Raw genomic sequence first — 144179 nt, 5'->3', positions numbered from 1 at the left:
GTTGTGAACAAGTCCATTTTTCTGATCATGTATCTGCAACCTTCTGTTTTCTGGGTCTCATCCATCTTGTCTTTACATAATATACCCCAATACAAAACTTGGGTGCATAGGATCAAGAGATAATCCTCTCAATAGTTCTGTTTGGTAGAACTATCTTTGTGATAGGAATGTCCCTTATCTATGCTATCTAATGTGGTAGCCATTAGCTATAATTGACTAGTGAGCATTCAAAATGTGGTTAGCACAACTGAGGAAATAAAATGTTAATATCATCTAATTTAGTTAACTTAAATTTATATATCCTTATGTGTCTAGTGGCTACCATATTGTAAAGCAGAGCCTAGAGCAACTGAAAAAGGACAGTCTAGGGTAGTCTAAGTTCATTGTATAAGTATGGCTTTTAGACTAAAATTTAGCCTTAATTGCCTCCAATTATTTGGTTTTAATCCAATTTACATATCCTCTTTTTTCATTTAAATGCCTAAAGCAATAGATAATTTCACCTGCTTGCTCAAAATCTTATAAAGGCATCTCATGCCCTAAAATTAAACCTTAACTTCAAAAGTTGGCATTTAAGAGTCTTCAAAACAGATTCTCTTTGTCTCCTAAAGATTCTCTATTCACACAATTTTTCTTGCTAAAGTGGTCTGCTCTTTGTGAACATATGAATGATTTTTTTCTCTGCTCATTGTGATATTTTTCACTTGAGATGACTTACATAAAACTAGATCAATTTGGCCAGAAATTCCATCTTAATAATAAGAATTCCCTGATTATAAACATGGATCTTTTTCCATTTATTTTGGTCTCTTTAAATTTCTTTAAACAATAATCATTATTTCTAGAGCAGAATTTTTTTAGTTTCTTTGTTAAATGTATTCTGAAGTATTTTAATCTTTTTGATGCTAAAAAATAGAATCATTTTGTGAATTCATTTTCATTATGCTTCTTGGTAGTTTATAGGAACACAATTCATTTTATATATTCAGAATTTCTGCAATCTTGATTAAATTGTTTATTACTTTAGTAGTTTTTAGTAAGTTCCTTAAGAGTTTTATATGTACAAGATTATATCATCTTCAAATAGAGTTCATTTTATCTCCTTTCCAACCTAAATGCCTTTTTTCCCTGTCTTAGTGACTTAGCTAGAAATTTCAGCATGTAACTGAATAGAAGTGGTGATTGGACAAACTTTTCTGATCATAAGGAGAAAGCATTCAGTCTTTCACCAGTAAGTATGATATTAGCTCTGGGTTTTTCATAGATGTCCTTTATCAGTTAAGAAGTTTTTATTCTAGTTTTAATTTGTTGAGGATTTTTTTTAAATCATCAAATGATATTAGATTTTGTTACATGCAATTTCTGTGTATACTTAGATAATTCTATGGTTTCATCCTTTGTTGAAATAATATATTACAAGAATTGATTTTCAGATGTTAAGTTAACCTTGCACCCTTGGGAAAAATCAAACTTGGCTGTGATACCATACATGTTATTGGATTCTGTTTGCTAGTATCTGGTTGAAGACTTCTGTATTTATAGTCATAACATATACTGGTCTTTGATTATGATGTCTTTGTCTAGATTTGATATCACAATAATATTGGTTTCATAGAGTGTGTTTGAAAGTGTTCTTAATTTGCATATTTTTTGGAAGAGTTTGTGAAAAACTGCTATTAATCCTTCTCTAAATATTGGTTAGAATTTACCAATGAACCCATCTGAACCCAAGTTCTCCTTTGTAGACATTTTTTTAAAATTACTAGTTGAATCTCTTTATTTGTTTTTAATCTAGTCCATTTTCTATATCCTGAGTTAACTTTGCAGTAAGTCTAGGAATTTTTCAATTTCATCTAGTTATATTTTTTTATGGCATATAGTTATCCCCTTATAATCCTTTTTATTTCATAAGATTGAGAATAGTATTTCCTCTTTCTAATATTGGTGATTTAAGTGCCCCCACCTCTCATTAGTCTAGCCAAAGTTTGCTAAATAAGTTCATCTTTCTAAATAATCTTTCTAAATTTGATTTTGTTTATTTTGTTTTTCTATTGTTTACTTCATTGATTTCCCCTTCTCTTTTTCCCATTTTTAAAGTAAGTGGTTATGTATTGATTTGAATTATTATTTTTATTAATAATAAAGGTATCTACAACTTCTAATTTTCCTAAAATTGCACATTTACCTGCACCTCAGTCTTGACATATTTTGTTTTTATTTACTCATTTTATAGTGTTTTATAATTTTTCTTGTGATTTCTTCCATACTTTTTGATTATTTAGTAATAGATTGTTTTTAAAATACCACATATTTTAATATAACAAGTTTTTCTGTAATTAATTTGTAATTTTAATTCATTTGTGATAATAACGCATATTTTATATGATTTTAATCATTATAATTTACTGAGTCTTGTTTCATAGCTGAACACATTGTCAATCCTGGGTATGTTCCATTTGTGCTTGAGAAAAATATGTATTATGCTGATGGAGTATTCTATTGGTCTCCATTAGTTCTAGTTAGTTTATACCACTTTAAAAGTGTTTCAAGTTCATAGTTTGTCTAATTGTTCTATTTTTATTGAAAACAAGGTATTGAAATCTCTGACCATTATTGTTAAATTGTCTGTGTCTTCCTCAATTTTTCTGTTGCCCCATGTGTTTTGGGGCTCTGTTTTAGATGCATATGTCTTTATAACTGTAATATATTCCTGATGGATTGATCCTTTTATCATAAAATATTTATGTTATGTCTAGTACATTTTGGTGTAGCCACAAGAACTCTCTTAGTTCCTTTTTTCATAGTATATCTTTCTTAACTTATTACTTTCAACCTATTTGCCTTTTCTTATCTAAAGTGAGTGTTTTGTCAACAGGCTACAGTTAACTCTTGGTTTTTGTTTGTTAATTTTTTTTAAAATCTAAACTGACAATCTTTTTCTTTAATTAAATTTTTAGAGTAACTAAAGTTTATGTTATTGAATCAGTTCCCTAAGCAGCCAGAAGCAGATTATATTAAAATGTACCACTGCCAAATGTATATTGTATACTTATGCTGCTTAATTTTATAAGCAAACAATGGTTATACTCCATTATTGCTTTGTTTTATTTTACTATTACACTTTAGGTAATCTGCTTTTAAAGATTTTATTTATTTTTAGAGAAAGAAGAAGGGAGGGAAGAGAAGAAAAGTAACATCATTGCGTAAGAGAAACATGGATCGGCTGCTTTTCCCAAGTGCCCCAACCAGGCACCCAGCGTGCAACCCAGGCATTTGCCCTGACCGGGAATCAAACCAGTGACTTTTTGCTTTATGGAACAATGCCCCACAAGCTGAGTCACAATGGTCAGGTCCATTTTAAGTAACCTTAAGCCTATTTCCTAATTTGGTGTCATGCAATAAAGTGATATAAACTTTGAACTATATCATAAAGTAGATGACTTGTACTGTCTCTCCAAGATATTGTCACATCTATCTCAACTTTCTTTACATAAAATAAGCTTAAGAATGTTCTGTGAATAAAAATAGGTGCAACCATAAACTTGTAAATTCATGCTGAAATTCATCAAAATAATACCTGTAAATGCATATATTATAAATACATACCCTTGCCTTTCTCCATAACTTTTTACTTTGATTTCTGGATTCTAATTTATTGTATATTGATTCTTATTCCTTGCTTCTATTTTTAATGTTTATTGCTGACTGACTTCCAATATAGACTTCCTTTTCTATGTCAACCTCAATATGCTAAAAGATGCAAAATCCAATTTTCATCCTATGTGTCTACATTGGAAAAGGGGTAGCTTCCTGTGCTCTATGACATAACCTGTACTCCTAGAACTACTTATATTTGTCTTGGCCTTTATACTCCCCTGGTTATTTTGGATTTATCCCCATTATATTTTTTGAAGTTCTGTTTTTATGTTAACACAGCTAATGACTTGTGTTTTTTAATTTTATTTTTATTGTTTATGCTGTTACAGTTTTTCCCACTATATCAAAGAGAGACACATTGGTTTAAGTGCATAACTCTCATCTTTGAATATTTAAATCATTGATTCATAGACATTTTATAGTTCTACATTAACTAGATAACAGTTTTCTGCTTTTATAATTGAGACACTTCATGCTCATGCTATTTAAATGACCTTAACAAGGTTTTTGTTTTGTTTTTGAGATAGATGTGACATATCACTTCCTTTGTTTGAAGATGGTGTAAAGTTCTAGGTTAGTTTCCAAAAATGAAAATCACTCTCTCTGTTGCTGCTACTGGTAGAGTATCACACTGCTTAGAACACTGCCTGGGGCTCAGAGTCACTGACTTCACTTTAGAGGTCAGCTCTGGTGTTTGAAGCTGAGCCACTCCATCTCTGACTGCCATGGGCAATCTCGATGCCAATGTGGTGTCGTAGCTCCTGTAATTCTCTAGCTGTTAACATAATGACACTTGGCTTCAAACTGCACTTCAGAAAATTGCTTCCTCTTAAGATTCTTTACCATTACAGGATCTCATAGTGCACATTTATTTCAGTTTTAAAGCACAAAAATATATTCTTATTGCCTGCAGCTGATAATGTCAAAGAATCTCTCCTTCACTATAATACAGAAGGACACTAGCTCCTATTTCATAATGATTTCACCCCGTCCTTCTCTCAGGTAGGAATCTCCAGAAATCATTAGAACACAGAATCTTTCATTGATCATCAAGAAAGTTAATACATGAAATACTTTCCTGAGACATATTTTATATGTATAATTAATGAAGTTTACATCCATGTAGTACAATAAAATTATTGTTTAGTACACCACAGTACTACCTCATAGCCATTACCATTTAGAATTAGGAAGTTATTAAATAAATAAATACATGATCTATAAATATTTCTCCTCAAGACTTCAGAAAACTAAAAATAGAGATGACTGAAGAAAATCTATTGACATCATGGGAATTTTTAATAAAAAACAATTAATACCTTTTCCATAATCTACCATATTGGACACTAGGAGAAATGATTTTAATTAACCTACATAAGTGGGGATTGCCTTTGAGAAGAATGGTTACAACCATAAGAGAGAGAAAATTTAAATAATTCATTAATGTAAGAGCTTTATGGAATCCACATGATGGACTTCAACATGAAGTAAATGTGAAGTCAGTGGATTGCATGAAGAAGAGATGTGTTCTTAACATGATTGATGAGAAATACAATACTAGCAATCCAAACTGCACTGACTCTCAAATTTTCCAAAATATCATCAGCCACAATTCATAAACTAATGAATCTATAACTAAGAACTTGTTTTCTTACTGACCTTGTTTTCTATAAAATAAATTAATAAACATGAAACAATATGGGAATGTTTATAGCAACTAATACAAAAAACATTGTTCTACATAAAAACAATGACAAAATAAATGCCTGGGGATCCAGATGCCCAGACTTTCTCATATGGATTATTTTAATTGAATAATGAAATAACCACTGCAGTTTGTTACAGGAGGGGAATAAAAGATGATTTTATCCAAAACTTGTTAGAGTTTATCTTTAAAGTTCCTTCTTGTATCCCTTATACATTAAGAAAAATGTAGTTTGGGTAGATGTATGAGAAAGATTAGACTACACTCTGAAGAGTTACAGACACATACATAGTCATGATATATCATATGATTGGTACATATAAAAGAAACCACTCCTAACGCTTACTGTAAGTACCAAATAAATTGGTGTTCAGGCCTTTTTTTTTTCTATTTTGGTTTGGACCTTAAACACTTGGAGAGATAGGAAGCATATCCTTTATTTCCTGTGTTGTTTAACACTTGAGACAAGTTGAGCCCCTGAGAAGCAGTATTGGGTATTTTTTTCTAAGACTTTTAACATACCGGCTCCATGCCACCAGGCTCAGTTTGGTCATCATTATCTTTTCTGCTTTGTAGAGACATCAGTTTAAGTTAACTCTCACTCACAATAGCAGCAATAACACAACAGACAGGTGATTTCAAGGCAATTAACAATTAGGTGCTATGCAAGTGTCCTCTTCACTGTGTATTTCTATAAACCTGCACTGGCAATAAAAAGGGGTAACACACCAAAGGATATTTTCTGTTCTGAAATTCAGAGATTTACACCTTTTCTTCATATTTCTCATTGTTACCTTTGCCCCATTGGTCTACAGTGACCCAGTCTGTGAATTAGAGTGCTATGTATTAGGAATTACATGGTCACCATAATCACAGAAAATCTTAGGAACTAAAAATATAAACCACTTAGATAAGGTCAAAATAAACTGTGACACATGATATTTCACAATTTTAGCTGCTCTCTGCAAGTTTCATTATATAGTTTTTATTTATTGATTATCTATTTTTTAGTTTTAGGTCCAGTCTAGTATTTCATAATATCCATTTTAATTTTTTGTTGATGGAAATATTTTGCATATGAAATTTGTTCATGTATGCCAGAAAACCTAGAGTCTATTTTGGAAAATGTTTCATATAGAGATGTAAAGAATATGTATTCTCTTACCGTTAGGGACAGGATTGCTTGTATGAGCATTAGATCAAGTTTGTTGACTGTGTTGTTCAAATCTTGACTAAAGTATTATCTGCTTGATATGTCCACTTCTTAGTGAAGTTGTCAACTGATTGTTGGGTCCAATTCCACACCACCAGTAATCCCAAATTTATCGTTCAGCAAAGGAGGAAGCTCTATTCAGTGCAAACAGCATGGTGCAAAACAGCATGGCTGTAAGAAAGTTCAAATGTTTCAACTAACTCATGATACCACACTGCTCTGAAGTGGCCCTCCAGCAACATGGCCCTGGGTGGAGATCCCTGTCCTGGTAGACAGCTGGGTTCCACTCTGATTTGCATTCCATTCACCTTTGCTCTGGTCCACTCTGCCTGCCCTGCTGTGTTCCTTTCTGTTCCACTCTGTTCTGTTCTTCTGCAGCAAGATGTTTTCAGTGTTACAGCTCTAGCTCTAGCCAGGGAAATGCAGTCTTCAGTCTTTGATGGAAATAGGATGAGCTTGACAGGAACCCAATATGATAAGTGTAGCCAATTGCAAAGAAGAAATCAACAGGTAATTAACCAAGCAGTATATAGAAGCACTAACAAGCTAAGCCTCCCTTTGTGGAGACTGAGCTTTGGATGTGAATCCCCTGTCTCTGGTTACTTGCTGTGTGTAAATAAAACTACCTTGAGACAACCATGTCTAATTCTTGAATGGAACACCCCTAGAGGTAAACCCCTTGAGTATGGTATACAACAAAATGACAAGGAAACTCTTTAAGAAAGGAAATAGTTTCATAATACTTTATTTACCATAAATATAGGAATTATAGTACATGATGCAGTTTTGTTCTGGTTTTAATTACAAAGTTTTGAGAATGAGAGGATATTTGGTGGGGAGTCAGAGAACAGAGTGAACCATAGCTTTCCTTCTCTTACCCATCCATGTGTTCATTGCTAAAATACAGAAATACAATTCACTTTTGTATGTTTATCTTATGTATTTTATATCCTGCAACCTTGATTAACTTGCTTATTAATTCTAGCAGTTGTTTGGTACACTCCTTGTGATTTTCTACAGAGGTAACTGCAGGCGTACCTTGTTTCATTGCATTGCACATTATTGTGCTTCACGTGCATTTTATTTTCTAGGAATTGAAAATAAGACCTTCTGCCAGCAAAAAGATTATGACTTGCTGAAGGCTCAGATGATTAGCATTTTTAAGCAAAAAAAAAAGTGTTTTTATTTTCTGTAGGTAGAGTATATACTTGCAAGATAAATTCCTAGTTTAATACTTTAAATAAATACTAGCTCTGGTCAATAAAATATCATAATCACACAGGTGTAATCACAAATCTAAAATCATAAAATAATAAGTCTGTATGATCCTCTTAGATAAGGGGAAAATGCAGGTATTATACCAAAGGCTTGTGGAAAAGCATGTATCATAATAAGTATACAGTTCATTTTTACTATGATTTTGACATTTATACATAAATGCTTATTTTATTAATTTTAACTATGAAATTCAATCTTGTCTGTCTTATTTAACTTGAATAGAATTTGAAATAAATTGTTTAAGAGCTGATTGGAATGGTCTAGATTTTTTTAAAAAGCATCTGACAGTTTAAATTCTGAATGTTTGTCCTATTTTTCTCTATATTTATTCAAAATAAAACTGGGTATCTGAGAATGTGTCCCAAGGTTTCAACATTTTTTTATTCTCACCCCCGGGAAACTTTTTACTCCTTGTAAAGAGAGGGTAAGAGAGAGAGACAAACACTGATGTGAGAGAGAAACATTGATTGTCTGCTTCTCATACACACCTGGACTTGGCATCATATACATCAGACAGGATATTGAAATTGCAACTCAGGCATGTGCCCTGATTTAGAATCAAATCTGCAACCTTTTGGTTACAGGGTGACATTCCAACAAACTGAACCACACTGGCCAGGGCTCAACTATTTTTTTTATTTATTTATGTATTTATTTATTTAATTTTCAAATATAGTTGTCACCCCCCCGCCCCACCCATTCCTGCCTCCCACCCTCAAACCTACCCCCTTTGGCTTTGTCCATGCGTCCTTTATACATGTTCCTTGATGGCCCTTCCCCCAATATCTTCTATGATCCTTTTCCTCCACCCTCTTTGGTTACTGTAAGTTTGTTGGTTATTTCAGTGTCTCTGGTTGCATTTTGCTTGCTTATTTGTTTTGTTGATTAGGTTCCACTTACAGGTGAGATCATATGGTGTTTGTCTTTCACTGCCTGACTTATTTCATTTAGTATAATGCTCTCCAGTTCCATCCATGCTATGGTGAGGAGCTCCTTCCTTCTTTCTGCTGTGTAGTATTCAACTATTTTTATAAAGCAATTACTCCAGGACAGCAATAATCTCCTAAACAATTAGTACCACTATAGAATACAGTTTTCATGTACTGTTTAATCTACCTCTTCATTATCTTTAATTTCATCACCATAAATACAGACTCAATCAGTATACTTGTTTTTCATAAAAAAAAAGCCTTTATAAATTCTTTACACAATCTGTGGCATCCATGCTGATGGGTGATAGAAAAATTACAAAGTTATACATTCTGTACAGCCATAATGTCCTTCTTTAGGAGAAAGGCTCACTTTCACAATCTTTATTTCAACACAGACTATAAGCATTAGGATTTTGTATAACAAATGACACGTTAAGAGCAAATGTTAATTTCATAAATCATAAGGTGTTGGGAACCACCCTGCCTGGTTTCAGGAGCTGTAACACCCCCATGGCTAAGGCTGAATAAGTGACCTTCAGACCAGAAGCCACCATGGAGACAAAGCTTATCTCCCTGGCAGGAGTGCCACTTCTGCTTCTTTTTTCCATAACTGGCCTCCACTGCTTGATCAGTTAGCCAATGACAGGTAAGATTCCCCAAGGGGGGAATGACCTAAGACAGGCATGACCACATGGAGTCCCCAGGGAAGGACTTGGGGGGCTATGGAGATAGGGGAGGGTGTACCCTTGCCCCTTGGCTTTGACAAAGGCTGAGTCCTCATTCTGCCTGAGGGAAGTCTCCTATCTCTTGGCTGCCTTACTTCCCCTTCCTGACTTAATCCTAAAACATTGACAGAGGTCAGTGCAGCCCTGTGCTGGAAAGGGCGGGTTTCCCAGGTGATCAAACCTGAGAAAGAATACAGAAACTCCTGTGAAACCTGCTTTGCTAAGGATGCTCTTAATTAAATGATAAAGGTCCAGGAAGGAAACAAGTTTGCTTCCCAGAGTTTTGTAGCCCGTTACCTAACAGACCCTGACACAGAATAGGCCCTCAGAGTTCTTTGTATGTTATCTAATGTTTGATCCTTACTGCCTGACAATGATTCTTGAACTTTACCTGTATTCCTGGGCAAATTAAAAGCCAATAAAAACCCTGTGAAGGAAGGATCGGGGTGCTCTCTTTTGAGAGAGTGGCCAGGCCACTCCGAGGTGCCCTCCCCTTGAGAGGGTAGCCAGGCCATCCCTTTTCCTCCACACAGGACTCAGTAGTCTGTGTGAATGTCTCATGTCTCATCCGTGATGCCGTGGACATTGGGGATGGTGTCGTATCAGTAAGGGCTTGTCATAGCTGAGAATATGCTTTGGCAGCAGAAGATGGCTTCATCATACTTTGCATGTCTGGGTGCTTATGCTCTGGTCTAGTTATAGATGCTCTGGGGAGCCACCCCAAAAATATGCTCAGTTTATCTGTTTTCTACTCTGAATTCTTTTTGTTTTTTAATCTCCTTCACATGATCTGGGTTGATATTTGCTTTTAGTCTATGTTCTCCAATGCTGGTCCTCTGTCATATTTACTTATTTATTTAATTTTTACCTCTCAAGCCTTTGTTATGTGTTATTCCGTGTGGCCATGGTACTGTGTACTACTTCAGCCTATTCCCACGTCAGGTAAACCTTGGACCTCTGTAATAGTTCTCAGGACCCTCTAACTCTCTCTTCCACCTTTGTTTAGCCCCATCACACCATTTATATTCCTTTTAGATCTGGAACTAACTTGATGTGTTCTAACAAAAAGAAACATTAGTTATTTTTGAACAAGCACTATACATCAGGCACTAAAAATCCAGCAGTGTAAAGTCCCAGCTGCTAACAAATTTACAATGTAATAAAAGAGATAGAGTGAAATAACAGGGAAAAACACTATGTCTAAAAACATTTAGAGATGTATTCAACTTCCAAATGCTATTGGACACCTAGAAGGGCCACCTACTGCAGTCTTGGGGTATCTGGGATGCTTTTAATCACTATAGTACATGTTACTGATAAAAAAAATCACCAGTAATATGTAGATAAAATAAGATTGAAACGTTGCTTATGAATTCTACCTGTGTCTGCAAATCCATAAAATAAATTTATGAAAAAGAATGTGCTGCCTGGACTTGTTTGGGTGACTCAGTTGGTTGGAGTACAGTCCCATGAACCAGAGGGTTGAGCATTCAATTCCTGGTCAGGGCACATACCTTGGTTGTGGATTCAATCCCTGGTCAGGGCGCTAATAGGAGGCAGCCAATGGATGTTTCTCTCTCTCTTCCCCCCTTCCTTCTTCTCTCTCTAAAATCAATAAACATATCTACGAGTAAAGATTTAAAAAAAAGAATGTGCTGCAGGAATGAATGGATTAATATTTAAATTAACAGGGTCCCACTTTCTCTAGCTTAGTGCTGAGCACTCTCCCTTGCCATTACAACTTATCTCTTTTGTGAAACATAAACTCACTCAAAATAAAATATAGGTTCCCAGACTCAGTGGTATCCCAAAGTCTAAGGTTACCCCACCCATTCCATGATGGAATGACCTTAACATTTAGGAATAACCTTCTAGAAACAATGCCTCATGCCTTTCAGATTTATGTTAAGACTTGGATCGGAAGGGCACTGGTGGGTGGCAACACTGATGCAGACCATGGCTCCAGCCAGCCTCTGTATTATGTAGCACATGAAGCAGGTAATTGTTCATCTCTAAATAGGATGATGTGTTCACATACAAAAGCAACAATAATACTTTAAGGGGGTTGCAGGTCACATAGAGTTTCTGCCATATGACCTCTTTAGATTCTCATAAATTTCCTGAATGTCCAGATGAGGACACTTATTTGGAGTGATTAAATGAATTGTCAGGTCAGACAACTAGTAAAGGCAGAACCTCTTCATAGCAAAGCCTGGCTCTTCTGAGAGTGCTTTCTGCCTCAAGGCCTTTGAAGGAAAGTAAGGAAAGTGTATGTGTCAAAGTGATATTGAAGTCTAAGAAGGAGCTAGTTTGGCACTATGCCTTAAAAAATTTCAGTCTTCTACTTCTGAATAAAAATATCTACATTGCCATTTCTAATACAAGCCAAATCTTTCCTTTATTTGTTCTAAGGTTTAAGGAAAAATTAAATCATGAGCCAAAACAACTGAGAAGATAAGCAAAAGTGCAGAGGAGTGTAGACACTTTAACAATAGCATTTTTAGAAATGAAAAGCCAAAGTAATAATCCCTAAGAGGCTTCTTTGACTCCATTCCAAGAAAATAAATGATGAGAAAAGTATGTGTTGTGCCTATTACAAATTATCTACATCTGCAGAGATGAAGACAGCACCCAGATACAACTATTCAGAAACTGACTGGCAGAGAGCCACGGACACTTGAGCCCCCTGTATTTAAGAAGTTGGCACTAGGAAGGAAGGGTAAAATTATCTGCATCTGTGTGATGTGAGTTTCAGCCAAGCCTTCCTTCCCCTAATTCAGCTTCTCATTTCAAGAAAGCTCCCCATGTATGTGGTAATTATTCTGGTATGGTGCTATAGCTTTTGAGAGTTATTTGACAGATTTTAAAAATGTAGTTTTTCCAATCTGTACAAGGGCATGTTACTTAGGGGGAAAAACAAACTTGTTGTTTGAGGACTTTGATGGCTTTTTGAATTTCTGCTGCAATATTGCTGAAATCCTGAGTGAATTTTCTTTTTGCCAGAAGTGTCAAATTTATACTATCTTTATTCCCAACAAGTTATCTTGTTGCCTATTTATACAAGAAGAAAATAAAATGCCAATAAATGCAAGTCGTATGAGGATAAGAAATTAGAAAATATCCCTTTGGCATTTGACATGCACAAGGCATTGTGCTCACTGCTCTGCATGATCATAAAAAGAAAGCGATATGACAGGAATCAGAAATTAAAAGCAAATGGCACATAAGAAGATAATCCAGCTTGTCACATCTGCTTCACATAGTTCATTTAAATGATAAGAAAGTATTTCTTATGAAACAAAGGGAATGTCATGTCATATTCCATGTATATTTGGCATTATTTAGATTTTAAAGTTTGTCTTTTGCTAATGAAATGTTCATTTTCTTTCAAGCAGTGAACATCTGTGACAGATTCAATATTCCATATTACATAGCACCCAGGTGGAAAAGTTCCATGCTCTATTATAAATTTATGGTAAGAACTAAATTAAGATAAGGATATCATGTCTGAGAATAATCAAATCTTAAGCCAGATACAAAATAGCTCAGTATTGTCAATAATAAAAGGAAGTAAAAAGTCTTGGGTTGAATTTAAGATCTATTACTTAGAAGTACTCAAAAGACAGTAGTAAATAATGGGTTTGGGAAATTAAAAGGAAAGTTTTATCCATCCACTGTGGTCATATATTGTTAAAAATATTTCTGTATAAGTTTGATTTAGTTGGCACATTGTTTATGTCTCAAATTTTCAATTTTTGTTTCTGGTGAAGAAAGCATTGTAACTTTATCATTCTTCTGCTCTTTTCTGTTCAATAAGTGTCTTGTATTGTTCAATAAGAGAATGGTTTGGCAGAAATGGTATGTCCTATAAGTTTTTAAAACAATTTCAAAATCAGACACATGATTTAGAACTTACATCAGAGAGGGAGTATAAGAAATGGAAGCATGGAAAAAGAACAGACATTTCCAAACCAGTACCTTAATCACTTAAGAAACTCGGTGTTCCTTAAGACACTGTAAATTAGAGGGGCCATGAGTAGTGGTAGCTACATGCCAGCTTTTCATATGGTGCTCTGTTAAAATCAATTCAGGCATACAATGATGATATGAATAATAATATTAAAAATGGATAATTTTTATTAAAATGGTTTGACACTTTTTTCTTCTTAGTACTCTCTCTTGGAAATCCTCATTGTCTAACCAAAGGGGATTTAACTACAAAGACATCTGGACAGTCACATAAAAATATAACCAAGACTTTAAGTACTGAAGGTAGGAATGTGGAACATGCCTGATGATGGCAAGACTAGATATTGTAGGGGTACAAGATGGCTGCAGAGTAGCTGGAAGCTCCATCCATTTGCTCCTGGACCTGGACCAGTCTCGCAGCTAAACCACAGAGCAATCAACTCAAAAATCCAGCTGACAGTGAGTGAGAGTGTGTGTGAGTGTATACATGGATGAGTGTGTGATATGCATGATTGGGCAAAAGCCTGCCCACCTTCAGGACACTCGGGAGCAGGCAGCCTGGGCTGTCCTTGTAGAGCAGCTGCCACCACTGCTTCCCAACCCAACACTTCTGGTTGTGCAGGTTTGGGGTGGGAACCATTCTGAAGAATTTAAAATATCCTTTTCAAGAAGAAGCATCTGGAGTACCTGAACCTCAGAGCCCACATGTGTCACTCTGCACTCCTCCATGGCAAGGCTGTGCACCCCACTATGCCAGGAGACAGATTCCAGGGACTGTGGTACTTATTGGGTAAGGGGCTGTCATCTCCTTGACCCTGAGTGCCACGGGAACCATGAATGGGAAAGAATATGACTGAGGAGGCTGCAGTTTGGCTCAGGAGCCCCAAGCTCTGGGGACAGAGAGAGGTTGGGTGGGAGGCAGATACATGGCTGGAGAGAAAGGGTGGTAGGAGCAGGCCTGCTTGAGACTGAGATTCACTACAGGGAGCAGCAATAGCACCCTGCCAGTGCCTCCTTTGACAATATCACTGGGGTATTCTTTCCAGTGCCTCCTGGGGGAGATCCAGAGGGAAACTTTATCTAAAACTGTTGGAGGCTCTGGCAGGTTGTGGCCAGTCCTGACCAAGAGAGACTTGAGGCTTTTGGGAGAAGGTAGGTTGCAGAGAACAGGTTTCCCAGGGCTTGGTGCTGCCAGGGGGCTGTTTTAAAATAGGAGCTGTGGCAAGACTCAACACTCAGCTCTGCAAAAAAAAAAAAAAAAGTCAGAGGGATAGAGTCATGTTGAAGGGACTATGGGACCAAACCCAGCATGGCTGGCAACCAGGAGACTGTGTAGAGTGGAGAGTTTGGCCCTGAGTCTCAAATGCCTAAGATTTACCGCAGCCAGGCAGGTCTCCTCGCAGGCAGGCATGCCCAACCTCTACTTGCAGGATTACAGACTCTGCAGATCAGCGAGACCAGGCTCAGGAGTCCCCTGCTGGGTGCATACCCACCAGGGAAAGCACAGAACTCTGAACCATTCCTGTCTACCCAGCACTATGAGCTACACTGCTCCTTGGGCCTTAATCCAATGAAACAGTAGAGGAGAGAGATTAGAGACAAGCACAACAAGGGGTGTTCCAGGGCCCTGCCCAGCCTTGGCACCTAAACAGACCTGCCATCTGCACCAAGCAGGAAAGGGCTAACTCTTTTACACAGACTGCCCTGTCACAGAAAACAGATAGCTAATTCATCAGAAACCACACATTATTGGAAAGAATCCAGGACAGATCAAGACCTGTGGTGAGGGGATAGGAAAACACTCTCACCATCTTCCATGAAAAATGAACAGTGCCCCCCAGGGGTGACCCAGTGTTCCCAGCCTTAATATCACATCAGAGGTCCCATATGGAGGCAGGTGAGGAAGGTACTGGCAGTCCTCTCAGATCATTAAATGAACCACTCCTGTGTCCTGGGCTGACAGGAAAGCAGCAGCAAGACAGGAACAGTGAGGACCAGCCAAATCTGAAGGAGACAACCACAGACTAGATTGCTTGTAGTTTCAAACAGGCTGCCAGATTTAGGGCCAGACTTAGGGCCAGACTAAGACACTATCTAATGTTACCAGGGGCAGATCCAGAAAGAGAAAACAGTGGTGAACTCTGGATTCTACTAAGACAAATTCCACTGCAGTCTTCACGATTTGTGTTATTTTCTCTTCAGCATAGCTTTTTAACATTCATTTTTTCCTTCAAATTTGTGCCTATTATTTCACTAGTATTTTTTAATTTAGTTTATTTCAAATCTCATATTTTGTTCCTCTTTGTTCTTACACCATTTTACCATCTTCCTTCCACTTCATAGTTTTAAGTTAAATTTTATTTTCTCTGGCTATGACATGTTTCTAGTCTTCAGTCTTACTATTTCTCCCCTCTTCAGACTCTCAAAACCATTTTTTCTTGTCATTAGTCATCTGACATTCTCTCTCCCATTCTTAAAATATCCACCTTTATCTCTAATATCTCTCCCATTCTCTCTCCACCTTTACCAATATTCATTTGTTGGTTGTTGATATGGTCACTGTTGCATTTCTTCAGTTTTATTCCTAGATCTTCACTATTTTTGTATTTCAAATCTCAAACTTTATAATTCCTGCTTCCTAATTTATTTTGCCTTCCTCCTGTCTTTTCTTTCTTTTTCTATTTTTTTTTTCACTTTAGATTTTACTTTTTCCTAATCTTAGCCTGGTTTTGATTCCTCACTCTTAGTATTTTTTTCCCTCTATCCTCTCAAAATCACTTTTCTTTCTTCTAGATATCTCATAAGCTTTTGTTCTTTATTTTTCCTTCTTATTCCCATTCCACCAGTATTAATCTTTGCTCATTGGTCATAGATATTTTGGTGCATCTTTTTCTCCAATTTGGTTCCTAATTTTATTGCTGTTGTTTTTTTAAATGTCATGCATACTATATTCTCCTTTTTCTTACTCCATTTTGCCTTCTTTCCCCCACTTAATTTTAATTACAATATAAATTATATATTTTTTCTTTTTTCACCTTGTTACTATTCCCTACTGTTATTATTTTTCCTTCCTTTACTCTCTCATAATTATTTTTATTTCAGTTAGTCATCTCATATTCACTTTCCTTTTCTTATAATAGTCTTAATCTCTTTAAACCTTTATTAATATTTGATCATTTGCTGTTGGTAGTGTGGTTATGGGTGAGGGTTATTACTGTGAGTGTAGGTTTTGTTTCCTGGTTGTTTTGTTGTGTTTTGGCAGCACCTGTATGTTGGGAACCGCCCTGACTGGTATCAGAAAACTGAGACCCCCGCCTAGGCTAAAGCTAAGGGAACGCCCTTGGAACCGTGAGCCGGCAAGGAGACAAAAAGCTTATCTCCCTGGCAGTAATGCTGTTTCTGCTGCCGAACCCCAAAAAAGCTTGGTCGGTTAGCCAAAGACGGGTAAGATTCCCCACGGGGAACAACCCAAGCCAGGCACGATCACTTTGGGAGGCCCCCCAAAAGAAGGACTTGGGGGGGGGGCTGCAGCAAAAGGGGGGTGATGGACCCTCACTCCTCGGCTTTGACAAAGTCTGAGTTCTCAGCGTCCGGAAGAAAATCTCCTTATCTCTCGGTGGCTTTAGTTCCCGCGCTCCACCTAAGCCTGAAACAATGACGGGGAAGTACAGCTCGGTACTGGGAAGTGCGGATTTCCCGGGGGTGATCAGGCCTAAGAAAGAACATGTAAATTACTGTGAAACCTTCTTTGTCCAAGAATGCTCTCAGTTGAATGAGGAGGGTCTTAGGAGGAAGCTAGTTTGTTCCTCAGCCTTACAGCTCTTTGACCCCCAACTCAATAGACCGGCAGAGTTCTTTGTTTTATATATTCCTTACTTCCCCTAATGAGTATTGTATGTTACCTGAGTTATTATGCAAAATGAGCCTAATAAAAGCAGGTATGGACGGTGGATCGGCGCGCTCCTCACTAGAAGGGGTGGCCATTTCGTCCCTACTTCTCCACAGAAACTAGTTTGTCTCTGTGCATGTTTTTTCTCGCGTGTTTATCGTCGAGCCATCCACAGTGTGCCGTGGTCACTGCTAGCCGGTGACCCACGCGCAACACCTGTACAACAGCATATAAGATGTGGTAGGCCATATGACTTTCAGACAGTCAGCCTGAGAGAAGAACCCACCAAAGAATGACCCAACAACAACTAAAACCTAATTACAACCAGGAAGCCCACATAAAAGCCTAAAGAGCATGAGAAGAACATCAAGTTTGGGAGATCAAGGAGACTGCACCACTGGGACCCACAGCTTTCCTACCACAAAAGTTCACCCTACAAAGACAGGGAGTCAAAGCAGAGCAATCTAATATGCATAAACAAACAGGAAAAGTCACCTAAAATGAGGAGCCAAACAACCCCCAAATGAAAGGACAGGAAGAATCCCCAGAAAGAGTGCTAAATAAAACTGATGCAAGCAATCTATCAGACATTAAGTTCAAAATAATGGTTATAAGGATGTTTAAAGAGCTCAGTGAGAACTACAAGGAACTCTATAGAAGTGACAAGGAACTTACTGGGAACTACAAAAGCATGAAAAAGGACATAGAACCTATGAATAATAGCCAGGAGTAGATGAATAATACAATATCTGAAATGAAGAATACACTAGTAGGAATTAAAAGAGGTTCAATGACACAGAGGACCAAATCAGTGAGCTAGAAGACAAGGTAGAAAAAAATTCCCAAAAAGATTTTTTTTTCAAAACAATAAAAATACTAAAAAAACCCAAAAAACAACAACAACAAAAAAAAAAACCAAAAAAAAAACAAAGAAGATTTAAGGGAGCTGTAGGACAGCATGAAATGTAATCATATTCATATCAAAGGGATACCAGAAGGAAAAGCATAAGAGCAAGGTATAGAAAACATTTTTGTAAAAGTAATAACAGAACAATTCCCTAACTTGATGAGGGAAAAACTCACACAAGTCCAGGAAACACAGAAGGTCCCAATCAAGATGAAAACAAAGAAGCCCACTCCAAGACACATCATAATTAAAATGACAAAATTTAAAGACTAAGAGAGAAAATTGAAGGCAGCAAAAGAGAAATAGCTAGTAATATATAAGGGAACACCAATAAGGCTATCAGCTGATTTCTCAACAGAAACACCAGAAGTCATAAGGGAATGGCAAGAAGTACTCAAGAAATGAAAAGAAAAAGCCTGCAATCAAGAATACTCTGCCAAGCTAGGCTCCCAATTAAAATAGGAGACAAAATGAGGAGTTCCCCAGAAAAAATAAAAAGCTGAAAGAGTACATCTCTACCAAACCAGCATTGCAAGAGATGCTAAAGGGAAAGCTTTATGAAGATGAAGAAAAAGAGTGAGGGAAAGAGAGAGAGGACCACAGGTAAAAAGGAAAACTGTCAATAAATGAGTATTTATCAATAACAACCTTAAATATAAATTGATTAAATGCTCTAATCAAAAGACACTGGGTAGTTGAATGGATAAGAAAACAAGACCCTAATTTATGCTGTTTATAAGAGACCCATCTCAGAACAAAAGATCTACATAGACTGAAGATGATGGGATGGAAAAGTATTCCAAACAAGCTGACATGAAATGAAAAAGCTGGGGTAGCAATACTTATATCAGACAAATAGACTTCAAAACAAAGGTTATAAGAAGAAACAAAGGTCACTGCATGATACTTAAAGGATAGTTCATTAAGAAGACATAACCCTTGTACACATATATTGCCCCAATATAGGAACATCTAAATATAAAGGAAAATCTTGGAGGACTTCAAGAAAGATATTGGCAGCAACACATTCATTGTAAGGGATTTTAACATCCAATTGTCAACAATAGACTGGTCTTCCAAGGAAATAATCAACAAGGGATTGTATCATTGAACAACACTTAGATAAAGTGGACTTATGGATATTTGCAAAACATTTCACCACAAAGAAGTAAAATATACATTCTTCTCAAACACACATGGAACATTTTCAAAGACAGATCACATGGTAGGACACAAAATAAGCCTCAAAAAATTCAAGAACATTGAAATCATATCAAGCATCTTCTTGGATCATAATAGCTTGAAACTAGAAACTAACTTGAAGAAAAAAACTTAAAAACATTCAAATATATGGAGACTGAATAACATGCTATTAAACAATGAATGAGTTAGCAATGTGATCAAGGAAGAAATCAAAAAGTTTCTGGAAACAAATGAAAATGAATATACAACAGCCCAAACCCTGTAGGACACAGTAAAGGCAGTCCCGAATGGGAAGTTCATAGAAGTACAGGCCTACCTATGAAAGACAGAAAAGTATCAAGTAAACAACCTAACCTTACACCCACAGTGCAGGAACAACAATAAAAAAGCCCAGAGCAAGTAGAAGGAAGGAAATAATGAAGAACAGAGCAGAATTAAATGATATAGACCCTAAAAAAATTTAAGAGATCAATAAATTTTTCTCTTTGAAAATATAAAAAAGAATTGACAAACCTATTGACAGATTCATCAAGAAAAAGAGAGCAGACTCAAAGAAATAAAATCAGAATTGAAAAAAGAGAAATTACAACTGATACCAAAGAAATACTATAGATGTTAAGAAATTAATACAAACAACCATACACTAAGAAATTGGACAACCTGGGTGAAATGGACACATTCCTAGAAATATACAACCTTTTAAAACTGAATGAAAAAGCAGAAAGCCCGAATAGATCAATAAAAACTGGTGAAGTTGAAACAATGATAAAAAAAAAAATCCCAGCACACAAAAGGCCTAGACTGAATGGCTTTACAGGGGAAATTAAAAAAAAAATAAAGAAGAACTAATTCTTTTCCTCCTCAAAAATATTCAAGAAAAAGAAGACTCCCAATGTCTTTTTATGAGGACAATATTACCCTAATTTCAAAGCCAGGTAAAAATATAACAAAGACAGAAAACTATGAGCTTGTATCTTTGATGAACATAGATGTTAAAATCCTCAACAAAATATTGGCAATCTGGATCCAGCAATATATTAAAATAATCAAACACCATGAACAAGTGAAATTCATCCCAGGAATGCAAGGATGGTACTATATTGGAAAATCAATAAACATAATGCATCACATAAACAAAACAAAAGACAAAAATCACATGATCATATCAATTGATGCTAAAAAAGTATTTGATAAAGCCCAGCACTGATTTATGTTAAAAACACTCAGCAAAGTGGGTATAGAGGAAGCATATCTCAATATAATAGAGGCTTATACAAGAAATGTACAGGCAACATCATACTCAATGGGCAAAAACTAAAAACTTTCCCCTTAAGATCAGGAACAAGACACTGGTGTCCACTTTCACCATTTTTCTTCAACATAATATTGGATGTTCTAGCTATAGCAATTAGACAAGAAAAAAGTAAAAAGCATCAAATGGAAAAGAGGAAGTAAAACTGTCATTGTTTGCAGATGACATGATGGTGTACCTAGGAAACCCTATAGTCTCCACCATAAAACTAGTTGACTTAATAAGTGAACTTGGCAGAATAACAGTATACAAAGTCAATATTCAGAAATCAAAGGCATTTTTATACACCAACAGTGAAATATCAGAAACAAATTAGGAAACAATTCCATTTACTATAGCAACAAGAAAAATAAAATACCTAGGAATAAATTTAATGAAGGAGGTAAAAAGATCTGTACTCAGAAAACTACACAACACTGAAGAAAGAAATTAAGGAAGACATAAATGAATGGAAGCATATACCATGTTCATGAATTGGAAGAGTTAACATCATTAGAATGCCCATATTCCCTAAAGCAATCTACAGATTCAACACAATCTCTATTAAAATACCAATGACATATTTCACAGAGATAGAACAAACATCTAAAAATTTATAAGGAACCATAAATGACTGTGAGTACATGTAGCAATTTGGAGAGTGAAGAACAAAGTTGGAGGGATGACAATACCTGATATCAAACTATATTACAAGGTCACTGTAATCCAAACAGTCTGGTACTGGCATAAGAACAGACATATAAATCAATGGAACAGAAACAAGGACCCAGAAATAAACCCAAGTGTCTATGGTCAATTATATTTGATAAAAGGTATAGGAGCACACAATGGAGTAAATATAGTCTCTTCAATAAATTATGTTGGGAGAACTGGACTGAAAATGCAAAAAAATAAAACTATTCCACAAACTTACACCATATACTAGAATAAACTAAAAATGGATAATAGATTTAAATATAAGTTGTGACACCAAAAAAAGTCTTAGAGGAAAACATAGGCAGTAAAATTTCAGATACCCCACACAGCAATATTTTTGTGAATATATATCCTAGGATGAGTGGAATAAAAGATGATATAAACAAATGGGACCACATCAAATTAAAAACTTTTGCACAGTTAGAGAAACCATCATCAAAATTAAAATGGAAATAACCATGTGGTAATTTGACAATGATATCTCAGACAAGGGTTTGATCTCCAAAATATATAAAAATCTTATATGAATCAACACTAAGAAGACAAATGATCCAATTAAAACTGGGCAAAGAACCTGAATAGACATTTCTTCAAAGAGGGCATACAGATGGCCATTGACATATGAAAAGACATTCAACATCACTACCCATCAGAGAGATGCAAATTAAAAACAAAATGAGATACCATTGCATACCAGTCAGAATAGCCATCATTAAGAAATTAACAAACAACAAGTGCTGGCAAGGATGTAGACAAGGAAACTCTAGGCATTGCTGTTGGGATTGCAGACTGGTAAAGCCACTATGGAAGAAAGTATGGAATTTCCTCAAAAAACTAAGAAGCAAACTGCCTTTTGATTTAGTGATTCTACTGCTGGTAATATACCCTAAGAATTCTGAAACACCAGCTCAAAAGAACCTATGCACCCCTATGTTCATAGCAGCACTATTTACAATAGCCAAGTGCTGGAAGCAACCTAAATGCCCATCAGTGCATGAGTGGATTAAAAAACTGGAGTACATTTACACAATGGGATACTATGCAGCAAAAAGAAGAAAGGAACTCCTAGTCTTCACAACAGTATGGATAGAAATGGAGAATATGATGCTAAGTGAAATAAACCAGGTTATGAAAGACAAATACCATATGAGCTCACCTATAAAGGAAATCTAATGAACAAAACAACAAACAAGACAAAATAGGACCAGGGGCCTGGAAATAAGGAACAGACTACACAGTGACCAGAAGGAGTCGGCAGGGGGATAAGGGTGGGAAGAACAGGAGAGGAATAAATATGAATGACTCATGGATATGAATGACAGGTTGGGGATTGACTGTGGGAATGGAGGTGGGGTGTGCTTGGTGGAGGAGAGCAAAGGGGGAATATTGGGACAACCATAATAGAACAATAAAATATCTTATAAAAAGACTAGATATTGTCAATATGATAGCATGTACAATTTAACAAGTATGTGTTGGGTGTGTGTCACACTTCAGGCACTCTGCTAAGGTAAATATGAAGATGTTTTCAGCATGTTGTTCACTTTGAAAAAAAACCGTTTGATAAACAAACAGGAAATAAATGGGTGGGGTGGGCTGGCTAGGTGGGGTGAAAATGGAGAAAACTATACTTGAACAACAACTATACTTGAATACACACACACACACACACACACACACACACACACACACACATTAGGAAGACAAGCAAGAATGCAATTATTTCTGCCTGGGGCCAGATTGGGGATGGTTTGGGTGATGAGCTAGGGAAATCTCTAGAAAGACTATTGTAGTTCTTTATCCATTCAGGGATCATATAGGAATGTCTGCTCTGCACCGGGCAGTAGTCTAAGTGCTGGAGTTACCTTCATGTCACTCTATCCACCAAGCAGTGATAAGAAACAATTTAAGTAGCCTTGTTTTTTCAGATGAGACTAGAAAATACATATCCAAGTTATATAGTTATTAAATTGCACAGCTGGGGTGCAAATCAGAATTTTAATAAATTGAAATGTCCTTTCTTAAACACTAAACAGACTGTTTTCCATTCATGAAGAGCTGAACATCATTTTAAACGTGATCATATTTATGTTTTAGACACTACAGAAGGAAAAGAGACTGACAAGGATACCGGCTAAAGGCATTATCTAAAAAATGAAAGAAAAAGGTGGATATTATTGATGTTGCTATATTCAAATTTTTATTGCAAATATGAAACTCAGTATAGGGTTTGCAAGAAAAGATAGTGATATTTATCAAGTTCAGCTGACTGTAATTCATAGATAGTGTATTAAAATTAAAGCTCAATTTGTAAACAAGAGAGGGTATGTGTAAAAAAGATGATTGTGCAGAGAAAAGTAAAAGTTAAGTCACAACCTAAATGACATGTACACATTGGTTGAAGGCACTTGACCCTCATTTTCTAAACAAATATGCTACATTTAAGCATAAGAGAATAATCTACCAAGAGTTACTGAAGTGTGCAGTTACAAAACAAAACAAACATCTTTTTAAATCAGATTAATGATAAACAGAAGTTCCAGTTACCCGGTTTATGTTTGAGTATAACTTTGATAAGGTTGGCAGGAGGCTAAATGAAATCAACCAATTTTAAGCTGATTTACTTAGGGTATACACAAGCAGAGCTTCAATGAAGCCACCATAGTCTTAAGAGCTTAGAACATAATGTACATTTGTACCTCAAAATAAGTGAAATGAATCTTTGTGGAAAAACTTGGATATGGCTGTGGCACAGGACAGAAAGCAAATAATAGGTGGTATTATTCCACACACTTGTGGAAGTGACAGGAAAAGTCACTTCCTTATCAATGGCTTCTATAAAAAAATAGAGAAATTGCACATAAATTTGTGGACCCAATATCCATTTCTTAGTATGCACTGGTGAAACACCTCACCTAATAGAATTAATTACAAACTAAATAAAATGTCAGATTAAATTTAGGAGCAAGCAACTGTTTTCTGCCCTTTGAGTTATTTAAAGAAGGCTCTGACTAGGGCTACCCTCCTGGTCAACATTGTAATTATCTTGCAGGAAAGAGCTCCAGGAGCACATGGAATAGATTTAGTTTTCTTCACATGGAATTTAAGGACCTTTTCTATGTCTTTTATGGGACATTTTCCAGAATGTTCTTTATCTCCAAATATTGAAAACACCAGGTCATTTAGACACACCACATACCGCTCTCCAAACACACCTTACTTTCCTTTGTCCTCATCACTGCTTATTGTTCTTTCAGACTTGTAAGCCCTTGACCTCTATCAAAATCTTATCCTGTTCTTTCAGCTACCTCCTCTCTATAGCCTAACTGAATAGTTAGAATTAACCACCCCTTGTCCTGAACTATATTACATCCTAATTGGATATGATATAGAATATGAGTTCTTATATGAGCAAGTTTGTAAATGAATTAATGTTTGTATAGTATTTAAAAGAATATTTGGCATACAGTGAATACTGTAACAGCCTCAATTATCCTGTCTTTTATGAAATGCTTATAAAATTATCGGTGCTATGTTAGTATTAGGTGCTTTACATCCATATTCCTAGCATAACAATCTCATAAAGTAGGTATTGTTATATTCATTTTACAGCAGAGGAAAGTGAAATAAAAATTCTCTATATCTTGCAATTATGAAACAATGGAAACAGTATGTGAATCTGTCTGCCTGAATCTAAAGGCTTCACCCATCTTCCCTATCACATGATACTATCTCGTCTCGTGAATTGTAAATCCTGCAAGACAGGGACTTTGTCTTGTTTATTTCTACATACTTCACAAATTCCCACTTGTAAATGTAGAAATAGACCCCAGACATATATATTGAATATGATTCAATTATATTATGCAGTAGTCTGCTGTGAAAGGCAACATTACTGCAGATAGTGCCTTCAATGGTGCCTCACTGATGGGGCTGTGCAATCTTTATATAGGTAATTTAATTATGCAAGTAGCTATTGAATGTTTACTCCATGAAAAAAACTATTAGATATGACCATGTACAAGTCACTGTTTCTGTTTTCAGAAACCTCAAAATAGATGGAAAGGAAAAACTTGTAAAGAAGTAACTGTATGTGAAGCTACTATATCAGTGTCACAAGAGGAGTCCTAAAATATTTCAAAGAAATATGATTGACATTTATCAATTATCTAGAGTGCAAAAATGTTCCATCTTGATCACAGATTGAGTCTTCCTTGCAATACAGTATACATGAATTAAATTAAACTTAACTTGATAAATATTATTACTTTCTTACAAACAGTATACTGGGTTTTATGTTTTCAAAAAGAATTTGAGAAACAGTAACATCCATCATGTAGTTTAAAGAGTCAAAAATAACATCTATGATGTGTAATTTTCTGGACTTTATTGAGAAAAGAAAAACTTATTGCCAAACATAAACCCTGAATATGTTCCAGAGTATAAAGAAACCATACATATTACAGAATTTATCTATGTGCTTGTTTCTTTTTATGTAATTTATATTATATGTAAATGAGTCAACTACAGTACTTATAAACCCCCTTATATTATATATTTGAAATCTATACTAAATAACCCATAAAATAGATATTCTTATACATACCTACTAATTAGATCATTTAGTTCATATCTTTCTCATCAGGATAGTTGTATTGAGCAGAGTGTTTCTTTCAAGATTCTTGTGTGAATGCTCTGAACTATCCTTTACTCTTACAATCTATGGGAGGGGAGAAGTATCCATGTAAGCATTGTGAGAGATGGGAAACTACCTTTTTGTCCAGATTATTTCCTTAATGGGGTGTCAGGAAAGAGAGAGAAGGGTCTGCTTAGTCAGTTTGATATCATTCTGTCACAGTTTTGTGATATTGAATAGTGAATCTCTGTTTTTACCTAAAGCAGATGAAATACAAGGCAGTTTTCAAGCCTTTTAGAGGCTCCACAGGGAGAATTATGCTCAATCTGAGTGAAGACATAAATCACAGGGTATATTTATTTTATTTGTTAGAGATCTTGACAATGTGTTAAGGAGCAGAAAAGTTGTGGGTGAAATGTTTGAACTTTAGTTCTCAAATTATCTTATCCATACAAGCTACCAAGTAGAGATTTTTTAATGACCTGTACTGCAAAAAAAAAAAAAATGCATATAGTTACCATTACTGTACTATACATTTTAAAATAGCTAAGATAGTAAATTTTAGGTATTTTGCCACAATAAAAATGAGAAAGATATGAAAAACTTTTTGCATATAAATCTAAAACTTTTTAAAAAGTTCTGTAAATTTTATCTGAAAAACAGATGGACTGAAAACTGAAATATTTTGAAAAAAAAAGGGAGGGACCAAGTCTAGGTACTGTCACTGTACCATCTCTGATATAGACATATTTGGCATAATATTTTTGCCATATAACTAATTAGATCTTAGGCAGTTTTGCAAGAAAAAAAGGATAAAATCAATAAAATTTAAGGAGAGATGTTAACATTTAAAAGACTTCATTGCAAAATACTTGATTATGTTTTAAATATGTGTAGATTTATAGTAATACTCTGCAAATAAGTGATTTTATTTTGAGGACTGTACCTCAGCACTTGTCTTTCTTCTGTGGAAAATGTGGGTCAACTCTGCCCTCAAGAAAGTCCTTGACTTCTCTTTCTGCACCCAATCTAGTATTGTTTCAAAATAAGAAACAAACTCTTGGGGCAATCATTGTCATCTGGGGAAAAAACAAACTATTTTAAGACCCTCACCACCACCATGTCAGTTCACCACTGTATAGCCCAGTATATGGGCTAGCTAAAATTTATATGCAGTATAAAAATGGGAGTAGCTGGGAAACCTTTGTCAACGCAAAAATGAAACTGAACTGACAACTAGCTTAAATACACTAAATTGGCCAAAGGCAGTTCACTGATTCGTCAATGGAGAAATGAAACAAAAACAACAATAACAAAACAAAACTTGTCAATCAGTTATCTTATCTTTTTTAAAGCAAAATTGCTTCATGGCCAATTAGTTATATGGCAAAATAATTTGCAGCAAAAGTATTTGAGGCAAATATGTCTAAGGCAAGGATGCCTACAACAAAAATACCAGACATGGTAGGAACATACCTATGAGATGATAAAATTAATATATACAAAAGTAAAAAAAAATAAATTGTTAAATACTGATAGAAAATAATAGCTCAAAATGTTTTAACAATCTTGGAACATCTCACTATACAATTAAATCTATAGATTAGAGTGAGCATTCTAAATTGGAGGGAAGAGAATGATTATTTTATAGTTTTTTTTGTATTTGCATGTGTTTGCACATGTGTGTGTTATGCAATTTACACATTACTTGTTAGGAAAGGGAAGTAAAGACAACTTAAATATGAACTAAAGCATGTGTAAATTACATTCTAGGAAAATATGTCTTATAGATTGTTAAGCACGTATGCAGATGAAATTTAAGCTGATTTTAAATAACAAAATTAAATGCACATGCTATAAAGTTAGACACAAAATTAAATTTCTGTGTTATATAATATGAACTCATCAATATTAAAAGATATAGAAAATAGACTGAAATAAAAAACCTCCAAATGATAACAGTGATGTGTCTAGAATACTGGATATGGTTGTTACTTTTTTAAATGTCTACCTCTACCTTTTGTTTTGTTCCAGTTTTTAATAAAAAAAATAGTAATTATGTAATTCAAATGTGTTTACTGAGGAAAAATGCAAGAGTTTTATAAAGATAACAAGTTAATTATCACTGTATCTATTGCTATAATTGAATAAGAGATTTCTGGAAATATAAATGTGACATAGAGAATGAGTCACTTCATTAAGCAACCTTTAGTTATTTTGGACAATCAAGGAGCAATGTAAAACTACTGAATTCTGAGCACAGAGAATTATTCTGGAAGGGAAATGGAGGGGTAGCAGTGAAAAATTACCTCACCTGGGCAGCTTTGCCAGTGAACTGATGGAAAAGGTATGCTACTGAAAATGCTTCTTGTGTTACTTTTGTAACTATGGAATCAAGACATCATAGGTAAAGCTGTACATTATATTAATGGATCTATAGGTGTCTACTTTTACAATGTTACTTCAACCTACTACCTTATCAATCAATAACATATATATTTGAAAATCTGGGTAAGAAAAAGAAATAGAAATAAAAAGAATACAGTTATTTCAATCATGTAATGAAACATTATGTCTATTTCTAAATAGTATATGTTTTTTCTCAATAAATTATTTATGTAGAATATATCTAAATATATCTATATCTATCTATCTATATCTATATCTATATCTATATCTATATCTATATATATATATGGAAAAGATTCTGTAGATCAACTTTCATTATCCATTGTCTCTTACTTAATTTTTAAAAGATAAAACTTTATAGTTTATATTAAAGCACCAATGCAAGGTAATATGCAAAAACCTAACAGCAAACAGCAGTGCATGTGATGTATTAGGTATATAGAGACAAATATATGTGAAGACAAACACAGATAAGCACCCCACACCACCCCTGCTCCACCAGAGAATGCATGCTGAGACTTTCCATTGGTGGTGGGATTTGGAAGGACAACCCACTAGTATTGCAATGACCATTCAGCTTTTTAAATGTGAGAGCTGAGGTGTTTTATTCTTGAGTTTACTTTTTTTAATTTGCCTTGTTATTTATCACTAGTTACTGCTGAGGAGGCAAAGCATCCTTGATTGTGAGTGTTTGGCTTTCTTATGCAAACAGCATCTGAATTGAAATAGTTAATTTGGTAGATGCGTTGCTTTTATATCCATGCATGCGTATCATATATAAATATGTATGTACAACATATATATAGGTCTGCATATATGTACATATATGTACATATTTACACATATGTGTGTTCAAACTTTGTTCTTAGACTTAATATGAATTATCTTTTTGAAACTTTACAATAACCTGTGGTGGATATTATTATCTATACAGTTAACTTGAGAAAACTAAGTTACAAAGAAGTTACATTACCTTCTCCAAAGTACTACAGCTTTTTAATGGAAGACTCAGGATTGAAATTCAGATAGTATGACTCAAAAGTTCAACCTTTTATTTCAGGCTCTACAGCACAGAATGAGGAAAACAAAAGTAACAAGATTAACTCCTAGATTTTTGGTGTGTGCTACTTCAGAATTATGGTACTGTTATTTGTCAAATGATAGAATGAATGAGTTTAGACTGGGAGATATAAAGGAGATTATTTCTATTCAGATTGGTGCAAAAGTATTGTAAAATTTCTGGTATACTTATGACATGAGGGCCTGAAATATAGGAAACAGTGTTTCAAGACACCAGTAGGAAGTGTAGAAACTAGAGCAATATTGCATTGTAGAGGGCAGGGAGAATACATCAAATTAAAAGGTTGCTACACAGTGAAGGACACCATCAATAAAACAAAAACAGCCTATCGAATGGGAGAAGATATTTGCAAATGATATACCCGATGAGGGGTTAATGTCCAAAATATGTAAGGGACATAGTCAAGAAGCATAATGCAATGTGTGTGTGCATAAATGTGTGTATCTTCCCACTCAGTGCAAACTTAGTTGACCCCACTCTATTCTCCAGCCTTTTCTTTGTGAAGAATCCTAGACCTTTACTGTGTCAAAAAAAGTCCTTTCCCATACAAACCTTCTTTCTTCTATAGCCTCATTTCTCTAATTTGTGGCTAACAATCGAGCTCCAATTTTATTTGATCTCACATGAGTGACAAACACCATTAGTGCCATAATATTTCTCTAGGAAGCCTTTCCTGACTTCAAAGACCAAGTCAGATTCAAATTCATTATACTCTCATCACTCTGCACACATCTGATGCCCCATTGGCTGAGAAACAAGAGAGGAGGGTATGTCCTACCTACCAGTTTATCCCCACCACATAGCACAGCACCTGTGCATGATACACATTCAATAAACATTTTACTGAATAATAAAATCAGAGAATAAATTATTATTGTTAAATATTCTGTTACTTTTCTGTATTCAAGAGATATGAGTTCAGAACAACATAAAATACCTAGGGATAAATTTAATGAAAGAGTTGAAAGAGCTCTATTCTGAAAACTGTAAGACATTGAAGAAATAAATTGAAGAGGATACAAGTAAATAAAAGAATATACCAAAGGGGGTGGGATCAAGGGTGGGAGGTGGGGATGGGTGAGGTGGGGTGGAGTGGTGAGGAAAAGTACTTGAACAATAAAAAATAGAAGTGAAGAAAGAATATACCATTCTTAAGAACTGTGAAGATTAATATTGTTAAAATGTCTTTACCAGTTAAAGCAATATACAGATTCAATGAATCCCTATTAGTTACCTGTCAATAGGATTCTTCTCAGACCAGAACTACTAATCCTAACATTTGTACAGAACTACAAAAAAACAAAAACAAAAACAAAAACAAAACCAAAGAAACCTTGAGAGAGAACAAAGTGGGAGAAGTCACACACTCTGATTTCAAATTCTGCTACAAAGTTACAGTATATTAAACAGTTTGATACTGGCATAAAAACATATATATATATATATAGATAGATAGATAGATAGATAGATAGATATAGATATAGATATAGATATAGATAGATATAGATAGATTAATGGAATAGAATAGACAGCCCAGAAATAAATCCTTGATAATGTGGTCAATAATCTATGATGAAGGAAGTGACGATATACAGTGGGGTAGAGACAGTCTCTGCAAACAGTGCTGTTGGAAAAATAGGAAAGATACATGTAAAAAATGAATTTGGGACCTTTTTTATACTACATACAAAATAAATGCAAATTAGATTAAAGACTTAAATGCAAGACCTGAAACCATAAAACTTCTAGAAGAAAACAGGCAGTAAACTTTTTGACATCAGTTTTAGCAATACATTTTTGGTTACGTATCTCCTTGGGTAAGGGCAACAAAAGCCCCCAAAAGGGTGGGGGAAAAATACATCAAATTAAAAGGTTTCTACATAGGGAAGGAAACCATCAACAAAACCAAAAAGCCTATTGAATAGGAGAGGATATTTGCAAATGATACATCCGAAAAGGGGTTAATATCCAAAATATGTAATGGATTCATAAAGCTTAACACACACACACACACACACACACACACACACACACACACACACACACACACAAAAAGCAATCAATGTTAAGAATGAGCAGAGGACCATTTTAGACATTTCTCCAAAGAAGACATACAAATACCGAACACATTATGAAAAGATGCTCAACATCACTAATTATCAGGGAAATGTAAATCAAAACCACAAAGAGATACTGCCTCACACCTGTTGGAGAGGCTAACATCAAAAATCTAAAAGAAATGCTGTAGAGAATGTAGAGAAAGGGGAACCTTTGTACACTGTTGCTGGGATTGTCAATTGGTGCAGCCACTATGGAAAAGAGTAGGAAGATTCTTTAAAAAACAAACAAAAACAAAACAGAACAACAACAACAACAAAAACAAAGCTGCTACATGACCCAGCAATATCGCTTTTGAGCACTTATCTGAAGAAAATGAAAACACACTTCAAAAATATATATACACCCTTATGTTCATTGCAGCATTCTTTTGGTTTTTTTAGTCTGCCAAGAAGTTTATTGCTATTTCTTTTTTGTTGCTGTTCAAGTACAGCTGTCTCCATTTTCACCCCACCACTGCAGCATTATTTTCAATGGCCAAGATATGAAAGTAACCTAGGCGTCTGTCAATAGATGCATGGATAAAGAAAATATGATGTAACTATGTGTATATCTCTATATATGTATAAATAACAATAAAAATATTTAACAATAAAAATAAAAACAATAAAAAATAAAAAAATGCTTGTCATTTGTGACAGCATGGATGCACCTAGAGAGTATTATGCTAAGTGAAATAAATTAGAGAAGACAAGTACTTTATGATTTCACTTATATTTCACTTTTATGTGGAATCAAAAAATACAAAACAGAAGCAAACAACAAAAATATAAACAGACACACAGATATACAGAATAAACCAGTAGTTGCCAAATGGGAGGGAAAAGGGTGGATGAGTAAAAAGGGGGGAAATATATATAGAGAGATTATAGCTAAAGAAGCAGCACATTAAAACCCGCTTAAAAAAAAAGAGTATGATTCCAGGAATCTGGGTTTGTATTCTGTCTTCCACACTTGAAATATATTACTTTGGATAAGCTACTTAGAGTTTTTTTGACTACATTCTCTGATCTGCAGATGAAGATGATAATATAACCCATCTCATGCACTTATTGAGAGGATTATATGAGTTAATGTAAGTGAAGCGATTTGCAAGAATTCCTAACACAGAGTAAGTCAAATGTGGCTACAATCTTTGCACTAAATGTTAGACAAAAAGATAACTGTCTAATTCAGCTCATAAATAAGTTTTTCATAATGCCAGTTATATTTACATATGTTTGTTCATGTGCATAAAACTGGCATTCAAAAGTGTTGTTGAATAAATTAAAACTTAAGGTAATGTATTTGTACATTGTTTTCAAGGTTATTCCAAATGAGTCTGAAAAACATTTCCCCCGAAACAATTGGATGTATACATTTTAGCATTTTCTAAAAACTGCATTTCTTCATTGTGAAAAATAGTACAGAACAATTTGCAAAACTTATAAAAGTGCAATAATTTTCTATGTAAAGTTGTCACCAAATTAGATCAGTAGAAATGTGCCAGTCTGCCTTGGTAGTGAGTGCTGGAAAAAGAAAGTTTATTTCATTTTATTTTAATTTTTTAAAACATATTTGATTGATTATGTTATTACAGTTGTCCCATTTCCCCCTCTTTATTCCCCTCCACTTTATACACCCCCTCCCACCTGCATTCCCCTCCTTCCCTTAGTTCATGTCCATGAGTCATGCATATAAATTCTTTGGCTTCTCCATTTCCTATACTATATTTAACCTCCCCCTGTCTCTTTTATACCTACCATTTACACTATTTATTCCCTGTACCTTTTCCCACATTCCCCACCCCTCCTCACAGATAATCCTCTATGTGATCTCCATTTCTGTAATTCTGTTCCTGGTTCCTAGTTGTTATCTTAGTTTGTTTTTGTTTTCTTTTTAGGTTAGGTTGTTGATAGTTGTGAGATTGTTGTCATTTTACTGTTCATATTTTTGATCATCTTCTTTTTCTTAGATAAGTTCCTTTAACATTTCATATAATAAAGGTTTGGTGATGATGAACTCTTTTAACTTGACCTTACCTGGGAAGCACTTTATCTACACTACCATTCTAAATGAAAGCTTTGCTGGATAGAATAATCTTGGATGTAGGCCTTTGCCTTTCATGACTTGTAATACTTCTTTCCAGCCCCTTCTTGCCTGTAAGGTTACTTTTGAGAAATCAGGTGATAGCCTTATGGGAACTCTTTTGTAGGTAACTGTCTCCTTTTCTCTTGCTGCTTTTAAGATTCTCTCCTTATCTTTAATCTTGGGTAATGTGATTATGATGTGCCTTGGTGTGTGCTTCCTTGGGTTCAACTTCTTTGGGACTCTCTGGGTTTCCTGGACTTCCTGAAGTCTTTTTTTTTTTCACCAAATTAGGGAAATTTTCTTTCATTATTTTTTCAAATAAGTTTTCAATTTCTTGCTCTTCCTCTTCTCCTTCTGACATGCCTATGATTTTGATGTTGGAAATTTAAAGTTGTCCTGAAGGTTCCTAATCCTTTCCTCATTTTTTTTTTTTGAATTCTTGTTTCTTCATTCTGTTCTGGCTGAATGTTTATTTCTTCATTCTGGTCCAAGCCATTGATTTGAATCCTGGTTTCCTTCCTGTCACTGTTGATTCCCTGAGCATTTTTGTTTATTTCAGTTTTCATAACCTTCACTTTTTCCTTTATTTTGTGACCATACTCAATCATTTCTGTGAACATCCCAATTACCAGTGCTTTGAACTCTGAATCTGAAAGGTTGTCTATTTCTTCTTTGCTTAGTTTTTTTTTCCTAGAGCTTTAATCTGTTCTCTCATTTGGGTCATTTTTTTTTTTTGTCTAAGTGTGCCTGTTACATAGTAGGGTTATAGCCTTAGGTGTTTGCGTGGGTGAGGCAACACACTTCTCTAAGTTGTAGTGCTATTTGTGGGGAGGGATCCAAGAAGTAAGAATGTGGCTTGCTCAGCTCTGGGCTGGTTTTTAGTCCCTTCCTCCACTACCTACAAGCAAATTGGGCCCTTTTGGTTCTGATTTCTGGGTAAGTGGTTTTGCATACATTCTAGGACCCCACTGGTCTCTCCAACAAACTCTCCTGTGAAGCTGAAAGTTTCTCCCACTGTTGCAACCCACACAAGTTTTTTCAGTCAGAGATTTTAGGACTTTATTTCACTGCAACTGGAATGCTGAGTTTCATGGTCTGTTTCTCTCCCCAGTTGTTCCTCCCAGTTTATTGGCACACAAATGTGGGACTGCTCAGTCTGCCTGATGCCACCTGGCCTGCCCTGGTCCTCCAGCCACCACCTTGCTGTGAGTGCTCTCAGCCTGGCTGCCCATCTCTGACCCTCCCACTGTTACAGAAAAGACAACAAAGACAGCCTGGGAGTTTACAAAGTGGAGTTTATTCACACAGAGGAGATAAATTCCAAATTCTGGGCACCCAGCTTAGGCTGGGGCTTCCTTATATGCTTGTTACACAGGCAGAAGGAGTAGGGGAAGGAGTGCAGCTGCTAAAAGTGGGGATTAGCGTAAGACTTTGAGATAATTGCTTATCTGGGAATGGCTGCTGTCTGAGAATGGCTGCTGTCCAGCTCCTATCTAAGAATGGCTACTGCTCAGTTATGTCTTGTCACAGTCCCCCCTTTTCGGCCCCTTTAGCATCACCATATTCCTGGCTATATGGCTGAGGTGCTGGGGAGGGTTGCAACTGCTGATACTGGTGTTGGTACCACTGGAGGGCTAACACTTTGGCGGCTGCCCTATGACTCACCATGTCCCCAGGTGTTGGACCAAGGTCTGGAGGATACAGGGTCCTATATGCCTGACACCTCTGGGTCTGGTATCCTATGGTCCTGGATATTACTCCAGTCTGGCATACCTTCCCTCCCCAAGTGCAGAGGGATTGCTGTGGCTGAACGCAACCCGATGGCATGTCAGTGGAGGAGCTGAAAGCTGACCCTGGGAAATAGTAAGAGACCACTCTATTGCTGAGCAAAATCTTATGCCCAAGGGTATTATATTTGCAGGTTGGGGCTGAGACAGGGGCTGCATTTGTCAAGCGAAGCATACAATAAACCCAAATGCAGAGACCAAACAAAGATAAACTATTCCTAAGGTAATCTGCTCCTTGGGATTCCATTCCGCAGGGGCCACAGTCACTAGTCCAATCCCCAACACTCCTGTGAAGGTGCCAATTAAAGTCAGGTACCCTGCAGAACAATGGTTAATTTCTTGGTGTCTTCTTTACTGTCTGGCATCCTCCGGAGCCTCAGCGTGGGTATTCTAGGTGCAGGCCTAGTCCTTGGGTTGTCAGGATCTGCTGCTGTTTTGGCCCAGCTGTAGTGGATCCAAGGGGTGATTCCTGCAACCTAGGCAATGCTAGTGGCAGCAAGTCCATCCAGGGCAGTCCAGTTTCCTGGTAGAATTTAGCTAAGGTTTCTTTAAGAGTCCGGTTCATCTGCTCTGCCTTCCCAGAACTCTGGGGTTGATAGGCAGTGTATAGTTTCCACTCGATGTTCAGAAGCTTGGCTGTTTCTTGGACAATTTGTGAGACATAGGCCGGCCCGTTGTCACTTCTAATGGTCAGAGGCAATCCATACCTTGGGATGACCTCTCTCAGGAGGGCTCAGGTGATTTCCTGCCTTTTCTCCATCTTGGTGAGGAAAGCCTTAACCCATCCAGAGAAGGTATACACGATCACCAGGGGGTATTTAAACCCTCCACTAGGCCTGACTTCAGTAAAGTCTATTTGCAGGTCTTCAAAGAGTTGTCTACCTGTGTGCTGTATCCCGGCCTTATCTCCAGGTGCCCGGCAGCGTTGTTCCAAGTGCACGTTATGCATTGTGCTGAGGCAGAAGCACAAAGTGCTGCCAGGTTGGGGAAATAGAAATACCTGTTTAGCAGATTTTCTAGGGAGGTCTTGCCCATGTGGGTGAGGGCATGGCACGGTCTTACTAGATTGCTAGCTTGTCCTTGCGGTATATATATATTATCCCGTCTGGCAGTCTTCACTATTCCGCAGTCATCCACTACTGCGTACCTGCTGACTCTTCTGCCCTCAAACATATAGATGCTCCCACCCATGTAGTAGGTGACATCAGGTTGGGCCAGGGGCTGGCCCTGGAGGTCTGGCCGGCTGGCGTGGACCTCTTCAGTTACTTCAAGACAGTCATGGTCCAGCTTTCCAAGGTCTGCCAGTAAATAGGTGGCTGGATTAACTTGTTTCATGGTCTTAACATGAGACCCTGGGTTTCCTTGGAGGATGCCCTGGTACTGAGTCAGTCTAGGGTTCAACAGCCACTTATGCCCCTACCCAACAAGGAGGCTCTTCACTGCGTGTGGTATGTTAAGACTGACTTCTTGGCCTAGAGTTAACTTGTCTGCCTCTTGCAAGAGGGTTACGGAAGCAGCAACTGCCCTCAGACAAGGTGGCCAGCCGGTGGCGACATGGTCCAGTTGCTTAGACAGGTAAGCCACTGGGTATTGCCATGGTCCGACAGACTGAGTCAGGACCCAAGGGCTACCTTGTCTCTCTTGTGGGTATACAGATCAAAAGGCCACCCCGGCTCTGACAGTCCAAGGGCAGGAACATCACTGAGGCACCCCTTGATATCTTGGAAGGCTTTCTCTTCATTTTCTCCCCATTCTAGGGGCTTAATGTCTGGACCCTTCAAAGCCTGGTAGAAGGGGCCGAGTTCCACAGCAGCAGGGTGCAGGCTGGCTTTTTCTCAGGGGAACAAGCATTTTTCTCAGAAATCAGACAAGGTTCTGGAGGGTGTTGGCAACTCTGCCATTTTCCATCTGTGCCTCTGATCACACCGTGAGTACTTCTGACAAGCCAGCTTGCTGAGCGCTGAGTCGGGTGACGCAGCCAGAACCCCGAGGGAGCTCGCAGGCTGCTAGGGCAGGTGAACCCCACAGAGCACAGTGAAGGGCCATGACAGAGGACTGCAGGGATGGCTGTGGGGGCCCTTCAGATACACAGCGTGCGCCCTCTGCAACTCGACATGAAGAGTAGGAGTGTGTTCAGGATGTGCTTCTTGTGTTCCTTCCTTAATTCAGCCAGGCACTTCAGCAGCATGTGCGTTCCCTCCCAGCACCGTTCCTGGGATGGGGTCGCCAGGAAGAGGTCGTCCATGTACTGCGGAATCGTCAGGTCTGGCTCCCCCTTGGTGAGGGGCTTTAGGTCTCTTGCTAGGGCTTCCCCAAATAAGGTTGGTGAGTTCTTAAACCGCTGGGGCAGTCTAGTCCAGGTCAACTGAGTCTTGACTGCAGTGTGAAGATTTTTCTATTCGAAGGCAAAAATGGGTTGGCTGGAAGGTGCCATAGGAATGCAGAAAAAGGCATCCTTCAGATCAAGGCAGGTAAACCACGTTGCTGTTGGGGGAAGCTGGCTCAGGAGGGTGTATGGGTTTGGGACGACCAGGTGGAGGATGACGGCTGATTCGTTGACGGCCCGCAGATCGTGGACGGGCCGGTACCTGCTCCCGTCCAGCTGCCATCATGGGTCTGGGCAGGTGTGACCCCATGTCATGGAGCCAATCTTCTCCGAGCTCCCACACAGGCGCTGTAACTCGGGGGACCTGCCTCTCAGTCACATCTTGGGCAGGGGAAGTCTCTTTCCATCTCCCTGGCCCAGAGCATGGCCGCAGCTATTCAGCATATCTAAATGACCATCTGAAAGCTATAGGTATGTCAAATGACTATGCCATGGATTAGCTGTAAAGCTGTTGCTATACAAAACAGCCCAGCATGTTCTTGCTCCATGTGTCCCTTCCTCCAACTCACACCTGTGGGGGAAGGGGTGAAGACATCTTAAAATCTCCTGGATGCCTTGAGTTCTGGACCCCATTTAAATGTCCATTTGGGGTCCCCCCTCTTGGCTGCACCGTGTAACAATCTCTCATTTCAGATATACAGCCATTTTAAATTCTTTCAAAGGACAATGGGTGAAGGTCTCATCTTCTTTTTTTTTAAAGATTTTATTTATTTATTTTTAGAGAGGGAAGGGAGGGAGAAGGAGAGAGAGAAACATCAATGTGCGGTTGCTGGGGGCCATGACCTGCAACCCAGGAATGTGCCCTGACTGGGAATCGAACCTGCGATGCTTTGGTTTGCAGCCCAAGCTCAATCCACTGAGCTACACAAGCCAGGGCCAGCCTCATCTTCTTGTAACTACTTCTGGCTGGACATGGACGTCATCCTACCTACCCATGGGTCAGGGGTGCCCTGAAGGAGCGAGGGGTCAGCATGGAGGGAGTTCTTCCTGTAAGAGGAAGAACCTTACAGGATCCTGGTCAGTTGGCTGTCACCAGAGAGTCTCAGGCTTGGTGTCCAAAGACTGGCATTGCTGGACCATTGGTATCCTGGTCATATTCTGGAAATGACAGATTTTGAAAGAGTTGGAAGGCACAATTAAATCATAGCTGCTAAATGACAAAGGCAGGAACTTAAGTAAAGAATGGCTTCTCTGGAGGAAGGTGTACAAGGCATGCTACAGCTATCCAAATCTCGTGGCCCATTATACTCCACTTGGGCTGAGGGGAATATATTAGGATTTCCCTCCTTTCAGATATTTGAACCCTTCCTGTCCAAGCCATCAAGACAGAAAAGGGAAAATCAGTTTTAAAGTGAAGCCCACAGATCGCCCGAACTGCTCACCAACCCAACCACTTAGCTCAGCCAAACCGTTGAGTTTCAGGGGGTGATGATAAAAAATGGGCTCCTTAAGTAAGGCCTATATTGCAAAAAATCACTCAGGTAATGAAGTCATAGGTATACGTCCTATGAAAACAGAAGAGCACACAGGTTAATTCACACAATAGCCCCCAAACCAGTCTCTGTGCCTGTGGGACTGTCTTTTCGGAAGACGTTCAGTTTCAAGGTCCTTCCTGCAATGACATTTAGCAATGGCAATTTGACAGGTCCTCCATACCTGTAAACTGTACATCTTTGATGATATTACAAAACCAGTTTCAACTTTCAAATGAAAAGACACTTTCGAGACAGTTAGCTGCATCATTCTGATGTCCATTACTGAGCATTGTGATTTTCCTTGAACCACAATTTTTCTCCTTCAGATCACCCTCACTGTTATTAAAGGGACTACTTTGAGTTCTGCTTTTCATTTTGACTGTTCGTTTGCATAAATACACCAAGAGCAGCCTGGATCACTTATGATCTTTAAGTCTGCTTTGCTGGAACTCACACAGGGAACCTTTAGATTGACTTCGCAGTCCGCCCCTTGGGGCACAGAAGCAGAGTCACACATCCGCCATCTGGCTTTGCCTGTACCAGTTGTTTCACTCAGATCCTTGAGACTTCCATTGTGCCCACAGGTTCCTTTTTGGCCATCTTTCATGAAAGCAACCTTCGTTCCTTCCCTGGAAAGACTGCCATGAACTGCACAAACAACCCAAGTACCAGGCTTTTCTCATGGGTTTACACTAGCTTCACAAGTCAATCCCAGTTCCTCAGGGCTTTCTGGTGACGACCAGAACCCATACATGCCTCCTTCAGACGTGACATTCCAGTCAAAGTTTTGGTTAACAAAACCACTATTAGCAACTGGTCTTATTGCTTTTATGCAAAGAAACCTTATGTCTTCACTCACTCCTTCAGAATGCCAGATTCTGGAGGGATCAGGTAGAGAGAAAAATACAAAGCATGAAGGAAAATCCTTTCCCTCCTGATATCCACTGGGCTTCTCAAAACTTTCACTTCCAGACATTCTGCAACACTCACAAACCCTCTATTCTTTCTTTCATACAGCTTCTGACATCTACCACGATTGCATCTCCATGCCTTATACCTTCTATTATTAACTAATATCACATAATTCCTTCCTGAAACTTTTACTTTTCCATTTATCTTTGCAGTTTCCCACAGACCTTCTTCATTTATATATATTATATTTTTAAAATTTACTTTCCTACTGAGTGTAAAGTTTCAACCTTCCCTGGAACCCTCATTCCTTTTTAGAGCAGACACAGAGCAAAATCCAAAACACAGAGTTCCAGAACAATACACAGGCAGGGGCATCCTCTTGCACCAATTCATTCATCGGTGCCTCACAAAAACATGCTCCTTCAGGCCCAGCCTCTTGGCAGAGACATGCTGCTTTGCCTCTGGCTGAAGCACTCAGCCCCAAATGACCCTTCCTGGATCCCGAGTGGCAAAGGCATTCTCCCCGACCAGTTACAGGTGACCTTTCTTAGGTCTTACAGGTGACCTTAAACAGGTCTTCCAGTACAGAGGGTTTCTGATCAGAAACAACACCAATGTTAGAAATTTACTCTTTTCCCACAAAACCAGAAAACGAATAGTTGAGGTTTCCTTTACTCCAGGTTTAAAAGTTTTACATTCTTTATACATAATTTTACTCATTCAGATTTAACTATCATTCTCTTTTAATCCTGGTTTCTTTCGTACTCTGAGAAGGACTATACTTAAACTCAGTATGTGACAGACGAAAGTCTCTGGCACTGCAGGTACCTTCCACTAAAATTCCCTAGATTTGCAGGGACATCCTGCAGCTTTCTGAAGCTCAGCCCCTGCAAACACCCTATATATCAGATGCTCACCCTTGGACCCCAGTTCATGTCCTTCAGAACCAGAGCAATTCCTATCAGAACCAGTTACACAGAGAACCTGACTGCCGCAGTGCCCACACAGCAGCAGCATACAGCCTATAATCTGGAAAGAACCCTTAGCCTGGCATCTTGCCCATTTCTAAGATGGAGGGGCTCTCACGTGACCCATCATCCAAGATGGCGACAACCATGCATGCTCCACCCTCCACGACGGGGGGGGGGTGGGGGGCACTCACGTGGCTCGTCCTCCATTTTACCCAAAATGGCTGTGTACCAACATGGCTTGCGGTCGGATCTCCAACATACATGCAATCTAGTACTGTGGCAGAACCCCCTGCCCCCTGCCATAGTGAATTCTCCTGATAGGCGCTGACAAACAAGGGAAGGATTCTCAGTTCTCCTGCCTGGCCTCTCCCCTCTCAGGGTACTTAGGTCCATCTTAGCTAAGGCTGCTCATGTAGAATTAGGGTTAAACTCCCAGCCGTTATGCTGTATGACAGACTGAGAAACCACAGGTTAGGGCTCAGTCATGCTCCATAGACTTCCACCCGTGGAGCAACAAACACAGTCATTCACACAAACACACTGAGTTTATTATGTTCCCACCTGCCCAAATTGTGGGAACCCTGCCTGGGCCTTCCGGCCTGAAGGGTGATCAGTCCCTCCTTCCACCACAAAGGGTGGGCCTGGTTTCAGGCTCCTGATCCCCAGGGCACTTACCAGATTGGCGCCTTCCCAGATTCCACCAGTTCGCACTCCACTGGCCCGGGTCAAAGAGCGGTCTGGGGGCCGAGCCTGCGGAGCCCGGGATGTTAAGGACCCGAAATCACCATGGCACGCACCTCCTTATCACCACTGGGCCCCACCAGGCGACCTGTGGCCACCTTCTCCAGGGGCAACAGCCCACTGGTGTGAGTTGTTTCCCTGTCAGGGAACCAAAATGTTACGGAAAAGACCACTCAGACAGCCTGGGAGTTTACAAAGTGGAGTTTATTCACTCATGAGGACTCAGAGGAGATAAATTCCAAATTCTGGGCACCCAGCTTAGGCTGGGGCTTCCTTACATGCTTGTTACACAGGCAGAAGGAGGAGGGGAAGGAGTTCAGCTACTAAAAGTGGAGACTAGCGTATAACCTTGAGGTAACTGCTTACCTGGGAATGGCTGCTGTCTGAGAATGACTGCTGTCAAGCTCCTACCTAAGAATGGCTACTGCTCAGCTATGTCCTATCACACTACCAGTCTGGATGAATGTTTCTTCTTTAGCTCCTTGGTTGCCTGACTTCCATACAGTTCGATTTTCTGTTAGTTCTGGTTATTTTTTGTTTTTAAATTTGTTGCTGTCCTTCTTTTAGTTGTGTGAGAAGGCACAGTATACCTACCTAAGCCTCTATCTTGGCCAGAACTAAGGAAAATTTATTTTAATATTTATGTAGAATTCAATCATGCCCCTCGGAGTCACATTCAAACTCAGATCACATGTGATTTGTCCAAGAGGTGGACATGTAATAAGGATGTAATTAAAAACAAAAGTTACAGGTATTAACGATAAATTTAACCCAGTCAGAAGATTAAAAAGAATAAGTTGCTTTAGGAATATGCCTAGATATTCCAACTTGTTGGGGTAAACTGATGTTACTTGAAGGGTAAATAAGTTCATGTAAGGAAGATAGGTTACAGCAGTTCAGGCAATCATACATTTTCCATCTATCAATCAAAACTGCAACTTTGGGACATTGGTGACTCAATGCTGCCTTCCACATAGTGAAAAAATATAAATAATTGAAGAGAACAAATTGATGATTGCAACAGGGGATTGAGATGCAGAGATGGGTGGAAAAGGGCAAGGGTATTAAGGAGTGTAAATTTCCAGTTATAAAATAAGTATCAGGGATGCAATGTAAACAGAGCGAATATAGTCAATAACATTGTAATAACTATGTACAGTGACAGATGGTTACTGAAGTTACTGTGATTACTTTGAAAGTATATAAATGTTGATTCACTATTTTGTTCATCTGAAACAATTATAATAGTGAATATTAACTATAATTAAAAATAAAATTTAAAATAGATATCAATTATACAAGCTTTAAAATGGAATATAATTGATATTTTCTGATTTTATCTTCAACACTTGTTTCTAACACATTCTGCACCTCTCACATTTTTTTGCAAGAAACAAAAAATTGAAAAGTACAAGTAATATAATGCAAACATAAAAATGACAACTTCAGGTGGAGTTTGAGAACAAGTTTGTTAATTGTGTGGTTTTATATCATATATATATAATATAAGATCAAGATATAATTCCTGGTTCTGACTTTCACATCCAGACCCTAGGGACCACTTACATACAGGTCCCCATCTTGTGGTATCCTTTGTATGCTATCCACATTGTGGCTGCTTGCTTCTTCAAGATTAGTGGGAGAATGTCTCTCATACAGTCTGTCCAAACATAGTTTTATAAAATTTAAAACAATCATGTGGGCAACATGCTATCGCCCTTGCCATGTCCTACTTATTAAAAGAAAGTAACAGATTCTGTCTACCCTAAAGAGAGGGGGATATAGAAGTTTGTGATTCACTGAGAATTATCTAAGGGTAAATTCACCTGAACAGTCACTCATCTTGTGGATTGCACTTGACTTTCTTTTATCAATCAAATGGGTAGTTCTCTCAACAAAAAGTAATGGACTACTAATATATAACATCATAAATTTTATTCTTTTTGTAATTATAGCTTTTTAAAAATTACAAAGTAAAATTATTAGTACTAATTTAATATGGAGTATTAAAATGATAAAGGCTCTTTGTATTAAACTTAGAAAATAAAATACAAAGAAAAACAACTAAAGAGCATTTGTAACCCTCATAAGCTCAGAAACATAATTGCTATGAATGAGTTAATTGAGAAATTTTAAAAGATACATTTTGGTAAATAATGCTGTCATTATTTTTAAATATACCACTTAAATTTCCTATTTAACAAAATATTTACTTGCTTAAATGATTTAAAAATTTCTAAATCACCATTTTAAGTTTAATCATTTAACTTTAAATGATTGAATTGAAGAATATTGTCCATGTGAAGTTTGTTCTTGATAATTTTAGTTTTTATGCTATAACATATACCGTATTTTTCAGACTATAAGATGCACCTTTTCCTCCAAATTTGGGAGAAAAATGGGGGTGCATCTAGCTGGAATGCAGCTTACTTGGCTTGTTGTGTGGGGGGAAGCTTTGGAGTGAGGTCACAGGAGTCAGGAGCAGGGTCACTGCTGCATTTTCCTCCCAAATTTGAAGAGAAGGGAAATGCATCTTTTAGTCCAAAAATACGGTAATCTACTTTTTAAAATTCTCCAACACTACTTGAAGATAAAGTTAATTTTAGTTTATAGGGTACAAAGATGGATACATCTGTCACAAATTGATCTCAATAATATTTGAAAACCCTTCCACTAAAGTTTGATGAAGGGATGCTAAGCTATTTCAAATATGAGAGTTTCTGTGACTTGTACACACTATTAAATGAAGGTAGACTTTTCTGTCTCACATATTGCTTTTTCTTCCTTAACTTGGCACTCAAGTTTCTATCTGTGTGCCTGACTTCTACTTATGTTTTATTGTTTTGTCACTCTCAATATTGCTTACTTATATCTCTTTTGATGGTATATAGTTTAAATTTGCTTTTGGATACTTTTAAGAATTTTCTACTTTTAATAATTCTCTTAGTGCATTGAAACTTCAGCGATATCTAGACCTTATTAGCTTTTAATTTTAATTTTGTTTTACTAATGTTTCCTTTAGTTTCTACATTATTGATTTTATTTTTCTAGTGATGTGCAGGGCATACATTTTGTTTTCATTGGTCAACAACTTTGTATTTCATGGGAGCATGTTTTAAGAAAAATTTCAGTAATGATCAATGTCAGTACTTAAATAATATAAATAATTATAAATATAACAAGAATTTAATAATTTATAGTAATACTAAAAGGGACATATCTAAGGGAAAAAAATGAAATTTTGGTATTAAAATACCTCTTAGTAACTTAATGAAACTTTATTTATTAATAAACTAGTTTTGATATGGGAAGATATTGACCCCCTGGGGTGTCATAGATTGTAAATAAATGTATAATGCTATATTTGAAAGATAAGTAAGTTAAAATCCTCAGAACTTTCAAAAGGTTGTTTATAAGTGAATGCTTTATGCTATATGTAAAGTCCATACTTTCAGTAGAATTTGATTCATTAACTGTATCACCTTTGAACACATCATACTTTGTATCATTTCAGGGCTATGTATTATTTCAGGGCTATTTTGTGTCCTTTCTCCTGCTGTGAGGCTTGTTCTCACCTTGATTTTAATAAGGTTTTCTTGTAAGATAACATATACTAGCCAAACCAATGAGGGTGGAAGATGTTCTTATAGTGTTCTATTAGAATAGCAACAACTTTCAAAGACAAACGTGAAAACACTATTGCTATTTAATTAGTTCATTAAAACTTCTTAGGAGTTGCTGAAAGCTTCTTTAATAATACTTTGAAGGCATTTTATAAGTTAAGCATGAAACATCATGAAATGTTATGGTAGTAAAATTAGTCTCTTATGGAAGAAATTGAACATTCATTAGGTTTAAAACATAAGCACAATGTGTTGAAAATAAAGGCATAAGTAAACAAATATATTTATGTTATTATATAAAATATATCATATTTAAAATTACTTGACACTTCAATATTTTTATTTATTCATGCGAAAGAAGCATCAATTTGTTGTTCCACTTATTTATATATTCATTGGTTGATTCTAGTATGTGCCCTGACCAGGGATTGAACCCAGAAACCTGGCATATCTGTATGATGCTCTAACCAATTGGCTACCTGATCAGGGCCTAAAATTACCTGATACTTTAATGACAGATCTTAATGTGAACTATGTACCTAGAAACTGCAAAACTGGATGGTTCCACAAATTTCAGAGAAAATATGAATCTGTTAGCTCTTTGTGAACTGTGTTATTTAATCAAGTGGTATGGCATCTTAACATACTACTTATCTTGTCTTAGGAAATGTACCACTTATATTAGGTGTTATTTTTCATTTCTAAAATGAATGGAGAGGAAATCATTTTCTGATTGATTTTCAAGATAGTATTTTTGCTCTATATAAAATAATTTTATCATTAGAATTTGATTTATTTGATTTATGGCACAAACAAATGTGCCAATTATAAAGTTTTCTAAAATAAGGTGATTAATAATAAGGACTGTGCATATTGTTTAATTGAATCTGTAATGCCTACAATATTATGCAAAGAATCTTGATTTATTGATTAGACTGTAATGAAAATTAGATTAAATTAATGGCAAAATGTCAGTGTTGCATTTATAATTTGTGAGCATAAAATTCTAAAAAGGAAGGGTGGCTAGCTATAAAAGGTTTCCATATTTACTATGCATAAAAGCGATTGGAGGAAATTATAGACAGAAAGAAAAAAACTAGATATGAAATTATTTGGTAGGATAAAGAAAAAAGTTGGACTTGGAATTGTGTGGGACATCTGAGTTACATCCTTAGCTCTGCCAATAATTAACTGAGGGCAAGTTACTTAGACCTTTTCTACTTTTGCATCCTAATCTTAAAATGATTTCTTAAAATCAAATGCTCTCTCAGGTCATCTCTAGCTCTGAGAACCTACAACTAAGATAACTAAGGAATGAAAATAACCTAGAAATGTAATGTGAAATGTTTTACATTTTATAATTATGCTAAGTGATATAAAATATCACTTAATGATATTAAATCTCAATGAAAATTTGAGAAATTTCCATTCATTTATTCTGGTAAAATAAGATTCCTAACTTTCTTATTGTATTTATTACATTCTTTGCTAATCTTGATTACTGTAATCTTTTGATAGTTACAAGTTCAGCACTTTCCTTGAGAGTTTTCCATGTTCCCCTTTCCTTAAAATCAAATCAGGTCAATAAATACTTTGAATAGTTGCTACTCATAAAATAAGTTCAACAGCTAAGGCTCTGTTCTGGGCCTCTCTTTGTTCCACAGGCTTTTCTCCATGTCTTAAATGAGAACTTACTCTTTCTTAGCACTTACCTATGATATTGAGTCATTATTTTTCTGCTGGTTGAAAGAAGAATGACACCAAATCAAGCAATTGATTCACCTGAGAATTATCTCCACAAACTAACCTAATGTTTATATATAGAGAGTCAACCTGTAAGTTGTTTTGACATAATAAAGACACGTTGATTGGATAACATTTTCTCAGGTACTCAGATAAATAAATAAAAACCTCATGAACCACATGTAAAATAATCTTTGGTCAGAATCTCCATAATTTTAACTATAACATTGATTTTTTTGTGTGTCCTTAATAGTATTAGTCTTTCCAGAGAGCCATACTAAAAGACCAACTCATAAGTATCCAAAGTTTCTTCAATGTAACTGGTACCTAAGGCATGTATGCACCTTATTCAAATTAATATCCAGAGTCAGCACACAGCTTCCAGCTTGCCTCTGCCATTTTCCCACGTTCTCTGGCAGCAGTGGTAGTCGAAGCTGTGAAAATTACAGGCTTCTCAGAGTGACTTCTGGAGCACTTCTGGGTGGCGCAACAGAAGAATTAAACAGGAACTATCTAGAATGGGTTCCTGAAGGAAGTCATTCTAGTAGATGGCATGCAGCTTGTCTTTAGATACATTTAAATGTATTAGCTCACACATATTTAGATGCAGTTTGCTCATAGACAAAATAAGAGTTGAGACAGTAGACAGTTTAAATTCATGTGTCAAAATAAGAAGACTAGTTGGAAGAATGGGCAATGTCAAAATAGAATAAATGAAATGTCTAGGGGAGAGGGATTCCCTAAATTTTTGGAGGTTAGCTGTATAATTTTTTGTTTTTAAACAGAGGGACTGTCAACTTCTGTTTCATTAAGAAGGAAATATATCAGGTTAGACAATCAGTCCAAAATCTACAACATACCTTAAAAACTGTACTCACTTCTGGACATCCTACTTTAATAAACTATAGTATTCTCAGAGAAAAAAATGCAAAATTAGAATAGTGAAGCAACTTTAAATGATACAATGTGAAGAAAATGGGGAGTTAGGAGGTTGTCTATTTAGTGAACATGAAGAGAGATTGGAGAAAAGATTTTCATCTTTAAAGGTAGATATCATCTTCCATATTTCTCCACAAAGGATCAAAATAACTAAAGAGAAACCTGTCATCATAAATTTAGTCTTAGAGCAATATTAAAAATAAGTCCTAATAATCTTTCTTTAAATAAAATGAACTCTTAGAAAACATGGATTCAGAACCCATGGGACAGGAGGGAGGTTGGACAAAATAATAAACTGTTAATACATGTTTTGCTTTTTTCTTGTGGTAACTTCTAAGGTTCTATATGAAGGTGCTTTTAATCTTCAAAGAAACAAGTGTTCTATAATTGAATTCCTGGTCCTACTTTAGCTTCAGATAAAAACTGGTTTTCTCACAGCTTGCCTTGGTATATTTTTATCCCACACAATAGTGTGCATAAAATGATTAAACAGGAACCTCCGTGACCTTCAACAACCACAGCTTCTCGCTAATGCTGTCACACAGGAAATCTCATGTACCCATTTTTTCCCAAACATTTAAGATCTTGATCAGAATAAAGGTCAAAAAAGGCAAAAAGAAGATGGCTCATCATCACAGAACCTGTAGCACATGGGCATAAAGCTCACACAGATTTTTTAGGGTCCAGGACAGGCTGACCAAAAATATCCTACAATGGCATATTGATTACTTTGAATTAAAGTTGCTTGACAAGCAGCCAGTTCCAGAAGGGTACCTTGACCCTCTCTTGTCTCCTTCACTGCTGGAAATAAATATCCCCTGTGAAAGGTGTCATCCCTGCACCTGGAAGACTTCCTATCACTAATGTAAAAACCTCAAAGCCAAAAACTTTTCATAAATAAATCTTACAGCTTCTTTTCTAATTTATTACCTTGCTTAAATTCTTCATTAATGAATATCCAATTGCACTTACATTATTTTCTAATGAATATTAACATTTTTCTTTGCCCTGTCAATTCATCACAAATTTATTGTTTCTTTGTCTAAAAGGTATTTTAAAGGTGCCTGGTGTGATTATTTTTGTCCTAATTTTAGGATCTGAGCATTATAGTGCAATTCCACTATGCACATGCATTGATTTATTTTCCCCATGGTAGTCTAGTCTTGTGTAAATATTTCTGTTTTGTTATTAGTTCAGCCATAAGAACTAAAGCAGGGTTGGTAGAAGTAGAGAAACTCTTCCCTTCCCTAACATTTCTGGTAAGCAAGCCAGGAGAACTTTACAGCTAGGAAAAAGTTTTTCCTGAGATGACTAGAACTAGAGATGCTGGGGTCTCTGACAACTAAGCCAGAAAACAAGTAATTTTTTAAATAAGTTTTTCAACCTCCCAGAATCTCTGTATGCAGAATGCAATGGGAAAAAAGGGTCAAATTTTATTCTCTTTTTCTAAATTTAGACTAGCAAGAGACAATATTTACAAAATTAGTCCCTTGAGCATGGCAACTTTAATAAAATCTTGGTTTAAGAATTCTTTTTTCTAGTGATTCATTTCCTTTGAGAGATGGCCATTATTTTCTTTTGTCTACATTCTTTGAAGTCTGAAAGATGCATTTACATCTGGCTAGCAACTGATAGTCTGAGGATTCAAGCTTAGGGAGTCTAAAACTCAATTTTGTTCAGTGGTAGGGAAACACGTGACTCCATGTGTTATGGAACAGCTGTTTTAAAGAAACAATTTTTCTTAGGCAAACTCTGAGTACATTTTCTGGATCTTGTGTGGGCTGGTACTTCTTGCATGGTAGGTTAAGCCATAAAAGGTTTTTTGGGTTGAATTCCTATTGATATTAATTGAATGAACTTCTTTTTTAAAATATATTTTGATTATGCTATTATAGTTGTCCCATTTTCCCCTTCACTCCCCTCCACCCTGCACACCCCCTCCCAACCACATTCCCCACCTTTAGTTCATGTCCACGTGTCATACTTACAAGTTCTTTAGCTTCTACATTTCCCATACTATTCTCCCCCTATTTCCTACCTACTGTCTATGCTAATTATTCTCTGTACCTTTCCCCTCCTCTCCTCCTCCCACTTCCCTGTTGCTAATCCTCCATGTGATCTCCATTTCTGTGGGTCTGCTCCTGTTTTAGGTATTTCCTTTGTTTTTGTTTTTGTTTTAGGTATGGTTGTTAATTATTGTGAGTTTGCTGTCATTCTACTATACATGTTTTTTATCTTCTTTTTCTTAAATAAGTCCCTTTAACATTTCATACAACAAGGGCTTGGTGATGATGAACTTCTATGACTTGACCTTATCTGAGAAGCACTTTATCTGACCTTCCATTCTAAATGAAAGCTTTGCTGGATAGAGTAATCTTGGATATAGGTCCTTGCCTTTCATGACTTGGAATATACTTCTTTCCAGCCCCTTCTTGCCTGTAAGGTCTCTTTTGAGAAATCAGCTGACAGTCCAATGGGAACTCCTTTGTAGATAACTGCCTCCTTGTCTCTTGCTGCTTCTAGGATTCTCTCCTTAATTTTAATCTTGGGTAATGTAATTCTGATGTGCCTTGGTGTGTTCCTCCATGGGTCCAACTTCTTTGGGACACTCTGAGCTTCCCGGACTTCCTGGAAGTCTATTTCCTTTGCCAGATTGGGGAAGTTTTCCTTTATTATTTGTTCAAATAAGTTGTCCACTTGTTGCTCTTCCTCTTTTCCTTCTGGTACCCCTATAATTCAGATGTTGGAATGTTTAAAGATGTCCTGGAGGTTCCTCAGCCTCTCCTCATTTTTTTTGAATTCTTGTTTCTTCATTCTTTTTTGATTGGATGATTCTTTTTTCCTTCTGGTCTACTCCATTGATTTAGTCCCAGTTTCCTTCCCTTCACTGTGTAGTTCCCTGTATATTTTTTCTTTATTTCACTTAGCATAGTCTTCACTTTTTCATCTAATTTGTGACCAAATTCAACCAATTCTGTGAGCATCCTGATTACCAGTGTTTTGAACTGTGCATCTGATAGGTTGGCTATCGATTTGTTGCTTAGTCGTATTTTTGGTGCTTTGATCTGTTCTTTCATTTAGGCCTTTGTTGTTGTGTTTTTCGGTGGCTTTTTTTGGTGTTGACATGCCTGTTCTGTAGTGAGGGGTGGAGCCTTAGGTTTTACCAGGGCGGGTCAACCCAGTTGCTGGGTTGTGATGTTGTATGTGGGGCAGGGGTCCAAGAGGGAACAATGGTGCTTGCTCTGCTCTCTGCCAGATTTCAGTCACTTACCCCACTCCCCCAAGCAATTGGACCCTTCTGGTGCTTATTCCTGTGTGGATGGGCTTGTATATGTTCTAAGACCCTGTGGGTCTCTCCAATGGACTCTCCTGTGAGGTTGGAAGTCTCTCCTAGCACCTCAACCCCCACAGGTGTTTTCAATCAGTGATTTGAGGCTTTATTTCCATGCACTGAGACTCTGGGTTGTGCAGTCTGTCTCTCTCCCTAGTTTTGCCTGGTTTATCTGTGCACGAATGTGGGAACACCCAGTCTGCCAGCTGCCTTGTGTGCTGTGCCCCTCCACAATCCGCAGCCTTGCTGGGTCTTCCAGCCACCGATTTGCCACCACCCCTCTCTGCCTAACTCCGCCCCACTACCAGTCTGGATGAATGTGTCTGCTTTAACTCCTTGGTTGTCGGACTTCCATACAGTTCAATTTTCTGTCAGTACTGGTTGTTTTTTGTTTCTAAATTGTTGCTGTCCTTATTTTGGTTGTGCAAGGAAGCACAGTGTGTCTACTTATGACTCCATATGGCTGGAAGTCCCTAATTGAATGAACTTCTAAATTGAAAAAAAAATTAGATATTTCTCATATTGCTATAATGATTAGCCAATAAGACTCCCTTGGTAAAATGGCAGGACAAAAGTTAAAACAAAACTCAAAATTTACTCAGACCCCTTCCTATGTGCCTTCAGATATTTGCAGATAGTTTTGAAAATGAAAACATTGAAGTTCAGTTGTCCAGCACCTAAGAAGAAAAATGGAAACAATATATAACATTTAACATTTAAAGACTTCCTAACAAGATAAAAGAAATTAGACTTAAAACATAATCCAACATAAACTTCTTAAAAAATAAACACCCTGTCCCTTCATCAACCCCCAAGTCTTCTTATAAAAAAAATCAGAAAAAGAGTCAGATTGAGGACAACAATTAAGGGTTAATAAAAGTAAATATCTTTGCCTTAACAAATCTTTACAAAATGAGACAACTCTAGAAACAAATCAAAGTCCACTGTTTTTTACCAAGCCAAAACCTCTATTATTTCTCTCAAAATGATTGCAGAGATTACAAATGAACAAGATATTAAATATAATTTAAAAATAAACAGAAATTACCCCAAAACTTGTATAAGAAAACTCACATGCCTCTTTATCTCTTGAATTTATAATTTTTACCATGTGTTTAAAATGTGTAACATCCCATAATCACCTGAGATGGAACCCAAATAATTCAACTGATAGAACCTCAAAACATGGGTGGGGCAAGCATGGTCTTTTTGAAACTACAAACTGCAATGGACATAAAGATGGTGGCAGAGTAGGATAATTTATCTCTTACAACTTTCCAGCATGAAACTGAAAATAAAAACAAGGAGGTGAATATTCACCAGAAATAAATAACTGAACACTACCTGAAGATGAGATACTTAACCAAGGATGGACAGAAACCACCTTGTGACCAAGAGAAAGGGCTGGGACATGAAAGGAGCCAGCACCACTTTCACTGGTGATAGCTAAGGCAGCAGTATGGCTGTAGCAGCTTCCCTCCAGAAAGGAGTGAAGCCTGGACCTCAGATTGGGCTGCCAAGCACAGAGCATTAGTGTTGGGATCACCCAACCATATAGCATCAGGTTCTTTTGCCTGCCAGAGAAAGTCTGAGCCCACTGGAAATAAAGCAACATTTCCTTTTCTTTTATCCTTTCTTTTCTTCCCAGGGGCCAACATGCAGGGCTTGTGTTCCCAGCCACTTTTACCTTTGGCTCAGGCAAAGAGATGGCAGCATTACCATCACTGTGCAGTATTTTAACACCCCACTATCAACAATAGATAAGTCTTCTAAACAAAAAATGAACAAAGATACTGTAACACTGAACATCATTAGATCAAATGGACTTAATGGATTTTTACAAAATATTTCATCACAAAGGAGCAAAATATACATTCTTCTCAAACACACATGGAATATTTTCAAAGATAGACTACATGGTAGGACATAAAAGAAGCCTCAACAAATCCAAGAACATTGAAATCATACCAAGCATCTTCTCAGATCACAATGGCTTGAAACTAGAAACCAACTTCAAAGGGGGAAAAAACCCCACAAAAACATTCAAATACATGGAGACTGAATAACATGCTATTAAATAGTGAATGAGTTAATCATGTGATCAAGGAATAAATTTAAAAAATCTGAAAACAAATGAAAATGAACACACAACAGCCTAGAGACCATGGGACACAGCAAAGGCAATCCTGAGAGGGAAGTTCTTAGCAATACAGGCCTATCTAAAGAAGATAAAAAAATCTCAGATAAATGACCTAACCCTACATCTAAAAGAACTAGAGGAACAACAACAAACAAAGTCCAGAGAGAGCAGAAGGTAGGAAATTATTGATGTCAGAGCAGAATTAAATGACATAGAGGCTAAAAAAACAATTCAAATAGTCAATAAATCCAGGATCCAATTTTTTGAAAAGAAAAACAAAACTGACCAACTTTTAACCAGACTCATCCAAAAGAAAAAGAGAGAGGACCCAAATAAATAAAATCATTAATAAAAGAGAAGTCCACAATTGATACCACAGAAATATAAATGAGCATAAGAAATTACTATGTATAACTATATGCTAAGAAACTAGACAACCTGGGTAAAATGGATAAATTTCTAGAAACATACAATCTCCCAAAACTGAACCAGGAAGAAGCAGAAAATCTGAATAGATCAATAACAATTAGTGAAATCAAAGCAGTAATTAAAAAAATTCCCAGCACACCAAAGCACTGGGCTGTCTTCACAAGTAAATTTTATCAAACATTCAAAGAAGAACTAACACCTATTCTTATCAAACTATTCCAAAGAATTCAAGGAGAGGGAAGATTCCTAGACTCTTTTTATGAGGCTACTGTTATCCTAATTTGAAAACCACATACAGAGACAACAAAGAAAGAAAATTATAGACCACTATCTCTGATGAGAATAGATGCTAAAATCCTAAAGAAAATACTTACAAACAAGATCCAGCAATACATTAAGAAGGTCATACAGCATGATCAAGTGGGATTCATCCCAGGGATATAACGATGGAACAATATCACCAATCAATAAACAATACATCACATAAAAAAATGAAAGACAAAAATTACATGGTCATATCAATGGATGCAGAAAAAGCATTCGATAAGATCCAGCACTCTTTTATGATAAAAGCACTCAGCAAAGTACCAACAGAGAGAACATACCTCAACATAATAAAGTCATATACAAAAAACCTATAGACAACATCATAGTCACAGGGCAAAAACTAAAATATTTTCCTTAAGGTCAAGTCAAGACAGGGATGTCCACTTTCACCACTCTTATTCAACTTTGTACTGAAAGTCATAGCCACAGTGATCATACAAGAAGAAATAAAAGGTATCCACATTGGAAAGGAGGAAATAAAACTCTTGTTATTTGTAGGTAACATGATAGCGTAGGAAACCCTATGGGCTCCACCAAGAAACTACTCAACCTAATAAGTGCATTTGGAAAAGTAGCAGGATACAAAACCAATATTCAGAAACTGATGGCATTTTTGCACACCAACAATGAACTATCAGAAACAGAAACTAAGAAAAATACCCCATTTACTATAGCAGAAAAAAAAACCAGTACCAAGGATACATTTAACCAAGGAGGTAGAACACCTGTACTTAGAAAACTATAGAACACTTAAGAAAGACATTGAAGGAAATACAAATAAATTGCAGTGTATACTTAATTCATGGATTGGAAGAATTAACATCATTAAAATGTCCATACTACCCAAGGCAGTTTATAGATTCAAAGCAATTTCTATTAATATACCAATAGCATATTTTAAACAGCTAGAAAAATACTCCAAAAATTTATATGGGATAAAAAATAACCCTGAATAGCCACAATAATCATGAAAAGAAGAACAACAAAGTAGGAGGGATCACAATACCAGATATCAAACTATACTACAAGGCCACTGTAATAAAAACAGTCTGGTACTGGCATGAGAACAGCCACATAGATCAATGGAATGGAATAGAGAGCCCAGAAACAAAGCCATGCCTCTATGGTCAATTAGTATCTCACATAAAAGGAAGGAATGCAAAATGGAGTAAAGATAGCCTCTTCAACAAATGGTGTTGGGAGAACTGTACTGATAAATGTGAAAAAAATAAACTATTCCACAAAATTACAACATACACAAGAATAAACTCCAAATGGATAAAAAGACTTCAGTATGTTGTAATACTATAAAAACCTTAGTAGGAAACACAGGCAGTAAAATTTCAGATGTCTCATACAGCAATATTTTGGCCAATATATCTTTTCAGGCAAAAGAAATAAAGGAAACACAAACAAATTTACTACATCAACTTAAAAAGCTTCAGACTTCTGGCCAATATGGAGGTGTATGTATATACACTGTGCCTCTTTGCACAACCAAAAGAAGGACAACAACAAATTAAAAAACAAACAAACAAAAAAACAACCAGAACTGACAGATAATTGAACTGATGGAAGTCCGACAACCAAGGAGTTAAAGAAGAAATATTCATCTAGACTAGTAGAAGGGGTCGAGACAGGCAGCTGGAGTGAAGAGGACTCATGGCAAAGTGGTGGCTGGAAGACCAGGACAGGCAAGGTGGCAGCTGGTGGACCAGGTACTCCCACATTTGCATGAAGATAAACCATGAGAAACAACTGGGGAGCGAGACAGACTGCACAACCCAGGGCTTTAGAATAGGGAAATAAAGTCTCAAAACCTCTGACTGAAAAAACCTGTGGGTGTTGAGCCAGTGGGAGAAACTCCCAGACTCCCAGGAAAGTTCACTAGAGAGACCCACAGAGTCCTAGAATGTACACAAACCCACCCACCCAGGAATCAGCACCACAAGGGCCAAATTTGCTAGTGGGTAGTGAAGGAAGTAACTGAAAGTCACCTGAGAGCTCAGCAAGTGGCACTGTTCCCTTTCAGATCCTTCCCCGACATACAGTGCCACAATAAAGCAACAAGGGTTGCCACACCCTGGTAAATACCTATGGCTCCCCCATTTACTACATAACAGGCCCACAAAGACAAAAATTGACCCAAATGAAAGAACAGATATAAGCTCCAGGAAAAAATACAACTAAGTAATGAAGAAATAGCCAACCTATCAGATGCAGAGTTCAAAACACTGGTAATCAGGATGCTCACAGAAATAGTTGAGTAAGGTCATAAAATGGAGGAAAAAGTGAAGGTTATGAAAACTGAAATAAAGGAAAATGGTCAGGGAATCAAAGGTGATATGAAAGAAACCCAGATCCAAATCAATGATTTGGACCAGAAGGAAGAAATAAACATTCAACCAGAACAGAATGAAGAAACAAGAATTCCAAAAAAAAAAAAAAAAATGAGGAGAAGCTTAGAAATCTTCAGGACAACTTTAAACTTTTCAACATCGAAATCATAGGCATGCCAGAAGGAGAAGAGGAAGAACAACAAATTGAAAACTTATTTGAAAAAATAATGGAGAACTTCCCTATTCTGGAAAAGGAAATAGACTTCCAGGAAGTTCAGGAAACTGAGAGAGCCCAAAAGAAGTTGGACGCAAGGAAGCACACACCAAGGCACATCATAATTACTTTATCCGAAATTAAAGATAATGAGAGAATCTTAGAAGCAGCAAGAGAAAAGGAGACAGTTACCTACAAAGAAGTTTTCCTGAAGGACTATCAGCTGATTTCTTAAAAGAGACCTTTCAGGCAAGAAGGGGCTGGAAACAAGTATTACAAGTCATGAAAGGCAAAGGCCTACATCCAAGATTAGTGTATCCAGCAAAGCTATCATTTGGAATGGAAGGGCAGATAAAGTGCTTCCCAGATAAGGTCAAGCTAAAGAACTTCAGCATCACCAAACCTTTATTATATGAAATGTTAAAGGGACTTATATAAGAAAAAGAAGGTGGTCAAAAATATGAACAGTGAAATGACAACAATCTCACAATTATGAACAACCTAACCTAAAAAGAAAACAAAAGCAAACTAAGCAAACAACTAGACCAGGAACAGAATTACAGAAACGGAGATCACATGGAGGGTTATCATGGAGATGGGGAGGGGGGAGAATGGAGGAAAAGGTACAGGGAATAAGAAACATGAATGATAGGTTCAAAATAGACAGAGGGAGGTTAAGTATAGTATAGGAAATGGAGAAGCCAAAAAACTTATATGTATGACCCAACAACATGAACAAAGTGGGGGAGGAGTGTGAGTGAGTGGGGGATGCATGATGGAGGGGAATACATGGGGGGAAATGGGACAACTGTAATAGTGTAATCGATAAAATATATTTAAAAGAAAACAAACAAAAACAAATTAAAAAAATTCCATGTGGCTAAAGAAATCATCATCAAAATGCAAAGGGAACTGACTATATGGGAGAACATATTTGCCAATGATATATCAAACTATACACTTATGTATTCCAAAATATATACAGAACTCATACAACTCAACTCTAGGGAGACAAACAATCCAATATTTTAAAAAGGAGCAAAGACCTGAATACACACTCTTTGAAGGAGGGCATACTGATGGCTCATAGGCATTTGAAAAGATGCTCAACATCACTAGCCATCACAAAGATGCAAATTAAAACCACAATATATATCACCTCACACCTGCTAAAATGACTATGGTTAATAAATCAACCAACAAGTGGTTTGAGAGGATGTGGAGAAAAGGGAACCCTAGTGCAATGTTGGTGGGAATGCATACTGGTACAGCCACTGCACCATACTGTGGGAAAACAGTGTGGAATTTCCTCAAAAAATTAAAAATGGAAATACTTTTTGACCTGTCAATTGCACTGTCAGTAATATACCCTAAGAATCCCAAAACACCAATTCAAAAGAACTTAATGTACCCCTGTGTTCATAGCAGCACTATATACTATAGTCAAGTGCTGAAAATAGCATAAGTGTTCATCAGTATATGAATGTATTAAAAAAACTGTGGTACATTTACACAATGGAACACTATGCAATAGAAAAAAAGAAGGAACTCCTACCTTTAGCAACAGCATGGATGGAACTGGGGATTATCATGCTAAGTGAAATAAGCCAGGCAGTGAGTAACAAATACCATGGTCTCATTTATAAGGGGGATCTAGTGAACAAAATAAACTAATGAGCAAAACAGAACCAGAGGCATAGAATCACAGAATAGACTGACAGTAGTAAGAGGGGAGGAGGGACACTGTGACTGTTTGAAAGATGAAGGAATTAGTCAGAGAACGTATATGAAGGACCCATGAACATGGACAACAGTGTGGGGATTAACTATGGAATAAATGGCAGTCTGGGCAGAGAGAGGTGATGGGGGGAAAATTAGGACAATATAATAGCATACACAATTAATTAATTAATTAATAATTAAACTGCAACTACAAACTGCTAGAATATTTCCATCACTCACAGTCTAGCCCAATGTCCTTATAAAATTATTTGTCAATGTCATATATGAATATTAACAGTCCTACAAATAATAAAAGCCTTAATCACCTGAGTGGATAAACTTATTCCAATTTTTATTTATAAATTAATAAGTTTTGCATTATTATGTTTGTCTCATGGCTGGAATTTTAAAACAAAACTATCAGATTTCATTGCATCTGTCTATATTAGTATGTGTGTCTATAAAACTATGGTGTTTTCCTACCACCATAGGATAGTACTCAAGTTGGTTTGTAAAGAACTCCATTTAATCAACTTAAATGAATTAATCTTACATATAAATTAACAAATAATAAAAATTTAACTTAATATTTTTCTATATCAGGTGATCTAATAACATATTTGATATTAAAGCTAATTTGTTAATTTTAATAAGGCATATCTTTAGAGTTATCCACATTTAACATAATACTTTTATTCTACCTGGTGTACTAAAAGTCAAATTTGTTTTTCATTAGGAAAAATAGCTTGGAATAATAATAGACTTTTTTTAGTGATCCCATAAAAATTTTATAAGTAATTTAAATATGGTTGTTAAAAATACAAATAAAATGGATGAAAAAAAATGAAAGGTTTTAGGTGAAACTTGTTAGTGATAATTATGTTTTAAAATGTAGAAACTTAAAAATAACTTCCAAAAAACTTTCTGGTAACATGAAACTTTAGAGTTTTTCAAAAATAAATAAATGATGAAAGTTTATTGAATATCTAGATCACTTCAAGGCAAGATAAAATAATAAAATATTAATTAGTAAAGAGTAATTTTGGCTTCCTATTTCCAAGGAACAAAAGATATTGGAATCTGTTTGTAAACATCTTGCACCTTACTGAAAAATTATACTACAAAGAAATAATAGTTTCTAAAATTGTGAAATACCCTGGCTGGTGTGACTCAGTTGGTTGTAGTGTCATCCTGTAGACCAAAAGATCATGGATTTGATTCCTGGTCAGGGCACATACCAGCAGAAAAGGCAGCCAACAGATGTTTCTCTCTCACATTAATGTTTCTCTCTCTCTCTCTCTTTCTCCCTGTCCTCCATCCTTTTTTATTCTCTCTGTAAAAGCAATGAAAAGATGTCCTTGAGTGAGGATTAAAAAAATAAAAATTATGAAACATATTCATAAATTTGTCAGTGAGACACTGTTTATAATTACTTACCTCTTAGTTTTCACTAGAAACTGAAGGTTTCTAAGGCTTAAAAACTCTAATTTAGGCAACTAAAACAACTGAAATAAGAAAGAAAGCAAATTTGTAGTATAAGATGTCTTTTAGGCTAAGAAAATATATGAAATATGGAAATGAATTTTATCAAGGAAAATGAAAGTGATTTTGTCCAAAATAAAACTGATTACTTCTGAATGGGTAAAAGAATAAGGGACAAATTAAAATGGACACAAAGAGTTATCAAAATTTTATGAGAAAGGAAATTTAAATGTAATCAAACTGGATAAGTCTGAAGGAAATAGTTATAAGAATCTTAAACTTTAATATCAATAGTGTACTTATATGAATCTAAAACTTAATTTTCTTTAATCTGAAAAAGCATTGTCCCTTACCAAGATAAAGACAATAAATGAAGAACTTTCCCTTTACATTAAAAGCAAATATGATGCTAGACTTCTCTGGAGAGACATACCAGGACAGTATTGAAATTAAACTCTGTTGCTTGATTCCACTGGGAATTTCAGACCTTCCAAAGAGATTGTAAATGACTTAAATTTAATTTTTTTGGCACAAATATCTGCCACATCACTAAATGTTTGGATGGCTCACAAGCCACCTTTTCACAGCTTGGGATAGTGCAGATGCTTCCCTGATTAAGCTGCCCAATACCAAAAACTACATATGGATGAACCAAAAGTCTGGACTCACTTGGCCAGGCAACAGAACCAAACTTTTTATCAGTGAAAGCCAGACTGTAAGATACTTCACAATCTCTTCCATTCTCACTGATTGACAGTATATAAATCATGAAATATTTCAGATCATTGGAATTATAGATTCTGCTTTAACCTTGTCTCTAAACCACACTAGTCTTTTTAGTTTATGTGGCAATAAATAATTTAAAGGGTTCCAACCTAAACGGTCAAGATGATATGGACTCAGATACTTGCTTCTTTCTGTTTAAATATTGCACCTTAATGATAGCCAAATCACAAATTTGGGTTCCTCTGTTAACAAAGTTGTGCTACATAAACATGCCAGTAGAAAAATCATAGAAAATCCACTTGTGTATCACAACTCCAACTTATTTTTCAGCATCAAGGGTCTTATTCCCCAACTTTGGAGATTATAAATTGGAAAAAACAATTTTAAATATCTCCATGGTAATTAAAGAAAAGTTCAACACACTATGCAAACTTTGTGAATACTCCAGTCAGAAGTTAACAGTTTAGCCTCTGATGCACTCCAAGCCTGGATGGGGCTTATGTCACAACACAGCCCAATGAGCCTTCATCTTCTGCAAGGTCTCTGCTATGAAAGTAACTGTAGTGACATGATTTGAACACAAAATATTCAAGAGAGGAAAAATAACTGTCTATCCCAGGAGTCCAATAGCCAGAGACAGAAAAGGAGGTGGCACAGTCAAAACCTGAAGATGAGATAAGACAAATTCACATGGACTACTGAGTCCTGTGGAGGAAAAGGGATGGCATGGCCACTCTCTCAAGGGGAGAGCACCCAGACCCTTGCCTTGACAAGTTTTTATTGCTTTTCTGGGCACATTACATGATGGTCCTCATTTACTATGCAGAGGTTCGCTTTAGGTGGTTACCTTTTACAGAAAATAAAGGAGAGGATGCCACTAATCACATGACAGAAGAAGGATATTTGCAAATGCAAAGAGAAAAGTTGTTGAACTGGTTACACTCATCCTTGGAAGGTTTAGCACAGATTTCAGGAAGTTACTTTAAAGATATACAGTAAATGTTTGCTGCCTCAATTCAGGGTGAGGGAGTTTTAGCAAAAGCAAGTCTCAAAGCATCCTCAGTACAATGCAGGCCTGCTTCCCCACAGGAAAACTTATCCATGGGTGTGGGGCCAGTGCATCTCTGAGTGAGAGCTGGGCCCATGCCATGCAGAACAGTGTTCTATAGGAACTATGAAATTAAGTAAATTAAAATGGAGAATGGTCCCTGTTGAGATGGACACTAGTAAATTTGACATTAGTGGTTATGTGTAAAAAATAAATGAGAACATTTAACAAAAATATAGAAATAGTAGAAATATGAAACAAAAGAAGGGAAATATGAAAGGTAGATCCATCAGGCCTAATATCAAATATATATAAAAATAGAAAAATAGTAGTGTACAATATTTAAGGAATACATTATGTGTAAAATATGAGATTCACATATCCTTGTATTGAAGAAAAATATAAATTTGTGAATTGAAATTGCCATTAGGTTTGAGAATGGGTTGATAATAAAAGTTACATGTAAGTAAATTATTATATAATTCTGAAACTCTTAGAAGAAAAGCACAAAAATCTAATAAAATCACAGTAATAAAGAATTACAAATACCTACATGAACAGGAAAATATGGTATCTAACCTTCCAACTGCAGTATCAGAAGGTTAAAAAAAGCTCTAATGCATCTATAAACAATCAGAAAAAAAGACCACAATCAGGAATAATATAGAAAATAAGATGGCCTTTGCTTTTCAGGGAGAAAAAGAAGTTTGAAAATAAAACAACACAGAATATTTTACACACGTGCCCCAAATGCGAGCATTGCCTGAGAAAAGAACTCTGACTCTGCTGCTGGGAATACATGCTAAGAGTCCCACATTACCAGTTCTAAAGAACTTATGCAGCCCTATATTCATAGCAGCCAGTTGCTGGAAATAGCCTAAGTACCCATCAGTAAATGAGTGGATCAAAAACCTGTGGTACAGCTACACAATGGAATACTATACAGCAGAAAGAAGGGATTTCCCACTTTTGCAATAGCATGGATGGAACTGGAAAATATTATGCTAAGTGAAGTAATCTGGTTGGTGAAAGACAAATACCATATGATCTCACCTATAAGGGGATTGAACAAAATAAGCAAACAAAATAGAGCCACAGGCATGGAAACATGGAACAGACTGATGGTGACCAGAGGGAAGGGAGGAGGGGGGTAATGGTGTAAAGAAGGGGAAGGGACCAAAGAACATGTATGAATGACCCACAGACATGGACAACAGGGTGGGAAATGACTGCAGGAGTGGGGGATGAGATGGGTGAAGGGGGCAAAAGGGGGAAATATTGGGACAACTGTAATAAAATAACAATAAAAATGACAAAAAAGAACTAAATAATGAAACAAAACAGACCACCCCAAGACAAAGGGGAAAAGAGAAAATTATGAAGAACTGTGCATCTTCTACCTGCCATAGTACAGACATTTATGGTATAGTTTGTTTGTTTATGTGCATAACATGTATGCACATAGTGGCATAAGTGAATAAGGTTAAACTGTTAAGGAAAGCCTAAATGACAGTAAGTGCAGAAAATAACTGCAAAAATTCTCATGTTAATTCTCATGTTAATTCTTCCTGTACACTAGGATTGAGTGTGGGGCAGTCAGTGCACAAGGATAAGGAACAGTACTGATAAAATGTAGAATCTGTCCCTGTTAAATATAAGTACAGCAATATAGGAAACTTGGGTAACTATAAAGAAATATGTAGACAAGAAAACCAAATATGTAGTTACAGGGTAAAATTATTTTAATTCAGTAATAAGCTGGAATGATCATTCCCACCATTGTTATAATATAGAATCTGCAGGGCTCATACAGATTGATAAGAGAACAAATATACAATGCACAGAGGAGGCAATTCCCCCACCCCAATCAACAGCCATGTAAAAATGTTACTTTAACATACTTATAGAGAAATTCAAATGAAAACTAAACAGGAGATCCCTGTATGGTGTGGCTCAATGGACTGAGTATCGGCCTACAAACCAAAGGGTCACCAGTTTGATACCCTGTCAGGGCATATGCCTGGGTTGCAGGCCAAGTCCCCAGGGGTGGGGCACACAAGAGGCAACCATACACTGATGTTTCTCTCCCTCTCTTTCTCCTTCCCCTCCACACTCTCTAAAAATAAATAAATAAAATCTTTGAAAAATAGAAATAAGCAGGAGATAATTAAATTTTTATTTACTGGACTATCAAAAAGCATTGGTGAAGAAATGAGTATCCTTGTAATTGTTCATAATTCATAAAGTTTGCCTTTTTAGAAATGAATCATATACATTTTGTATTAGAAATATCTACCTTTAAGAAAGCAACTCTACTTTTAGAATTCTATAATAATCCAGTCCCTGGAATACAAACAATGGTATATAAAATATGGCTACATAAATTTTGGTGTATGCAAATATGTCCAAAAAACCCTATTAAGTAATTAAAAGGAATTAAATATATATACATAGATTGAATGAATGACTTGGGGAAATTTATACAATGTATGTAGAAAACATAAGTGGATGACATAAAAAAGAAGACAATAACTTGGAGGAAATAGAATTTTCTCCAAATTCGGTGAAAAGAAATTTTAAATTTCTGGATAGAAAGGTAGAAAAAAATTCATCATGAAATGTGATTAAGGGCATGTGAAATGAAACAAAGTCCTATTTCTTAACATCCTAAAATAATCCACAGCTACATTACCCACACAAACCCACAGCACCACAGCTGTGTAAGTGAAACACATCTTACGTCCATATTTTAGGTCTTAGGCCTTCTACCTACAAAGAATAACATAGTTGTCTAGTTATCTAAAGTCTATTACATTATATTATTACTGTTTTGGACAGGTTATTATTCACACCTTTGTGGATGTCCCCATTTTGCCCCCTTTGCCCACCTCCCAATGCATTCACCCCCACTTCCTTTTGGCCATCACCACATTGTTGTCTGAGTCTATAGGTTATGCATATATGAGGTCTGTCCAGAAGGTATCCAGAAATGCAATATTAAAAATAGAGACATTTATTGAAGAAGACACAAGATACAAGAAACATTGTATGTAGGAAAATGAGGCCTCAGTCCCCTTAATGTAGGCACCTTGAGACATCACAGTTTTTCCAATTGCCATCAGCTGCTCCATCATATTTTCCTGAATCTCATCATTGATCTAAAATATCTTTCCTTTCAAAGGTGATTTTAGTTTTGGGAAAAGCCAGGATGCAGAGCACTGAATCTGGACTATAGAGGGGCTGAGTCACCTAGGTGATTTGATGTTTTGACAAAAAATCTCTGCATGAGATGTGATGTATGAGCAGGCACATTGTTGTGGTGAAGCTACCAATTCTCAGTTGCCCATAGTTTTGGTCTTCTGAATTACCCAAATAGTTTTTACGGAGGAATGCTCAAGCTTAACACAAAATTTGATGTAGATTTGTTGCTCTACTTGCTCTATTTTGAATGTAATGGCCACAGAGTTCACATGCTGGCTCAATGGCATCTACTGCCCTCATTGACTAGTACAATGAAGTTATCATTGTTCATATATTCACATTCCAGTCTACTCTCCTTGGCTGCCAGGTTACATCAATGTTGCACAAACTGCTCTCTTTATATTAACAATGGCTGGGCTTTTTCTGGACAGACCCCATGTGTTTATTTTTTAATATATTTTATTGATTATGCTATTACAGTTGTCCCACTTTCCCCCCTTTATTCCCCTCTGGCCTGCATACCGCTTCCCACCCACATTCCCTCCCTTTAGTTCATGTCCATGTGTGGTACATATAAGTACTTTGGTTTCTACATTTCTTATACTATTCTTAAGCTCCCCTACCTACCATTTATGCTACTTATTCTCTGTACCTTTTCCTCCTCTCTCCCCTTCCCACTCCCCTGCTGATAACCCTCCATGTGATCTCCATTTCTGTGATTCTCTTCCTGCTCTAGTTGTTTGCTTAGTTTGTTTTTGTTTTTGTTTTAGGTGTGGTTGTTAATGACTGAGTTTGCTGTCATTTTACTGTTCATATTTTTATCTTCTTTTTCTTAGATAAATTCATTTAACATTTTGTATAATAAGGGCTTGGTGATGATGAACTCCTTCAACTTGACCTTATCTGGGAAGCACTTTATCTGACCTTCCATTCTAAATGAAAGCATTGCTGGATAGAGTAATCTTGGATGTAAGTCCTTGCCTTTCATGACTTGGAATACTTCTTTCCAGCCCCTTCTTGCCTGCAAGGTCTCTTTTGAGAAATCAGCTGACAGTCTGATGGGAACTCCTTTGTAGATAACTGCCTCCTTTCCTTTTGCTGCTTCTAAGATTCTCTCTTTATCATTAATCTTGTGTAATGTAATTATGATGTGCATTGCTGTGTTCCTCCATGGGTCCAACTTCTTTGGGACTCTCTGAGCTTCCTGGCCTTCCTGGAAGTCTATTTCCTTTGCCAGATTGGGGAAGTTCTCCTTCATTATTTTTTGAAATAAATTTTCAATTTCTTGCTATTCCTCTTCTCCTTCTGGCACCCTTGTGATTTGGATGTTGGAAGTTTTAAAGTTGTCTTGAAGGTTTCTAACTCTTTCCTCATTTTTCTGAATTTTTATTTCTTCATTCTCTTCTGGTTCAATGTTTCTTTCTTCCTTCTGGTCCACACTGTTGATTTGAGTCCTGGTTTCCTTCCCACCACTGTTGGTTCCCTGTACATTTTCCTTTACTTCACTTAGCTTAGCGTTCATTTTATCATCTAATTTGTGACCATATTCAACCAATTCTCTGAGCATCCTGATTACCAGTGTTTTGAACTGTGCATCTGATAGGTTGGCTATTGATTCATCACTTAGTTGTAGTTTTTCTGGTGCTTTGATCTGTTCTTTCATCTGGGCCATTTTTTTTTACCTTAGTCCACCTATTATGTAGTACAGGGTAGAGCCTTAGGTGTTCACAAGGGTGGGACAACCCTCATTGTGATGCTGTAGATGGGGGAGGGGTCTGAGAGGGAACAATGACACTTGCTCAGCTCTTGATGGCCTTTTAGTCACTTCCTCTGCTACCCACAAGCAAATTTGGCCCTTCTGGTGCTGATTCCTAGGTGGGTGGTTTGTGTACATTCTAGGATCCTGAGGGTCTCTCCAACGATGGGAGTTTCTCCCACTGCTGCCTCAACCTCCACTGGTGTTTTCAATCAGAGGTCTGAGGCTTTATTTCTCTGAGCTGGAGACCTGTGTTGCTCTGTCTGTCTAGCTCCCCAGTTGTTCCTCTCAGTTTATCTGCCTGCAAATGTGGGATCACCTGCTTTACAATCCACTGCCTCACTGGGTCCACCAGCTGCTGCCTAGCCGAGAGTCCTCTCTGCCCAGCTGCCTATCTCCACCCCTCCTACCAGTCTGGATGAATATTTCTTTAACTCTTTGGTTGTCAGACTTCCATACAGTTTGATTTTCTGTCAGTTCTGATTGTTTTTTATTTATAAATTGTTGTTATCTTTCTTTTGGTTGTGTGAGGAGGCACAGAGTGTCTACCTACTCCTACATCTTGGCCAGAAGTCTCCATATGTTGTTTGGTTAATCCTTTCAACTTCTTTTATTGAATTACTCTCCCAATTACTCTGATAAGCTATCAGTCTGTTTCATGCATCTATTCCTCTGTTTTAATTTTGTTTGTCAGTTTATTTTGTGATTCCACATGTAAGTGAAATCATATGGTATTTTTCTTTCAATGACTGGCTTATTTCACTTAGCACAGAATCTACAGGTCCATCCATGCTCTCAGAAAAAGTAAGAGTTCCTTCTTTTTTATGGCCTCATATTATTCCATTTTATAATGTACCACAACATTTTTACCCCCTCTCTAGTGATGGGCACCTGGGTTGTTTCCAGATCTTGGCTATTATAAATAACACTGCTATGAACATAAAGGTTCACATGTATGCATGTATTTTGGAAATTAACCCCTTATGAGATGTATCATTGGTAAAGTATATTGTCCCATATAGTAGGTTCCCTTTTCATTTTATTGATTTTTTGTATGTTTGTTTTTGCAGTGCAGAAGCTTAATTTTTATGCAGTCCCATTTGTTTAGTTGTTCCTTTATTTCCCTTGCCCTAGGAGATATATTGGCAAAAATATTGCTATAAGAGATGTCTGTGATTTTACTGCCTGTTTTCTTCTAAAACTTATTATTTTGCAACTTACATTTATGTATTTTATCCATTTTGAGCTTATTTGAGTGTATGGTATAAGTTGGTGGTCTTGTTTCAATTTTTTGCATGTAACAGACCAATTTTCCCAACACCATTTATTGAAGAGACTGCCTTTACTCCATTGTGTCATTGTCTCCTTTGTAAAATGTTAATTGACCAAAAAAAAACATGAGTTTATTTCTTGGCTCTCTGCTTTGTTCCATTGATCTATAGGTCTGTTTTATTTCACTACCAGGAAGTTTTAATTACAATAGCCATGTAGTACAGATTGATATTAGGTATTGTAATAACTCCAACATTATCCTTCTTTCTCAAGGTTCCTGAGGCTGCTGAGCATCTTTTTTGTTTCCATATACATTTTTGGAATATTTGTTTTAGATCTATAAGATAGACCTGTGAAATATGCCATTGGCATGTTGATAGCAATCGCATTGAACTATAAGATTGCTTTGGGTGGTATGGACATTTGTTTATTTTATTTCTCTCAATCCATGAACATGGTGTATACTTTCACTTATTCATTATCTTCCTTAATTTCTTTCTTCAATGTCCCATAGTTTTCATGTAGAGTTTTTTTCCCCTTTTATTCCTAAGTGCCTTAGTTTTCAATTTTTGTTGCAAAAGTAAATGGGATTGTTTTACTTTTTCTTTCTGAGTTCACTGTTGATATATAACAATGCAACTGATTTCTGAATATTAATTTTATACCCTGACACTTTGCATTTATTAGCTCTCATAGACTTTGGAGGAAACTTTACAATTTTCTATGTATAATATTCTGTCATCTGCAAATAATGACAGTTTTAATTCTTCCATTTCCAATTTGGATGCCTTTTTTTTTCCCACTTTTTGTCTGGTTGCTGTGTATAGGACTTCTACTACTATGTTGAATAAGAGTGGTGAACATAGACATTCTTGTTTTGTTCCTGATCTTATGTGTGATACTTTTAGTTTCTGGCCATTGAGTAGGATGATGGCTGTAGATTTTACACATGTGGCTTTTATTATGCTGAGGTATGATCTCTCTTTTCCCACTTTGCTGAGAGTTTTTATCATAAAAGGTGGTGGATTTTATTGAATTATTTTTCTGCATCTATTGATATGATTATATTATTTTTTCTTTTAATTTATGTGATGTATCACATTTATTGATTTGTAAATTATTTTTATGCATCTATTGATATGATTATATTGTTTTTTTCTTTTAGTTTATGTGATGTATCACATTTATTGATCTGTAAACATTCCAACCTTGAATCCCTGGAATAAAACCCAATTGATCATGTTGTATCATCTACTAAATGTATTGATGAATCCAGTTTCCTATATTTTGTTGAGAAATTTAGCATCCATGTTCATCAGGGATATTGATGACCTTGGAAGTCTTCCTTTGTCTTGAATTTTTTTAGTAGTTTGAGAGAAATAGGTGTTTTTCTTTGAATGTTTGGTAAAATTTGCCTATAAAGCCATTTGCTCCAAGGCTTTTGTTTTTTGGGAGTTTTTTAAAAAAATATTTATTGATTATAGAGAGGGAGAACTGGGAGAGGAGATGGAGAGAGAGAGAGAGAGAGAGGTCATTTTTTTTCTCTTATGTATACATTCATTGGTTACTTCTTGTATGTGCCCTGAACAGGGTACAAACCCACAACCTTGGCATATCAGGTCTATACTCTAACTAACTGAGGTATCCAGCCAAGGCTGGGAGTTTTTTATAACTGGTCCAATTTTACTAGTTGTAATCAGTCTATTCAGGTTTTCTGATTATTACTGATTCGGTTTTGGAAGACTGCATGTTTCTAAGCTTTATCTATTTCTCCCCAGTTGTGCAATTTTTTTGGCATATAGTATTTTCTTACAATTTTGTATTTCTGTGGAGGCAGTTGTTACTTCTCTTTTTTAAAATTTATTTTATTTTTAAAGATTTTTATTTATCTTTTTAAAATTGTTTTAAAGGTTTTATTTATTTTTAGAGAGGGAAGGGAGGGAGATAGAAAGAGAGAGAGAGAGAGAGAGAGAGAGAGAAACATCAATGTGTGGTTGCTGGGGGTGATGGCCGGCAACCCAGGCATGTACCCTAACTGGGAATCCAACCTGCGACACTTTGGTTTGCAGCCTGCGCTCAATATACTGAGCTATGCCAGTCAGGGCTGTTACTTCTCTTTCATTCCTGATTTTATTTTGTGTCCTCTCTCATTTTTCTTGATGAGTCTCTTAAAGGTTTGTAAATCTTGTCTATGTTTTAAAAATATTGGGTCTTGGTTTTATTGATTTTTGTATTATTCTTTTGCTTTCTGTGTCATTATTTGCTTCTCCCTAACCTGGACTTTATTTTTGCTCTTTTTTAATTTCTTTTAGGTGTAGGCTGAGATTGGGGTTTTTTGAGATGTTTCTTGCTTCTTGAGGTTGGCCTATAATGCTATGAACTTTCCTCTCGGGATTTTCTCTGTGTCCCATGGATTTTTGTTTAGGTGTGTTTATTTTCATTTTGGGGGGTAATTTTTAATTTCTTCCTTGATATCATTGATAATCCCTTCATTGCTTAATAACATTCTACTTAACCTCCATAGGTTTGAATGTTCTTGAGTTTTCTTTAATTGCAGTTGATTTTTATTTTCATGCCATTGTGACTTGAAAAGATGCTTGATATGATTTCAATCTTCTTGAATTTGTTAACACTTATTTTGTGCCCTAAAATCTGGTCTATCTTTGAGAATGTTTCATATGCACTTGAGCAAAATGTATATTCTGCTGCTTTGGGATGAAATGTTCTGCAAATATCAATTAAATCAATCTGATCTGTTGTGTCATTTAGGTCACTGTGTCCTTGATGTTTTTGTCTGGAAGATCTGTCAGTTGATGACAATGAAGGGTTAAAATCACCTCCAATGATTGTGTTTCTGTCCCTTAAAGTTCACCAAGGTGTGTGTGTGTGTGTATGTGTGTGTGTATTCCTATTTTGGGTGCATATATTTTTACAAGAGTTTTTTATATCCTCTTGTTGGATTGTTTTCCCTTTATCATTTTATACTGTCCTTTTTCCCTTACTATGGACATATTTTAAAGTCTATTTTGTCAGACATAAATATTGTTACTCAAACTTTTTATTTGTTTCCCTTTACATGTACTATTTTTTCCCTTCCCTTCACTTTCAGCCAATTCAAATCTTTTGTTTGGAAGTGGGTACTGTAAACAGTATATATATCATGTTTTCTTACGGACTCAGCTACCCTTTATTTTAATTAGATAATTTAATCCATTTACTTTTAAGGTTATTATTGATAGGTACTTATTTACTGCCATTTTATCCTTTATGCTGACATTCCTTGCTCTCTCTATATAGCAATTTTTCTTCTTCTTTTTAAAGCAAGTGCTTTAACATTTCTTTCAATATTATTTTTTTTTGTAATAAACTCCTCCAGCTTTTTTTTGTCTTGGAAGTTATTTATTGTCCCTTCAATTTTAAATGATAGTCTTTCTGGGTATAGTAGTTCTGGCTGCATGTAACTTGTTTTTCATCATTTTGAATATTTCATGCCAATCCCTTCTGGCCTGAAGTGCTTCTAATGAGAAACCAGCTGACAGCCTTATGGGAACTCTAGTATAGGTAACTGTCTCTATTGATGCCTTTAAGATTCTTACTTTCTGTTTAAAACTTGCCATTTTAATTACAATATGTCTTTGTGTGGGTCTCTTAGGGTTCATCTTGACTGGGACTCTCTGTGCTTCCTGAACTTGTGTGACTTTTTCATTCATAAGTTCAGGGAAATTTTCTCAAATTATTTCTTCAAACAGGTTCCTTATTCCTTGTTCACTCTCTTATCCTTCTGGTACTCTCATGATGTGAATATTGTTATGTTTCATATTGTCCCAGAGATGCTTGTATTTTCCTCATTTCTCTTTAATTCTTTTTCTTTTTCATGATCTTCTTGGTTGGCTTGGTTATCTTGTCCCCAAATTTTCTTATTCAATCCTCTTCTTTTTTTAAGATTTTATTTATTTTATTTTTAGAGAGGGAAGGGAGGGATAAAGAGAAGGAGAGAGAAACATCAATGTGAGGTTGCTGAGGGCCATGGCCTGCAACCCAGGCATATGCCCTGACTGGGAATCGAACCTGCCATGCTTTGGTTTGCAGCCCATGCTCAATCCACTGAGCTATGCCAGCCAGGGCTCAATCTTCTTCTTCATCTAACCTGCTGTTTATTCATTCTAATGTATTCTTAATTTGGGGTATTTTTTTCTTCACTTCTGACTGGTTCCTTTTCATGGTTCTTATGTCCTTTTTAATGATTTCTATCTCTTCGTCTAAGTTCTCACTGAGATTATCCATTCTTCCCTTGAGATCCTTGTGTTACAGAGCAGATGGGAGGGGGTTGAATTATATAAAAGACCTCCTTTTTTCTCTGGGGTTCCTCCCCACCTACTGGGTTCGTTTTGCCCACCGCCTGAGGAAAGATGTCTCTTATTATCAGAGATCAGTGAAAAGGAAATGAATTTATTATTTATTTGAAATAATACAAACTAAAGTCCCCCACAAATGCACACAGTCCTCCTGGCACCACCATGTGGCAAGAGGCAGCATTTCCAAAGCCTTGTGATTCTGACTCACCCAAGCTGTGTGGTCCCAACCAAGACACCCAAGTTTCGTGGTCCCAGACAGATGTCTGGTCCCAAAAACAGAGATGCCCAATGGTTGCCATGCCTCCATTTAAATCCTAGCACAATCTTCCTCTGCAGCTCCATTTCTGGCTCCTCTCACAATTGGCCAAAGCTGCCAGTATTCTGGGCAGGTATGGCCCTGTAGTGTGGAGCCAATTATCTCCAAGCTCTTCTGGACCCTATTACAAATCCCTATTTTGGGGTCTCCCCTTGACTGCACCCTCTTACACTTGAGCATCCTTATAACCATTATTTCAAACCCAGAATCTTGTATCTTGGTTGCTTCCATTTCATTCATTTCCTTTAAATGTTTCCCCCCACCCCCGGGGATCTGTCCTGTTCTTTTGTTTGTGGCATTTTTTTTTGTCTTCCATGTTTTTTTCTCTGTGTATTAGGTGTATCTGCTATGATTCACAAACTTGTTTTGATAGTTTTATGATAAAGGTGTCCTTTTGGACTCAATGGCACAGTCTTCCAGATCACCCAAGCTTTGTAGTCTAAGAAGGTTACCTGTGGGTTATGTGCACCCCCTGTTATAGTTGAGGCTTGAATGCTGTTGGCTATTTTGTAGGTGGATGACTACAAGTATAAATCATAATTTTCATGTATGAGACACTGTGCAGGAGCTGCTCCCTAAGGTGGGATTGTTCTCAACAATATTTGGTGCCTGCTGGAGTCCCCATTTGGGTGTGTCATTTGTATGGCTAGTTGGGTCAAGTTTGTGTGTCACCTGAAGCCTGCTATTATTAGTGTTAGTTCTGCTTCCATCTGGGTGGGGCTCAGGTACAGGTCACTGCATAGTGCACATAACTGGCCTTGGGCTACCTGTCTGTAACTGCTCCACTGTTCACCATTTATGTTTGTGTCTATTGGACCTGCATGTGCATGTGAGCAACTAATCTGTGTTAAAGAGTTGGCTTCTCTCCACTTAGAGCTAGGGGCAGATCTGTAAGAGTACTGAAGCTCTCTGAGGTCCAAGTCCATCTGCCAGCTACTCTTCCTCCCTATGAGGTTGCCTGGTCTTTTTCCAGAAATTTCCAAGGAGAGACTCTAGGATGAGCTCAGGCAAGCTGATATATGGCTAGTAGAACCCCTATGGGGGGATCACACAGTCAGGAACTCAAAAAGGGAAAAGTAACCCCTACAGCAAAGTCAAACTCCTCAGTCTATGCCAGATTTTCCAACTCTAGTTCCCCCTAGGCGGGGGTCTCTGCAGGTTTAGCTTGGGTACAACCAGTAGTTCCTTCTGCATAAGAAAACTCAGCTGCTCTATGCTTGGGGAGATAGATCAAAAGAGTCTCCTGTTGGTGATGGTGCTGGCCTACCCCTCAGGAGGAAGCTAAGCACTTTGTCCCAGTACCAGAAAATAGCCCCCAAGAATTTCACACTTTGAATGTCAATGTCCCTGGTCTGAGCCACTTTCCCTTTCTCCCATGGAATGCACCCAGTGAGGGGATCTTGGACCTGACAAGGCTGATCCAAACAGTCTCACATTAGAGGTGGTGCCTGCAAGCCTGTAAGAAGGGAGTGATCACTTCTTTTCCTCCTCAGGATAGTATGGGATAAGCTTGCAAGGGAGCTTGGATTTTCCTCCCCTCAATGTAGCCACTTAGTCAAGAACTTATGTATCTGGCTCCTGGAAAGAAACCTCCTCAGAAGACACAGTTTGAAAATCTCATTCCTTCACAGCTACCCTGCACCACAGAAATAAGTAGGATGGGGCAAGCCAAGTGGCTCAACAAAAAAGTTGGGGGAAGGGGCACTGCCTGTCCATGGAAGATGGGGGATACTGGTCATCTATTCCAGATTGCACAGTTTAGTCACTGTCTGGGTCTCTACCATAAGCTTCCCCAGAAAATAGAGTGGCCTTATGTCAGGACCTGATTATGGCAGCATGGCCTTATCAGCAGTTGGAGTTCAGGCCATGAACTTCCCAAGCTGGTACTGTGACAATAGAGAGTGCTCATCCCTGGGAGGGTTTGGTCTGAGTCTCCACACTCCAACAAGAACAAACTTAGATATCACTACCTGGAGAACAGTAATTTTGCATGTTTGGGTCTTGTCCTTTATCTTTCTAGCTTTTGGAAGGTTTAGTGTGAAATCCTCCTCCTGCACCCTCTGTGGTGCTCCCTGACTATTTACAGTATCAGGGTCAGTTGAGAGGAGGGGTGGCCACAGGACCTGCCATCAGGAGGCCTGGAGATGCCATAACCTTCAGCTTGTATCCTGATGCTAGAAATTGTGCCCACATGTCTGGGAGAGCTGATTGGAGACTGTGGGCCATGCCTGTATTTCAGTAGGCACACATCTGCTACATAGCTCCCACTCACTCCCTGCCTCTGGAAATAACTTCTGTGTATCATTTTTTAAAGAAAACCAGCTGTTCACGTCTATAATCTCTATATGTAACATGCACAAAGCAATGTGTTGGCAGTAGCAACAAGGAAATGCAATTATGATGTCACATAATATGTGCTCACATAATTAAGCACCAGAAAGTTCTGCTCAGAAGCATCAAGCCCTTACTTTGTCTTTGCTTTACTTTGTTCTCAGAACCATCAAGCCTTTAGAAAGAGTTTTCCTTTGTGTATCTTTAAGTGGCATAATCTTTGATAGTGGAAAATTAACAAGCACCCACACACAAGCACATACAATCCAGATGGAGGTAGTGATGTTATTAATGACCTTCCTAGCAGTCTTGCCACACTCACGAATAAACTTTTGGTATCTCACTACAACTTACATAATACTGCAGGTATTCTGCCTTCATGAAGACATCCGTCTGGGCTTGCTGAATGTTGTCACCATTGTCACAAAGCACATGGCCTAGTGATGCCTGTTTCAGTTAAGTTGTGATGGGGTAAACACTCCAGGGTTTTCATACCAGAATCTGGTGGTCAACAAAGAAAGTAGCAGTATGATGAGTCTGAGGTCTAAGCACTGACCATATATGACAAGAAATTATAACAAGCACAGAAAAGCAGAAGAGAAGCAGACAGAAAGGGCTGTGTTTGCTCTCCCACTAAGGATACTTTGAAATGGGTTCAATATTTACCAAATTATAGCATCCCCATTCTTTTCAACTGTCACTGACTATTCAGGTTTAAAAAAAACAATTCAAAGTAAAGTTCTTTAAATTTTTAAGCATCTCTAACCTAAATCTCCATGGTGTTAGACATTGAGCAACTTAATATCAGCATGCTTAAAAAGAAATATTGTTTTTAATTATTAATATATACCAAGTGATTTTATCTACTAATTAGAATAAACACATACAAATTTAAATGAAAAGATAAAAATTTAAAAACATTGTTACAGTGAGACCTTGTGTTCTTTCCTTCAAGAAACATTTAACTGCCATATGCTGAGCACTTTCCTTATGCTGGGTATACAACAATAAATTAAGATAGGAAGCAAAGAATTGTTGCCACTCATGGCATTATGGGTTCATTTTTTGTCTCCCAAAGTTATATGTTGAAACCTTAACCTCCAGTACCTCAAAATGTGACTATATTTGTAGATAAGGCTTTTAAAGAGGCAATTAAATACAAATGAGGTCATGAGAAGCTCTTGATCCAATATGACCAGTGTTTTTATGAGAAAAGGAAGTGTGGACACAGATAGGTACAAAGGGTACAAGCTAAGAGGTAGGGTGAAGATGGACATCTGCAAGCCAAGGAGAAGATAGGAACCAATCCTCCCAACACATTAATCTCAAATTTCTAGACTAGAACTGTGAAACAATAAATTTTTGCTACAAGTTTGTGAAACCTTGTTATGGCAACCTTAGAAACTAATATACATGGGGAGGCAACTTACTCAGAAAAACAATGCTTTCCTAAATTATTTTAGTTTTGAACTACATATATTCTTAAGACATTAACATTTAAATATATGAACCCAATTGTGTATTCAATAAATCCCAGTGTTAAAAGTAATTTATAAAAATTTATATCATGAAATCTATTTTTAATGTTTGCAAATGTGCAGTCAAACAAATTAAATCTTTTACTATTTTATAACTCATAAAGAAGAAATTCCATAATGGAAGAGATTTAGGAGAAAAAATGAGTAAAGAATAACTTTTAACATAACTAATTAAAAACTATATTCTAGACAGTGTTTTTAATTCTCTATATATCATCTCTTTGATATTACAGAAGTTTGAATTGCCAAACAGGTTCACAAGAATACTAGCTGTTACTCAAGACTATACATTTCTAATGATTTGGAAGATAAAACACTCCAGAACCCATTTGGTCCAAGTGATAGAAGAGAACTAACAGTGGGGGATGACCATCTTGGGGGATGAAAGAGGCTGCTTAGTTTTGAGTTGTCTTGTTTTTTATACTTGGTTAGTCTTTCAACAAAAAGAGGTTACATGACTAACTTATATTATCCTGCCAGTTGTCTGCCATAATTCCATAAAATCAAGGTTATTTACAACAAGCACTTTGGATAAACCAAGAGACTTTTTTAGAATTCCTGGTTATCTTTCCACTACTAAGTAAATGCTTGCAGCACATGGTTTTTCAAGGAGGTTTGGTCTTGGGTCAACAAGTCTTCAGTGAGGAAATAGGGAAGGAGTCTCAGGCTTGCTGCCAGCTCCTGCACTCCTAATATCATTTACAGTGGCCACAGTCTATGAAATCTATGCACTTTTGTTATATAGACTTTACAGATGAGGAAACAGGTTTAGAGTGATATGCTTCCCAAAGTTAACAGCTGTCAGTAGTGGTGCCCACATTCAAATACATGGTAATAAGTCTACTGCATCCTCTCAACCACTGAATTCTACTTCCTTCTACTGCCTTCCTAGTCAATTTCTCTTTTCCTTACAAGGAATTACAAGAACTCACAAAAATAAATGCTATCTGATATTATCGATGATCACCAAAATTCTGTGACCAGATGCTATTTGTTATTTCTTGTATTCAACATGCTTTAGTGTATAATATTATAATTATGTGTATGTATGTGTGTGTGAGTGTATTTTGGGGAAAATAAAACAATTGATAAGTATAACAGATAATCATTTACCTATTTTCTTCTCTTAGCCATGGAAACTGGGTCACAAACGAGCACATGTGTCGGAGCCACTCTTGTACCAGGGACCAGATCTTCAACCATGAAGGCCAGGCAGAAGTCAACATTTCCTGGAGCTCCACACAGCCTGACATAAAGATAGGCAGATATGACATTACTGATACAGATGAATACTAAGCAATATTTATTTTGTACACACAGAAAGGAAAAGTAGGTATTATTATTCATTTCATTTTACAGGTGAAAATACTGAGATGGTGGAAGCATTTGGTGTCACTTAGCTGGCAGGGAGCAGATCAGTGACCTAATCAACAATATTTGATATCAAAAAACATATGATGGACACTGTGTTATTCTTTATAATTATCTTATAAGGATATGTAATATACCTAAATATACTTGTATATTAATATGTATATGTATATACATATATAAATAAAATCTACAAATAAATCTTTCAGAAGCATGTAGAAAATAAACTAATTAAGCATTCAAAATTTCTGTGATATTGTACATGATCAGCATTTTTAAAAAAGTGAAAATGTAATTTGTGGCAATAATATAAAAAACATGATCATTTGATCTGGAATTTATAGCAGTTTTTTAAAGTTAAAAAATATAATTCAAATGACAACTTAGCTAAACAGCTTTGGACATACCATCTATATCAAGAAAGAAAATATGACCAGTACTTATGGGACCTGATTTAATTGTTTTTTTCCCTCTACCCCTAAAAATACACATGGGAAAATTTAACATGTCTTTTACTATAATTTATCATATCATTTCATGTATATGGTACTATAGAATATATATAGTTTGGCTTTGTATGTGTTAAACCTGACACAGATGGAAATGGAGTGATTATACTTTTCACATTTTACTCAACAGTTTATTTAGAGATTCAATCATGTTGTTGCACACATCCGTACCTAGTTCATTTTCTCAGCTATATAGTAGTTTATTGTTGGGTAATGGATTCTTAATTTAGTTTCATATTTTAGTGTTGATGAATATCTGTGATGTTTTTGGTTTTTATTATATATAATAAATGAGCATTCTCATACATATTTCTTGATATGTACAAATGTCTCTCTAAACTAAGTATCAGCATGTTTTTATTGTGCAAAACCAGATTTAAACCACATATTGCACACTCATATCTTTCATTTTGAACAAAAGCAGTCATGGGAAATGTATCAATTAATAAACACAGTTGGGTTCCAATAAAATGTATTTATAAAATCAGGCAGTGAATCTGATTTGACCAATAGGCTGTGATTTATATATCCTTGCTCAGAACAGGTCAATGCTATAGAGCTACAAATGCTGAATGCAGAGCATGACATCTTTTAATTTTAATAAATAATGAATGCCCAAATGCTGTTGAAATATGTGTACATTTAAAATTCTCATAAGTATATAGAAATTCTCTATAATGTAGTTCCTAGCTACTAATATCTCATCCCTTGACACATCATAACTTCTTATTCTTCAGTTTCTTCTTTCTTTCTTTTTTTAGTTTAGTCCATTCTTATTGCTGCTGCCTTCATTCTTCTCCTTTTTTTCCCTCCTTCTGCTCTCTCCTTACCCTCCTGCTTCTCTTACTACATTTCTTTTCTTAATATCTGATGATAGCTGGGCTTTTTATATCTCCAAGTACTTGTCTGGGTGTCTGAGTGCTTGTTTATTTCAGATTTGAGTGTTGTATTATAGTTTCCCTTTGCTTCAAATTTTGTTTTCTCTGGGAGAATTTTTTTCCTGAATTGTTGTTGATTTGCATTTATGTTTCCTTGTCATATAGTTTTATTGGAAATAAGTACCCTTCCTTTCCCTGTCCTTTATTTCTAGGCATTTCATGAAATGAGTTCCTAGTTCAGTAGCATACTCTTCCGCCATGATAGTGAAGCACAGCAGCTTTGATTGCCATGTTGGTGGTGATAGGAAAAGAAAGACATCGATTTACCCTGGCTGGTGTACCTCATGGTGTGAGCACGGGCTGTGAACCAAAGTGTCACAGGTTCAATTCCCAGTCAGGCCACATACCTGGGTTGCAGGCCACAGTCCTCAGCAACTGCATATTATTGATGTTTCTCTCTCTCTCTCTTTCTCCCTCCCTGCCCTCTCTAAAAAATAAAAATAAATATTTTTAAGAAAACTATTAAAAAAAGAAAGACATCGATTTATTTCTCTTTCATTTTTACAGCATTTTAACTTCACTTTATTCTACTTTCACTTCACTGTCAACTTTGAAGGGGGAACTATCCCTTATGTCCTTATTTCCTTCATTCCTTAAAACAATGCTATTACTGAGAAAGTTAACAAAACTTCTGTTGTTAACTCCTGGGTTCCAGATGTACATTTGTAAATTTAGTACTTTGTGTTGAACTTTTTCTTTCTAGAGAGATTTTTGTTTGTCTTGTAGCTTTTCTGTGCCCTACTCCATTTTCTTTTGCTGAGAATTTTTAATTCCTTATCCTTCTCTCCACACCCACAGACTTTCAGTGGAAGTAGAATTTCAAATAGCAACTCTGTTGGAATTTGTTGATTATTTTCAAATTTACAATATTTTGAACTAATGCCATTAGCTGTATCCTACTAACTCTGAGCATACGAGTCATGTGTTATTTGACGTATCCTCTGTTGTCCTCTTACAGTTTGTAAGAGGCAGTGTTGAGATATTTAGAATCACATGAACATTGGTTTCCTAGTGCTAACTTGAAAATATGCCTGCTTTTAAAATTTTGTGTTGCTCTGACTGGTGTAGCTCAGTGGGTGGAGCATTGTTCCACAAACTAAAAGGTCACTAGTTCAATTCCTGGTAAGGGCACATGCCTTTGTTGTGGGCCAGGTCCCTGGTGGGGGGTGTTCTAGAGGCCCCTGATTGATGTTTCTCTCTCATATTGATGTTTCTCTGTCTTTCTTTCTCTCTCCTGTCCCCTTCTAAAAATAAATAAATAAACTCTTTTTAAAAAGTATGTTAATCTGATGGGTGTAAAATGTTGTTACACTATGGTTTTGGATTTTCCTGATTAATTACGTGGTTGAGCATCTTCTGTGCATGGATTGAACACTTAGTTGTTTTTCATATATAAGATGCCTATTTATGTCTTTCACTTGTTTTCCCATAGGGTTAAGTTTTTTTCTTTACTTTAGGACTGCTATATATATTCTGGATGCTAATGTTTAGTTACCTATGTTCAAATGTGTTCCTTCAAGTGTGTGACTTATTACCACTTTTATTATTTTTGACTTTGATGAAGATATTTTCTTAATTTTAAAGTCAGTTTTATCAACTTTATAGTTAGTATTTTTTAATCTTTATTAAAAACATTTTCCTTGAATATAATAAATATACTTTCCTTTATGTTTTATAAATTTTAAAAATTCTGCCTCTTAAATGTAAGTCCTTCATCTATTTGGAATTTATTTTAAATATGATGTGAGATAAAAATCCATACTCACTTTATCTATAAATAGTCAATGGTAACTGCATCACTTACTGAATATGTTCTTATTTCTCATTAATTTTCTTGTGTTCTTTCAAATATAAAGCTTCCACATTTGAGCACATTTTTGTGCTTCTCTACTCTTTTTTAACACCCTGTTTGTCTGTTCTTGAATCAATATTGCACTGTGTCTTAATCACTAAAAACTTTATGCTAGGTCTTGCTAACTGGAACAACACTTCATTCCACTAGATTCTTCTTGGCCATTCTCTCCACCAAGTTAATTTTGAAACCTGTTTCTTGGAGCCATAACAAATCATTATTAAGATCTTAACTGAAATTACAACAAATATATCATTTTGGGGGAGCTGTCACAAATATGTATTGCTGCATTTGTCAAATTTGGCAATTTTCTTGCCATGATGTTACCATTATCCTGTCTCATCTGCTGATTTGTAATGAATGTAATTTTGATTGCATTTTTGAAGTTATAATTAAATTAATTTCTTAAAATAAGCACTAAAGATATTTTGCATTCTAACTGGTTACAATTAAATTATACAGAAATAATTTGAGAAGTAATGGTTAATGGTAATCAGAAAGTTAAATAAAGTGAAATTATTTTCTATGAATTGTAAGCATTCAGAAAATAAATAGTAGTTTAAGGTTAGAGATTGGAACATTGAACCTTCCTAGACAGTGCAATCTTGGTATTGTCAATTTTAATTTTTTTGATAATGATCTGTTTCTCATCTCTTAACCAATTCAATTAAACATTAACCATTACTATCCCTACTGTTACTTATTGTTTTTACTATGACTTACCAAATAGCTCCAAAAATGTGAGAACTTTTTAAATCTTACTTAGTACAATTATCATTGTTGAATATGTTTTAATTGGATATAGTTTATGTTTTGAAACAATGTGATTTAAATTTGAAATCATAACATTAATAAGCTACAGTTTTATTACAGGGAAGTGTGAGATCAATACGTTTTCAAAGCATTCCTTATTGATTTATCTGTATTCCTCAGGAGAATTTCAGCTCTATTGTTTTTTCAGTTTTTATTGCAGACATTATATTTCTTCTTCTTCAGATATAATTAGTCCTTAGTAGGTATGTAAAGCAACTTCTGTAGTAATACTTTTGGTATATCATTTCACTTGTCATATTTCCTCCCCAAATCTAATACTAAGCAACACTTGTTCCATGATTAAAAATAGTAATCCAATGTAGAGGTGATATGGTTCTGACCATAAAGTTATGTAACCTGGGATGGCCTCTTATGGGCACTGCTCCAGAGAATAACAATGACAGTGCACATCAACCTCTTTGCTGTTGAGTGCAGGAGCAAACTTCAAGGCTCCCAGTACTTTTCAACATAACTCTGCTCTAAATATGTACAGCATTAGAGAGCACTGCCCAGAACAAGTGTGAACACTGTCCTGAGAAAGTCACCTGGCTTTGGTAATATAACGTAGAACCGTGTTTAAATTTAGTTTCTGAACCCTTGTATTACTACAAAACAAATACAAACATGGAATAATAAGAGTAAATAAGATCTAGCTATGTTTAAAAGTGGTACTTTTATTGCTGTTTTGATGTAGGAAGAGTTGAAAGAAAATATTTGCAGACCAAGAAGTGAGCAATTACATGCCACAAAGACTACAGTGTCAATCCGTATCTAATTTCATAAAGAGAATTTGATTTAAAATCTGTTTTAGAAAGATGGATAATATTTAAAAATTTCATTCAACTGGATCATTCAGAGACATGATGGTAGACATTCTTGTAGATTTTTTTAAGGTTATGCAAGCTCATCTGATTCAGAGAGTAAAAGATAATGTTGCAATATATGATATTAATGGAACAAATAAAAGCCATAAATAAAAGTTCTCATGACAAAACAGTTAATCAAGACAAAGATAAGTATGTTTGAAATAGAAATTCAGTAGTAGTTTTGAAGATAAAGTTAAGGAATTCTCTTGGTTTGGTGTTTCTGAATCTTAATGTTACTGACATTTGGGACTGGAATTCTTTGTCGTGGGAAGTTGTCCTGTGCATTGTACAATGGTTAACAGCCTCTCTGGCTTGCTAACTGGAGAAAATATCAACAAACATTCCTAAATGGCTGAGGTGGGGAGAACCAGCACCTCCACCCTCCACCTGAAAACCTCTGTCTTAGACAATAGAAAAGAAAGATGCAGAGATGATCAATAGGATAAATGGACAATAAATCTAGAGAGTAATATAAAATGTCAACATCATACAAACAAAATTTTATTAAGAGAGCACAGAGAAAATGAGAAGAAAATTAGCAAAGAAATAGTAAAAGAAAAAATTTACAGGTGAGATCTAAAGAATCCCTTTGTCTCCAGCACAATCAATGAAAAAAGACTTAATAAATAAACAAATAAAGGGCAGTTTCTAGAAATAAAAACTGGCCAGTAACAGTGGAATAGGAACTAGAAAGGGATTAGACATTTCAATGGTAACACTAGAAATAAAAGGCAATGAAACAATGTCTTTAAACTGGTTAGAGAAAACGATCTTAAATTTATCCAAATTATCAATCAAGCATGAGAATTTCCTGACAGCAAGCACTCTAAAAATGTACCTTCCATGAACCCCTCTGAATATACTTCTAGAGCCTGTGCTTCAGCAAAATAAGAGAGTACACTAAAAATAATGTGTTTGGACATTGGAAGATATTATTGATGGACACTTGGTAGGTATGTGTAAAGCATTTGGACAAAATTCAAGTTAAATAATTTTTTTAAAGTACAAAAAAACAAGGCATTTGTCAACTTCAGGAATAACAGGAAATTTTCAAGAAAAGCATGATCCTGGTCCCTTATTTGATTCAGCAATGCAGTATATTTACGTTATCAAGGTCATATAAACCCTAGTGATTGATTCAGATGTCATATATGCTATTAGAGGGAAGGGTTAGGGCAAAGTGGTGCCAGGCAAAACAGCTATCTTAAAACCTTGACAGGAAGTCAATAAATAATGTCTAAAACTGAAAAACAAGAAACATTGGCTTAAGCATAACATTTAGAAAATTAAGAACACCTAGGAGGGTTATGCGGAATAAAAGTGAAGCCAGGTGGGAAGAAGTTGGTTGGGGGACTCATGCTACTCATGAGTGTTTTTTGTTATAAACCTTTAAGAACCATTTGAATTTTTACATATTATATATATTTTTTTCATTAAAAATAATAATGTAAGCAAAAGCTACTAACATATTGTAGGAAAAATCATGTAAAATAAACAAAAGAACACAAAACACATAAAATCTCACTCACCCAAATATGAATAATCTTAATATCATCAAATTCTAAAAAATGAATGAAAGTACTTTCAAATACTCAAAAATATCTTACAAAAATTCTTGACACACTACAACTACCAACATATGAAATAATACTTTCAGGGATTATTCATTTTTGACTAAATCAATCCTTCTGATGAAAATATTCGGTGATTATTTTTTATTATATCTTCACCAATGGAGCAAAGTGGGACAATGGTAGCAGGTCTCCAAAATACTTTTGTTTATAATTATTTTGTTATTTCGGAAAGAACAGCTTTTGGTCTCAGGTTTCTAAATAATTGGCACTATTTAGAACCTTAAGTATTTTTGGAAACAAATTTATTTAAAAATTGTTTCAAAATAATTTGTATTTTTCTCTTTTTAAGCATGAATGAATAAACTTTCCTCTGAACTGTTTAAATGAATGAAAATTGTAAAAAGCAAAATTCAACTTTAATACCTCACATTTAAGTTGCAGAAAAACAATATAGTAAATACAAAACTGAGGGGACCTGTCTTTGGAAAGGGAGTCTTGGTAAAACAAAGTTAAGAATAATTAAAGATTTAAATGTGAATGATACAAGAAGGTGATCTAGTTTCATTTTTCTGCACATATCTGTCCAATTTTTCTAACACCAGTTATTGGATAAACTATCTTTAGCTCATTGTACGGGCTTGCTTCCTCTGTCGAATATTAATTGAGTATAATGGTGTGGGTTTATTTCTGGGATCTCCATTCTGTTCCATGGATCTATGTGTCTGTTTTAATGCCAGTATTGTGATGTTTTGATTACTATGACCGCATAGTTTGATATTAGGTAGTGTGATTCCTCCAACTTGTTCTTCTTTCTCAAGGATAGTTGTTGCTATGCAGGGCCTTTTGTGGTTCTATATAAATTTTTGAAATATTCTAGTTTTGTGAAATATGTCATTGGAATACTAATAGGAATAGCATTGAATCTATAGATTGCTTTGGGAAATATAGACATTTTAATAATGTTAATTCATCCTATCCATGAACACAGTAAGTACTTTCACTTATTTGTATGTTTTATAATTTCTTTCTTCAGTGTCTTATAATTTTCTGAGTACAAGTCTCTTACCTCCTTGGTTGGGTTTATTCCTATGTATTTATTCTTTCTGTAAGCAATTATGCATGGGGTTGTTTTCTTAAGTTCCCCTTCTGTGAGTTCATTATTGGCATATAAAAACACAACTGATTTCTGAATATTAATTTTGTATCCTACTACTTGGCTGAATTCATTTTTCAGTTTTCATAGTTTCTTGGTGGAATCTTGGGGTTCTCTATCTACAGTATCATGTCACCTATAAATAATGGCAGTTTTAGTTCTTCCTTTCCAATTTGGATGTCTTTTATTTCTTCTTCTCACCTGATTGCAGTGGATAGGATGTTGAGTAAAGGAAGTGAAAGTGAACATCACTGTCTTGTTCCTGATCTTCAGGGGAACACTTGTAGTTTTTGCCCATTAAGTATGATGCTAGCATTGGGTCTAGACCACCTTCTTATACCATACACAGGAACAAATTCAAAACAGATCAAAGACTGAAATGTTAGACGCAAAACCATAAAAATCCTAGAAGAAAACATAAGCAATGAAATCTCAGATAATATTCATAGCAATATTTTATTAGATGTATCTACCCAGACAAAGGTGATGCATGGGTCACCAGCCAGCAGTGATCACAGAACACTGTGGATGGCTTGTCGAAAACACGCGAGAAAAAACACATGCACAGAGACAGACTAGTTTCTGTGGAGAAGTAGGGACGGAATGGCCACCCCCTCTAGTGGGGAGCGCGCCAATTTACCATCCATACCTGCTTTTATTGGGCTCATTTTGCATAATAATTCAGGTAAAATACAGTACTCATTAGGGAGAAGTAAGGAACCATAGAAAACAAGGAAGTCTGAGGGTCTATTTTGAGTCAGGGTCAAAGAGCTGTAAGACTTTGAGGAACAAACTAACTTCCTCCTTGGACCCTTCTCTTCAACTGAGAGCATTCTAAACAAAGCAGGTTTCACAGTAATTTACATATTCTGTTTTAGGCCTGATCACTGGGGGAATCCGCCCTTTTCAGCACAGAGCTGCACCACCTTGTCATTGTTTCAGGCTTAGGTGGAGCAAGGGAACTAAGGCAACCAAGAGATAAGGAGATTTTCTCCCAGAGGATGAGAACTCAGGCTATGTCAAAGCTGAGGAACGAGGGTCCATCACCCCTTTTGCTGCAGCCCCCCAAGTCCTTCTTTTGGGGGGCCTCCCAAGTGATTGTGCCTGTCTTAGATCATTCTCCCCTTAGGGAATCTTACCCGTCTTTGGCTAACCGACCAAGCTTTTTTGGGTTCAGTCATGAATAAAGCAGCAGAAGCAGCATTCCTGCCAGGGAGATAAGCTTTTGTCTCCTTGCTGGCTTACAGTTCCAAGGGCGTTCCCTTAGCCTAGGCAGGGGTTTCAGCTTCTGATACCAGTCAGAGCAGTTCCCAACACAAAGGAAACACCAAAAAAAAAAAAAAAATGAACAAATGGTACTTCATCAAACAAAAGTTTTTGAACAGCAAAAAATCATCCACAAAATTAAAAAAAAAAAACACAATGGGAGAACATATTTGCTAATACATTTGATGAGCAGATAAATACCCAAAGTTTAAAAAGAACTTATGAAAGTCAACACCAAAATAACAACCTAATTAAAACATGGGCATAGGACCTGAATAGACACTTATACAAATAGGACATATAGATGGCCATTAGACATATGAAGATGCTCAGCCTCACTAATAATCAGAGAAATGCAAATTAAAACCACAATGAAATATCATCTCACACCTGTCAGATTGACGGTCATCAATAAATCAATAAACAACAAGTGCTGGCAAGGATGTGACAAAAGAGGAACATTTTTGCAGTGTTGGTGGGAATGCAGACTGGTGCAGCCACTGTGGAAAGCAGTATGGAGATACCTCAACAAATTAAAAATGGATCTTCCTTTTGACCCAATAATCCCACTTCTGGGGATATATCTTAAGGAACTCAAAACACTAACTTGAAAGAACGTACAGACCTCTATGTTCATTGCCAATTATTTACAATTGCAAAGTTATGGAAGGAGCTTAAGTGTCCATCAGAAGATGAGTGGATAAGACAACTATGGGACATTTCCACAATGGAATACTATTCAGCTATAAAAAAAGAGGAAAATTTTACCGTTAGCGACAGTCTAGATTGACCTGAAAAACATTATGCTAAATGAAATGAACCAGTTATAGGAAGACAAATAACATATGATTTTTTACTCACATGTGGAATCTACTGAACAAAACAAATGAAGGAAAGTGGGGATAGACTCATAGATGGAGAGCAGGATGACACTTGTGGGAGGGGTTAGGAGGTAGAGGGATTAAGCAAAAAGGAGAAAGGACTCATGAACATGGACAACCGTGTGGTGATTGCTGGGTATGGGACTAAGTGGTAATGGGAAAAAATAAACATGAATGATAAAATAAATATTTTAAAGGAATTAGATGCATTACAATTTGAGGGAAAATATACAGTTGATACAGTCTTCTACCTCTTAAGGTCATCATTGAGTTCTGGTTAGTTTAAAAGTTACAAAATTCAACTAATTACTGAATTCCTTTCATATCTCAGTCCTTATCTTTGATGTATTCACTTACATACTGTGGATAATCTTAAAACAATCCTGCGGATTTGGTGATACATTTTGAGAGGTCTAACATGAAAGAGTACAGTGGGATGTGAAGTGTAAGACTTCCATGGGTTTACTTGGCTTTGGCTCCTGCTATGGATGTTAAAGAATATGCTCATCAACAAAAAATCAATAAACAAATGAATGAATGAATGAATGAATACATAAATAAAATCCTTACCACAAACACTTAGGAAGAGGGTATTATGTTAAATGTCCTTGTGGAAAGCATTTCTGAGATTCATGAAGTTTTAGAATAAATACAATCATTTAGAGGGAAAATATGAAACATGTCCTTCAAAAGTGGCAAAATGCCCTGCTGTGTTCTCACACAGAACAAATTGTTTTTTGCCTCAGGGTAACTATTCCAATTTGACATGATATCAGAGAAATTAAAGCAATGAGAACATATTATCCCACTAGCATAATTAGACCCAACACAGTGTACCATATAACCTTATGGTTAAAGTCACTAAAACATCAGAAAGAAAAGTTAGTTTCTTAACCTGGAAGAAAAAGCCCTCAGTATGCTTTTTACTAGAAGTTTATCTTAGGACTCTTAAGGTCTCCTGAAAAATTTTAATGGGACTGTACTTTTTTCTTTTAATATTCTTCTATAATTAAAAGTTTATGCATTTTAGAGAGCTATTATGCCTATCTTTAAGAAACATTATTTCTGTAACTGAAGTGGCACAGAAATTAAGCAAATGGGAAAAATGAACTGTCACATTTTCAAAAAATTACAAATATCCCAAGAAAATCAAAATACTAATTTGAAAAAATACATGCACCCCTATGTCCATTGCAGGATTATTTACAATAAGCAAGCTATGAAAGCAATCCAAGTGCCCATCAACAAGTAGGTTAAAAAAAGTTGTGGTACATATATACCGTGGACTATTGGTTGGCCATAAGAAAGAATGAAAGATCACCATTTGCAATAGCACTGAAGGACCTAGAGGGCATTTTGCTAAGTGAAATAAATAAGTTGGAGAAAGAAACACTATATGATTTCATTTATATGTGGAATCTAAAAACAATATAAATGAACAAACCAAAGAGAAACAGATTCATGGATACAGAGAACAGACTGATGGTTGCCAGAGGAAAGGAGTTTTGGGAAATTAGGTGAAAGAGGTGAAGGGACTGAGAAGTAACTATTTATAGTTACAAAATAGTCATGAAATTTAAAGTATAACATAGGAAATATAGTTAATAATGTTTTGCTAACTATGTATGGAATCTGGTATGTACTGGAAATATCGGGGGGGCACAAGTATATTCATTTCTCATCACTATGTTGTACACTTGAAACTAACACAAAAGTATTATTGAATGTAAACTGTAATTGACAGAATTTTTAAAACTTGAAAAAAAGCTGCTACATCTTAAATCTTTCTATCCTCAACTTTTCCCCCCAGCTTTGAAGTGTGATTAAAAATAAAATTTGTATATATTTACAGTGCTCAAAAATAATAACAAACAAGCAAATAAATAAAACAAATATATATTACTGTTTTTGTGTGTATAGGAAGAACTTTTCTTTCTACTACTACTTACTTTATTGGAGGAAAACAACCTAAACTTCATAATATTTTATAAATAATTAAAAATGTAATACTCATCAAATTTTCAAAAGCAGAGTACAGAATATAGAGGTCTAAAATCATGTATAATAATAAAAATAATCATTTAAAATCTAGCTGTAATCAGTTACAGAAAAAGGGAAAGAGGGGACAGAAAAGTTTTTTAAAAAAGAACGAGAAGAACAGAAAAATAAAAACATAAAATTAAGGCAGAGAATCAGCAACCAGTCAGAAATCTATCCAGGCAATCATTGAGACTGAATCAGACTGTCACGTAGGAAAAGGGACAGATTTACATCCATCAGAAATTTATGTGTGGGGAACACTGGAATATTTGAAAAAAAGTATTCAGAGAAAATATTTCATGAAAATAACATTTGAGCATTTACCACATGGCAAGTGTTACCAATTAAATCCCCCCCTTTTTTTACCCAAATGACAGTCATAAATGAGAAATTTTCTTTTTGGTGTGTTTCATAATCAGGATCTTATAAGTACTGAAAAAGAGAACATTTTTATTAAATACTACTAACATACAGTTCTCTGGTCCTGAGAAATACTTGATTTTTGCTTTTCAGGTTCATTAACAAGTGAGTGTTGAGTGATGACATGCAACCCCAAACAGACAATTTTGACTCTACAGTATTGGCTTTTAGTAAGCAAATAGCTGAAACAGAGTAGAAATTTATAAATATTTATTAATTAATTTAATTACTTATTGAATAAATAAAATTTACTATAATAGTTAAAATGTTTCTATTCCAAGAATATTATGTTGTTATTTTTGTGCTATTGTGGTTGTTATTATTCTCTGCTTAAATATGTGTTTGATTTTACTGAATGTCATGTTGTCATATTCTGAGATGATTGTATATGTTTTATACTTGGATGTTTTATCATGATCATTCTACTGATACTGACACAGACTTTATTCCTAAATTATTACTCCTTAATTATGTTGATGTATGTCGTTACTCTTCATGATTTGAATTACAAACACTTTAAACATTTTTTTATTCCTTGTCAAAAAACTAACATTGAGATATAATTTTATTGATTCTGTCTTAAGGTTTATTATTAGAGGGATACTAGTTTTATCTAATAAATTGAGTACATTATTTATCTCTTTATGAATTCTATAATAAAATGTGTTCTCTACAATTTGAGTTTGCATACATAGGACCCAGAGAGTGTTTAAACACAATTTTTTATTATTTCAAATTTCTATAGACTCCAATTTGAAATTTGTTTTCTAATTATGCTAAGACCAATTAGAAAATTATTCATTTAATAAAATTTTCTCAATTATTTTTATAAAAATACAAATAGCAATTTTTAAAGTTATACTCTTATGATTTTTACTATTTCTAGCTCTTGGATAGATTCAATAGGGTTGTTTTTCCACTTTCCACTTTATTAATTTTTGCTTTTATATTTATAGTTTCCAACTTCAATTGGACACAGCATAAGTGAGAAGAAATAAATACCTGCTATGTTTAGCCTGTGAGATTTGTGGTTGTTGATAACCTAGCCTATCTTGGCTATACAGACTTCAAAAACACAGACTTATTCTATTTCCTAGGTTAGGTAGCCAGTAGATTGGTATATTGCTATTGATTCTGAACATTCAGTTTGATAACTCAAGTCTTTCTTCATTTCTGTAATTCTTTTACCCTTAACTCTTTAAACCGAGTCTCTCCCACATGGCTCTTTCTATCTTTTGGGACATTTATAAATATTTGACCTCATCAATCTTTTCTCTTAATACCTCTTATGATTTATTCTTTTCCTCTGTCAGTACTCCATGCTAAGTGATTTCTTTAGATTTATTTTCCAATTCACTAGTTCTTTTTTCTAATCTGTTGTTTAGCATATCTATTAAGATAGTTATTTCAATTCTATCATGTCTTGAAATTATATTTATTTTTCAAATATCTGTTTTTCTTATATTTTTATTTTCTTTTAATTTGACTTCTATTTATTTTTTACATGATAAATTCTGTTAAGTATACTTATTTTATAGTCTTTTACATTGTTCTAACTTCCTTTGATTTTGCATCCCAATTCTTTCTTTTTGTTTTATTTTGTTTCATTTCATTCATTTTCATTGTGCCTATTTATTTACTCAATTGGTTTTTAATCTGTGGGCATGTGAGAGAGCAAGAGAAAACTTCTTGGGAATCTGTTCACATTGGCTTGTGGAAGAATGCTTATATGATGATTTCACATGAGCTTCTGACAGGACTGTAGTGGTTTCATGTGTTCCAGGACAGTTTTTATGCTAATGTATCAGCTTTTCATTTCTAGCACCACTGGTGCCTGGGTAAATTCAAATTCCTTTCCTGTGTTACAAAGGCTTAGATTAAAATTTCATAAAGCTTTCTATTTTTTTATGTGTCAGTCCTTGCTGCCATTAAGAGCTTTCCTAGATGCTTCTCCATTCATAATGGGAAGTGTTCTCTTCATCCCATGGATAAACGAGGCAGCCTTTCCCCTGAGATCTCTGTCTCAGCCCTCTGCCTACATCAGCCCAGAAGTTTCATGTCTCCTTGCCCTCTGTGTGTATTGAAACCCCAACCTCTGATTCTTACAACTACTATGTATAATAGTGGCTAGGCCAAGACAATATTAGTTACAGATTTCTCCTCATCTTTTAGTGTTCTGGTCCTTGTGGCATGTAGAAATCATTCTTTATTTTGAGCTTATATTTAAAATCACTCTTTATATTTTTACTTTTTATTCCATAGCTGTTGGCTTTAAAAAAAATTACTAAATCGGTTATTTCCCAAGAAACTGTCTTGATATCAAACTGTCACTGAGGAGTCTATTATTTAAGTTCCTTGAAAGACATCCCATACTCTTTAAAATTGCTTTTATGTTATATATTCCAATAATGAAATAGATAAGAACATCAATAAAATTTTAATATTAAATACAGAATCATATGTTTACATATCTTAATTACATTTTAAAATATTACTTCAGGAAAAAAATGGAAAATAAGTTAATGAATTTATTGACTATAGAAGTCAATTACTATAAACCTAGAAAAAGATCCAGGTATATTGCTAGACCTATGCCTTTCCTAATATTCTCCAGTTCCCTCATATAGATTATTGATCAAATAAATATGGATATTAATCCACAAATTTATTTCCTATAATATATTGAGCACTTAAGAATATTTTCTGTATATTTACTGATAGGTTATTATTGTTTTCCTCATGCAGAGAGAAACCCACATCAACTGCTTTCCTCAATTCTGGACAAAAAAATGAACATGGAGTTTCAAGGACTTCTAGGATTCTCTCTGTTTAGTGAAGCAACCAACCAACGCAATTAAATGGCACAAAACACAGATTTTCAACAGTGACAATAGTGTGGTTTCTATTGTAAGGTTAGGAGAAATTGTTTGATAGTCATATAACTTAATAATATCAAAATTCCTCTATAATTTTAATATAAAAAGTAGATTAGAGTTTATACAAATGGGATTACTCTGATAGACAAATTGATATATATATTTTGTGAGCAAAAGCAAATACTTAGTTACACTCAACCTACTGTGAGTTTTGCATAATTTAAAGACAATCATCTCTGTTTTTAATATGGAATGTACCATTCATGTGAATGTCATGGTGCCATAAAAAGGAGAAGGCAAGACTTGATTCTTTCCAGCTTTACTTAAAGGATATTTTTCTTTAATTTTCTTAAATCAACACTATTAACAACTGGAAGCTAAAGAAGATTCATTTAAACATGGTATTCTAATGTATTCATAGATTTACCATTCATTGAGAGCTTCTTATGTACCAGACATTCTTCTAAATTTGTTGTCTGACATGTGTAAAATAACTTAATCTTCTCAATAAAATTACTTCTATTATTCTTATTTTAGAGCCAAAAATATATGCAACTGAAAAAGAATCAGGGAGAACATCTAAATCCCTTCTGGTCTGGTATTAGAGCTATTAATCCTATGCATTGTATTAGAATGCTTTTCATAATGTCTTTCTGTTCTGAAGCCAAGGCAAAGTGCTGTTAACAATAATGAAAATAAAAAAAACAGAAAGAAACAAAAGAAAATATATTTGCAATGGTGACATTTACATAATTGCTACATACCCCTTGCACTCTGCAGATATGCATGTCCTAATCTCTAGAACCTGTGAATATCTTTACTAACAGCAAAAAAAACTTCTGCAAATGTGATTAAGTTAAGACTGTTTAGACAAGGAGATCGTGGTAGGTGGGATCCCATGTAATCATATGGGTCCTTAAAAGTAGAAATGGGGCCCTGGCCAGTGTGACTAGTTGGAGCATCATCTCATAAACTGTAAGATTGTGGGTTCAGTTCTTGGTCAGGGCACATGTCTAGGTTGCAAGTTCAGTCCATGGCCAGGTTGTTTGTGGGAGGTAGCCAGTTGATGTTTCTCTCTGGCATCAATTTTTCTTTCCCTCTCTCTAAGATCAATGAGCATGTCCTTGGATGAGGATTTAAAATAAAAGTAGAGATGGGAAATGAAAGAAGGATACAAGGGTGATTTTTTTATAAAAATATTTTTTAATTTAACTTTTGAATAGATAATACATTTATATGGTTTAAAATATTTTTGTTTATTTTATTTTTTTAAATTACTTTATTGTTATTCAGTTACAGTTGTCTGCATTTTCCTCCCACCATTCCCATCCCCCACCCCAATCAGACTACAGAAAAGTGTGAGAACTATGTGATATCAGAAACTCAACCACCCATGCTGGCTCTGACAATGGAAGTAGCCACAAGCCAAGGAATAGCCTCTAGGTAGCCTCTAGGAGCTGGCAAGGCGATGATTGGAGCTCTTAGAAAGAACATGTTGATTTTAGTGCAGTGAGATATATTTCAGACTTTTGACCTCTAGAAGTATAAAACAATTAGTTTATATTGTTTTAAGGCATTAAGTTTGTGACAATTTGTTGCAGCAGTCACAGAAAACTAATATATATTTATACAAAGTCTGTCCAGAAAGTATCCATCCAAGCACCCTGAAAAATAGAGGCCTTTATTAAAGAAGGTACAAGTTATAAGAAACATTTTACATAGGACAATGATGCCCTAGTCCTCTTTGAAGCAGTCACCTTGGGACCTCATGTAGCTCTCCCAGCAATTTTCCTAATTCTCATTGATGGTCTGAAGTCTCTCCTTATTTAAAAGTGATTGTAGTTTTGGGAAAAGCCAGAAGTCACAAGGCATCAAATCGGAGCTATAGGGGTGCAGAGTCACCTGGATGATTTGAGGTTTCACCAAGAAACTCTACATAAGACATGATACATGAGCAGGTACGTTGTCTTGTGATGAATCTGCCAATCCGCAGTTGTCCATAGCTGTGGCTTTCAGAATCATCCTCATAGTTTCTGTGGAGGAATGTTCACACTTAGTGCAAAATCTGATCCAGATTCATTATTGTATTTGCTGAATAATTTTTGAATGCAACATCCACACCCTACACACACTCACTCAACAGCTTCTACTGCCCCCTCTGACTATTACAGTGAAGTTGTCATTGTTCACGCATGCGCATTCCAGTCCACTCTCCCTGGCTGCCAGGTTATATCCATGTCATGTGAGCCATTCTCTTTATATTCACAATGGCAGGACTTTTTCTGGACATACTTTGTTGTATATTAATTTTAACTAAAGATAAAATCATAGATTTTAGAATGAAATAGATTAAGATTAAAGTTTGGATTTTCCACTTGACAAATATTGTTTTTTAGGAAAGTTAACACTAGTTTACCAGATAATGACCTATGAAGTGTGCATGTCTTCATGGCATATGTAGAAAAGACTGCCTTAAGCTAGTCTATTCATTTTAGAACATGAAGAACTAATTTTAAAAAGCAATATCTCATATATTAAATTGTTGTCTTAAAATCCATAAAATTTCAAAAATTAATAAGAAAGACATGATTCCCATTTAGCAATTTTTGATAGCTATCTCATTTTAATATTAGAAAATTATAAGTCTGAAGAATAGTATCATTCTCAAGTCTTGAGATAAATTGCAATAATTCACCTAAGAATATCATCCTTCTATTGTGCTTTTATATTATTAGAGCATGAATCAGCAACCTTGTTCTTAATGAGCAGATAGTAAATTTTTTTTATTGTTCAGAACATAAAATCTTTATTGCAGTTACTCAAATCTGTCACTATAGTGGGGAATTAGCAATAGATAATACATAGATAAATGGGTGTGGCTATGTAGCAATAAAAGTATTTATAAGTATAGGTGGTCAGCCATAAGCTATAGTTTGCCAAACTCTATGTTCGAGTCTGGTAGTCACATTAACTCTGAAGTTTAAATATTCATAGTGGTATCTTTCTATCCCAAAAGTCCCCTGGTATATGCTACTAGTCTTATGGCCACATATACCTGGAAGTTCTTAACCTGCCCAAAGAGCTCCCCAAAGGATTCAGCCTCTCTGACTAGATCAATTCTATTCCCCTGGTGTAACTTAGAACTGGCCCAGACAACAAGCAAGCACAATGGCTATTCTATGTCTGCCTCACATGTTGCAAAGATACAGTAGAGTCACCAGCCCCAAGAGATATGTGCTTGGACAAGGGAACAAACCTGTGGTGGCTAAATCTAGCTACTGAGTAATTACTCAGAGATAAATTAAATATAATGGGACAAATGAAGATAATTCTTCAAGCTCAAAACACCAAGGCTTCTTCCAAAGTCCTAGAAAGGGACTAAAAAGTGTCCATGCAATCACATGTGTTGATAAAATGTGTATATGTGTTTCAGGTCCTACAATCCTGGATCATCCCCTGATTCTGTAAACAATATTCCATATGCTGAGCAAAATAGCTCTCATGACGTCATGGAGTTTAACAAGTTCTTTAAAATTATACTTTAGAGATTACTAAATGCAAGAATGGTGTTTAATTCATCTGTGCTATTTCCAAATTCTGTTTTATAAATCCAATGCTTAATAAATATTTGTAGAACTGATGCAATATTCAGAGGATCAAAGCAAAAATAATGTGAATAGAAAAGCTAGGTCATTGTAGAAGTGTTTTTTTTTTAAGGGTTTAATAAATATAAATGAAGACAAGTGTACTTGAACAACAATAAAAAGACAGAAAAAAAAGAAATAAACTTTCCAACAGAAAAAAAAAATAAAAAGATGGGAAAAAAGGCAATTAAGAACATTATAAAACAAAGAACAACACAAATTTTTTAAAAAGGATATGTTTGATTAAAAATAAAAGTTGAAAATACAGAAGAGAGAATGTTGGAAGATTAAAAGATATATAATCCAACTTCTCTTTGTGTGTGTGTGTGTCTTTTCTTTCTTGTTACATTCTTTTTATTGTTGCTTAAGTACAGTTGTCTCCATTTTCCCCTCACCCATCTCCCCCATCCCAACCATCTCCACTTTCAGGCCCTCAATCCTATGCTCTTTGTTATTGTACATGTATCCTTTATACATGTTCTTGAAAACCCCTCTCCTTTTCCCCCCTTTATCCCCTCTTAACTCCTTTCTGGTTACTGTCTGATTGTTCTTAATTTCAATGTCTATGGTTATATTTTGCTTGCTTGTTTGTTTTGTTGATTAGATTCCACTTATAAGTGAGATCATATGGTATTTTTATTTCACTGCCTGGCTTATTTCACTTATCATAATGCTCTCTAGATCCATCCATGCTGTTACAAAGTGTAGGACCTCCTTCTTTTTTTTTTTCTGCCACCTAGTATTCCATGGTGAAAATGTTTCAGGGTTTTTTTTATCCATTATTTACCAATGGGCACTTATTGTATTTTTGGACTATAAAACCATGTTTTTACCACATTTTTTGCTTAAAAAATTTTCCCCTATTTTCCTCCTCTAAAACCTAGGTGTGTCTGGTGCACCATGAGACACACCTAGGTTTTAGAAGAGGAAAATAGGGGAAAAATTTTTAAAGCAGAAAACGTGGTAAAAAAGTGCATCTTATAGTCTGAAAAACATGGTAGGTTGCTTCTAGCATTTGGCTATTGTAAATTGTGCTGTTATGAACATTGGGGACTGCATAGGTTCCTTTGGATTGGTGTTTCAGGGTTGTTAAGGTATAATACCAGCAGTGAAATTGCCAAGTCAAAAGGCAGATCCATTTTTAGTTTTCTGAGGAAAGTCCATACTGTTTTCCACAGTGGCTGCACCAGTCTGCATTCTCACTAACAGTGCACAGGAGTTCCCTTTCCTCCACATCCTCTACAACGCTTGTTTGTTGATTTGTTTATAATAGCCATTCTGACCATTGAGAAGTGGTGTCGCATTGTGGTTTTAATTTGCAATTCTCTAATGGCTAGTAATGCTGAGCATCTTTTCATGTGTCTCTGGGCCCTTTGTATGCCCTCCTTGGAGAAGTGTCTGTTCAAGTCTTTCCCCATTTTTTAATTGGGTTGTTTGTCTTCTTGGAGTGGAGTCATGTGAGTTCTTTACATATACCTGGGGATCAAATTCTTGTCCAAGGCATCATTGGCAAATATGTTTTCCCATGTGGTTGGTTCTTCTTTCATCTTAATGCTGTTTTCTTTGGCCATGCAGAAGCTTGTTATTTGAATGAGATCTCATTTTGTTTATTCTTTTCTTTATGTCCCTTGATCTAGGGGGCATATTGGTGAAAATATTGCTGTGTGGAATATTTGAGATTTTCTTGCCTATGTTATTCTCTAGGACTTTTAGTGTGTCACAACTTATATTTAAGTCTTTTATTCACCTTGAATTTATTTTTTGTGTATGGTGTGAATTGGTGATTGTGTTTCATTTTTTTTTTTTTGCATGTAGCTGTCCAGATCTCCACCAAAAAACTACTTAACCTACCACATAGTAGGTTAAGTGGCTACCAAATTCACATAAATTTGGCAAAACAGTGGGATAAAAAGTCAATATTTAGAAATCAAAGGCATTTTTGAAAGGCAATTCTTTTGAAATATCAGAAATAGAAATCAAAATAAAAATCCTATTTGATATAGCAACAAGAAAAATAAAGTACCTAGGAATAAACCAAAAAGGTAAAAGACTTGTACTCAGAAAACTACACAACACTGAAAAAATAAATTAAGAAACACACAAACAAATGGAAGCAGGTACCATGTTCATGGATTGGGAGAATTAACATAGTCAAAATGTCCATACTACCCAAAGCAAATTATAGATTCAACACAATCCTTATTAAAGTACCAATGGCATATTTCACAGATACAGAAATGGCATATTTCGCAAATTTATATGGAACCATAAAGGACCCTGAATAGCCACAGGAATTTTAAGAATAAAAGCAAAGTAGGAAGGATCACAATACCTGATATCAAACTGTATTATAAGACCACTATAATCAAAACAGACTGGTACTGGCATAAGACCAGACATATAGACCAAAGGAACAGAGTAGAGAGCCCAAAAATAAACCCAAGTCTCCATGGTCAATTAATATTTGACAAAGGAGGCAGAAACATAAAATGGAGTAAAAATAGTCTCTTCAACAAATGGTGTTTGAAGATCTGGTCAGCTATAATCTGATTTCTAAGGAAAGAAAAGAATACCACAGAGTTAGGGAACTTGATTGGCAGAAGCAATCACATTAAGATGATATATATTCAAAAATAGACAACAAATATCTACGTTATTGTTTTTTTCTTTTCTTTTTGTGGCAGAGAAAAATAACTTTGCAAAGCTTTAAAATCTAATGTCTAATGAGACTCATATTTACTTTAATTCACTTTCAGGGCCAATAGTCCGTCCAACTCCTTAAATCACCAGCATAATGTCATTGGATAATGGAACTTTCATAATACGATTACTTAGCTACCCCTCTGCTCCTTTCTTACTTTTGTAAGGGAAGATTATGTAAGTTTATAGCAAATTATAGCTCCATATGCCTCTCTTGCTACAGGTACTGGCACTAATGAAACTTAGCTCCTCTTGGCTGAGAAATAAATGTGTTCTATGCATTGGCAATAAATAGGGCCACACTCAGGGAAATAAGCTTCAGCAGAACACACACAGTCCAAGAGGAAAGGGAATCTGAATGTTGTATTCATTTATGTTTGACTTGTTATCAAGGTGGCTAAACTGCAGTTTTTTTCCCTTTCCACATGTCAAGGCAGATTCTCTGTGAAGAGACTCTCTATTTACTGGCAGTGTGCCAGGATGTGTTCCCAGTATGAAGCAGGGACCTGGGAAGACCCTCTATCCCCAAAGACCTTGCTCACCAGAGTGTAAAGCGGCCTGTATTTCTATGTCTCACTGATAATTGAGGCATAAGAAGCCTAGATACATGTAAACATGAATCTGGAAGAAAACAATAAATAAAAAAGCCATTTGTGCACTATTCAAAATATTAGTTCCAATTAGCCCTGCTTTTTACTCTAGAGTTTGTAATAAAGCAATTCTCTATTTTTAACTCATAAAGGGCAAATCATGTACTTGATCATAAAATATTTGATCATAGAGTTCTTCTTTGTACTTTATTTTTAATATTTTAATGAATGATTTTGCCATGCCATTCTAAGGTGATCTTCACAGATGTGTAAAGTATGAACCCATATTCATCAGGTCTGATGCTAAACCAAAGTATTTCAGTAAGAATTTGGGTTAATAAATAAGAAGTTAATAAAGGTACTGATCTACAACTGTGTTTAAAATGATTATCTATAAGGGACTGTTCATGGTTCAGCAAGCCTTTATGAAATAAGAAAAATAAGCTTACTTGCTAAAACTTAATATTTTAGTTCCTTAAGTAGAAATGGGTTTCGAATAATTTCCAATGCTTGTATTCATTTTACAATCACAAACAAATTGCACTACCACTTTTGAAGTATTATTGTAGTTAAATTTCTCCTTCTCTGTTAAGATATATTAAAAATTATAATGATTTTTATAGTCCAAATCCCTAATCTAAAGCAATAGAAATTAACATATAACAAACAACGCACAAAAAACCCATTCATTAATCTTTTGCTATTCAATTTATTTTACTAAGAACCAGGTATTTTTAGACATAAAGGTCAGAAAGTATAAGGAGAGTTGTTATTTTTATCCACAATTTAATTGTTCACAGTTTAATGAAAAAGTTGAGCACATAAACAGTTACTATAAAAAATTTTAATTTAAATTAATACAAGGTGCTAAGATGTTGCTGAAGAAAATTTGGCTCTGCAGAGATAACAGTATTAGGAAACTTTAATTTGGGTCTGGAAGACTGAGGAAGTCTTAGCCAAGCAGGTAAAAGAAAAAAATGTTTTCCAGGAAGAAGTAATAACCTCTACAAAGGCATAAAGGCTGGGAAGATCATGGCATTCCTGGGGAAAAGAGAAAAGTCAATATCAGTATAGTTGAAGCATAGAATGCCTGAGTTTGGATTGGGGAATTATAAGAAATATGGCTGAAAATATAGAATAGAACCACAGTCTGAAGAGATTTCTTGCCAAGCACAATTTTTAAACTAATAAGAAAGAGAATATCTTATGTTTTCAAGCAAAATATGATGTACTCTAAAACTGTACTTTGCAATAAATTTGATTCTATAAAAAGAAAAGAGTGTAGTGCAAGAGGATACCTACAGAGAGAGCTGTTGTAAAAACTCAGGTGGAAATAGAGGAAAGCTTAAAATATATACTTAATTAAGGAAGGTAAAACCTTCTGCTTAAAACTTTTGCTTTGTTTGAACAATTGCACTAGTACTAAAATTGAAGGAAACAAAACCATAATTAAGTATTGTGTATTAGGTTCTATTTCTGGCTATGTTATCGTAACTGGAAGGAGACTAGTCCTTCCTTTATAAACACCACAGAAAGGACAAAACATATGAGTGCGTGGTTTTCAAACATTGGGCAATAAATAGCATAAACTAAGAAACCCGAGGAAAGGAAAACTCGTGACAACAGCACAGCTTTCTGTCTGGGGAAAATTTCCCCAATGCTATGCAGGGTGCTAGAATCCAAGCAGGACATGATGGTGGTGCTAAGGGGGCCCATTAGAGCTCAGGGCCACTGGAGCAGCTGGAACACAATAGGGAAGGGATCAAACGCTGATTTGAGGGCCCCCATAGTCTTTGGGGGGTGCTGGCTGACACCTAAGAAGGAAAAACTATCTAAATCTGTTAGAGAAAACTGCCATTGGTGGCTGAATCAGAAAAGCAAGGCTGCTTTAACATTTTAATAACACCCCAGGAAGCTCAGGTAGCAACACACCAAGTCTTAGGAAAAGTTCTATCCTTATAAGGATAAAACATACTCTAACAGAGAGTAAAAACCATGCCTTGCCAAGATTTGCATGGCAGACACAGTATGAAGGCTGGGACTCACCAAGTCAATAGAGCTTAGGTAACACTTGGGTTTTCCACAGTTTTTACTCAAAGTATAAAGCAAAGCCTACACAAGTCCAAAATGAAATAATAGTTATTAATATATGTTTAAAAGTTACCATACAGGAAAAGAAACATAAAAATGTGGCCCATTCTTAAGAAAATAAACTCCGTAGTAATCTACTCCAGACCAGTGATTGTGATGCTGAATTAATTAGAAAGGACAATAAAACAGTTATTGTAAATGTATTCAAACATTTAAAGCAAATATGTTCTTAATGAGTTAATAGTTAGGCAAATGTGAACAGAAATTAGGAACCATAAAAATTATAAGTTCTGGAACCAGAATAACCAAAATGAAAATTTCCTTGATCTGTGCAAGAGGAGATTGAAGACAGCAGGAAAGTAAATCAGTGAACTTAAAAATTACAAAAAAAGGATAAACAGAAACTATCCATCCTAAAGAACAGATAAACATAGAATTACCAAGTAATCTAGAAATTACACTGTGAGGTTTTTATTCAAAAGAAATGAATACATAAGTCCACAAGACTTATACATGATTATTCATATCAGCGTAATTCAAAGTAGATAAAAACTGGAAATAACTTACACAGCCATCTCAAATGAATGAATCAACTGATACTTGTACATTGATAAAACAATGCTACTCACAATTTACAGGACAAAATATATCTATTGATACATATACATGAATTTCAAATCATGATGAGTAAAACAGGCCAAGCTTAAAAGAATACATATGGTATGATTCTATTTATATGAAGTCCTAGAACAGACACGTTGGTGTATAGTGATAGAAATCTGGTCTGTAGTTGCTGTGGAGGAGCTGGGCAGGGAGACTAACTGCAAAGAACACAAGGAAAGGTTCTGGGGTAATGAAATGCTCTTTGTCATTACTGGAGTGAGATTACACAGGCATGAATATTGTTCAAAGTCATATAATTATACACAAAATGTGTGTATTATATTGCATGTTTCTTTCATCATATGATGATTAAATATTAATTTTAGTTTAGTAATGATTTAAACAAAATACATTAAGTTGCACTCAGATATATACTTTTTGGTAAGATACAATTTAAAAATAAAATAAAGCATATATTTTGTTAATTCTAAAGTTTTCTGTAAAGTACTTATTATTATTTCATATTTATATAACCAGGAATATAAATTATAGTATAATATTAGTGTATATTAGTATATTAAGTATGTTATAGTATACATTTCTTCAACTGAGTTATTGTAATTGTAAAATAATTTAACATAGCATCAATTTTCAAAGATGGACATAAAAGCAGATTCTCAAAAAAAGGGTAGATAGATAGATACACTTTTTTATAAAACAAAGTTATTAGGACTCACCACTATAAAGTCCACAAAGCTGATACTAAATTAAATGTCATTAAATGTCATGCTTTAAAGTACTGAATTAATTAATTTTTATTCTGTTCTTGCTAACTGAATGGCACCGAATGCTTTTTTTAAGAATGGGACCTTCAGCCCTGGCTGGCGTAGCTCAGTGGATTGAGTGCGGGCTGGGAACCAAAGTGTCCCAGGTTTGATTCCCAGCCAGGGTACATTCCTGGGTTGCAGGCTAGAACCCCCAGCAACCGCACATTGATATTCCTCTCTCTCTCTCTCTCTCTCTCTCTCCCTTCCCTCTCTAAAAATAAATAAATAAAAATCTAAAAAAAAAGAAAAAAAGAATGGGACCTTCGAGGATAACTGATTGACAACCTGATTTTTAATTGTCCTCTTGCCACTTTTTATTAGCTCAATCATGTGTTTTCCTTGTAGCAGAGTTACAGATTTGATTGAGTTTTTAATTTTTTGAAGTTGGGGTTAAGGTAATGCAATAATCAAATACATATGTGATTTTCTTTTTTGTAGCTTTTCATTATTTTATATATAAAATTTAAATACATTATAGTTGATTGGGGTCACAAATTTTTGTTGAAAAAATAAATTGGTATGGATAAGTATAAAAACCTAGTTTTCGTCTTAGAAAACATATCTCATTATGGGTTTCAAACTGAGGCTAATTTTCAAAGCCAGGGCCCATGGGAAACTAAAATGAACCTCACCAGGCAGGTCACATTTCCTCTAATGAACTACCTAGTGTCTATTGAGCTGCTCCATTGTGTTTAGCTCTGCTATTAGCTCTGGGGTTTCAAAGATAAATTAGACAACTTATCTGCAACCAAGAAAAGCATACTCTTGGAACCTTCTCAAGAAAGGCAGGAACATGATTGAATAAAACTGATTAGTGGAGGGATGTCTCTAAAAATGACAATTTTTATTTTTTATTTTAAATTATATTTTATTGTTGTGCTATGCAGTTGTCCCAATTTCCCCCCTTTAAAACCCCTAACCATCCACTTACCCATTCCTTCAGACAATCCCAACACAGTTGTCTATGTCCATGGGTTGTGCATATATGTTCTTTGGCCACTTTATTCTATACGCTGTACCTTACATCCCTGTGACTATTCTGTAACTGCCAATTTGTACTCCTTAATCCATTCATCTTTGTTTGCCCTTCTCTCCAACTCCCTCCCTTTTGACAATCATCAAAATTTTCTCTGTATCTATGATTCTCTTTCTGTTATACTTGTTTGTTTAGTTTGTTTTTTAGATTTAATTGTTGATTGATATGATAGGCAATATTTATTGCCTTTTCATTGTTCATATTTTTGGTCTTCTGTAGGAAACCATTCTGCATGGCATGGGCCCAGCTCCCACTTGGAGATGATGCACAGGAGCCATGCCCACGGATATGTTCTCCCATGGGGAATCAGGCCTGCAATGTGCCTAGGCCACTTTGAGTCTTGCTCTTGCTAAAAAACTCCCTCACCCTGAATTGAGGACATTTACTGCAAAGTAACTTCCTAAAATCCATGCTAACTCTTCCAAGGATGAGTGTAACCAGTTCAACCACTTTTACCTTTTCATTTGCAAATATCCCTCTTCTATGATGTGATTAGCGGCTTTTGCTCCTTTGTTTTCTGTAAAAGGTAACCACTTAAAGTGAACCTGTGCATAGTAAATGAGGACCATCACGTAATGTGCCGAGAAACCCAATAAAGGCCAGTCATGGTGGATGCCAAGACTTTTGCTCTCCTTGGCACAAAAGCCATGCTGTCCCTTTTCCTCTACCAAACTTGGTAGTCCGTGTGAATGTCTCATTTCATCTAGCATCATGCAGACACTGCGGGCCAGTGTCTGCATCAGTCTTCTTCTGCTTAAAGAAGACCTTTTAGCATTTCATGTAGTACTGTTTCATGGTGATGAACTCCTTTAGCTTTTTCTTGTCTGAGAAACTCATTATCTGTTCTTTGATTCTAAATGATAGCTTTGCTGGGTAGAGTAATCTTTGTTGTAGCACCTGGCTTTTCATTACTTTGAATACTTATTTCCAGGCCCTTCTAGTCTGCAAAGTTTCTTTTGAGAAATCAGCTGACAGTCTTAAGGGAGCTCTCTTGCAAGTAACTAACTTTTCTTTTGCTGCTTTAAGATTTTTTTCTTTGTATTTGACCTTTGGCATTTTAATTATGATGTGTTTTTGTGTGGGTCTCTAAGGGTTCATCTTGTTAGGATTCTTTGTTGTTCCTGAACTTGCATGTCTATTTCCTTCACCAAGTTAGAGAATTTTTCTACCATTATTTTTCTCAAATAGGTTTCCAATTTCTTGCTCTCTCCCTTCTCCTTCTAGCATCCCCATGATGCAAATGTTTGTATACTTGAAGTTGTCCCAGAAACTCCTTAAACTATCCTCAGTTTTTGGATTCTTTTTTCTTCTTGCTATTCAGATTGATTATTTTTTTCTTCCTTATATTCCAAATGGTTGATTTGATTCTCAGCTTCATCACTCTACTGCCGATTCCCTGTAAATTGTTCTTTATTTCAATTAGTGTATTTTTTATTTCTGACCAGATCTTTTTTATGCTATTGCAGTTCTCACTAAGTTCATCGATTATCCTTATAACCAGTGTTTGAACTCCGTATCTAGTTAATTGCTAATCTCCATTTTGTTTACTTCTTTTTCTGGAGTTTTGTTCTGTTCTTTCATTTAGGGTATGTTTCTTTGTTTCATTATGGCAGCTTCCCTGTGTTTGTTTCTATGTATTAGGTAAACCTGCTATGTCTCCCAGGCTAGATAGAGTGGTCAATGTAGTAGGTGTCCTGTAGGGTCCAGTGGCACAACCTTCCTTCTTACTCAACCTGAGTACTCAGAGTGTACACCCCATTTGGACTGTATACATCCTCCTTTTGCAGTTGAACCTTCATTGCTGTTAGCACATCCAACATCAGCCACTGCCTGTGTTCTGTCACAGGTTACACAGCATAAGCTACAAAGATATCTGCAGATGGCTACTACTTGTGCTGATATTGGAGGTACCCATGTTAGGCCAAGCTATGAACCAAGTCCAGATACTATTAGTGCCAGGCCTGAGGCTACTTTGCAAGAGGTACAGGGCTTGCTGAAGCCACATATTGCTTATTTGAGAGAATTTAGGAAAATTTTGAAACATGGGCAAAGATGAGCCACTTATATGGAAAATCCACTCAAAACAGCTTGGGTGGGCCCAAAATTTGGGTGGGGCAGAGGCTCAGGTGTCACCAGAGTGGGGCAAATAGTGTGAGGCAGGTTGATGGCGTGCCCACTTTCCAGTTCCGTGGCTCTTTGTGGGGAGGGCTCAGAAAAGGAACAATAGCCTCCACTAGCACTTCTTTCTGTGAGAAAGATGCCTCCCAGCTCTCACCCTTATGGCAAGCAATTCAGATCTCCCCTGTATGTCTCTGATACCTTCCAATCTGCTGCTCTTGCACTGGAGCTCATAGGGAGTGAGTCTAAGTTTGTGCACAAGTCTTTTAAGAGGAATTGTCTGGGACTCCAGCAGTTTTTCTGTCTTCCACAGCCTCTATCACCACTGGTTTTTACAGCCAAAAGTTATATAGACTTTTCTTCTTGGCACTGGAACTCCATCTAGGGGTCTGGTATGTGGGCCAGGACCGCATGCACCAGAGATATCCCTTCCAATTTTTATCCACCACACATGGATTTGGGGCCAGCCCATTCCACTTATGCACCTCTCTTACCAGTTTCCATGTGATTTCTTCTTTAATTCTATAGTTGTAGGCCTTCCATTCAGCTTGATTTATGATGGTTCTGAATGATGCTTGTTTTATGGTTTAGTTTTATATTTGATGTGGTTGTGTGAGGAAGCGATTAATGTTTACCTACACTGCCACTTAACTGGAAGTTTAAAAATAGCATTTAGAATGAAACAATATGACTTGGTATAATTATATAATTGGTATACTTATAAAATTACTTTTTAGGAAAATTGTGTTCAGTAAAGAAGTACATGAACTTGGGGGCTCTGGGAAAGCAACTTTAGTGTACCATTTGTATAAAAAAGTAGATGTGAGACTTCAAGGAGAAAGGAAAATAAATCTTGAACAGAAAGAAGAAGAGATACGAGGTATAAAGAGTATACTAGTCCTCTGGAGGCATGGCTGTATTTATACAGTCCAGTTTCCTTCTGTAAGAAAAAGAACAAAATTATTCCCTCCAAAAGTAATAGAAGACAAGGATAGTTGAAGGCATAAGAAAAAATGGTAGTTTCAAACTTGGGGCCTTTTTTTTTTTTTGGTTAAGGGAACAGCCATTTGCAGAAATAAAGTGGAGAAGCGCCTATTTCTTATGCTTTGTGAACCCTGTGAAGAAGGGTGTGTAAAATATTTGTTAAGTCAATGAGAGAAGAATGTCCACGGATGTCTTCCAGGAATGTATGAGTCCTCTGAAAATACATGCAGAATCATGGGTGTAGTTTTTTGTGCTTTTATGCAAAAGAAGTTTTATAGCTTCTATCAGATTTCTAAAATGGTCTTGTAAAAATGATTAAGAATCACTGTTTCATAGCAACTGAGTGGTTTCTGCACATACTGACTATTCAATAAAGGTGAAGGAGGATGTTGATTTAACATCCTTTGAGGCAGGTTTGAATATGAAAGTTGAGAGACGTTTAGAAGAATGAAAGTTATAAATCCTGAGTAAGGAAGGCCAAGCTCTGAAAATGTGGCCAAGCTCACTCAGATGACAGGAAGATAGAAGATGATATGGGGTCCGCGTCATTATGGATGAAATACGAGACAAATTCATATAGACTACTGAGTCCTGTGGAGGAAAAGGGACAGCATGGCTTTTGTCTCAAGGGGAGCAAAAGCCTTGGCCCTTGCTCCAATGAGCTTTTATTGTCTTACTGGGCACATTACAAAAAGGTCCTCATTAACTAAGCACAGGCTCCCTTTAGGTGGTTACAGTTTTATAGAAAACAAAGGAGAGCATGCTGGTAATCACACTGCAGAAGAGAGATATTTGCAAATGAAAAAGCAAAAGTAGTTGGACTGGTTACACTCATCCTTGGAAGATTTAGCATGGTTTTTAGGAAGTTGCTTTGCATTAAATGTCCTCAATTCATGGTGAGGGAGTTTTAGCAAAAAGCAAGACTCATAGCTACCCAAGTACATTGCAGGCCTGATTCCCCATGGGAAAACCTATCCATGGGCGTGGGTCCTGTGCATCTTTCAGTGGGAGTTGGGCCCATGCCACGCAGAGCCGCCTTCCAAAGATGGTACAGGTTGTTGAGAAGGCATCATTGCAGAATATGACCGTGAGGTTCCTAAAAGTGGAAGAGGAAGAAACCAGGGATTTTAAAATTATATTATCAAAGAAGCACCTATAAGAAAGGTGTATATACTGAGTAGGAATTACACAATTGGTGAATTGCAAGCTATTCTTTAAAAAAGCTGAGGCAGCCTGTGATGATGGGTTACAAATAAACTGGCCCTTACTCAAGGATGGAAGTTAACCATATCCACAAAAATATGTGCATTATATTTTCAAAACAGGATTCAAAATAGCTTTTAAAATGTCTTCTCTTTTCTTTGAAAATTTATGTTCACCATTCAATGAATAGTTAATCTTCACATTCTGCTCACTATGTGCTTTAGAAAGAATAAAAAGAAATAGTATAATTTTAGAACAAACATAATCATATACTCTAAAAAGCAATGAATTTATTTTCATATGATCTATAAAACAACTCTAAAAATAAAATACTTTTGAACTCCATAGTCCCCAAAAAGTTTCCTACAGCTCTTGGTACTAGAGGAAGTAAGAAGGCTATGCATTTCACAGATCCTTTTCACAAAGGCTGTGGGTCTTTGGGTCCAGGAGAACTAAACTGAGGAAAGTAGAAGCCAAGGGGTCCAGCACTGTTCCATTTTATTCTTCCAAAACTATTATTATCATTTTTATCTAGCAAGGCCCTATATAAAACTGCACTTGGGAGATAAGTGACAGTTTTTTAAAATAATTTGTTTTTAAAAGGAGACCAACTTTGAAAATTCTCTAAACAGAAAAGCAATCTAGTCATTCAAGCAAAGCTTAATTTAGCTTATTTTGCAAGACTAACTTGGCCTGTATTTTTTCTTGCTTATCCGTCTGGAAATCATAAGTAAAAGAACTGTTTCCCAAGGTTTATATAAAGTAGCCACTGGAAATTCTAATATTATAACCAATTACTGCAAAGAGTAAAGTCATTACTTTCTCACTGTATAAGCTGCTTTGTATTATACCCTTAGGCTTCATTCCCTATTTTTTTTAAAGATTTTATTTATTATTTATTTTTTAGAGAGGTAAGGGAGGGAGAAAGAGAGAGAGAAAGAAACATCAATGTGTGGTTGCTGGGTTCCATGGCCTGTAACCCAGGCATGTGCCCTGACTGGGAATCGAACCTGCGACACTTTGGTTCAGAGCCTGCACTCAATCCACTGAGCTATGCCAGCCAGGGCTTCATTCCCTATTTTGATTTGAGTGTCCCTGGTTCACAGGCCGATTTTTTAATTTTTATTTATTTATTTTTTTTGGTGTGTGCACTTCAACTTTTACTAATCATTACTTTGATGATTCATTGATTTAACTTCTGTTATTTTTTGAATTTTTGACATCCCCATAAATCTTACTAACTTTGGAGTAAAATGAGTCCAATGCTAATTCTAGGAATTGACTCCTCCATGTCATGCACTCATGATAGATGGCTTTTAGTTTCTCAAGCTTATCATACTGGGCTGAGTGACAAGTTTTTCCTCTCTCTATTTTTAAAAATATTTTATTTGTTTATTTTTAGGGAGAGGGGAAGAGAAAGAGAGAGTGAGAGAAACAACAATGTGCGGCTGCCTCCCATGCACCCCGCACTGGGGATGTGGCTCCCAGTCTGAGCATGTGCCCCAACTGGGAATTGAACCAGTGACCCCCTGGTTTACAGGGCAGCACTCAATCCACGGAGCCATATCAGTGAGGGAGTATATATTTAAAATCTTGATTGACCTCTGTCTGCTCTCTCTCAGATGACAGTCTTTCACAGATAATTGGCACACCTTTTTAGGGATGGCATCACCTTCTAGGAGAAATCCTCCCTGCATCTCTGTGGAGAGCAGGACTAATAAAATAGCATTCGTCCAGTCAAGAGAGCACAAAGTATATGAAACAAAATGGAGTCATTCATGTCAACCAATATGAATGCCAGTCAGCCATGACCCTTTGGTTTAAGAAGGAAACTACCTAAGTCATGCTAGACATATCTAGCAAGGAGACACACCCAAGATATCTGCACATATAACAAGAACAGTTGTGTCTGCAGAATAAGGCCACCCATAGATAGGCTCCTGGGGAAAGTCCCCACTTGCTATCATGGGTGCCAAGGTACTTATCAAGAGACCTAGAAGGGTGGTGTACACCACTTTCAAGGTATAACTGAGGCAGGCTCCAGGCCAATTCTGAGACAGCTTAGCTCCACATACCAGAGTGCCGTTCCAGGCCATGCTGATCTCCCCTGGCATGAGCCACAGGAGGCTCTGCCTGGCTGGACTAAGGGCTTTGTCTGCCTTGCTGTCCACCTGGCTCTAGAGATTCTTCCTTGCAAGATGCTGACAGCTCCCTCGCTCACCATGATGTCTCCTGGATGTGCTGACTGAGACTCTCAGACTTGGGTTCATTATTAGTGATTGTTTCTGAGTAATTAGTATTGCTCTTAGGTTAGTATAGATTTGGATTAAATCTACATTAATAGAAGCTGAGTGCACTTGCATTAATAAAATCTGAGTGAATAACATTGTCACCTATGATGGCTCCCTGTCATTTCTAAGTGCCAGTGTCACATACAGTAATACAGGCAGCTCAGAGCTTTCATTTCTTGAGGCCCAGATCAGATGGTCTGGGTGGGGACTGAAGGCTACTGACTCATAAGAAAGACTGTATCATGAACACAGGTTCGCAACAATCTCTGATCGTGTTGCTCCAGACATCACACAACTGGGTTGTGTGGTTTGTGAGTCCCTGAACCCCCATACCCTGAGGTCCTTCAGGAGAATACAAAGTATCTAGCTGATCTTACAGAAGTGAACCAAAAGATAACTATAAAAACTTCTCATATGGTTTTCCTGTGACAGACCAGGCGTTGCTCATGATAAAAACAGTTGCTCATTTGAGACCAAAGTCTTGGCATGAATTTCCACATATTGTTCTGGTTTTTTGCTACTTAAAATATGCCATTGAATGTAATATATTTTTTGTTACTTTGACATGTAAATATCCAGGAGCTAACCAAAACATTGCCCACAGAGACTGAAGGGAAAAAGAGGCCCTTTTAAAAAGGCACAGTGTTAATTAAGTCCATTTGCCAAAATTAATTTGTAAAAGAGCTAAGGTTTTATTTATTTTTTATTAAACTTTGAGAAAATAATGAGAATAAAACAATATATATGGAATACAGGATGTATGTTTTTAGTACAAGAACACATAAAGTGTGGAGGTACATTTTTGTTGAGGGAAAGGAAAACAGAATGGGTTTTCTAGATAAGAAAATACATAAAGTGCCTGGTTGTTTTTTGTTTGTTTATTTGATGAAGAAAAAGAAGAATTAATTTATCCCTAAAATCAAATAATTGTTTCAAAATAAGGACAAGATAAGACAAAAACTGAAGGTATATAAGAGTTATTGAAGTTATATAAGAGTTGCAGAAGTGTTGTGGGTGTTGCACAGGGTTCATGGAGAAAACATCTTGAAAAAAGAATTTTATACATGGTCAAACTAACAAAGATTGGAATGGCAATTGAATTATTTATATATGTATGTACATAAACTCTCACAAGATCTTTAACCATTGTCACTTTTAAGTCTTTTATCACTGACTGATAATTATTGGTTTACTCTGATGCTTTGTTAAAAATATTTCTATAAATGTCTTTCATCTTCAAAGAGGCTAATAAAATTAAAGAAAAACCCTGAACTTTAAAAACATAGTACTATCCTGGATAAAGATTTACAGAAATTTAAGGAATAGATTCATAACTGCTAATAAAATTGAAAGTTAACAAGAATTAATAACATAGTATGACAGGATATAGCTGAGCAGTAGCTATTTTTAGGTAGGAGCTGACCAGCAGCCATTTCTAAGGCAACAGCTGTTATCTCAAGGCCAAAACACTAACCTTAGCTTCTGCTTCTGTATGCTTGCTTATAGCAGTTGTTCCCCCCTCCCCTTCTGCCTGTGTAACAAGTACATAAAGAAAACTCCAGCTTGAGCTCATTGCTCAGAATTTGGAGATTCTCCTCTGAGCCCACGCTTAGTAAAGGATTGTGCTTCACCATCTCCCCCGCGTGTGAGTTATTTTCCACAACATTTTGGTTCCCTGACTGGGAACCTGACTTACATGACCAGGCATTTTGCTTTCAGGGGTTTCGGCGGGGAAGCCACTCCGCAAGGGAAGGAGCACATGCCCCAGTTGTTTTGGGCTTCCTGGGGTGGAGTGTCCCGTGCCGCATCCCTGACCACTCTAAGACTCCGGCAGAGGGGGAGAGACTAACCACGAACTGTCGTAGGTGCCAATTGGAATCGGTAAGTGCCCTGGGGACTGGACCCGAGACCAGAGAGAGGCTGATCACCTCTCAACCAAAAAAATTCAGGAGTCTGGGCCAAGGCTCAGACCATCAGACTTCTATTTGAGGGAGGAAAAGTTGTAAACTCTGTGTGACTGTGTGAGTGAATGTACCTGTGACTCCACAAGCCGGCGAGGCTTATGGAGTCTGATTGGTCCCTCACCTGTGGTGAGCATGCGAAAGGTCCCCTTTTCCTTTGTTTATCTGCACCGATTGGTAGAATTCATCATGGTGGGTGGGGGGGGGGTTCTGCCACAGTACTATATTGCATGTATGTTGGAAATCGGACAGCAAGCCATGTGGGTACGCCGTCATTTTGGATAAAATGGAGGACGAGCCACATGAGTGCCCCACCGTGGAGGTTGGAGCATGCATGGTTGTCGTCATCTTGGATGATAGGTCACATGAGAGCCCCTCCATCTTGGAACTCGTCAAGGTGCCAGGCTAAGGGCTCTCTTCAGATTATAGGCTGTATGCTGCTGCTGTGTGGGCACTGCAGCAGTCTGGTTCTCTGTGTAACTGGTTCTGATAAGAATGGCTCTGGTTCTGAAGGACATGAACTGAGGTCCAAGGGTAAACATCTGACCTATAGGGCATTTGCAGGGTCTGAGCTTCAGGAAATTGCAGGATGTCCCTGCAAATCTAGGGAATTTTAGTGGAAGGTACCTGCAGTGCCAGAAACTTTCGGCTGCCACATGCTGAGTCTAAGTACAGTCCTTCCCAGAGTGGGAAAGGAACCAGGATTAAAAGAGAATGATGGTTAAATCTGAATGAGTAAAATTATGTATAAAAAATGTGAAGTTTTAAACCTGGAGTAAAGGAAACCTCAACTATTCGTTTTCTGGTTTTGTGGGAAAAGAGCAAATTTCTAACATTGGTGTTGTTTCTGATCAGAAACCCTCTGTACTGGAAGACCTGTTTAAGGTCACCTGTAAGACCTAAGAAAGGTCACCTGTAACTGGTCGGGGAGAATGCCTTTGCCACTCGGGACCCAGGAAGGGTCATTTGGGGCTGAGTGCTTCAGCCAGAGGCAAAGCAGCATGTCTCTGCCAAGAGGCTGGGCCTGAAGGAGCATGTCTCTGTGAGGCACTGATGAATGAATTGGTGCAAGAGGTTGCCCCTACCTGTGTATTGTTCTGGAACTCTGTGTTTTGGATTTTGCTCTGTGTCTGCTCTAAAAAGGAAGTTAAGAATTCCCGGAAAGTAAGAATTCACACTCTGTAGGAAAGTAAATAAAAATATATAATATATATATATATATATATATATATATATATATATGAAGTAGGTATGTAGGAAACTACAAAGATAAATGGAAAAGTAAAAGTTTCAGGAAGGAATTATGTGATATTAGTTAATAATAGAAGGTATAAGGCATGGAGATACAATCTTAATAGATATCAGAAGGAATATGAATGAAAAAATAGAGGGTTTGTAAATGTTGCAAAAATCTGTGGAAGCAAAAGTTTTAAAAAGCCTAGTAAATATCAGAAAGGAAAAGATTTTCCTTCATGCTTTGTATTTTTCTCTCTACCTGATCCCTCCAGAATCTGGCATTCTGAAGGAGTGAGTGAAGACATAAGGTTTCTTTGCATGAAACCAGTAAGACGAGTAGTTAATAGTGGTTTTGTTAACCAAAACTTTGACTGGAATGTCACGTCTGAAGGAGGCATGTATGGGTTCTGGTCGTCACCAGAAAGCCCTGAGGAACTGGGATTGACTTGTGAAGCTAGTGTAAACCCATGAGAAAAGCCTGGTACTTTGGGTTGTTTGTGCAGTTCATGGCAGTCTTTCCAGGGAAGGAACGAAGGTTGCTTTCATGAAAGATGGCCAAAAAGGAACCTGTGGGCACAATGGAAGTCTCAAGGATCTGAGTGAAACAACTGGTACAGGCAAAGCCAGATGGCGGATGTGTGACTCTGCTTCTGTGCCCCAAGGGGCGGACTGCGAAGTCAATCTAAAGGTTCCCTGTGTGAGTTCCAGCAAAGCAGACTTAAAGATCATAAGTGATCCAGGCTGCTCTTGGTGTATTTATGCAAACGAACAGTCAAAATGAAAAGCAGAACTCAAAGTAGTCCCTTTAATAACAGTGAGGGTGATCTGAAGGAGAAAAATTGTGGTTCAAGGAAAATCACAGTGCTCAGTATTGGACACCAGAATGACACAGCTGTCTTAAAAGTGTCTTTTCATTTGAAAGTTGAAACTGGTTTTGTAATATCATCAAAGATGTACAGTTTACAGGTATGGAGGACCTGTCAAATTGCCATTGCTAAATGTCATTGCAGGAAAGACCTCGCAACTGAATGTCTTCCCAAAAGACAGTCTCACAGGCACAGAGGCTGGTTTGGGGACAACTGTGTGAATTAACTTGTGTGTTCTTCTGTTTTCATAGGACGTGTTCCTATAACTTCATTACCTGAGTAATTGGTTGCAATATAGACCTCACTTAAGGAGCCCATTCTTTATCATCACCACCTGAAACTCAATGGTTTGGCTGAACTGAGTGGTTGAATTAGTAAGCAGTTCGGGCGATCTGTGGGCTTCATTTTAAAACTGATTTTCCCTTTTCTGTCTTGATGGCTTGGACAGGAAAGGTTCAGATATCTGGAAAGAGGGAAATCCTAATATATTCCCCTCAGCCCGAGTAAAGTATAATGGACCACAAGAGTTTTGGATAGGTGTAGCATGCCTTATACACCTTCCTCCAAATAAGCCATTCTTTACCTAAGTCCCTGCCTTTGTCATTTAGCTGTTATGATTTAATTGTGCTTTCCAATTCTTTCCAAACCTGTCATCTCCAGAATATGACCAGGATGCCAATGGTCCAGTAATGCCAGTCTTTGAACACCAAGCATGCAACTTCCAACTGACAAGGAAGTGACAGCCAACTGACCAGGATTATGTAAGGTCCTTCCCCTTACAGGAAGAACTCCCTTCATGCTGCACCCCCTTCAGGGCACCCCAGATCCACAGGTAGGTAGAACAACGTCCATTTCCAGCTGGAAGCAGTTACAAGAAGATGAGACCTTTGTCCATTGTCCTTTAAAAAAATTAAAGTGGGTATATATCTAAAATGAGAAATTGTTACAGGGTGCAGCCAAGAGAGAGGACCCCAAATGGACATTTAAAACGGGGTCCAGAACTCAAGGGATCCAGGAGATTTTAAAATGTCTTCACCCTTTCCCCCACAGGTGTAAGTTGGGGGAGGGAAACACAGAGCAAGAACATGCAGGGCTGTTTTGTATAGCAACAGCTCTACAGCTAATCCATGGCATAGTCATTTGACATACCTATAGCCTTCAGCTGGTCATTTAGATATGCTGAATAGCTGTGGCCATGCTCTGGACCAGGGAGATGAAAAGAGTCTCCCCCCACCCAAAATGTGACTGAGAGGCATGTCCCCTGAGTTACAGCGCCTGTGTGGGAGCTCGGAGAAGACTGGCTCCATGACATGGGGTCACACCTGCCCAGACCCATGATGGCAGCTGGACGGGAGCAGGTACCGGCCCGTCCAGGATCTGCGGGCCATCAACGAATCAGCCGTCATCCTCCACCTGGTCGTCCCAAACCCATACACCCTCCTGAGCCAGCTTCCCCCAACAGCAACGTGGTTTACCTGCCTTGATCTGAAGGATGCCTTTTTCTGCATTCCTATGGCACCTTCCAGCCAACCCATTTTTGCCTTCAAATAGAAAAATCCTCACACTGCAGTCAAGACTCAGTTGACCTGGACTAGACGGCCCCAGGGATTTAAGAACTCACCAACCTTATTTTGGGAAGTCCTAGCAGGAGACCTGAAGCCCCTCACTAAGGGGGGATGGACCTGACAATTCTGCAGTACATGGACGACCTCCTCCTGGTGGCCCATCCCAGGAACGGTGCTGGGAGGAAACGCACACGCTGCTGAAGTGCCTGGCTGAATTAAGGAAAGAACACGAGAAGCACATCCTGAACACACTCCTACTCTTCACATCGAGTTGCAGAGGGCACTCACTGTGTATCTGAAGTGCCCCCCACAGCCGTCCTCACAGTACTCTGTCATGGCCCTTCACAGTGCTCCACTGGGTTAGCCTGCCCCAGTGGCCTGCCAGCTCCCTTGGGGCTCCGGCAGTGTCACCAGGTACAGAGCTCAGCAACCAGGCTTGTCGGAAGTACTCATGGTGTGATTAGGGGCACGGACAGAAAATGGCAGAGTTGCCAACACCCTCCAGAACCTTGTCTGATTTCTGAGAAAAATGCTCATTCTCCTGAGGAAAAGCCAGCCTGCACCCTGCTGCTGTGGAACTCAGACCTACTACCAGGCTTTGAAGGGCCCAGACATTAAGCCCTTAAAATGGGGAGAAAATGAATAAAAAGCCTTCCAAGATATCAAGGGGTGCCTCAGTGATGTTCCTGCCCTTTGGACTGCCAGAGCTGGGGTGGCCTTTTGATCTGTATACCCACAAGAGAGACAAGGTAGCCCTTGACTCCTGATCCAGTCTGTTGGACCATGGCAACACCCAGTGGCTCACATGTCTAAGCAGTTGAACCATGTCGCCACCGGCTGGCCACCTTGTCTGAGGGCAGTTGCTGCTTCCATAACCCTCTTGCAAGAGGCAGACAAGTTAACTCTAGGCCAAGAAGTCAGTCTTCACATACCACATGCAGTGAACAGCCTCCTTGCTGGGCAGGGGCATAAGTGGCTGTCAAACCCTAGACTGACTCAGTACCAGGGCATCCTCCAAGGAAACTCAAGGTCTCATGTTAAGACCATGAAATGAGTTAATCCAGCCACCTATTTACTGGCAGAACTTGGAGAGCTGGACCATGACTGTCTTGAAGTAACTGAAGAGGTCCATGCCAGCCGGCCAGACCTCCAGGACCAGCCCCTGGCCCAACCTGATGTTACTCACTACATGGATGGAAGCAGCTATATGGTTGAGGACAGGAGAGTCGCCGGGTACACATACCAGGAAACTGGACTGCCCTAAACAGACTTACTGCCGCTAGCATTGCCTAGGTTGTAGGAGTCACCCCTTGGATCCACTACAGCTGGGCCAAAACAGCAGCAGATCTTGAGGACCCGAGGACGAGGCCTGTGCCTAGAATACTCACACTGAGGCACCAGAGGATGCCAGTCAGTAAAAAAGACACCAAGGAATGGACCATTGTTCTGCAGGGTACCTAACTTTAATTGGCACTTTTGTAGGAGCATTGGAAATTAAACTAGTAACTGTGGCCCCTAGGAAATGAAATCCCTGTGGAGTGGGTCACCCTAGAAATAGTTTATGTCTGTTTGGTCTCTGCATTTGGATTTATTGTATGCTTTGCTTAACAAATGCGGCCCCTGCCTCAGCCCCAGCCTACAGATGTAATACCCCCGGGCATAAAATTATGCTCAATGATAGAGTGGTCTCTTACTATCTCCCAGGGTCAGATTTCAGCTCCTCCACTGACATGCCATCAGGTTGTGTTCAGCCACAGCAATCCCTTTGCCCTTAGGGAGGGAAAGTATACCAGACTGGAGTACCATCCAGGACCATAGGATACCAGACCTGGAGGTGTCAGGCATATGGAACCCTGCATCCTCCAGACCTTGGTCCAACACCTAGGGCCACAGTGACTCATAGGGCAGCCGCCAAAGTGCTGGCCCTCCAGCGGTACCAACACCAGTATCAGCAGTTGTAACCCTCCCAAGGACCTCAGCCTTATAGCCAGGTATATAGTGATGCTAAAAGGGATAAAACACCTTGTAGCATCAAAGGGGGGAATGTGACAGGGCATAGCTGAGCAGTAGCTATTTTTAGGTAGGAGCTGACCAGCAGCCGTTTCCAAGGCAACAGCCATTATCTCAAGGCCAAAACACTAACCTTAGCTTCTGCTTCTGTATGCTTGCTTTTAGCAGTTGTTCCCCCCTCCCCTTCTGCCTGTGTAACAAGTACATAAAGAAAACTCCAGCTTGAGCTCATTGCTCAGAATTTGGAGATTCTCCTCTGAGCCCACGCTTAATAAAGGATTGTGCTTCACCATCTCCCCCATGTGTGAGTTATTTTCCACAACAGTAGGACTATATTAACTAGTAAGGATAATACATTTTTAAAAATTTTATATAAAATCATTTTATATGAAATAGTTGTTTTTAATTTTTATTTTCCAGATATAAGAAAAATTTTCCCATTAGCTACATAAGCCTTACAGCAATTTGGTAAATTATACATTTGTAAACAAAATTAAAACATTTATCTTTTCTTTCTTACTTAATCCCTCCAAAGTTCAGGTACTGTTAACTAATTCATGTATGACAAAATTTAAAGATGTTGACTCTTAGGTTCACATTTCCAATTTAAAGGAAGTTCTTGCACCTAACTCAACTGCTCAACCAACAGAGGATATGAAATTTAAAAATCACTAGGAAGTGAAGCAGACAATATCTATTGCAGACAGCTAACCCAAGATTATGGAAAAGGTTTGAATAATCTATACCTTCATTTATCATTTTTCCTTGCTTTATGTTCTTCTTATCTCACAAATAAGAAGCCATGCACTCACTATAATAGTTATTGTTTCCTTTCCCCTTTGAAAACATAATTGAACATTGAGCATCCTCTTTAAATCTACTTCACAGATACAACTGGTTACACATATAAGCAAGAATATTCAATAGCTGATGATGCCAAACCCAGTGAAGTTACCAGATTTAGAAAAATACTTTTTTCTTGAGTAGGTATTATAGTAAATAAATACATAATTAGAAATATTAATAATTTTCAAGGAAATTGCTGGAGCTATCACCAAAACAATAGCTAGCCAGGAAAAAGAAATCTTTAAATTCTCTTACACAAGTTATACTAGACAATAAAGTACTAATTATCAGAGAAATGCAAATTTAAATCACAATAAGATATCACCTCACCCCTGTCAAAAAGACAGAAAGTCAGCAACTTTCTGAAAATCAGAAAGTCAACAAACAATAAATTTTTATGAGAATGTAGAGAAAAGGGGACCCTCTTGCACAGTTAGTGGAATTGAAAATTGGCTTAGCTGTTACAAAAAAAGTATAAAAATTCCTCAACAAATTAAAAATAGAGCTATATAGCAATTCCAGGTCTGGATATATATCCAAAGAAATCCAAAACACTAATTCAAAAAGATTTATTTACCCCTATGTTCACTGCAGGGTTATTTACAATAACCAAGATATGGAAACAACACAAATGCCCATCAATAGATGAGTAGACAAAAAAGAGATGATACAATGGCATATTACTCATCCATAAAAAAGAATGAAATCTTACCATTTGCAACAGTATGGATATGCTTAGAAGTTACTGTGCTAAATGAAAAAGGTAAGGCAGGGAAAGATAAATACCACGATTTCACTTACATGTGGAATCTAGAAAGCAAAATAAAAAAAAACTGAAACAGACTCATAGATACAGAGAAGAGACTGGTGGTTGCCAGAAGAAGGAGGTTTGCAGAACAGAATGAAAAAGGTAAAGGGATTAAGAAGTATAGACTTGTACATAATAGTCATGGGGATATCAAGTACAATATAGGAAATACAGTGAATAGTATTGCAGTAACTGTGTATGATGCCAGGTGGGTACTGAAACTATTGGGGAGAACACTATATAAAGTATATGATTGTCTAAATACTATGCTAATATAAATAGTATAGAATATTAACAGTAACTGAAAAACAAAAAATACATTTTTAGTTATGTAGAATTTGCATATGTATTATTTTTGTAATTCTGTGCTTTGTAATTCTTAATCAATCTGTCCTCATTGTATAAACCATAAGCCATGAGATTTTTAATGTTACAGGTCAGGATTTATATTGTGATTTATGGATATACACTCTAGTTCTTTCCAAAATTGACTGAGTTGGTTTAGAAACAAATTCCTAAAACTACACATGTAAATTAACACAAAAGGAAAAGAAGTTAAAGGAGTTAAAAAATGTCATGTAAGTTAGCATATTTAAAACCATTCCACTTTCATTAGCATAATCAGCTCCTGAAAAACTGGAATTACAGATGTGACGGTGACTGTAAAAATCACTGCAATGCATTTATTTTGTGCTCATAGTTGAATGAGTCTATGGTTGATATTTTATAAATTTGCTACTGATCACAGAGAAAGTCAGACAAGAGTCAGCTTTAGCAGAAAAAAATGTAGCTTCACCTCCAGGCCTCCCTGAAGCCACTCACAGCTGGTCAGCCCTGCAGTCCTCTGTCAGAATGAAGTTCCTTTAGTTTAAATATTCCCTGAAGGAAGGATAATGACTCCACGTTTAAGTTTCAGAAGGCTCTGTGTTGAGATTCCGATTAATTAAAGGAGCACAGAGGAAGCCATATGTGTGAATGTTCAATGTGCAGGGTCTTAGCCACTGTCCATCTTAAAAGTCAGTCATTTGTTTTGAGCCACCTGCCCTGCAGTGGAGGAACCATATCTAGAATCCAGCCCTATGCTGCTTGAGGCAACAAGTAGACACACATTAGAACCATAGGCTTTAGGAGGGCCTGTGACAGGAAATTTTTAAGAGAAAATATTTCTAGTTCTCTGTAATTTGTAGTGAATTTACAAGTTAGCTGTGAATTGAGAAGTGGGACTCAAATGAATTGCAAAACAAGAGTGGGCTCAGCTTTATTCAATGGAGATAATGCGTTTCCAAGGAATAATTGAAATACTGATAGTACTGCATATACTGCCACAAACTATCTAATCTAAGTGGTCGTCTTTCTTAACCTGGACTACTGTTGTAACTGTAGAATTTCTTGTTGCTATCTACGCTCTCCTCCTTCCAGTGTATCTTCCAAGTGCCTGCCACCTACCATTTTTGGAAAAGTATTTCCTCATGTCACTCTCCTGCTCTACAATTAAACACAGGGTGAAGATCAAATTCCTTTGCATGACATAGAAGGCCCTTTAAAAGCTGATCCCTATCATCTTTTTATTTTGTCCTCTTGCCTTTCTGATATTGACAGACTGGCTCCAGACTGCTGGGAGATGGTGGAGGGCAGGAAGCAGGAGAGGCCCTCATTTGCAAAGGACCATCCCGAGCATTATGCAAGCTTGTCAGATATGCACCAAAAACAATCTTAAGACAGAATGTGCCCCAATGGAAAAGGAAGTACACTACAAACATATATGCCCATATGAAGACTGACAAGTTGACTCTACACAGATGCCTAAACCCAAAGGAAACTTTACATTTTTATTAGTTTTTGTGGTTTTGTATACTATTAGTTTATTAGTTTTGTATACTTTTTATGGATGAATAAAGGTATACTCTAACTAGAACTGAGAAGGCAACTGAGGTAGCAGAACTTCTACTTAAAGGTGTGGACTTCCTCGTGGCATTCAAAGTGATAATGGACATCTTTCACTTTAGAGATCTCCCAAAAGATAGGACAGGCACACAGGTTCAAAGGAAACTACATGCATCTTGGAGACTTCAATCTGTGCAAAAGACTTAGAAAATGAATCACACAATAAAGATGACCCTGACAAAAATATGTCAGGGAACACATTTGAAATGGGATAAAGCACTTCCTCTTGTCTTACTCCAAATTAGGGAAGCACCCCAAAGCAGGTTTATATTAAGCCATTTTGAAATTGTATATGGGAAACTTCCAAGTTTCTGTTTTAGGAAAACCTTCTTTAGATCTAGAGCATGAACAAAAAATCAAACAATATATACAACATTTAGGACAAACATTAACACTTTTGCACAAGACTGTTCACTGCAGGTCCATCTACCTTCTGACCAGCCAGTCCTTATACCCATTCCAACTGGGAGACAGCATCTTACTAAAGACTTAGAATACTCAAGGCCCTGAACAGCAGTTAGCTGAGCAATGAACCAGTCCATATGATGTCTTGCTGACAACACACTCTCCCCTAAAACTCATGGGAATCAAGCCTTGGATCCACCACGCACAGATAAAGTGGGTACTGCCTGAGAAGGACTTGGATCTTGCTGCTGCAGGTGATACAGAAAGGGAAAACTGCACCTGAGCTTCTGAAGGAGATGTAAAATTTCTCCCTCAGAAAATGCTGGCAGCTTCTAAGGCTAGCTGACAGTGTTACATTTCATTTCATTTCATTTCAATTATTTTCCTTTCTTTCTTTCTGCATTTCCCAGGCAGTGGTTACATTAGCAAATTTATTCTGCTGGGGCTGGGGTATGGGGTACCACCCAAAGCCCTATTCAGGGTGAGATCATATGGAACCTTTAGTTTTTGTCTGGTTTCCAACCCCTCACTAAACACTCAGTTATTTGTCTGCACAGTCCGTCTTACTTTGGAAGGCCATCTGCAACCCTGTTTCTTGAAATGTGAAGCTGTCTTCCAGCTTTGCTTATCCAGCAATGCCATACTTTGGACATCACATATGCCACTTCCCAGGGACAGCCAACTGACCTGGATTTTGAGAGATACTTATCCCTCACATAAAGGATTCCTTTCATTCCTGACCCAGCTTTGATTGTTGGAGAGTAAGAATCTCTGGTCCCAGAAATAGATAAGACTATGGTCTTTGTCAGCAGAAAGTAATTACAGGAGAATGACACCTTTGTCCATATACCCTTGAAAGAATACCAGGGTTTAGAGTTTTGAAGGGGCGAATTGATATTGATAACCTGGTTGGGCCACTGGGAGCAGGTAGAGGGCAGGGAACAAGAGGGGCCAATGGAGGAGATCACAAACCACCTGAGGCAGCAGGCAGGGCCATGGTGCCCGGGTAACCACGCTTTTGCCTTACAAATGCTCTGCCCTGGGGGCAGAGCATCCTGCTTGTGGCAGTAGATCCCTCGCCTCCAAGCAAGAAGGTTGCAGGAAGAAGTTATTGCACTGAGCACACACAAAGCTATCAAGATAATTGGAGAAGAAAGCCATCCTACCGGAAAGCCTGCTTCCAGTACCTGATTGGGGGTAGGAGCAGGGGAAGGAAGGCACATGAACCATAGAGGTCAGAATGGTGGCAGGGGGAAGTGATGGATTTAAGAAGCCTGCCAGTCTACTCTGGAGTAAAGAAGGGATTGGATGGAGGCTGGAGCCTCTCAGAGTGTGTGAAAGTTTGGGAAGTTATTTGGGAATTCTGAGAAAGTACCCGGTCCTTCCCATACCCAAAACTAAAGCAATCCCAAGGGAAGGAAGGAATGGTATTTTATCCACCTGGCAAATGTTCTGGCCAGTGTGGTCATGGGACCTTCTGGCCCTGAAAGCCACATGGCCAACGACGGTGTCAGAACCACATAGAGGTTCCAGGAAGGATCTTGAGGCCTGACAGTGTGCAGGAAGGAGCAAGCTGAGATGATTGGATGGCCGCTAATTGGACACCTGCAGCTTCCGAAGGATAGTACTTTAAATAGGAGTACTCTGGACTACCTTTGGTTTTGGTCTGGCTGAGGATGGCTGGGTTTTCCTCTGGGCTTCCTGAAGGGAAGGGGATTTGAGACAAAAGTCTGCCATTCCTTCCCTATGACAGCCCTTTTCATACTGATTACAGCAGTTTCCTGCTTTCCCTGCATGCTGTCAAGGAAGTGAGAGGAGGGATGCGACTCCTTCATCTCAAGTCCCAGCACCCAGCACAGGGTTGGGGCATAGCAGCTGTACAATATAATAATGATATCGACAACTGCAATGATTTTGTTATAATATGAAGTGATCATAAATGTTATAACATTAAATATTTTCATGTTTATTAATTACCATTGATGCACCAGAACTGGGCTAGGGATTTAATACATTTTTTAATATTAAATATTTAAACAACTTGAAAAAGGAAACAATACTCTCTCATTTTATAGATATTCTGAGATTCAGAACTGTTCAAATAATTTTCACAAGTTCTTAGAACTACATAAAAATAAAAATTTAAACAAAATGAATCCATATCTATGAATCCAAAGTTAATATCCTTTCAAGTAGAAACTTGTACATTCAATCTGCATGATACTCTGATATATTTTAAGATTTTATTTATTTTTAGAGAGGGGATGAGAGGGAGAAGAAGAAGGAGAGAAACATCTATGTGCAAGAGAAACACTGATAAATTGCCTCTCACGCACCTCCAACTGGGGACCTGGTCTGCAACCCAGGCATGTTCCCTCACTAAGAATCAAACTGGTGATATTTCGGTTTGTAGGACAATGCCCAAGGTACTCACCTATATCAGTCAGGGCTACTCTGGTATACAAGGTCCAGCTGAAGTAAGGCCTGCTTGAGTGTGGTTGGTAGGATAATAATATGGGCCTAATAATTTACAGTTTTAATTTGAACATTTCATCTAAAATGTCATTGGTGTGTTTGAGTGTGATGTTATTATGTTACAGAAATACATGCTTATAATTTTGTAATAAACGATTTTGTAATAAAAAGGGGAATTATTTGTGCCAGACCCTGTATTTTTAATATCTTATACATTTTCACACTTTGATATACTACATAAGCATGAGAAAAATATCCTTGATATTAACAAAATGGCATAATATTGATAATTAACTCCATACTTTGTGAACAATATTAAACTTCTCTGAATGATTTCACATTAATATACCATAATCTATTGGTAAATACATTCATCTTTTATATTTAGTTTACTATATAAAAACACTTCTTGACTAAGCATTTCTATAATTTTTAAGTGTATTTTAAGGCATGAGGGATTGTTAGCATGAGAAACAGTTAAAGCTCTTTTCTGAAAATCTTTTATACTTTTAAGTTCAAAGAAAATTTTTGTATCTCACATATAGGAAAAGTTATACTTTACTCACAGATATTAATGGTGCAGTTAAAATCCCCTGACTTATATTCTGAAGATAAATGTGTACTTATTTACTCTGTTTAAAAATATAATTTAATTTCATCCCATTACTTTGCTCTGCTTAAGAAGACATATGTGATGGGCCAGTTTATTACAAGGCTTCACATTAGAGCTTAGACTTCCCATAACAATCAAACGGCCTTGCTTGGACTGCCACAGACGTGAATGCACTAGACATGCCAACCTCCCCTAGTTGAGATGTGTCGGCAGTACATCTTTGTAAATATATGTATGGAAGTGGGTAGACAAAGAGGTAAAAATGGGGTTTTTATCTCTGGAAATCTTTTCTTTAATATTTAACTTCTCTCACAATAACAATTACTCAAAGCTCTGCAATAACATCACTAGGACACCAAATTCCTTCTATGCAAATGTTCTTTAACACTATTATCTCTGTCAAGAAATTATTAAATCCAGGTAACATTTGCATACTTACATTTTCAGTTTTTGTATAATTTCTGAGTTTTTATTTCATTTTGAAGATCTTCAAAATTTTCAACAGAAGACGCATTGCAGAAAACTCTGATGTCAATATATGGAGGGATCCCATGGTCTTGTCCCCTTCGAGTGTTGGTGGCAGCCAAATCCAGGGCCACAGGATGGATTGTGGAGAACAGCTGCTCAGTCAGGTCCAGGCTGAGAAGTTGAGAAGGCACCTGCTACTTAGTGGCTATACCAGAGATCCTCCAAAGATGTAGATCTATCTCCCTGTCCTTGATTATTCTGGATGGTGTCAAGAAAGCTTTGTGGAGTGAAAGACGGTCTTTGGGATTTCACCAAAGGTGTCATTTAGTTGGTAAAGAATAAGGATTGGTTAATTGTGGCTAAATCTGAAGGCTGCAGTGGTGAAAGAGTTAATGATATCTGCATTCACATTGGAGTTGCAACCCTGATAATCCCTCAGCATCTGCCTGCTGGGTTCCCTCAGTATCTTGGGTAGCCAGTAGCTGTAGGTGATGTGCTACAGCTCAGCACCTAATTTTCCTGGATTTGTGGTAAAGGGTCTCAATCCCAGTGAAGGTTCAAGAAGCTACCTTATAATGTTCCCGGAACCACAGCACATGCATGGTTATGAGAGCCCTGTGGTCCCGGCCAGGAAACAGGATATGGCTGTCCTGCTCGTGTCTTATGTACTTGGTGGGTGGGTCTGTAGAAAAAGACAGTAAGTACTTTCACAAAGGGGCCCAAGGTAAGCCTATCCTCAGGAGTCCCCACAGAGTATTTCTCTGAAAGAGTCTCCAAGACTCTGAGTGTTTCTCTGAGAACTTGAGATTCATGCTCTGAGCTCCAGTAAATATTAGAAACATCGATATATGCCATGAGCTGGTTAATCTGTTCTGAGGCATATGAGTTCATCACCAAGGAGGTCATTCCACCACCACACACAAAGCTGGAACATACAAAAAACATACATGGTGCATAGGTTCTCTGAGGGTCTATGTGAAGAAGGACATTTGGAAAGCAAAGAGTGCCATTAGTACATGCAGAGCTGCACAGTTGCCCATCAGAAACGCAAGCTATATTTAACCAAACACCGTATAGTCCAAATCATAGTCTAAAAACTGGCCCCATTGCATGAGTATGTGTGTGTATGTATTGTGGTGGGTGACAGTTGTTGTGGCCTCCAACTCTGTGGAGACCAGCCTGAGCAAGGGGAGGGAATACACACTGGGCATTGCATGGTGGCCAACCCCACAAGGCAAGTTGAAGCCACTCCCATAGATGAGTTTTAGGATGTGCTCAAAGGAAGCCAGAGCCAGGCCCTTGTGGGGCACTGTAGATCATTGCACATTCAATCCTGGGCTCAGTTCTTCTGGTAGAACGACATATCAGAGCAATTGGGCATGTGCCTGTGGGCTGTGCCTTCAGATAAATTAGAGATGAGGCAGAGGCAGCATGGGGGACACCAAGTCATTGCATCAATGTTCTAAAATGCACAGGAGTAAACGCAATGAAGGGAGATGCTCTTGAGGGGAGAGGGGAGAACCTCCAACTCTAGGACAGTGGGGAATGGGCCACTGTGAATTAGCAGAAATCCTTATGTTTAACAACATTTCAGTAGGGAAAAATTGAAAGTAAAATTATTAGGAAAACAAAGGGGTACATAGTTATATAACAGTTTCCAAAAGATAGGGGAATTGCTTGCTGATATCTATTTTATGAGCAATACTACCTGCTAGAATGAACTAAAAGGACGAAGAAACATGTTCCCAGTCCTGTCTACACCTTAGTTCTGTGACTTTACCAATGTAATCTCAGTAAGTATTTGTTAGTCCTCATCACAGACCTGTGATTTTTTTTTCCATTTCAGAACTTTTTCTTTCAAGTATTATGCTTCAAGAAGATAGAGTCTAAGATACACCACTGTGAATTGTGTGTAACCTAATGATACTTGATATTAGGGAAATAACTACCAGTTATTCCTCAGGGAATGTGAAACAAACCCAGAGGTGGCTTGAAGGCATTCTTTTAAGAGCTTAAAATTGCAGCACTATCCCAAATCTGCAAAGAATTATTCTTAAATCCTGCTTGGGAAGAGTTATTATCCCTACTTAATCACCAAGAAGTGGCTAATGGTATCAGCATTGTATTTTATCTGTGTAAACCTGTTTCTGGCTGGACCCTGGGATATCTTTATCTTGAACAGATACAATAATTTTCCTGTATACCAAGACATGGATATGAGTTCACTTTTAAAACCAAGTTGCTCTGGGGTGAAAATGCTCTTTAACTTTAAAAATAATCAAAAATAAGGTGGGGAAATTTGTTAAAGTTTGAATAGTTTAGATGAGAAGATATTCAGTTTGGCAATGACCATCATAAACCAGATGCTTATTTTTAGCAAAGCAGTATCTCTGTAGCTACTGATCACTTCAAATGTTCTAGTTATGGATTAAGAGTAAGTTATTCCTGAAAATTTGAATTAAAAAATGTCCAGAAAGACCATGGGTCTAATCGTCACCTGGAGCTGAGTCATGATGTAGAACTGGGTTTTCTGCAGCTCTGACCATGAGTAGCTCATACATGGTATGATTTAATATTCAATATATGGAGGTTTAATTAAAGTGCTGATATGGACACATTAGGAAAATTTCACTTGCATATTCTAGTTAAGGAAGCTTTGAAAACCCAAGACATAATTGAACAGTAAGGGCTGTCAAATGTACTTTGGGGTATAATTGTTGAGAACACCTACGGGGTGAGCCAAGCACACAAATTGCCTTCTATATCAGATCTCAGTTTATTTTCTAAAGGAGTAAACAAAGGTAAATCAATAGACTTTGCTTTTGCAATCACAGTATAAATAGTGTATAGCAAGGGATCACATTTGTTTACTTAATTTTAAAGAGAAAGGCATAGAAAGCCTGAGAGCTTTCTATAACATTTTTATTCGACATGTATTAAATAGATGTCTGGACTCAGGAAGAAAAACATGAAAACTTCAATATAACAAAAACAAAGAGGAGAGATACAGACAAGTGAAGGGATGCATATGTTATCGGTGGTGAATGGAGTCAGGTAGAGTCACTGAGTGACTTAGGGAATTACAATAATAAGTAGGGAAATATTATTCTGGAAATAAGTGATATTCTATAAAAAATACTAATAGTTTTTGGATTCCAAAAGTAAGATTATATAAAATGAGTCTGCTACATTGACTTGATGCATATAATGGGCAGAATTTAACAAGTTTAAATATATATCCTTATATATATATTTATATATATAAGGATATATATAATCCTCATATATATTTATATATGATGATATAACGTTATGTCATGTTATGTCGATGATTAAAGTTATATACATTTAACTATATATATTTATGTTTTATATATTATATATATGTATATAATCCTTACTTTTGAATTACACTTCCTAGGAGAAACTTTGGCATTCATTGGATAAAACTGGTGAATAAATGAATTTTTAAATGACATGATGCTTTGGAGATTAAAAGTAGTTAGTGTTGCTACAGACAGTGGAACAGAATGCTTCTAGAGGCTGACCTCTGCCTTCCAAGTCAACAGTGAGCCCCTGCTTCACATGTTTCTGAACCAGTTGGAGTGTGCTCAAAAATCTCCTCCACTCTTCCTATCCCTAAAGTAAATGGGTCATGAAGATAGCAGAACTGCTATCTTTGGAGGTCCAAAGATGTTTAGCAGCAAATCTTTGGAAGTGTGAGGTTTTTTTGTAAATGACAAAAGATAATTACTGTTTTCAAGGCAAGGCTACACAATCCATGAATCTTACATCTTCCATGCACTTAAGAATACTATAGTTTCCAAATGTTTGAGAAGAATTAAACTCCAGCACCAGAATATAAGGGGAGCTGTGGGTTCATCTCATAATTTGTTAATAAGTGAATTAATGATTGATATAATAGTCTTCTATAAAAAGCCACATCCGTGGTGGGGGATGTAAACTTGAAGGGTCCTTGCATGAGTCCTGGGGCTCAGTAAAGCCTCTGAAATAATGTACACCACACAATGCATAGGTCTTGGCAGTTTATGTCTTCTCTTTCCCTAAATGTAACTCCCTGGAAATCCCCCCTTATCTTTATATTCCTGCTCAGGCCTTACTCTCTCTATAAAGTTTTCCTGATAGCCCGGAGAAGCTAGCATCTTTCATTACTTCTGTTTCATTATATGTATCTATTACATGCACAGGATGTACTTAAATTGCTGACATGTTGTCTCTTCTACTAAAGAGAGACTGTGTTAAGGATGAGATGATGCCTTACTCATCTTTGCATTGTAAGGATCAAGCCCACTGACAAGCACACAATATTGGCTTATACACATTTGAAAAACTGGATAAAGTTAAAAAATATTAAAGTCACTGAAAATGTGAAACAACTTTAGAGATTTTGGTCAAATGAGGCATATCTAGTCATCTATGTCTGGAATCAAAATAACTTTAGATAATAGAATAATGGTAATGATATTAATATTCCACTTTAATTAAGCCCTTTCTATGTTCCAGGCACATTTGAAACACTTTATCTGTATTAACTTAATCAATCTTTCTAGCAAGTATATCCTGTCATAATCTCAATTATACAGGCAAGAAGTCTGAGGTCCAAAAATGTTTAGTCACCTTCCCAAGGTCACCTAGATAGTGATAAGGTGAGGAATTACAAAAAGGGTAGAAGTAAGCTGTATGTCTCTGATGGATGTGGCTTGGTATGTTGGGCTTCAACACACAAAAGGAAAGGTCACTGATTGGATTCCTGGTCACAACACATGCGTGGGTTGTAGGCCTGGTCCCTCATTGGGGTGCATGTGAGAGGCAACCAGCTGATGTTACTTTCCCTCTCTACCTCCTTTTCCCTCTCTCTAAAATTAAATAAGTAAAATATTTTTTAAAAAAGAAATAAGATCAATGGCTGTAGAACAGGAATCTATGACTACCATGCCATATTGTTTGTGGGTGAACAGGGTTCAGGTCTATAGTTGCTCATGTCATTTTAAGATGTTCCTTTTTGACCAACAACTGTAAAGACTGGGTACATACTTTATTTGATGACTATGAAAACAGCACACATGTTTTCTTTAAAACATTCAGGTGTTGCAAAACATCCCAAGGTGGTTCCATCAGGACAATTGGGAAGTTTATACAACTGGAAGGCATCACTAGTCTAAAGATGTTGATTCAAATTTTAATAAACCTAAGTCCTACATATCCTAAGAAAAATTTCACCTCTGCGTGACCAGAAGTGAAGTTTATGATCAGGTGTGTTTACTTGACAATTATTCTCAATTCATGGATTGGCAGGATTACTGTGTCTGACACTGGTGGACGCTGGCATAACAGGGTCTAATGACTAATACCTATTGTGGGCCATACAGAGTGAACCCATGACAGAAATCAATGCCATTTGGATTCTATGTCAATAAGTTCCCTTTTCTCTGAGGCTGAACTGACAATGATGAGAAGTTTAGAGGTGGGTGCATGTACACTGACTAAAGAAAAGACACTTTGGCACTATCCCTCTTGTGATTTATGGAGATTATAAAAACTAAGTAGAACTGAAGTGAAAACAATTTTTAATCAAAATAAAAGCAGTAAGAAGAAAGGAGAAAGTTATGTGCAAAGGAGTTCCCATAAGACTACTAGCTGATTTCTTAAAAGAGACCTTTCAGGCAAGAAGGGGCTGGAAACAAGTATTACAAGTCATGAAAGGCAAAGGCCTACATCCAAGACTACTGTATCCAGCAAAGCTATCATTTAGAATGAAAGGGCAGATAAAGTGCTTCCCAGATAAGGTCAAACTAAAGAAGTTCATAATCACCAATCCCTTATGATATAAAATGTTAAAGGGACTTATCTAAGAAATAGAAGAAGACCAAAAACTATAAACAGTAAAATGACAACAAACTCACAGCTATCAACAACTGAACTTAAACACAAAAACAAAAACTAAGCAAACAACTATAACAGGAACAGAGTCATAGAAATGGACATCACATGGAGGGTTTTCAGTGGGGAAGGGGAGAAGAAGAATGGGGAGCATAGGTACAGAGAATAAGAAACACAATTGGTAGACATAAATAGATGGGGAGAGGTTGAGAATAGTATAGGAAACAGAGAAGTCAAAAACTTTATATGTACAATCCATGGACATGAACTAAGTGGGGGGAATGCTAGAGAGTTGGAGAGTACAAGGCAGCGGGAAGATAAGGGGAGAAAAATGAGGAAAACTATAACAATGTAATCAGTAAAATATAATTAAAAAGAATAATAAACTAGAGAGAATTAGTTTTTGCCATATAATATATATAATAAATACATGAAGTTTGATGTGCTCTTGATGAAAATATACACTTTATATAAAATACCCAAATGGAATTTCAGAAGTTTTTTATCTCAAAATAATTTGGGAGTGGAAGAATATGAAGTTATTATACTATATGATAGGAAAATGGTGACTTCTTAAAAATGTAAATTGTTTAAATAAACTTATTTTTAACCAAGCTTGTATTTATAATAAAAAGATAATCAATATCTTTCATAGACCCATACAAGCTGGAAAAACTAAAAGGAAAAATAAATCAGCAAAACCCTACTTATGAAATTTGCCCCTTTCTAAGGAAACCAAAAAACAGGCAAAACCCATCACAGCATTCCATATGCTTGAACCTGAGCTCATCTATTTCCACTTCTGATGATCAAAATGAAAAAACTTGTAAAACAATTTGCAAAAAAGCAAATCTGATATTAATTCACATGTGCAGACATGCTATGCTTTTCTCTGAATGCTTTCCCCATGTAGAGAACGTATCAGTCAATCATAATAGCCTGTCTCCATTTATATCACCACAGCCAAGATTTAGTTCAGTCTATTTGAGCCACCTACAAATGGACTCTTATCTCTTATGAACTGATTAATTTAAAAACAGGACTTTATTCTTTATAAAACTATGAAAATCAAATTTTGGAATCTGTTATTATTTATAATCAACTAGCAGAGAGCTATAACTATACAACCAGATTGATAATAATTAAATGTAAAAAATGCCAATTTTGGCCAAATGTAAATGCTTTCAAATATTAAGAAATTTGTCACCTGGCTGGTGTAGCTCAGTGGATTGAACACGGGCTGCGAACCAAAGTGTCGCAGGCTCAATTCCCAGTCAGGGTACATGCCTGGGTTGCAGGCCATGATCTCCAGCACATTGATATTTCTGTCTCTCTCTCTATCTCCCTCCCTTCCCTCTCTAAAAAATAAATAAATAAAATCTTAAAAAAAAAGATATTTGTCTTCATAGTGGCAAGTCTTAAATAGAAACCTGATTGATTTTTAATTTTGACATAGGATTAAATATATGAGACCAGAGTGACTAATATATGGTAAATTTTATTTATTCACATTTACTTGTATGAATTGATCTTATATTTTATAATTTTCAATTCCATAAAAATATTACATACATTTGAAAATTATTGTTATTTTTATTTATTTTTTAAAGATTTTATTTTTTTATTTTTTAAAGAGAGAAGGGAGAAAGAGAGAGAGAGAGAGAAACATCAATGTGCGGTTGCTGGGGGTCATGGCCTGCAACCCAGGCATGTACCCTGATTGGGAATTGAACCTGGGACACTTTGGTTCGCAGCCCGGGCTCAATCCACTGAGCTACGCCAGCCAGGGCAAATTATTGCTATTTATGTTCCCTTTTTGGCATTGTTGTTTTTGGTATTTGACACCCATTACTAAACAAGTCTTAGATTTTAAAAAATATTAAAATAGCTCTGATTTAATATTAGCATATTAAATTATAAAGGGAACTTGAGTAGTGAGGTGAATCAGGTTTAAAATTATAAGCTGTTGAAATGCTTTTATTTGGGTATTGTATGAGGAGCTATAAATACTTACCAATGACTGTGAGAAACTGTTAGCCACAACAAAGCCAGTGAATTCTGAGCCACATGTTCATATCTTCCTCAGTCAGCTTGCCTTGCATCCTAGACGGTTAGCATGCCTCCAGTACTGATGTGCAACTTAACCACCATCAGTAATCTGAATGCCTGCCTAGGGTGGGAGAAAGAATTGCCACAGGAAGGAAGTGTGATTCCTTCAAAAATAACATCTTTACATTTTGTTTGATATAGTTTTATTTTTTCAGTATCTACTGAGAGCATACTAATTGTCAAACACTAGATGAAATAGTATACAAATCTAATGGAGAGGAAGAAAGAGAGAGAGGTTTCTAGGAAGTGGGGTTTGTTCAATCATGTAATTGTTGAATACCATGATTATTTTATTTTAAAATCATCATTTCAAAGCATGAATATGTACAGTTTATTCATATCCCACTCATTTCTAAAAGAATTCTGACAACAATAAAATAAAATGTGAAAATGAGAAAAATACTTACAAATCTATCATGTAAAAACATCAAAGTAATTTCATATTTCTGATTTCCCATCTATTTCTTCTTCATAGATACTCAGAAATTTTGTGTAGCTGAAAAGTTTTTATATCTGTATTTCTCAATTAAGATTATAACTTAAGATTAAAAATAACTATATTTTCTATGAAATATTGTTAATATGCATTCATTTATAATCAATATGGATTTATATACTCTTCATTATTTTGTTATTAATTTAAAAAGCGAAAGAAATGAGACTGCAATTGCAGTGGAATAGGGATGTAGATGGTCTCATCCTTCCCCTCTCCAAACACAGGAAAATGAGGATGGGAGATACTATTTCAAAAAAGCTTTTGGAGAGGAATGGGGAGAACTGGAAGAAAGAAGGTGATGGGATTAGCCAAAGAACATATGCACATAACCCACAGGCAACAGTGTGATGATGGCCAGAGGAAAGGAGGGTGAGATGGTGGGGAGGTGAACTAAGTGTGTGTGCAGGGGTATGGAGGCATCTGTAATAATGTTAATAAAAATAAAGAAAAAAATAAAAAGAAAACCTTTTATTCCAGTGATGGCCAAGAGGCCAGAATGTAACCATGGTGGTTTAGAGAGAAAAAAAAAATGTTTCATAGGTATTCAGATTCTCACAGCTGTCTTTGGCCAGTGCTAAGAAACAAGTAAAAGGTAATAGATAGCTACCTGGTAACACAGGTTAGGGAACAAAAAAAGGTAGTCAGGACCTACCAGGCTGAAGGGCATACTGGAAGGGGTGTGAGGCAACCTTGTGCTTTCCTGATCTTTCTTGCCACTTTCCTCTGACAGACTATGGCTTCATCTTCCTCTCAAAGTTGCTACCCTTGCCTCTCTTGTCCTTACTGCTAGAACTCTCAAGTTAAATATACAGTTCTACAGTTTTTGTTTAAAATCTCTGAGCTAGCAGATAGCTTTTCAATAAACTCCTTATCTGCCTATTTCTGGCAGTTTCTTTCCTCCAGAAAAAAACATCCTAGCTTAAATCCTTTCAAACTTGTCACTTAAAGCATATTTTTATAAAGATTGAATATGGTAATGTATGTAAAGTGTCTGACATATAGCCATTCCTCAATCAATTTGTGATTAGAAGCTACCTTTTAGAAATTAGGCTCTGAGATGTTTTGCTGATATGATTATACAGGACTGGGCAAATGTAGGTTTATAGTTGTTTGTATGGAAAATAATACAATAATTAACAAACAATAATACAAGAATATTCTGTTTCATGTACTCACATCTGTAAACCTACTTTTGACCCATCCTGTATAATAGTGCATTTTGTACAATGTAAAGTAAGGTTTTAGATATGGACCAAAATGTATATTTTTCATACATTCTAGTTTCAGTGTAAAACTATTTGAATTATATAATAGTAAATTTTAAAAAATAAAATAATTATTTAGACTATTTGAGAGAACATGGTCCTAAAGTTGTACATTTGAGATCATTAAACTCACTCTTTGTAGAGAACTGCATCTGATCCTTAGCTACAGCAAAAAAGGAGTGAGCCACCAAAACTATAAAACATGGTTACTATAATGTAACAACAAAAATAAGCCAAGTGGTTTTGAAGAACAACTTTCAAAAATTTTATACTTTGTTAAATTTTACCATAAAAATGGCATTCAGGTGTATGTAGTTTTATTTATTTGTAAGAGTACTGGAATCTGAGATTTATTATTTTATTTTCATGAAAAACTTAAAATTAGAGAAGCAATTATGTTGAATGAATATGGCTGAAAGAACCAAAGGAAGTGAGATATATAAATAAAGAGTTACTATTTACAATCACTTAAGTTTTGATTTACAGAATTACTTTTTCCATGTCACTTTGTTTTAGTACCAAGCTTTCATTTTTTTCTTGTATCAGCTAATGACCTACTTTTAATACACTGAGTTATTAATTCAAAATTGTTTCTTGCTAGTCACTAAAACTCTTAATTTATATGTGACAGGAGCAATTTTTCCTTAGAGGACTTTAGTTGTGCTTATAAAGCTATTATTATCAAGCAAATGAAAAAGGATAAACTTTATCAAAGCCCTGAGCCAAAATCAGACATAGTCACTTTAAAAAAAAAGAAGTAGGAAACAAACCCATTTCAGCGTAAAAAGTGTTACTTGCTAGCAAAAATCTCAGCAGCAATAAATCAATATGAGAATCATTACCTCTGTTTCAGTAGGTCAATACATCTGTCAGTGTTTTTAATATTACTGTACTTTTAGCTGAGATCTTACCTTATGCCAAGTAATTATGGGCTGTAGTTCTCCTTGAGCATGACATGAAATGTCTATATTTTTTCCAACCTCCATGCTTGTAACCTGAGGTAGTTGAGTAAACTCTGGGAGAACTGTGGAAACAAAATAATGTCATGTCAATATCATTTTTGTCAATATATTCCAGCCAAGTCAAACTGTATAAATCTGGATACCATACTGGTTAGCAACACTCATTTTTAAAAAATCAATTACTTGGACATCTGAGAAAATAATAAACATCACACTAAGTGTAGTGGTAATTAAGGTACAGGTGAAATCAATAAAAAAGGAAGAGGAATAAACACAGTCTTACCATATTTATATTTATTTCTTCATCTAAGTAGTGGTTACAAGAATTTTCATTATCCTTTCTCAGTATCTTTTTGTAAGTCTGAAATAAAAATATATGGTAAAATAAAAAAATGTAATGCCAGCTAAGATAAAAAAGTCAATCTTAATTTTTTTCTAAAAAACACAAACTATATGACTCACTTAATACAAAATAGATAATTGGAATAGCCCAAAAATTATTAAGGAAATTAAATTCATAATTGTTTAAACTTCCCAAAAATAAATCTTCAAGAAAGAATTTAAAATATTAGTGAATAAATTAATACCAATTCTATACAATTTCATATAAAAAATAAGAGTGTATGTTTCTTAACTCTTTTGTGAAGGCTTACCCTAACATAAGAATCAGAGAGAGTCCCAAAAGAAAACTACAGACCAGTACCTCTCATAAACATAGACAAAAAAAAAATTAACAAAGCATTAGAAAGTAAAATTCATCAACATAAAAGGGTTTATAAGTCCATGACCATGTAGAGTTTATACAGATGCAAGATTGGTTCAGTATTTGAAAATCAGTTAATTGAATCTACCATACTAACATCTAAAGGACAAAAGTCACCTGGTAATACCAATTAATGTAAAAGTATTGGACTAAACTCAACACTCATTTATAATTAAATAAAAACTATCAGAAAAATAGAAATAGAATGCAATTTACACATTTGAAAATAAACAGAGAAAATACATACAACTTTCGACTTAATGGTGAAAACATAAATGCTTTTTCTCTCAGACAGCAAACAAGGCAAGGGTACCTGCGCTCTCATTCAACATATTGCTGGAATTTCTAGCCACTGTGATATGGTAAGAAAGGGCATAGAAAGCATATTAATCAGAAAAAAAAGCAAAACTCCCTATTTGCCGATTATATTATTTTCTATGTAGAAAATTCTAAAAAATCTACCAAAATATTTCTAAGTAAGGTCAGCAGGAGTGAAAGATATAAGAAAATATTTTAAAAATTAATTTGTGTATTCAAGTGATGAACATATGGACACAGAAATTTTAAAAACAATTTATAAGTATTCAAAGACATTAAAATACTTAGGTATAATTTAATAAAATGTATACAGCACATGTGTGCTGAAATCTACAAAATGCTGATGTGAGAAATCAAATAAAATGTGAATAAATGAAGAGACACTAACAGATCGAAAATCTCAAGAGAGCAAATGTTACAGGGTGCAGCCAAGAGGGGGGCCCCAAATATGGATTGGAATGGGGAACAGAACTCAAGGTGTTCGGGAAATATTAGGATGTCCTCACCCCTCCCCTGCACAGGTGTAGATTGGGGGAAGGGACAAATGGAGCAGGGCCATTTAGAGCTGTTTTGCATAGCAACAGCCTTGCAGCTAATCTCTGACATGCTCATTTAACATGTCTATAACCTTTAATTGGTTGCACAGATGTGTTAAATAGCTGTGGCCCTGCTCTGAGCCAGGGGGATGGAAGTAACTTCCCCCACAAGATGTAACTGGGAGGCAACTCTCCTGAGTTACAGCACCTGTGTGAGGGCTTGAAGATGATTGTCTCCATGCCATGGGGCCACGCCTGCACAGACTCACAACGGCAGCCCAATAAAGCTGGAAGGATATGAGAGTGCTGGCAAGTGTAGCCAGTTTTGGAAGGAGTTGGAAATGGGGCTGCAGAGGAAGATTGGCTCGGGGATTTAAATGGAGACGTAGCAGCCATTGAAGGGAGAACCATGTGGTTTTGGCAGAGTGGGGACTCCGAGGCCCTGGGAGGGAGAATCACCATGCGGCTTTAGCAGAGAACCACCACTTGGCTTTGGCAGGGTGGTGACCCCTCTCCTCACAGCCATTGAGGAGAGAGAACTATGTGGCTGTGGCAATAGAAAGGAGAGAGCCACGTGCTTCTGGCAGAGAGAGAGAGAGACTCGGCAGCCACTGGAGAGAGGACCACAGCCAGTGCAGGGGGAGAGAACCATGCGGCTTTGCCAGAGTGGGGATTCCCTCACCCCTGGAAGGAAGAACCACGCAGTTTTGGCAGAGTGGAGACTCCTGCGGCTATTGGGCAGGGAGAACCATGAGGCTTTGCCAGAGTGGGAACTCCCGCAGCTTTAGAAGGGGGAACCACTACCCGGCTTTACTAGAGATCCCAGCGACACAGCTGATGGTGCTGGGAACCAAGGGAGGCCTATCAGCCAAAACGGATCACTGGGAAGAACTGGGGGCTGCCTGAGCCTCAGACTTCTATTTCTTTTCCTGAAATATGGTACCCCAGAGAGGGTGAAACAGGGAAGGAAGGACTGTATGTGTTTGTGGGTGTTTTAAGGGACTTTGGGATTTTGATGAAGACATTAGGTCACTACTTTAAGTCTGTACAGCATTAAATAAACATTTCCTTTCCTTTTCATGAGTCTCTGGCTTTGAGAGATGTCTTTCCTCTGGTGGCAGACAATTGAGCCTGGTAGGGGTTTTTTTCAGTAATAGTATATTGCCCTTTGGCCCCCCTGTGTTCTGTAACACAAAGATAACATTTCTTCAAAAATTTGGTATTTATATCACAATTTCAGCAAGATTTGTTCTTTGGAGATATAGACAAGAGTTTCCTAAAGTTTATATGGGTATGCAAATGAACTGAAATGGCTAAACAATTTTGACAAAGAAGAACAAAGTGAGAGGAGTCAACATACAAAAGACTGAATACATAGCTGCAGCAATAAAGACTGTGTGCTATTGACAAATTGTGAGCGCAGACACACATATAAATGGAACAGAGTAAACAACTCAGTAATAAAACTACACAAACACTCCCAACTGATTTTGACAAAGGTGCAAAATAATTATATGGAGGCCTTTTATAAAGGCCTATTTATAAATAGTGCTGGGGCAATTGGATACTTCCAGACAAATATACAAACAAAAGATGACCTTTAACCTACGTAAGTCTCAATCCTTATACAAAAAAAAATTAACTCAAAAGGAACAACACACTTAAACATAAAATATAAAACTATCAAGCTTTTAGAAAAAAATATAGGAGATCATCCTTGGAATCTAGGGCCAAAAAAAGTATTCTTAGACTTTGTATCAAAAGCACAATCCATCAAAGAAAAAAATGATAAACCGGACTACATAAAAATTGAAAGCTATTTTGTTATGAAAGACCATGTTCAGAAAGTGAAGAGACAAGTTACAGACTAGGAGAAATAGTTGCAAACCACATACAAAAACAAAGGGTTACTGAGTCTTCTGATTTAACAAAGTGATCTTTAACATGTCAATACACAGCATCTATAAGAATCTCCAGATAATTATGCTGAAATAAAAAGCCAATCCCCAAAGCTACATACTATATAAATCTATGTATATGATGTTCTTGAAGTGACAAATTTATAGAAATAATGAAAAAATTAGTAGTTACCAAGTTTTTAGTGAGTGCTGAATCTGGAGGGAGTGAGAGTGGGAGGAAATCAAGCATGCCTCTGAAAAGAACAACATGAGGATCCCTGTAGCAATAAAAATTTTCTTGATCTTTACATGCTAATATTGTAATTATGATATTGTACTATAATTTTGAAATATGTTACCACTGGGGAAAATTGTATAAATGGTACACTGGATCTCTGTGTTGTTTCTAACAACCAAATGTGAATCAACAATTATCTCAAAATAAAAAGTTTCATTAAAATAAGTTAACTATGTGAACATGCCAGGGAATCACAAACATCAAACTCAGCTTAGTGACAAGTAGGTTGGAGTTGTAGATTGATAGAAAACAAGAGAATGAACAGTCTTTAAGCATATTTGTAATGTTTATTTCTCTGAGTACTGGGTATAAGTGCTTTCATCATGTCTTTCCTGATATCTTTTTTGTATCACTGCAATAAAAATATATGCTAACATCAACAATGCATTACTAAGATAAACAAATTCTGTTCTTAAATTGAATATTTTATTTTGTTTTATTAAAATACTTACTATGTGCTAAATTAAATATAACTTTGGGTTTGCTGAAACCAAAGCTTATAAATCCCTGACAATCATGGGGGGGCATTACATGAAGCCCAGTGGATCTATCAGGAAGTGATTCTTCTGATTCAACCAAGTGATTTTTAACATCTAATATAATATCATGACCGTGATTACCTGGTTTCCTGTATTTCCAACCACTTTCTCCTCTTGTCACAACAGCTACTCATTAGCATAAATTGTGTCATTACTTACAATTTATTAGAAATGTCTTGTGCCACACTCTAAAGCAAAATATTCCTCTCTCTACTGCTTTCTCATCTTCTCATTTTGACTTCAACTACACTCCAGAGAGCCCGCCTCTTCTTCCCTATTGATCAGCATCCTTCTAGTTTCACTCTTTTCCCTTTATGGGCAAGATCCCAAGTTTCATTACCTCTACCACTTTCCCTCCAGAATTCTTAGCTTCTTTACACCATTGTTCTTCTGTTCAATATACCTGCACTGTTTTCTTCTCACCTCTCCCCCTCCAAATGTCTGGAGAGGTTGTGCCTTGATTTCTTGGGGACAAATTGCCCTTGTCACTTCAGATCCCATTTAGCAATAACAGAAAAGACAAACAAACAAATAAACAAACCCTGAGCATTTACTACTCTTTTCAAGTCACCTACTTCATTTTTCAGCATGCCCTCCTCCTACAAAATCATGCATCTTCTACTTTACAAAGACAAGTTATCAGACTATGAAGTCTTCAAATTCCTATAACAGATGTATCTCTCTATATAACCATTTATAGCTCACCACCTCTCCTCATGTAAACTAAAGAAATACTGCTTCTCCTATTTTAAAGGCAAATTGCTTCACTGCATTTTCAAATCCCATTCATACTTGTCACCTGAGTGAGACTGAACCATTCCTTACTTTCTATTTCATCTTTCTGACTTCTTTCCTTCAGAAAAGCAGACACTTCACCACATTCTTCCATGTATCGGATCCATCTTCACTGTTATCTTTTACTGCTTCCCTTCATGAAATAAAAGTATATGCTAATGTCAAAAATGCATTACTAAGATAAACAATTTCTGTTCTTAAATTTGTTTACTGCTTCCCTTCATGAAAAAAAAAAACCTGAATAAAACCAGTCACTGCTCCTATATCCTTCATACCTTATGAGTGAAGGACATACCCTACATATTCACCAGGTTTCTAAAATTCTATTTTGTATTCTTTTTCAGATTTCAGCCATTCTTTGAAGATCTTTTCCTTTTTTAAGAAGTATAAACTTTAGAAATTTCTTTAAAGTAATGTTATAGCTCACAAGCACTCTCAGTTTACCTAAAATGTCTTTATTTAGCTCTCATCTGATTCGGACACTGGCCCCCAGTGTCTGCAACGTTATGGATGAGATAAAATAAATTCACATGGACTACTGAGTCCTGTGGAGGAAAATGGATGACTCAACTTCTCTCTCAAAGGTAGAGCAAGCCTCACAGTGCCTCTGCCACCCTCTCAAGAGGAGAGTGTCCCATCCTTGCCTTAACAAGCTTTCATTGGACTCAATTTACATAGGAATGCAGGGTGAATATGTAAAGCTCATTAATCATCATCAGACAGTAAGGATCAAACAATACATAATATACAAAGAACTATGAGGGCCTAATTTGAGTCAGGGTCAGATAGTTAAATGGCCATAAAACTTTTGGGGGAGCAAACTCACTTCTTGCTTGGACCCTTATCATTTAATTGAGAGTATTCTAAACAAAGCAGGTTTCACAGGATATTGCATATTCTTTCTTAGGCCTGATAATCCTAGGGAACCTTCTCTTTCCAGCACAGGGCTGAACCCACCTCCGGCATTGTTTCAGGCTTAAGACACTGTTTCAGGCTTAAGGCATTGTTGCAGGCTTAAGTCAGGCAGGGGAAGTAAGGCAGCCACAAGATTAGGAGACTTCTTGCATAGAGAATGAGGACTCAGGCTATGTCAAAGCCAAGGGGTGAGGGTCCATCACTCCTTTTCTGTAGCCCCCAAGTCCTTCCCTGGGCCCCCCACCGCCATGATCATGCTTGTCTTAGGTCATCCCTCCCTTGAGGAATCTTACCCATCATTGGCTAACTGCTCAAGCATTGGGGGCCAGGAAGGGTAAAGTAAAAGTAGCAGAGGTGGTGCCCCTGCCAGGGAGATAAGTTTTGTCTTCTTAGTGGCTTATGGTCCAAAGATCACTCACTCAGCCTTAGCCATGGCGGGGTTGGGGGGGGTGGTTACAGCTCCTGAAACCAGGCAGGGCAGTTCCCAACACTCATCCTTGAAAAAATTTTTTTTTAAGATTTTTTTATTTATTTTATTTTTAGAGGGGGAAGGGAGGGAAGGAGGGGAGAGAGAGAGAGAGAGAGAGAGAGAGAGAGAGAGAGAGAGAGAGAGAGAGAGACATCAATGTGTGGTTGC

General features: G+C 36.7%; 1 protein-coding gene across 1 annotated transcript; it reads right to left on the bottom strand.

Moving 5' to 3' along the window:
* Positions 1-26108: 26108 nt before the first annotated feature.
* PXDNL (peroxidasin like) lies at positions 26109-142721 on the bottom strand. The gene is given in 16 exon segments (XM_045845033.1): positions 26109-26206; positions 75663-75824; positions 75827-75867; positions 78018-78065; positions 78067-78150; positions 126719-126746; positions 126749-127051; positions 127054-127259; positions 127261-127495; positions 127533-127814; positions 127817-128047; positions 128050-128176; positions 128178-128209; positions 130296-130351; positions 130353-130386; positions 142625-142721. Coding segments are annotated over 16 exon segments (2064 nt in total).
* Positions 142722-144179: the final 1458 nt, after the last annotated feature.

Source organism: Phyllostomus hastatus, unplaced genomic scaffold, assembly GCF_019186645.2.
Source record: "Phyllostomus hastatus isolate PE091 unplaced genomic scaffold, TTU_PhHast_1.1 phas_contig_449, whole genome shotgun sequence".
NCBI classification, from domain to species: Eukaryota; Metazoa; Chordata; class Mammalia; order Chiroptera; family Phyllostomidae; genus Phyllostomus; species Phyllostomus hastatus.
The sequence above is the reverse complement of the archived record's forward strand: the minus strand, read 5'-3'. Positions and strand labels throughout refer to the sequence as shown.